Below are 144,179 nucleotides of genomic sequence, written 5' to 3'. Positions count from 1 at the left end.
GCCCCAGAGTAGGGAATAGAAGAATAGGGGAAGGGGAGGGGAAAAATTACCAGAAAGAGAAATAGATATTCATGCCATCAGGTTGGAGGCCGGCCAGATAGAAAAAAGGTGTTCCTCCTCCGAGGGTGGCTCCGACATGTCGGAACGGAAATGGGAATAGGATTTTGAATGTTTGGCCGCTGGGAAGTTCCACTTTTAGCGGATGGAGCGGAGGTGCTTGACAAGAATAATCTCCTGTGACACAATAAGTTAATTAAGTTAATTAAGTCAATTAAGTTATTATAGTTGCTGCCTGACCTGCTGAGTTCATCCAGCCTTTTGTGTTTGTTGCTCTGGATTTCCAGCATCTGCAGGATCTTTTGCGTTTAGCATCTCTGAAACCCACAACCACAAACATCTGGAAAGGTAAAGGGCAGCATTGGTAAGCGAACAAACACGTGTTTTCCTCCAAGCTTTTTCCAAATGCAACTTGGAAATATAATGCTTCCTTCATTGTCGAAATCAGTAACCGGAGGTGGTTGCCCATTGTATCCGAGGATGACAGTTCGACTTGTGCAGCTCTGTTGTGTGTTCGTAGCTGGCTGCTGGGTCCAAGTTGCGAGTGACATAGACGTCCACAATAAGAAGGTAAAAACTGTGCTGGATATGGACGTGGAGACGCGGCTATTCCTTTCCTTCTCTGTCGGGCAGCGATTAGTACTGCTCGGCGTCTCTTCCCCAGGTCAGTACTGCGGACGTACTAGTCACTGCCCGCCAAAGCAGGAGAGCAATGGCAGCGACTCTGCTTTACTGTTGTCACATACACCAAGACACAGTGGAAAGCTCCTGATTATCAAGCCATCCATACAGCTCATTCCATATCTACGTACCTCAAAACAATACGAAAAAGGAAATCAGAATGCAGAACAGAATGAAGACACAAGAGACTGCAGTTACTGGGATCAGGAGCAACAAACAATCGGCTGGCAGAACTGAACGGATGGAGCAGCATCTGTGGAAGGAAAAGGGATAAAGAGTTATGGGGGACAGGCATGTGGGTGGGTAGAATTGAATTGAATTGACTTTATTACTTACATCCTTCATATGCACGAGGAGTAAAAATCTTTACGTCACGTCTCCGTCTAAATGTGCAATGTGCAATTTATAGTAATTTATAATAAATAGTATGTACAACAGGACAGTCAATGTAACATAGAAATACAATTGTATCAGCATGAATTAAGCAGTCTGATAGCCTGGTGGAAGAAGCTGTCCTGGAGCCAGCTGGAACAGTTTGTGCTTGGGGTGACTCGGGTCCCCAGTGATCCTTCGAGCCTTTTTTACACCACCTGTCTCTGCAAATGTCCTGAATAGTGGGAAGTTCACATCTACAGGTGCGCTGGGCTGTCCACACCACTCTCTGCAGAGTCCTGTGATAGAGGGAAGTGCAGTTCCCTTACCAGGCAGTGATGCAGCCAGTCAAGATGCTCTCAGTTGTGCCCCTGTAGAAACTTCTTCAACCATCTGAGGTGAAAGAGGTGCTGTTGTGCTTTTTTCACCACACAGTCGGTACGTACAGACCACGTGAGATCCTCAGTGATATGTATGCCGAGGAAATTAAAGCTGTTCACCCTCGGAACCCCAGATCCATTGACGAACTGAGTCCACGGACAGAGCAGCCATGATCATACTAAATGACAGAGCAGGATCAATAGGCCAGACTCCTGCTCCCATTTCTTTTATTCTTACTTGAATGTCAACATTTCTGATCAAAATCCTGCGTTGACATCAGAATGTAGTGTTATAGTTGCAGGGAAAATGCACTGCAAGTTGACAAGTAAAGCACAGAGCCATGAAAACTTCATCTTCAGTGAATAGGGCCTGATAACTGTGGGATAGACAGTGTCCTTGAGCCTGATGGTACATGTTCTCAGGATTTTGTATCTTTTGCCTTATGAGAGAGGGAATGACCGGGGTGTGAGGGGTCCTTGATTATGTAGCCTGCTTTTCTGAGACAATGGGAAGTGTAGGTACTTAATAGAGATAGGGTTCCTCTTGTCCTTACCTACCACCCCATCAGACTCTGCAACTTATGCCATCTCCAAAGGGATCCTACCGCTAAACATACCTTTATATTCCCCACCCCTCGCCACTTACCACAAGGATCACTCCCTCTGTGACTGCCTTGTCCCTTCATCTTTCCCTGCTAATCTCCCTCCCTACAGGGTACTGAGTGCTACACCTGCCCATACACCTCCTCCCTCACCTTCATTCAGGGCCCAAAACAGTCCTTCCAGGTGAGGCAACACTTCACCTGAAAATCTGCTGGCGTTGTCTATCGTGTCTGGTGCTCCCAACGTGGCCTCCTCTGCACAGGCGAGACCCGTCGGAAATTGGGGGACTGCTTCGTTGAGCACCCCCACACCATCCACCACAAGTGCAACTTCCCGGTGGCCACACATTTTTATTCCGATTCTCATTCCCGTTCTGACATGAGTCAAGATGAGATCACCCTCAGGGCAGAGGACCAACACCTTGCCCTCCAACCTGATGGCATGAATATCGAATTCTCCTTCCGGTAAACAAATTCCACCCCCACCCCCCTTCCTTTATTCCCCACTCTGATTCACACCTGCCTATTAGTTATCCCAGGGTCCCCTCCTCCTTCCCTTTCTCCTATAGTCCACTCTCCTCTCCTATCAGATTCCTTCTTCTCCAGCCCTTGACCTTTCCCACCCACTTGGCTTAACCTATCACCTTCCAGCTGTCCTTCTTCCACTCTACCCACCTCTTTATTTTGGCACTCTCCCCCTTCCTTCTCAGTCCTGAAGAAGGGCCTCGGCCCGAAATGTCAACTATCTGTTCACTTCCATAGATGCTGCTTGACCTGCTGAGTACCTCCAGCATTTTGTGCGCGTTGCTTTGGATTTCTAGCATCTGCACATTTTCTCGTGTTTACAATGGAGGGGAGGCTAGCTTTCATGCTGAAATGGGTTTTTCATGTTGTGACTACAGCTCTCTGCAGTTTCTAGAGCTTGCTAACTCATGACATTGTTGAAGCAACTTCTGCAGTGGGTGGAGATGTCGAATCAGGAGAAAACACTGGTTTTCCCAGCAGCAGCCACATCCAAAAAGTGAATAAGAATGAACCACCATTTCCTGTCTGCTTAGAAATATTAAATACTTCGGAAATGTGTAAATACAGACATTTTATTCCCTTTTCCCTTGAGCTAAAATTAGCAATTATAATGTAAGGAAGCCAGGTAAGCTTTATGTGAAAGCGTACCAGCTGAACTAACAAACTAATTAAAATATAATTGTGACTGTTCTTGAGTTCAATATTGCAGGATAGGCTGGATCACCGCGAGGAAACTGTAGTCCGTGGAAGTAAAGAGCTGAAGAAATATTTTGTTCTCACAAAGTGATCAGAAAAATAAATAAAATTTAAGTTCAAAATAAATATTCGAGGTTCTCTGGTTTCATTCTGAGCTTGTGCAACTGTGAAGTCTTATCAAATTTGATCTCATCCTTTCATAAAGCTAATCTTGTCATTTTTCCATTATACTTCTTAATTGAGTCCAGACTTGGGGAAGTGTTCCAGTTGTTAACGGTCTTCAGTGTGAAGGAGCACTCCCCTTATGTTAATCTTGCCAATCACATCCTTGGGTCTGTTCCCACTTGTCCCGTCCTGATGTATCAGCTCCTCTTCCCTCTCTTCTCTTGAGCAACAGATGTATCTTTTACCAGGCTCACCCTGAAGAAACGTCCAACTTTCGGTCATAGAGTCGTAGGGCTCAAAAACAGGTCCTTCAGCCACCCTGTCCCTATAGACCTTCTTGCCTATTGATACCAATCCCACTTGCCCTAATTAGGGCATTTGCCTTTGACTTGTCTATTTAAGTGTTTCCCTAAGTGCCTCTTAAACATAGTGATTGCATTTTTTTTTTTGTTTCCGTTTGCTGAAAACGGGGTTTGATGTTTGATGTTTTTCTTTGGGCTGGTTGGTTCCACAGTTCTTGTTTTGAAATTGCCTGTGGGGAAGATGAACGTAAGGGTAGAGTGCTGCAAACATATATTGATACATAAATGTACTTTGAACTTTAAGTGTGCTTTCTGTTTAATCTCGTCAAGTTTATTTTGACTGTCACGGGTTTACCGTGTATTCTGGTTATTTAAAGAGACTCCCAATTAACACTTTTCGCGGGGCCTTGTGTTTCAGAATGATTCGTCTCATGCTGTCACTCGGTCAAGCCACTAATGTTCTGTTGGAGTTCCTATGAATAAACTTTTGTTTCTCTCTCTACATGGGAGTCTGTTGTTCCAACGCACTTGTGTTCAGTCCTCTGTCAGTGCACACTGGGACAATTTCTGCCTGTTCATCAGTTTGACTCAGCATTTCTTGTTCTATTTCTATGGATTGTCCGTATATATTGAAAAATAAAGAGAGAGCAGAATAGTGAGATAGTGGTCATGGGTTCATGGACCTTTCAGAAATTTGACGTTAGATGAGAAGAACCTGTTCTTAAAACATTGGGTTGTGTTTTGTTGTTTCTTTTCCTCTCTGCACATTGGGTGTTTGAAAGTTTTTTTTTAATGGATTCTTTCGGGTTTCTTTGTTTTGTGGCTGCCTGTAAGGAGATGAATCTCAAGGTTGTTTAATATATCTGTACTTTGATAATAAATGTACTTTGAACTTTGAGTCTTTAGGCTCCTGTACCTCCTTCCTGATGGTAGAAATGAGAAGAATGCATGCCCTGCATGGCGATTAATCCTGTTTGCCCGCATTAGGGCTATACCATTCCAAACAAGAAACAAAAATTATTCAAGCAAGATACAATGGAGATACAAGGATAAATGGGATAAATGATTACCCGCCTCCAGTTAAACAAAAAGAGGAATATTTCAAAACACTGCAGCATTGTTTGTCCCTCAAAGATATGTATTTTTTTTATTCAGATGTGGAATCACAATTCTCATTTTTGTAGCACCCAATTACCTTGTCCACTACTGCTGATCACTGTCTGCTATAACAGAGATAATATATAATTATATCTGTGTGTTGACTGGAAATGTCTGTGATTCTGCTGCGAGCAGGCTTTTTATTGCACTGTATCTCACTATATTTGTGCACGTGACAATAAACTCAGCTTGATTTGACTAAGTTGTAGACGTACTATTTGCCTGCCGTAGAGTCATACAGAACAGAAACAGGCCCTTTGGCCCATCAAGACTTCACCAATTATCAGTCGTGATTCTGTGATGGAGAGCGCACAGTAAATGCACACCTTGCACACGTGCATTTACACAAGCACACACACAAACATCACCTTATCATTCTGCAGTGGTTGTGCATAGTGCGCACACTTCAACGTCTCCCCCCCCCCGGTATATTCTAATAATGGATCCTAAAGGGTTCAGTTTTATGGTGCTTTTCCTGTCATACACAGTGGAATATTCAGTTTCTTTCGTGATGGGGATGTGTAAATGCATATATATATTGTTTGTATACTACATTTAAGGTAGAAGCTTCTGTTTATTTTGTAACATGACATAACTGCATTGTGTGGTGCATTCACGTGTGTTCTTACATTAACTGTGTGGGTAATTAAAGATGGTATGTCCTGGTACCTAAAGAAACAAGACCCATCTCTTTCAGTAGGAGAGAGAGAGATCAGGACTGTCAAGAGTTCACACTGGACAAAATAGTATGGAGCTATTATTGTACATTCTGATAGATAGCTTTTTGTAAATATTGGCAGTTTTCTTTCTTGCTATTTTCATAAGTTTGATTTTTGACACACCCAATAAACATCCTTGAACGAAAGTGCTAAGTGACTACAGCCATTTTTTTCTCTGGCCATAAACCATGAGCTAACACACTCATCCACTTTATGCCATTTACCATACATTTCAGCAGTACAATGAGGCCTCTGGAGGAAGTGAATTTGAGATAGCCATTTCTTTTCTTCTTACTCTTTTTCCTCCTCTCTTTCTTTCCTACACTCCTTCCTTCTATCCATTAAAGAGAACTCTGCCTGTGATGGCCATTGACCAGCTATGCGAATGCTCCAAGGGCAGGTGTTTCCAACAGTTTCTGGAGTCAGAAAGTCATTGAACACTACAGTGCACAAAAAGGCCCTTCAGCCCATCTAGACCATGCCGAATTTTATTCCCCTCAGTCCCATCGACCACACTGGACTGTAGCTCTCCAAGCCCTTCCCTTCCATGCATGTAATCCACGCCTCTCCAAAATATTGCAATTGAACTCACATCCACAACTTCTTCCAGGAGCATGTTCCAGTAAGATTTGCTCTCCTCTTTGTAGTGCAGTCAATATTGTGAGCGGAGAATACATTGAAAGAAGTTCAAGTAATTACTATTGATGCAGAACATGCCTGGGAAAAGAGAGATTGGGGCAAGTGCATTTGTATAGGAAGATGCTGCGGGCTGGGGCTGTTTATTTCAGCCGAATATAAAACCATAAGGCCATAAGTCATTGGCCCATTAAGTCAATCTACCCTCATAATATTATAAACCAGTCCTATCAGCTGTACAGTGCATAATACAAGCGAATGATTGGGAGACCAGTGGGGTGGATTTGATGGCGGCTGTGGGGCTGCTGGCATCTTAAAAACAAGACCATAAGACATACAGTATTGTGCAAAAGTCTTAGGCACATATATATAGCTAGGGGGCCTAAGACTTTTGCACAGTATTGTATTTATCAATACAGAGTGCACAGCGAGCGGGAGCAAAGGATGTTGGGAATGGCAAGGGTGGAGGCACAGGTGCAGACACATCCAGCCCTGAAACACCAGTCACGGTCATTTGAATCCAAACAATTGGTTTATTGATCATTACAGAATGTCTCTCTGGTGCTTCCTGCTCCCCCGACCTTTCCTTTCCCCTTGTCCCAACCACGATTCCCCTCACCCTGCCCGCTTCCCATTCTCAGTCCACAATAGAGACCCATATCAGAATCAGGTTTATCATCACTCACATAGGTCATGAAACTTGATTTTTTTTGTGGCGGCAGCAGCACAAGACAATAAATAAAATTACTACAGTGCTTTGCAAAAGTCTCAGGCACCCTAGTTATATATCAATCACCATATAACCATATAACAATTACAGCACGGAAACAGGTCATCTCGGCCCTTCTAGTCCGTGCCGAATGCTTACTCTCACCTAGTCCCACCGACCTGCACTCAGCCCATAACCCTCCATTCCTTTCCTGTCCATATACCTATCCAATTTTTCCTTAAATGACAATATCGAACCTGTCTCAACCACTTCTGCTGGAAGCTCATCCCACACAGCTACCACTCTCTGAGTAAAGAAGTTCCCCCTCATGTTACCCCTAAACTTTTGCCCTTTAACTCTCAACTCATGTCCTCTTGTTTGAATCTCCTCTACTCTCAATGGAAAAAGCCTATCCACGTCAACTCTATCTATCCCCCTCATAATTTTAAATACCTCTGTCAAGTCCCCCCTCAACCTTCTACGCTCCAAAGAATAAAGACCTAACTTGTTCAACCTTTCTCTGCAACTCAGGTGCTAAAACCCAGGTAACATTCTAGTAAATCTTCTCTGTACTCTCTCTATTTTGTTGACATCTTTCCTATAATTCAGTGAGCAGAACTGTACACAATACTCCAAATTTGGCCTTGTACAATTTTAACATTACATCCCAACTCCTATACTCAGTGCTTATGTGTGCATAATATATGTGCCTTAGATTTTTACACAGCACAGTAGGAGCAGAATTAAGCCATTCAGCCCATCGAACCTACTCCACCATATCTGATTTGAGAGGTCAAGAATCCTCTCAACCCCCTTCTCCCGCTTTCTCGCCTTAATCTTGGACTCCCTTACTAATCAAGAACCTATATCAACCTCCACTTTGAACATATCCAATGACTTGGCCTCCACAGCAACCTGTGGCAATGAATTCTACAGATTCACCACTGCAAGCTTCAGGCTCATCAAAGCTGAATATCAAACTCGAAGGACCTCACTGACAAGTTGGTTATAGTCTTGAGGAAAGAAAGAATTTCATCTTCCATGTGATGAGAAATGGTTTGTTAAGCTCAGCTATCTCAGCAGGAAAACACACATCTTTAGAGGGAAATCTGGAAAACTGCAGATGCTAGAAATCTGAAGTAAAAATCAGAAAACGCTGGAAATACTTGGTAGGTCATGTAGGATCTGTGGAGAGAGAAACAGCTAATGCTTCAGGTCAGGAGTCCTCTGTCAGATCTGGGAATAGAGAGTAAAACAAGTTAGTTTTCAGTAACAGAGAAGATAGGGGAGTGATAGGTAGGACAAGGGTGGTTTAGTGGCATCAGCACTGGACTTTGAAACAGGTGATCTTGAGTTCGAATTGAGCTGGGTCCCAGCTTGGGCAGCAGCAGTGTCTGCGTGGAAGGAAGAAAGGCCTGGCAACCTACTTCCGTATCTTGCCACGTAAACCCAAACACACTAACCATAGGATTGCCATGAGTCGATGGCACCCAACGACAACAGGTAGGACAAGGGGACTATTTCTGATAAGTTGAGACCAACTAGGTTAATGGAGATAGTTGGAAGTGCATTACACTCCTTGTGGTAGCAATAGCAGGGCAGTAGGGCATGCCCAGTGGGACAATCAGAGGGATCTTGGGATCCGAGTCCATAGGACGCTCAAAGCTGCTGTCCAGATTGACTCTGTGCTTAAGAAGGCATACAGTGCATTTGCCTTCATCAATCATGGGATTGAGTTTAAGAGCTGAGAAGTAATGTTAGAGCTATACCGGACCCTGATCAGACCCACTTGAAGTACTATGCTCAGTTCTGTTCATCTCACTACAGGAAGGATGTGGAAATTATAGAAAGGGTGCAGAGGAGATTTATAAGGATGTTCCCTGGATTGGGGAGCATGCCTTATGAGAATAGGTTGAGTGAACTTGGCCTTTTCTCCTTGAAGCGACAGAGGATGAGAGGTGACCTGATAGAGGTGTATAAGATGATGAGAGGCATTGATCGTGTGGATAGTCAGAGGCTTTTTCCCAGGGCTGAAATGGCCAGCACGAGTGGACACAGTTTTAAGGTGCTTGAAAGAAGGTACAGAGGAGATGTCAGGGGTATGTTTTTTTACCCTGACAGTGGTGAGTGCGTGGAATGGGCTGCCGGCGACGGTGGTGGAGGAGGATACAATAGGGTCTTTTAAGAGTCTCCTGGATAGGTACATCGAGCTTAGAAAAATAGAGGGCTATGGGTAACCCGAGGTAATTTCTAAAGTAAGTACATGTTCGGCACCGCATTGTGGGTCAAAGGGCCTGTATTGTGCTGTAGGTTTTCTATGTTCTATGTTCTAAACTAGAATTGGAATGAGCACACTTTGTAATTTTCCTTTGGCTCCTCATTCACTCCCACACAGGGAATGCATTGAGATGATTACAGTGTCCAACTGTTGGCTCATACATTCATAATGCTCGCACATCCCTTAATACAGAACCAGAGAGTCTTGGTTCTTCTCAGGTCTCTCCTGTGTTTGATGGCCACAGGCAGGAATGACTTCCTATGACGCTCTGTGTTGCATCTCGGTGAAATGAGTCTCTGGCTGAATGTACTCCTGTGCCCAACCAGTACATTATGTAATGGATGGGAGACATTGTCCAAGATGGCATGCAACTTAGACAGCATCCTCTTTTCAGACACCACCGTGAGAGAGTACAGTTCCATCCCCACAACATCACTAGCCTTACGAATGAATAGGAGAAAAGACAATAGACAATAGGTGCGGGAGTAGGCCATTCAGCCCTTCGAGCCAGCACCGCCATTCACTGTGATCATGGCTGATCATCCACAATCAGTACCCTTTTTCTGCCTTCTCCCCATATCCCTTGACTCTGCTATCTTTAAGAAAGGGGATGAGCGGGTGGTAGGTTGGAGGTTGTCAGATGGTGCTGGAATTGGAATCGGTTTATTATTGTCACATGTACCAAGATACAGTGAAAAGCTTATCTTGCAAACTATTCCTACAGATCAGATCATTGAGGTAGGACAAGGTAAAACAATGACGATACAGAATAAAGTGGAAAAGGTACCGAAAGAGTGAACGTATACAATAAGGTGCAAGATCATAATGAGATAGATGATGAGGCCAAAAGTGCTTACTGTACAAGAGGTCCATTCAAGAGACTGATAACAGTAGGATAGAGGCTGTCCTTGAGCCTGGTTGTACGTGGCTGTCAGACTTTTGTATCTTCAGCCTGGTGGGAGAAGAGAGAATGTCTGTTGAGGGTGGGTCTTTGATTATGCTGGCTGCTTTGCTGAGGCAGCAATAAGTACAGGCAGAGGATGGGAGCGTCTGTGAGGAGTTTGTTCATTTTCCCTGTGACGGTGTAGGTTTCCTTTGGGTGCTCTGGTTTCCTCCCACATTCCAAGGACCTACATGTTGGTAGGTTAATTGGTCATTATAAATTGTCCTGTGATTAGGTTAGGATTAAATCAGGAGTTGCTGGGCAGCGCAGCCCAAAGGGCCAGAAGGGTCTACTCTGTACTGTATCTCGATAAAAATTTAAAATAAAATCTTTGTTTGCTGTTTTCCAATTAGCTTGAATCAATAAAAAGCCATTCCCCCCCCATGCAGGGTGTAGGAATGTTGGAGACATGACAACCCTCATTAACAACATTCCAATCCTCCAACGCTCATTTCCTGATGTTCTCTCTTACTTGACCACAGCTACATAAAGGGATGAAGTATTCTGGGCCTTTGCTTTTAAGTTGATTTGCCACATTATTGGAAACCTGAAATACAACAGTTCAAAATTACTTAATTGACTTTTAAGTATTTTGGTATGTCTTGGGAACGTACAGGAGACAATAAAAATGCTTGGCTTTTTCTTTTTATTTAAGAGTATAGGAAATCAGAAGCAGGAATAAACTGACCTTTTACCTCATGTGTCACTTTGAGTCATACAGCCATAACTAAACCTTGGCCCAACTCATCCATGCCAAGTTGCCTACCTGAGTCTATCCCCTTTGCCTGCATTTGGCACAAGTCCCACAAAAGCTCTCCTATCCATGTACCTGTCCAAGTGTCTTTTAAATGTTGTAATTGTACTCATCCCTGGCACTTGTTCCATATGGCAGCTCTGTACCCACTGTACCCATCTCTGCCACCTTGTTCCCTATACCCACTACTCAACATTTCCTGAGGAGACTGAGGTCCTTTAACATCTGCCGGATGATGCTGAGGATGTTCTACGAGTCTGTGGTGGCCAGTGCTATCATGTTTGCTGTTGTGTGCTGGGGCAGCAGGCTGAGGGTAGCAGATACCAACAGAATCAACAAACTCATTCGTAAGGCCAGTGATGTTGTGGGGATGGAACTGGACCCTCTGACGGTGGTGTCTGAAAAGAGGATGCTGTCCAAGTTGCATGCCATCTTGGACAATGTCTCCCATCCACTACATAAAGTACTGGGTGGGCACAGGAGTACATTCAGCCAGAGACTCATTCCACCGAGATGCAGCACAGAGCATCATAGAAAGTCATTCCTGCCTGTGGCCATCAAACTTTACAACTCCTCCCTTGGAGGGTCAGACACCCTGAGCCAATAGGCTGGTCCTGGACTTATTCCCTGACACAATTTACATTTTACATATTTGTCATTACTATTTAACTATTTATGGTTTTATTACTATTTATTATTTATGGTGCAACTGTAATGAAAACCAATTTCCCCCGGAATCAATAAAGTATGACTATGACTATGACTATGACATTTGAAAGAGTTTCTCCCTCTGGTTCCCCCTTAAGCCTTGTCTCGCACACCTTAAATCTATGTCCTCTAGTTTTAGACCTCCCTACCCTATTCATTTTAGCCGTGTCCCTTGTGATTTTATATACCTCCATAAGGTCATCATTCAACCTTCTTCACTCCAGGGAGGAAAAAGCCAACAGTCTATCCGTTATCTCCTAATAATTCAAGACTGCCAGTCCTGGCAACATCTTTGTGAACCTGTTCTGCACCATTTCCAGCTTAATGGCATCCTTCCTGCAACCTGAATTCCACACAACACTTCAAGTGTGATTTCACCCACATCTTGTATGTCATAACGTGATATCATATCAACACACACACAATGCCAGAGGAACTCAGCAGGTCAGGCAGCGTCTATAGAAATGAATAAACACTCGACATTTTGGGCAGAGGCCCTTCTTCAGGGCTATGAAGGAAGGAGGAAGACACCAGGACAAAAAGCTGGGGGAGCGGGAGGAGAATAAGCTAGAAGGTGATAGGTGAAGCCACAAACATGAGAAAATCTGTAGATGCTGGAAACCCAAAGCAACCCACACAAAATTCTGGAGGACCTCTGTAGGCCAGGCAGCCTCTTTGGAAGAGAGTAAACAGTCGCCATTTCCAGCCAAGACCCTTCAGCAGATGAAGGGATTTGGCTGGAAACATCGACTGTTTACTTTTTTCCATAGAGGCTGCCTGGCCTGCTGAGCTCCTCCAGCGTTCGCATGTCTTGTTTAGGTGAAGCCAGGTGTGGGAAAGTTAAGGGCTGGAGAAGAGGCAATCTGATAGGAAAGGAGGGTGGACCATGGGAGAAAGGGAAGAAGGAGGGGAAAAAGTTACCAGAATGAGAAATTAATGTTCACACCATCAGGTTGCAGGCTACCTAGACAGAATATGAGGTGTTACTCCTCCACCTTCAGAGTGGCATCATCATGGCAAAATTGGAGGCCACGGATCGACATATCAGAATGGGAATGGGGAGAAGAATTAAAATAGTTGGCCACCTGGAAATTCCGTTTTTTTCTGGATGGAGTGGAGTTGCTCGACAAAGCAATGATGCCCTAACTCTTGTTCCCAGTGCCCTAACTGATGAAGGCAAGCATGGGAACTGCAGTCTTCATCATTTTCTGTTGCCAATTTCATGGAGCTCCCTCTCTCTACCATAGGTCTGTACAGCTCTGTATTCTGTACTAAGTCTCACAGTTCCACAACAATCTCCAGTTTCCTTAGATTGACTGTGTAAGTTCTACCCTGGTTTAACTTCTCAAAATGCATCCATTGGACTTTTCACCTGCCATTTGTCCATCCAATTTCCCCATTATCAAAACGTCATTGTAATTTTTGACAACAGTGTACCCAGCACCAACCCTTGTGGCACACCACTAATCACAGGCTTCCAATCCAAAAAAAACAACACTCAACAATCACCCACCAAGCCAATTTTGTATCCATTTACCTAGCTCACTCTGAAACCCATGTGATCTCACCTTCTGGATCAGTATACTGTGTGGGACCTTGTCAAAAACCTTGCTAAAGTCCATGTAGACAACATCTACCATCATGTCCTCATCACTCCTCATGGTTACCTCTTCAAAAAACTTAATCAAATTCATGAAACATAATGGTCCACACACAAAACTACACTGACTATCTTTCATCAGTCCTTGCCTTACCAAATGCAAGTAGATCCTGTCTCTTAGAATCCCTCAGTAACCTTCCCACCACTGATGGTAAGCTCATCAGCCTGTCGTTCTCTGACTTACCCTCGCAGCTCTTTTTAAGTTTCTTCCCTACCTTCCTATAATATCCTAGCATACTCTTGGTCAGGCTGTGGGGATTTAAATGCTTTCGGGGATTTATTGCTTTAAGGATGACTGCGTCTCCTCTTTTGTAAAATGGAATGTTTCCAGACATTACTATTCTCTTCCCCGAATTCCCTGGCTTCAATGACCTCCACATTAAACAAAGATAAGAAATATTTATTTAAGAGCTCACCCAGCTCTGTGGCTCTATACGTAGGCAGCCACAGTTATCCTTAAGGGACGCTCATCTCTCCTAGAATCACTTTTCTGGCTAACTCCATGTCCTTTGTTTCTAACATCTATCAAATTCTATCCTGACTACCATCACAAAGGAGGTACAACAGCCTTAGATCCCACACCACCAGGCTCAAGAACATTTATTAACATTCATCCGGCTCCTGAGCCAGCGTAGATAACTACACTCATCTCAACTCTGAACTGATTCCACAACCGATGGACTCATTCTCAGGGACTCTACAACTCCGGGTCTCAATATTATTTATTTTTTTATATAAATTATGGGTTTTGTTTGTACTTGTATAGTTTGCCTTATTTTGCATATGGGTTGCCTGTCAGACTTTGCGTGTAGTTTTTCATTGATTCTATTATATTTCTTTGTTCTATCGTGAAATCCTGGAAGAAAATGAATCTCAGGGTTGTATATGGTGACACTTACATAATTAGGTAATACACTTACTTTGAATACCTGCAGTGACCAAGTCTGCACACCCCTCTCTAGCAGTGAATTTCAAAGATTTACTACCTTTAGGTGAAGAAATTTCTTCTCACTCACTTTCAACGGTTGGACTCTACTTTGGAGACTGTGACCCAGCCAGTGTTGCTTTACTTATTGCTTATTGTTAAGCTCATTGTCAAATACACATACACACGTGGATGGCATGCAATACAAACCTTTTCACTGTATCTTGGTATAGGTGACGATAATAAACCAATTTATGTCTAAACTGCAATTCCCATAAGAATTTTGTATGTTGCAACAGGATCATTATTCTTAACTTGAGAGATATCAAGGGTAGTCTGTTTAATCTCTCCTCAGCTCATAAGCCAACTATTCCAGGAATCAATCTGATGAACCTTCACCATCTCCCACTTTTGTACGGACATCTTTACTCAGGTCTACACACAATATTCCCGATGTGATCTCACCAGGACCCCATAAAGAATCGTAAGTCATGGAGCAGTGCAGCACAGAAATGGGCCCTTTGGTGCGTCTAGTTGTGTAACAAACTGGACCTGTCTTTCAATCACAGGTACAGCTGGCAGAATGATCTTTTTTTTAAATTAATTTTTAATACATTTCTCAAGAAACTACAGAAGAGAACCCAACAACAAAATGATGATTTATACAGTGCAAAACAAACAAATCCAATATGTAATTCATAACAATTAAGGAAAAAAAGCACCCGAAAGAGAATTATGTAAAATTAGTATCCACCCCATCCTCCCACTGAAAAAAAAACCCAGGCCAACCATTGTGCATATAAAAGAAAAAAAATCAATCGGAACATTCAACCCCAGAGACCTCTAAATATATATAGAAAAAAAAGTATAGTGCCGACTACCAAAAGTATAATGTAATTCACAACAAAAAGCCGTATAACTTACAAAAAAAAGCTGGAAGTAAGGGATTGTAGCATACAAAAAAAAAGGATAAACTTACCCTAAAGAAGAATTGTGAAAATATTCAAGAAAAGGTCCCCACACCTTATGAAACTTTGTGTCCGAATTGAGAAGTGAATAATTAATCTTTTCGAGGTCTAAACAGGCCATAATATCACTAAGTCATTGAGCGTGTGGGTGGGGCAGCATCTTCCCACCTAAGAAGAACCAACCGTCTAGCCAAGAGAAAGGCAAAAGATAATGTTTGGTATTTAGTCAGACTCAAGGGGGGACTTGATAGAGGTATTTAAAATTATGCGGGGGATAGATGGAGTTGACGTGGATAGGCTTTTTCCATTGAGGGTGGGGGAGATTCAAACAAGAGGACATGAGTTGAGAGTTAAAGGGCAAAAGTTTAGGGGTAACATGAGGGGGAACTTCTTTACTCAGAGAGTGGTAGCTGTGTGGAACGAGCTTCCAGCAGAAGTGGTTGAGGCAGGTTCGATGTTGTCGTTTAAAGTTAAATTGGACAACTATATGGACAGGAAAGGAATGGAGGGTTATGGGCTGAGTGCAGGTCAGTGGGACTAGATGAGAGTAAGAGTTCGGCACGGACTAGAAGGGCCGAGATGGTCTGTTTCCGTGCTGTAATTGTTATATGGTTATATATAAGTGCAAATTTACATCACCCAAGGTGCCAAAAAGAGCAACCAGAGGGAGAGAATGATCTTCTGTGCGTTCCCTTGAGATACAGGCTCTTCGAACCACGTCGTCCAGCAATCCCCTAATTTAGTCCTAGCCTAATCACAGACAATTTACAATGACCAATTAACTTACCAACTGGTACGTCCTTGGATGAACAGAGGAAACCAGAGCACATGGAGGAAATCCACACGGTTACGGGGAGATCATACAAACTCATTACAGACAGTGGCGGAAATTGAACCCAGATCGCTTGTAGAGATTTTCAGCAGCTGCTGTTTTTTTCTCTCTCCCTTTCTGATGATATTCTTTTTAAAATGAACTTCAAACCAACCACAATCAGAAATCATAAACATGAGATTCTGCAGATGTAGGAAATGTAGGGCAACACACACAAAATGTTGGAGGAACTCAGCAGGTTAGGCAGCATCTATAGAAATAAACAAACAGCCGATATTTTGGGCCAAGACCTTTCTTCAGGACTGTTAAGTCTGCAGATACTGCAAATCCAAAGCAAAGCACACAAAATGCTGCAGGAACTCAGCAGATCAGGCAGCATCTATGGAAGTGAATACAGCCGATGTTTTGGGCTGAGACCTAAGACTCTGTGTCATGAGGAACTTTGTTTATTCATTTCTATAGACGCTGCCTGATCTGCTGAGTTCCTCTAGCATTTTGTATGTGTTGCTATGAAAAGGTATTCTGCTGCCTGACCTGCTGAGTTCCTCCAGCGTTTTGTATGTGTTGCTCTGCAATCAGGAATTATTCCAAAGTCATGTAATATTTTGACAGCAGAATAAGGGTATACCTCAAAACAACATTTTAAACATCTTGACATTCCCAGAATATGGATTTAATCTCTCCATCCCAAATGAGTACCAGATGTAATGGCTGCAAATCCACAGTCCTGAAGTCACATATGAACCAGGCTGCAGAAGAGCAGCAGATTCCTTTTCCAAAAGGAAGGAAGTCAGCAAACCAAAGATACCGACAGAAAAATGCTAGAAACATTCGTCTGGTCAGCAGTTTTTTTTCATATGACAATCTAGCAGATGCAAAACCACTGCTGACACTGCCTTTTGATTCCTGTTATTTTCCCCAATATTTTACTTAATCATTCAAATTAACCTTCCCAGCTGCCATGGTGGAATTCAACTCTCAGGTTAATAGCCAGAGCACTCCAGACACGGCCACTCTATTACTACAGTACCGTACCCCTATATCATTAGTACTCATGGCTTTCTGGAAATACAATCCACCGGCAAGACATTTGTTGACAAGTCGATAAAAATCATCATAATGAGCACAAGAGAACAACAAGCATTAATAAATAGTCTACCGCACTGATCCTTTGCCAACACTTGCAATAAGACATAATAAAATTTAAGGGGATTAACACCACTGATTGAGTTTTCCGTAAATAGTTAGCAGATCTTGACCCTGTGAGATTACAGGGTGTGTTCTGATTGGTGGAGAAGGTTTGGAGCCATTATCTTATTGTCAGACGTTTATTATTTCTCCTCACTGCTTGCGAATGATTTGTCAGCAGTCACAAATCACAAATAAAATGTTTTATAGCTTGGCAAAAGAAAAGGTATGAGGCAGGAAGCAGAGAATTAAACAATAAAAGACAGAAACACAATCTCGAGGTTCCTGTGCTCCTCTCAGGTGCTTTACTCTCCCTCTGGGATTCAGATCACTGGTCGTTGGGAAACATTGGTGCCTCGTGCTTGTGCCCTTTTGTACAGATGAAAGGCTTTCAACTATCTGATTTCAACCACCTTGTGCTGGCTGCGGAAGGGTAACAGATGAAGGTAACAGAGTGCAGGATAGTGAGGGGTGTTAATAAAGAGAGAGAGACACTTCATGGACGTGTAGGAGTGAGCACTGGGGGCGGTGAAGGGTGTGCTTACCTGAAGATGTTAAATTTAGCGTCCCTCACACTTGGTATAGCTTACACAGGTGTTATTTTTCTGGGAAGTGGGAGAGGGTAATTTCAAAGGAGATGAGCAGGGCAAAGTTTTACAATGAGAGTGGTGGGTGCCTGAAATGCACTACCAGGTGTGGTGGTGGGTGTCAAATACGATAGGGATATTCAAGAGACTCTTGGGTTCCTGAAACGGAAAGATGTGGATATTGTGTTTGCAGATGGGATTAGTTTAGTTTAGTTGCACATTTGATTACTAACTTAATTATTACGGCATAACACGGGGGGCTGTGCTGTTTTGTTATATGTTCTATGCGCTAGTTGGCATTTGGCCTGCCCTGGCAGTGGAGAAGGCCGAGGTCTGATAGTCGGTGTAGAAAGGGGAAAGGGTTTTGAAATGATGTTAGACTAGAAGCCCAGGATTGCAATTGCAGACAGAGCACAGATATTCTGCAAAACAGTCATCCAGTCTACACTTGGTCTTGCCAGTATCGAGGGACTTCCAGGACTCTTTGCTGGGCTGTAATCAAACCGATCTCTTAGACATCCAGATGGTATGTTGACTCCTAGGAGCCAGGGTCAAAGATGTTGCAGATCAGGTCCAACAGCATTCTAAAGGGGGAAGGTGAGCAGCCAGAAGTTGTGGTGTCCCTTGGTATCAATGACCTAGGTAGGAAAAGAGAGGGTAGTCCTGAAGAGAGAATATAGGGAGTTAGGTAGAAAGCTGAAAAGCAGAACCTCCAGGCTAATAATTTCTGGATTAATGTCTGTGTCAACTGTCAGTGTGGGTAAGAATAAGATGATTTGGCAGATGAATACGTGGCTGGGGAATTGGGGCAGGGGGTGGGGCATCAGATTTCTAGATCAATGGGATCTCTTCTGGGGAAAGTATGACCTGTACAAAAAGGATTGGTTACATGTGAACCTGTGGGCTTCAATATTCCTGTAGGCAGGTTTGAGAAACTGTTGGGGAGGGTTTAAACTAATTTGATAGGGGGATGGGAACTGGAGTAATAGAGCTGAGGATGGGGTAGTTGGTATACTGTACAAGTAGATGCGGTGCGTAGCAAGACTGTGAAGAAGGATAGACAGATGGTAGTCAGTGGGATTAATTAACATGGAGACAAGATCAAAAACAGTGATGAATATGGACTGAATGTGTAGAATGCACATGAGATGGCTTTTTCACGCAGCTTCTGGTTAAGCCTACTTGGGAAAAAGCAATTCTGCATTTGGTGTAATAAACCAGATTGGACACGGGAGCTTAGGGTAAAGGAACCCTTCAGAGTCAGTGATCATAATATGATACAATTCTTCTGTATTTTGAGAGGGAGAAACTAAAGTCAAATGTATCAGTATCACAGTGGAGTAAAGGGAACTGCAGAGGCATGAGAGATGAAGGAGCTGGCCAAAGCTGACTGGAAGGAGACACTAGCAGGGACGACGGCAGAACAGAAATAGCTGGAGGTTCTGGGTGCAATTTGGAAGGCACAGGAAAGATACATCTCAAAGATGTAGAAGTATTCTAAAGGGAGGATGTGGTAACTGTGGCTGACAAGTGAAGTCAAAGACAGCATAAAAGCAAAAGAGAGGGCGATAATCTGGCAAAAAGTGGTAGGAAGTTGAGAATTGGGAAGCTTTTAAAAATCAACAAAAGGCAACTGAAAAAGTCATAAGGAGAGAAAAGATTAAATATGAAGGGAGCTAGTCAATAATATAAAAGAGAATACCAAAAGTTTTTTTTAGATAAATAAAGAGTAAAAGAGAGGTGAGGTTTAATATCAAACTGCTGGAAAATGATGCTGGAGAGGTAGTAATGGGAGACAAAGAAATAGCAGAGAACTCACTAAGTATTTTGTGTCAGTCCTCACAATGGAAGACACGAGCAGTATGCCAGATATTCAGGTGAGTGTGATTGCTATTACTAAGGAAAAGGTGCTTGGAAAGCCGAAAAGTCAGAAGGTAGATGCTACCTGGACTAGATGGATGACACCCCAGTTTTCTGAAAGAGGTGGCTGAAGAGGTTGTAAGCCATTAGTAATGAACTTTCAATCATCACCAGATTATGAAATGGCTCCAGCAGACTGGCAAATTGCAAATGGCACTCCACTTTTTAAGAAAGGAAATTATAAGCTAGTCAGCCTGACTTCAGTGGTTGGGAAGATAATGCAGACTATTCCTAAAGATGAGGTTTCAGAGTCCTTGGAGGCACGTGTGTTGGATTTGTGTAAGTGGGTGGTTGCTGGTGTGTGTGGACTCAATGGGCTGAAGAGCTTGTACATAAGATACAGCTACCATCAATGACAGAGGTGCTGTCGCATTGGCTTTGGGTCACTATGGCTCCAGATCTGGTTACTTAACAGTACCTTTCAGGATGAACCTAATGAAGGGTCTTAGCCAAAAAGGTCAACTCTTTATTTCTCTTCATAGATGCTGTCTGCATTTTGTGTGTGTTGAGGATGTACACTTAGTGGCCACTTTAGTAGTTGGCTACCAAGTGTATGTTCCTGGTCTAATGCTGCTGTAGTCCATCCACTTCAAGATTCAACATATTGCGCATTCAGAGATGCTCTTCTGCACACCACTATTGTAATGTGCGTTTATCTGAGTTACTGTCAGCTTGAACAAGTCTGACAATTCTCCTCTGACCTCTCTCATTAACAGGGCATTTTTGCACACAGAACTGCCACTCACCGGATGTTTTCTTTTTTGTTCCTTGCACCATTCTCTGTAAATTCTCGATACCATTGTGCATGAAAATCCCCGGAGATCAGCAGTTTCTGAGATATTAAAACCACATCATCCGGAACCAACAATCATTCCACAGCTGAAGTCACTTAGATCAGATTTCTTCCCATTCTGATGTTTGGTCTGAACAACAACTGAACCTCTTGACTATGTCAGCATGCTTTTATACATTGAGTTGCTGCCACGTGATTGGCTGATTAGATATTTGTGTTAATGAGCAAATGTACAGGTGTACCTAATTAAGTGGCCACTGGGTGTATATCATTGACCGAGAACGGAATATGCCCTGCTTCACACGGTCCCCTGCTATCTCAACATGGAAACCATGATAACGTGTGCAGTTATTTTTCTTTAATTGTGATGGACCCTTGCTGAGATGCAGGCAGGGACAGGATTGCTGGGAATAAGCAACACAGACAAGGTCATTCAGTCTGACTGTGCGACACTCTTGTTTATGTTCAACATCAAGACACTTTCCCCATTTAACCCTATCATCAAATCCTTTGTACATTACTGCTTCACATTTAAGCTTCCTATTATGCTGGATTGAGATATTTCTATCACACCATCCACGATCATGATGCTTAAAGAGAGTCAATAAAAAATGCCCTACTTATTTACTTCCAGTTATGCCGCCGGTGTGTAGAGCAGCAATGAAGATCTTCCATCTCCGTCTACCTTGGCTATCTTCTCGATCGTGCCCTGGTGTGGTTAAGGGTCCTCATTTTTGCCTCTACAGTACAGATTCAAGTTATCTTTGATTACCTACATTTCGGGGTTCCAGTGGAATGCTGTCTTGATGATGGAGTTGGCCTCTCTTCTCATCACGTGTCCAATTGATCTCCAACGCTTCCTCGTGATGATTGTGGCCATGTCCTCTTAATGACACTGAATGAGTGGGGCGTGATTGGAGATCTTTCTTGGCCAGATACAGAGGATCTTCCAAAGGCACCAGGTGTGAAATGACGACAGCTTGGTAAGGTCGCTCTCTGTCATAGTCATAGAGAAGTACAGCACAGAAACAAGCCCTTCAGCCCATCTAGCCCATGCCAAAACCATTTAAACTGCCCGAGACCATGCTCCTCTATACTCCTACTATCCATATACCTATCAAAACTTCTCTTAAACATTGAGATCGAGCTTACATGCACCACTTGTGCTGGCAGGTCATTCCACACTCTCATGACCCTCTGAGTGAAGAAGTTTCCCCTTATGTTCCCCTTAAACTTCTCATCTTTCACCCTTAACCTATGACCTCTGGTTGTAGTCCCACCCAACATCAGTGGAAAAAGCCTGCATGCCTTTACCCTATCCACACCCCTTAAAATTTTGTGTACTTCTATACAATCCTATCTACCTGTGATGACACTTTCAATGAATTATGAACCTGTATTCCCTGATCCCTTTGTTTACCACACTCCTCAATGCCTTACCATTCACTGTGTAAGACCTACCCTGGTTGGTCCAGGGGGTCAGTGTGGACATGGTGGAGGATTACAAATACCTGGGGATACAAATTGACAATAAACTGGACTGGTCTAAGAACACTGAGGCTGTCTACAAGAAGGGTCAGAGCCGTCTCTATTTCCTGAGGAGACTGAGGATCTTTAACATCTGCTGGACGATGCTGAGGATGTTCTACGAGTCTGTGGTGGCCAGTGCTATCATGTTTGCTGTTGTGTGCTGGGGCAGCAGGCTGAGGGTAGCAGACACCAACAGAATCAACAAACTCATTCGAAAGGCCAGTGATGTTGTGGGGATGGAACTGGACTCTCTGACGGTGGTGTCTGAAAAGAGGATGCTGTCCAAGTTGCATGCCATCTTGGACAATGTCTCCCATCCACTACATAATGTACTGGGTGGGCACAGGAGTACATTCAGCCAAGACTCATTCCTCCAAGATGCAGCACAGAGTGTCATAAGAAGTCATTCCTGCCTGTGGCCATCAAACTTTACAACTCCTCCCTTGGAGGGTCAGACACCCTGAGCCGATAGGCTGGTCCTGGACTTATTTCATAATTTACTGGCATAATTTACATATTACTATTTAACTATTTATGGTTCTATTACTATTTATTATTCATGATGCAACTGTAACGAAAACCAAATTCCCCCGGGATCAATAAAGTATGACTATGACTATGACAAAATGCAAACCCTTGCACTCGTCTAATTAAATTCCATCTGCCATTTTTCAGTCCATTTTTCCATCTGATGCAGATCCCTCTGCAAGCCATGATAGCCTTCCTCACTGTCCACTACACCCCCAATCTTGGTGTCATTGGCCACAGGCTTCCAGTCAGAGAGGCAGCCCTCTACTACCACTCTCTGGCTTCTTCCACAAAGCCAATGTCTAATCCAATTTCGTACTTCATTCTGAACGCTGAATGCTGAGACAAACCTTCGTGACCAGCCTCCCGTGTGAGACCTTGTCAAATGCCTTACTAAAGTCTATGTAGACATCGTTCACTGCCTTGTCTTCATCCACTTTCCCATCATGTGACATCATTCCGATCTGTACAAGAACGCGGACAGGACACAGCTCTGGTGTAGCTTCACCTTGGTGTAGATGCTGTTCATGGTCGATCTTCATATGTTGCTCATTGATCTGAAGACATTTCTAGCTTTGCTAAGTCTGCATTGGATGTCGTCCTTGGGGACTCACCATCCTGCTGAATGATGCTGTCCAGGTAGGTGAATGTGCCGGTGTTGGGTAAATTGGCACATATACTTGACATTAGGAGAAGATTCTACAGTGAGGGACATGGTCTCAGTCTTTCTCTGGCTGACTCTAAGTCCACCTGTCCACCAAAAGTCACAGGCACCGAGTTTTCCCTTCCATGTGCTGGTGTGTATGTGATAGCAATGTGAGGTCATCGCAAAGTCAAGGTCTTCCAGAGTAGAGAACAGAGCCTACCGAATGCCTGTCTGTTTATCTTTCATTGTTTGCCTCATTACACAGTTAATCACCAGGTTAAACAATGTCGTCGACATCACACAGCCTTGCCTGACTCCTGTCATGACTTGAAAGCTCAGATTGCAGTCCCCAACTGTGCAGGTAAAATTAGCACAAAAACTCTGGATGAGCTGGACAATTGTGGAAGGGATCCCATATGATCTGAGAATTTGCCAGAGGCTCTCCCTGTGGATGCCCTTTCAAAGTCCACAAAATTTACATACAGTTGTCTCTGCCACTCTGTGTGCTGCTCTACGATGTCATGCAGCGTGAAGATCTGATCGACACAGCCTCTGTTCTTCCTGAAGCCAGTTTGCTCCCTCCTCAGGCACCTATTGATGGCATTTGTAATCCATTGGACAATGACTTTGGCGAGAACCTTGCTGGGCACTGACAAAAGTGTGATGCCACACCAGTTGATGCAATCACTTAGCGCTCCTTTCTTGGGATGATAACAATGATTCCCTTTGTCCCATTCCTAGATTATAGTGAACAGTGGTTGCAGGATGGCTGCTGCAGCTTCTGGTTCAGGTTTGAACAGTTTGGCATTCAAATTGTCATGTCCAGGAGCTTTGCTATTCTTTAAGAGATAGATAGATAATTTAATGATCCCAAAGGAAATTACAGTGTCACAGTAGCATTACAAGTACACAGATATACAAATATTAGAAGAGAAGTAAAAAAAAAGTATTTACCTTAAAAATTAGTTCAACAAGATTTGTAAATCAAAGATTACAAGGTTTACAAGATTTACAAGTTCACACTGATAAGATGGTAGTGCAAGAACTACTGTAATATTTTTCAGTAATGGGTGCACATTCACAGCATCCAGATAAGAAATGAGAGTAGTATTGTACAGGGTGGCTGTGAGAGCAGGGATAAATGGAGGTTAAACAGAGCTCTGGTAAACAGAGGTTAAAAACAGTCGAACAGAAACAGGTATCACTCTCCTGGCTATAGGTTGACTCATGGCCGAGGGTAAGAATGACCTCAGAAAGCCATCTTTGGAGCAGCACAGTTGTCTTAGTCTATTGCTGAAAGTACTCCTCTGTTCTGCCAAGGTGGCATGCAGAGGGTGAGAAACATTGTCCAGAATTACCAGGATTTTCCGTAGGGTCCTTTGTTCTACCACATCCTCCAGTGTGTCCAGTTTGACTCCTATAACAGAGCCAGCCTTTCTAATCGGTTTATTGAGCCTGTTGGCATCACCCGTGTTGATGCCATTGCCCCAGCACCATCGCATAGAAGATCGTACTGGCACTAAGAGACTAGCAGAATATGTGAAGGAGAGGCCTGCATATGCCAGAGGTCCTCAGCCACCTCAGGCCTTTCTTGTGTACAGCCTCTGAGTTGGTGCTCCACTCACGACTGTCATCCAGGTGCACACCCAGGTATTTGTAGGGCCTCACCATCAATAGAAACATCAATAGGCTTGGTCTTCCAAAAGTCCACCACCATCTCCTTTGTCTTACTGATGTTGAGCTGCAGATGATGCAGCTTGCACCACTCGACAATGTCCTCCACCAGGGGCCTGTATTCACCCTCCCGTCCTCCCTTTATACAGCCAACTATTGGTGAGTCATCAGAGAATTTCTGCAGATGACCTGACTCAGTGTTGTATCTAAAGTCTGAGTTCACCAGCAACGAGGGCTGTATGATATTGAAAGCAGTTGATAAATCAAGAACCGTGATCCTAACAATGCTATCCTGCTTATCCAAATGGGAGTATGCTCTATTCAGCAGGCAGATGACAGCATCGTCGACTCCAATGTGCTCCTGGTAGACAAATTGCAGGGGATTGAGGGCTGATCAGACCAGGGGTCAGAGGTGAGCCGGGACCAGCCTCTCTAGGATCTTCATGACGTGTGAGGTCAGGGCCACTGGATGGTGGTCATTCAGGGCTTTTGGTTGGCCCTTCTTGGGTACTGGGACCACACACGATATTCTCCACACCGTCAGGACTCTTTCTAGGCTGAGGCTCAGAGTGAAAATGTGCTGGAGAACTCCACACAGCTGCTCAGCACACTCCTTCAGAATCACAGTGTTCACACCGTCTGGTCCCAATGCTTTGCCGTGTCTGAATTTCCCCAGATCCCTTCTCACCTGGGGAGTTGATGGAAGATGAAGGCTGCGGGAAGTGAAGATCAGGACAATAGCAGTTGGTATGTGGAGGTGATGGTAGCAGGGGCAGCAGAAGGAGGAGTGTAGTCAGTGGTAGCTTGTATTGTTCATCCACGTGTTGAATTGGAGGGGGAGGGGGGAGGAGAGGAGGTATTGGTGCTGAGGGAGCATTGGGTGCCTCTGCACCTGGGCTGGTGTGCTGAGGGGGGTGTGAACAGGAGAGCTACTGTCAAACCTATTGGTTTAACTCATTCATGGCTGCATTCCAAGGCTCTCCATCTTGGCTGACTGAAGCCGGTGATGCTCTTCGTGCCTCTCCTCTTCTCCCACGTGCTACTCTGTCCAAGCTTGTTCTCCAGCTCTCTCCTATATTCCTCTTCAGCCACCTCGATCTTCTCCTTTTGCCCTCTCTGCACATGTTTCAATTCCTCCTTGTCTCCTGATCTAAAGGCTCTCTATTGTGATTCAGAAGAGCCTGCAGATCAAAGCAACAACCTCTTCTGTCTTGGGTGGATCTGTGTTGTTATTGATTTCCTCTGCTGCCTCTTGTGTGTCAGTTTCTTTATCTAATGGTGGTCTATTCGGTAATTCTCCGAAACCCTCTGTCCTTTGTCCTTTTCTTCAATGTCACTATCATTAGTTGGAGCACAGCACTGAATCACAGTCATGTTCACTTGCTTCCCTTTCAGCCTGACTCTCATCAGCAAGCTCTTCTCAACGCCGTTCTTCAAAATGACAGCTACACCATCATGATGCTGACCATCTTCCCCTTCTGAGTATAGAACTGTTTCACCAGTTGCTGCCTTTAGCCTGCCAGACCCTGTCCACCTGCTTTCACTGACAGTAAGTATATGTAGATTGTAACACATTTCTGCGGTTACTTGTCCTAGCTTGCCAGTGTAGGGTGTGGTTTGCACATTCCAGAAACTAATTTTGGTTTTGGTCTTGGTCTTGGTGGTGTTCAGGGCTTTCTTCATCATGCCAGTAGCTTCCTGTCAGTTTTCACTATTGTCAGCCATGCAAGCCCTGGGAGGAGGCTCAGATGTAGAAGGACTCTTCATTGCTGTTTCTGTAACAGTTTTGGTTGTTTGTTAGCCCTGAGCTAAACCTCTGAACCTGGCGGACCAGTGGACAACTCTAAGACTAGCGTCTACCCTTTGACCTGTTTTGCATGGGTGACCCTACCAAGAGTCAAAGCATAAAGACCTGACTTCAGCCAGCCTAGCTCTTCAGGTCATTGAGGCACACAAGCCTCCAAACCACAAGATCGTGGTCTTCTTGGAGGAAAAGAATGCCCTGCCATGCATTATCTTTTGTGCGTGTTTTAGTACAAACTCACATTCTTGAATGGCATGCAGACTGCATGACACTACAGCTGGCTGAATTCTTTTGTTTTCATTTTCCACTACAATGAAAGTAAGCTGTTAAACTCTACAGCGAGATGAGTTGGAGTGTTGTTGGAAACCTTTTAGAAGCTAATCCAAACCGATTCAAGAGCTCAAAGCCTTGCAAAAGCGCCTTTGTGCTCTTTAGTGATTATTCAGTTCGAAAAATTCAGCACGGTGCTCGGTGACATTAAAAAGAACCCCGATTACATTGAAAAATAGAATTGAAATAGATATAATGGAGTAATATGCTGTGACAGCACATAAATCACTTAGAAATGGTGTAAATCCTATCAAGTGTTCTGCTCTTCCTGTGTAGCATCAGCCAAACCGAACTTAGGGAATGATGCAGTGCCTTTGGATATCGTTATTTCACTTCTGGGACCTGGGATGAATCCAGAGAGCATGAATGGTACGAATATCTCTTCAGACAGTCAGTCCCGAAGCACCAATTTGAATCAGAATCAGGTTTAATATCACTGACATATATCATGAAATTTGGTTCTCTGCAGCAACAGTACAGTGCAATACATTCAAAACCTATAAATTACAATCAGAAATATATATACACACTTGAATAAAATTTAATAAGTAGTGCAAAAATGGTGAAGTACTGTTCAGTATCTGTTCAGGAACCTGATGACAGAGGGGAAGAAGCTGTTCCTAAAATGGTGATGTTTTCCTCCAGGTTCCTGTACCTCCTCTCTGATGGCAGTAATAGAAGAGAGCATGTCCTGGGTGATGGGAGTCTTTAATGATGGATGCCGCCTTTCTGAGACGATATGAGTAAACCATTGTCTCCAACATAAAAGATCTCTGCCTTCATTTGTAGTCAGACTGTGAATAGAGAGGCCAGAAGGCTGCTAGTCATGGAACAACGGGATGAGGAATTGGAGGGGTATTGACGAGGGAGAAAATTAGACATATTAGCAAGAAAGGGATTGCAGGTACAATGGAACATGTGGTCTCTGTGCATTCCTAACACTGAACAAGACTAACTGCAGAGTGTGCAGCTGTAGACAGAATTCACACGGAGCTCAGAACAGAGCTTGTCTGCTTTACTCAGGATTCCTGACAGACCACTCTCTGGAACTTTCTAGAAACATCGTAGCACCACCAACAGTAATCACAAGGTGCAGTTATTAACAGGTACGGCATTGAGGCAGGCCCTTCGGCCCACCAGACCCATGCTAACCACCTCCAGCCGCCCAGAGTGAGGGGACGAAGCAGTTGTGCTTCACCGGGGGCAGGGTGGTGTGGTGTCCAGAATGGAGTCGGAGCTGCCTCCCCACAGGGTTTCGCCAGAAGAAAATCTCTGTCGTGGCCGACTGCAGGTTTTTTAGTGGCACCGAATGGACTCGGGCCCCAAGCTGCGGGGTCACTGGCTTTTCAGCAGCCGAAGGTGAGATGTCAGAGCCATTGCACTCTACCAGGGGGCGGCATAGCACAGTTGTTACGAATGAAGATTTAAGATGCACTGAAGGGCTCTGGGCTATATACAAACATATTTGGCTGGTTGCTTTTTTTCCCTACTATTCTATATGTGCTTGTATATATCCCATGGACTCACCTAGCAGGCATTGGGGGCCAGTCTACAGATGATATTGGTGAGCTGGGCAAGTCTGGACTATATATATACATGCTTATTGTGCATCATATTTTTACTGATATTCAATATGGGTTTGTTGACTTGTACGTGCGTGGACTGGACATCATGCCATGGTGCAGCGATGGTGGTGGGGGAGAGAGGTGGGCCTCGGGATTCTTATTACGTGATTGTGATCTTGTGTGTGCTTACTGTGTTTCTGCTGGTAATATGTCTTTGCACCTTGACCCCGCAGTAACACCGTCTCGTTTGGCTGTATTCATGGGTTGTATTTGGCTATATATGGTTATATGACAACTAAAATTGAATTGAATTAAATTGAATATTACATATCTACACTGATCCAATATGAAACGTTTTTTAAATTCTCCCTGCTTTCCCATTAGCTCACCTACACATGGGGGGTGGGGGGGTGGATTGACAGCGGCTAATTAACCTACCAACCCGCATGCCTTTGGAATGTTAGAGGGAAATGGAACACCCGAAGCCTGTCGGTACGTGCTTTCAAGCTTTTGTATCTTCTGCCCAAAGGAAGAAGGGAAAAGAGAGAACCTCTGGAGTAACAGGAATCCATGATTATATTGGCTGCTTTCCCAAGGCAGAAGGAAATGTAGTTAGTGTCAGTGAAAAGGAGGCTTGTGTTCATCATGGACTGGTCTGTGTCCACAACTCCACAGATCCTTACAGTCTGTGTAAGCGTATACTTTCTGAGTTGAGTCAACCAAGACTGGTCACAGTATCCAAGTGCAACCTCTCCACACAACTGAAGTTGGACCTTCCTTTATGCTCTTTCAAATCCTCTCATATTAAAGGCTACATAGCATTTGCATTCCTAATCGCTTGTTGTACTGCAGGTTGGCTTTGACCACTCCAATTCTCCTACCAGCACAACACTATCTTATTGTCGCTTCACTCTTCACTCAACCCTGGACAGCAAAGATAGATATATAAGACATTGGAGCAGAATTAGGTCATTTTGCCCATTGAGTCTGCTCCGCCATTTCATTGCGGCTGATCCATTTTTCCTCTCAGCCCCAGTCTCCTGCCTTCTTCCTGTATCCCTTCACGCCCTGATTAATCAAAGATCTATCAATCTCAGCCTTAAATATACATAATAACTTGGCCTCCATAGCTGCCTGTGGCAACAAATTCCACAAATTCACCATTCTCTGGATTAAAAAATTGCTTCTCACCTCCATTCTAAAGGGATGTCCCTCTATTCTGAGGCTGTGTCCTCTGGTCTTAGACTCTCCTACTATAGGAAACATCCTCTTCACGTCCACTCTATCAAGGCCTTACACCATTCAATAGGTTTCAATGCGGTCACCCCTCATTCTTCTGAATTCCAGTGCTTACAGGCCCAGAGCCATCAAGCACTCTTCATATGACAGGCCTTTCATACCTGGAATTATTTCCGTAAATGCACTTGGAACCTTCTCCAGAAATGTCAGGATTTTCTGTGGGGTCCTTTGTTTTACCACAGTTTCTAGTGTGTCTAGTTTGACTCCTATAGCAGAACCAGCCCTTCTAATCAGTTTATTGAGCCTGTTGGCATTACCTGTGTTGATGCCATGGCCCCAGCACACCTCCACATAGAAGATTGTACTGGCGACAACAGACTGGTAGAACATGTAAAGGAGAGGCCTGCATACTCCATTGGCCTTCAATCTCCTCAGGAAGTAGAGGCGACTCAGGCCCTTCTTGTACAGAGCCCCTGTGTTGGTGCTTTACTCAAGCCTGTCAGCCAGGTGCACCCCAGGTACTTGTAGGTCCTCACCACATCCATGTCCTCACCATCAATAGTAACATCAATAGGCATGGTCTTCCTAAAGTCCTTCATCATCTCCTTTGTCTTACTGATGTTGAACTGCAGATGATTCAGCTTGCAGCATTTGACAAAGTCCTCCATCAGGGCCTTGTATTCATCCTCCCGTCCTCCCTTTATATGCTCAACTATTGCTGAGTCATCAGATAATTTCTGCAGATGACATGACTCAGTGTTGGATCTAAAGTCTGAGGTTTGCAGTTTAAACAGGAAGGGAGCCAATACAGTCCCCATGGGGCCCCGGTGCTGCTTAAATCCATGACCGACACACAGCTCTGAAGTCGCACAAACTGTGGTCTGCCAGTCAGGTAGTCCATTGTCCAAGATACAATGTAAGTGCCGAACTGCAGTGAGTGGAGCTTTTCCCCCAGCAATGAGGGCTGTATGGTATTGAAGGCACTTAAGAAATCAAAAAACATGCTTCTCACAGTGCTGCCCTGCTTATCCAAATAGGAGTAGGTTCTGTTCAGCAGGTAGATGACAGCACTGTCGACCCCAGTGTGCTGTTAGGCAAACTGATTTGACCAGGGGTTAGAGGTGAGCCAGGACCAGCCCCTTTAGGATCTTCATGATGTGTGAGGTCGGGGCCACTGGATGGCAGTCACTCAAGACTTTTGATCAGTCCTTCTTGGGTAGTGGGACTACACATGATGTTTTCCACATAGCTGGGACCCTTTCCAGGCGAGACTCAGACTGAAAAGGCACTGGAGAATTCCACACAGCTGCTCAGCATACTCCTTCAGGATCTTGGGGTTTACACCATTTGGTCCCAATGCTTTGTCGTGTCTATTTCCCCAGAGCCCTTCTCAGCTGCTCAGTAGTGAAGGTGAGTCCACGGTGACTGGGGAGTTGGTAGAGAGTGAGCGCTGGATGAGATGAAGATCACAGTTGGTATGTGGAGGTGTGGATGGTAGGTGCAGGGCAAGGAGTGGATTTAGGTAGTGGTAGCCTGTGTTGTTCATCCACGTGTTGAACTGGAAAGGGGATGAGGGAGGAGGGGAGGCATTGGCATTGAGGGAGCATTGGGTACCTCAACACCTGCATGGTGCACTGAGAAGAGTGTGAACAGAAGGCCAGTTGTCAAACCTCTTGAAGAATTGGTTTAACTCATTCATGACTGTGTTCCGAGGCTCTACAACTAGGCTGACTGAAGCCGGTGATGCTCTTCGTGCCTCTCCACACCTCCCATGTGCTACTCTGCCCAAACTTGTTCTCCAGCTCTCTCCTGTATTCCTCTTCAGCCACCTCGATCTTCTCCTTTAGCTCCCTCCCCGCATGTTTCAATTCCGGCCTGTCTCCTGATCTAAAGGCTGTCTTTTTGTGATTCAGAAGAGCCTTTTGATCATGGATGACCCATGGTTTGTTTTTAGGGAAGCAGCAAACAGTCCTTGATGGCATTACAGTGTCCACACAAAAGTTGATGTCACCAGTGATGCCATCAGTAAGTCTGTTAATGTCCTCCCCATATGGTTCACAAAGCACATTCCCATCAGTAATCTCAAAGCAGCTCTTTAAGGCCTCTGGAGACCATTTCTTTACTATCTTGGTGGCAGCTAACTGCTCCTGTACTTTGGGCTTATACAAGGGCATGAGGTGAACCAGGTTATGATCTGATCTTCCAAGTGGGGGGGGGGGGGGAGAGTTGTGGAGCCGTATGCATTTTTAACATTTGCATTCAGGAGATCTGATGTTTTATTTTCTCTTCTATGACACTTGTCAAACTGATTGAGGGTGGGTAGGGAGAGAAACATAGTTGAATTCTACAGATACTGCAATGAACACCTTAGGGTGTTGAATCTGGAGCCTCAGGATGGTAGTATGTATGATGCCACACACAGCAACGGGACTGCATCAGAAAGGCGGAATGTAGACAATGAGCAATATGGCATGGCTGAACTCACGCAGTACGTAAAACAGACACAAACTCACAACAAGCAGTTCGATATCTGGACTGCAGATTCGTTCTTTCACAGAAATGTGACCGGGTTTACTTCATCTATTGTTCACAAGCACAGCAAGCCCACCTCCCTTCCTCTTACCCCACTGTAGATCAACTCTGTCTGCTCATATCGTTGAAAATCCATCCACAGTAGCGTTGGAATCCAGGATTTGCTCACCTAACCGTATCTTAGTGAAACACATAACACTTCATTCTCAAGATTCATTCTGTGTCCTCGTGAGTACTGCTAGCTCCTCCTCCATTTTATTTGCCAATGACCTTGTGTTCCCCATAATGATAGACAGGCGATATGGTGCATATCTCCATCTCTTGTTGCATCTCTTTTTACCCAATCTGCAGCCTCCATATCTCCTTCTCACCTCGTCTGGGATATCGAGCTTCTGCTGGCAAACAAAGGCTGCTTCCCGACTGCTAGTATCTGCTCCCTCGTATATACAAGCAGTATGGTGGTAACTTCACAGACTTCCTAATCTGTGAAACCCAGAACTTCACCAAACTGCTAGTATCTTCCACAGTGAAGACTGATTCAAAATACTTATTCATTTCATCTGCCATTTCCTTGTCCCCCGTTACTACTTCTCCAGCTTCATTTTCCAGCAGTCTGATATCCACTCTCGCTTCTCTTTTACACTTTATGTACCTGAAGAAACTTTTGCTATCCTCTTTAATATCAGCTTACTAATTAGCTAGCTTACTTTTGTATTCCATCTTTACCTTCTTAATGACTTTTTGTTTTGTTGTGTTCTGTTGGTTTTTTAAAGCTTCCAAATCCTTTAACTTCCCACTAATTTTTGCTCTATTCTATGCCCTTACTTTGGCTTTTAAGTAGGCTTTGACTTCTCTTGTTAGCCACAGTTGTGTCATCTTACCTTCCTCTTTCAGATGTATGATGTTGAGGGCATCACCAGGTCATGGCTAAATGAATGAATGTTATAGCTGGGAACTTAATGTTCCAGGATACACATTGCATTGAAAGAACAGGCAGAAAAGCAGAGGGGGAGGTGCTGCTCTGTTGGTAAAAAAAATGAAATCAAGTCATTAGAAAGAGGTGACATGGGGTCAGAACGTGTTCAATTATTGTGGATGCAGCTAAGAAACTACAAGGGTAAAAAGGCCCTGATGGGAGTTGCATATAAACCCCCAAACAGTAGTAAGGATGTGCTCTACAAATTACAACGGGAAGATAGAAGATGCATGCCAAAAGGGCAATGTTAGAATAGTCATGGGGGATTTCAATATGCAGGTAGATTGGGAAGATCAGGTTGGTGCTGGATTACAGGAGGGAGAGTTTCTAGAATGCCCACGAGATGGCTTTTTAGAGCAGCTTATGGTTGAGCCCACTAGGGGATCAGCTATCCTGGATTGCTGTTGTGCAATCTTCCAGAATTGATTAGAGAGCTCAAGATAAAAGAACCCTTAAGGGAAAATGATCATAGTATGATCGAATTCACTCTGAAATTTGAGAAGGAGAAGCTCAAGTCAGATGTATCAGTATTACCGTGGAGTAAAAGGAATTACAGAGGCATAAGAGAATGCCAGAATTCAATGGAAAAGAGATGACAGCAGAGCAGCAATGGTTGGAATTTCTGGAGACAATTCAGAAGGCACAGGATAGATACATCCCAAGGAGGAAGAATTATTCTAAAGATAAGATGACACAACTGTGGCTAACAGGAGAAGTCAAAGCCTATATAAAAGCCAAAGGAAGGGCATAGAATAGAGCAAAAATTAGTGGAAAGTTGGAGGATTTCGAAGCTTTTAAAAACCAGCAGAACACAACAAAAAAAAAGTCATTAAGAGGGTAAAGATGGAATACAAAAATAAGCTAGCTAATTAGTAAGCTGATATTAAAAAGGATAGCAAAAGTTTCTTCAAGTACATAAACTGTAAAAGAGAGATGAGATTGGATATCAGACCCCTGATAAATGATGCTAGAGAGGTAGAAATGGGGGACAAAGTGGTAGATAATGGCAACAAACTAAGTATTTTGTATCAGTCTTCACTGTGGAAGACACTAGCAGTATGCTAGAAGTTCCAGGTTTCATGGATTATAAAGTGTGTAAAGTTACCATTATTAGAGAGAAGGTTCTTGGGAAAGTGAAAGCCTGAGGTAAGTCACCTGGACCAGATGGTGTACACCTGGGGTTCTAAAAAAGCTGGCTGAAGAGATTGTGGGGGCATTAGTAATGATCATTCAAGAATCACTCAGTTCTGGGATGGTTCCGGAAGACAGAAAAGTTGTAAATGTTACTCCACTCTTCAAGAAAGGAGAGAAGCAGGAGAAAGGAAACTATAGGCCAGTTAGTCTAATCTCAGTGGTTAGAAAGATGTTGGAGTTGATTATTAAGGATGAGTTCTCAAGGTCTTTGCAGGCACATGATAAAATAAGCTGTAAGTTTCCTCAAGGAAAAATCATCCCTCACAAACCTGTTGGAATTCTTTGCAAAAATAACGAGCAAGGTAGACAAAGGATGATCAGTTGACATTGTGTATTGGATTTTCAGACTGAACTTAGACATATAAGGAGAATGGTAAAGATGTGGCAGATGGAATACAATGTCAGGAAGTGTAGGGTAGAAGAAATGAAAAAAATGACTGTTTTCCGAATGGAGAGAAAATATAGATATGCAAGGAGATTTGGGAGTCCTTGTGCAGAATTCCCTAAAAGTTAATTTGCAGGTCAAATCTGCGGTGAGTTAGAAGGCAAATGTGATGTTAGCATTTATTTCAAGAGGACTAGAATATGAAAACGAGGATGTAATGTTGAAACTTTATAAAGCAGTGGTAAGGCCTCACTTGGAGAATTCTGAGCAGTTTCAGGCCCCTGATACGCTGAAACTGGTGAGAGTTCAAAAGAGGTTCACGAAAATAATTCCAGGATTGAATAGCATGTCATATGAAGAACATTTGATGGTTCTGGGCCATCATATGACAAGCCCTCAACCCCAGAATCATTTTTGTGAACCTCCTTTGAACCATCTCCAATGTGAGCACATCCTTTCTTGGATAAGGAGCCCAAAACTGTTCACAATACTCCAAGTGAAAACTCACCAGTGCTTTAGAAAGCCTCAACATTACACCCTTGCTTTGATATTCTCATCCTCTTAAAGTGAATCACCATATTCTGGAATGGTTCCGGCAGACTGGAAAATTGTAAATGTCACCACTCTTTAAGAAGGAAGGGAGGCAGAAGAGAGGAAATTATAGGCCAGTGAGTCTGACCTCAGTAGTTCAGAAGATATTGGAGTTGATTGTTAAGGATGTGGTTTCAGGATACTTGAAGGCACATGATAAAATAGGCCCTGGTCACCAAGGTTTCCTCAAGGGAAAATCTTGCCTGACAAATCTGTTGGAATTCTTTGAAGAAATAACAAGTAGGCTAGACTAAGGGGAATTGATTGATGTGGTGTACTTGGATTTTCAGAAGGTCTTTGACAAAGCAGTGGCTGATTGGCAGGCGGCGAAGTGTGGGAATAAAGAGAGCCTTTTCTGGTTGGCTGCCAATGACTGGTGGTGTTCTACAGGGGTCTACAGGGACCGATTCTTTTTACGTTATATGTCAATGACTTGGATGATAGAATTGAAGGCTTTGTTGCAAAGTTTGCAGACAAAATGAAGATAGTTGGAGGAGCAGATCATTTTGAGGATGCAGAGAAGTTACAGAAGGACCTAGACAGATTAGTGGAATGAGCAAAGAAATGGCAGATGGAATACGAGTCAGGAAAGTGTATGGTAGAAAAAATGAAAGGTTTGACAATTTTCTAAATGGGGAGAAAACCACCAAGATCACAAGACAAAGGAGTAGAAGTAGGCTATTCAGCCCATCGAGTCTGCTCCGCCACTCCATCATGAGCTAAACTATTCTCCCATCTAGTTCCAATTTCTGGCTTTTCCCCCATATCCCTTGATACCCTGACTAATTAGATACCTATCAATCTCCTCCTTAAATACCCTCAATGATCGGGCCTCCATAGCTGTATGTGGCAACAAATTCCATAAATCCACGACCCTCTGGCTAAAAAAAATTCTCCTCATCTCTGTTTTAAATGGGTACCCTCTAATTCTAAGACTGTGGCCTCTTGTCCTGAACTCACCCACCAAGGGAAACAGCCTTTCCACATCTACTCTGTCCAACCCTTTCAACATTTGAAATGTTTCTATGAGATCCCCTCTCATTCTTCTATACTCTAATGAATACAGTCCAACAGCCGACAAACATTCCTCATATGTTAGCCCCACATTCCAGGAATCATCCTCGTAAATCTTCTCTGAACTCTCTCCAACATCAGTACATCCCTTCTAAGATAGGGGGCCCAAAACTGCACACAGTGTTCCAAATGAGGTCTCACCAGTGCCCCATAGAGCCTCATCAACACCTCCTTACTCTTATACACTATTCCTCTTGAAATGAATGCCAACATAGCATTTGCTTTCCTAACTGCCAATCCAACCTGGTAGTTAACCTTTAGGATATCCTGCACGAGGACCCCCAAGTCCCTTTGCACTTCCGATTTTTGAATTTTCTCCCCATCTAAGTAATAATCTGCTCGATTATTTCTTCTTGCAAAATGTACAACCGTACATTTCTCAATATTGTATCTCATCTGCCATTTCTTTGCCCACTCTCCTAAACTGACCAAGTCTCTGCAACCTTTCTGTTTCTTCAACACTTCCTGCTCCTCCACCTATCTTGGTATCATCCGCAAATTTAGCCACAAAACCATTTAATCCATAATCTAAATCATCGATATACATTGTAAAAAGAAACAGCCCCAACACCGATCCCTGCGGAACACCACTAGTAACCAGCAACCAATCAGAATAGGATTCCTTTATTCTCACCCTTTGCTTTCTGCCTATCAGCCAACGCTCCACCCATTCCAATATCTTTCCTGTAATTCCATGGGCTCTCATCTTATTAAGCAGCCTCATATGTGGCACCTTATCGAAGGCCTTTTGAAAATCCAAATACACAACATCCATAGCCTCTCCCTTATCAATCTTATTCGAGGTTACCTCAAAAAATTCCAATAGGTTGGTGAGGCAGGATCTTCCCTTCATGAAGCCATGCTGGCTTGGGCCTATCTTGCCATGCACCTCGAGGTATTTCATAACCTTGTCCTTGAGGATCGACTCCAATAACTTTCCAACTACCGATGTCAGACTAATAGGTCTGAAATTTTCTTTTTGCTGCCTCCCTCCTTTCCTAAACAGCGGAACTACATTTGCGACCTTCCAGTCCTCCGGAACCATGCCAGAGTCTATTGATTCCTGAAAAATCATTTTCAATGCCTCCCCAATCTCCAAAGCCACCTCCTTCAGAACCCATGGGTGCACCTCATCCGGTCCAGGAGACTTATCTATTCTTAGTCCATTTAGCTTCCCAAGCACTTTCTCCCTAGTAATTTTGACTGTACCTAACTCTATTCCCTGAGACCTTTGGCTATCAGGTATGTTGCTAATGTCTTCCACTGTGAAGACTGATGCAAAATACTCATTTAGTTCCTCTGCCATCTCTTTGTTACCCATCATAATTTCTCCAGCATCATTTTCAATCGGTTCTATATCTACCCATGTCACTCTTTTACTCTTCATATATTTGAAAAAGCTCTTAGTATCCTTTTTAATGTTAATTGCCAACTTCCTTTCATAATTCATCTTTTCTTTCCTAATGGCTTTCTTAGTTTCCTTCTGTAAGTTTTTAGAAGTCGTCCAGTCCTCAGTTTTCCCACTAATTTTTGCTTCCTTGTACGCCATCTCTATTGCTTTTATTTTAGCCTTAACCTCTCTCGTTAGCCACATTTATGCCATTTTTCCATTCATGATTTTCTTTTTTCTTGGAATATATTTTTCCTGCACTTTCCTTATTTCTTGTAGGAATTTCATCCAATTCTGGTCTACCGCCCCTCCATCGAGCTCTATAACAACCTACCGATGCTCACCACTAAAATCGAGGTGAGAAGACTGCAACTAGTGGGGCACTGTCTATGCCACCCCGAGCTACCTGCCAGCCTAGTCATCATATGGGAGCCCAAGCATGGGAGGATGGACCCTGGGCGCCCTCCCAAGACTTTGGTCAACACGCTCCTAGAAGACAGCGGCACAGCTAATGTAGATGAACTGAACACACTGATGAGGGAGAGGGAGAAGTGGAGAGTCCGTCATCGTGCCCGACGCCGGCCCCCTAGTAGTAGTAGTAGTCCCTCCATCTAGCTTATTTTTCCGATCTACTTGGGCCAGTTCCTCTCTCATACCACTGTAATTTCCTTTGTTCCACTGAAATATCAAAACACCTGATACCAGCTTCTCCTTTTCAAATTTGAAACTGAACTCAATCATATTATGATCACTACTTCCAAGGGGTTCCATTACCTCCAGCTCCCTAATTGCCGCAGGTTCATTACACAGCATCCAATCCAAAACAGCCGGTCCCCTGGTGGGCTTATGGACAAGCTGCTCCAAAAAGCCATCCTGTAGGCATTCTACAAACTCCCTCTCCTGAGATCCAGTACCTTCCTGACTTCCCCAATCCACTTTCATATTAAAATCCCCCATAATTATCTTGGCATTTTCCTTCTGACACACTTTTTCTATTTTCAGCTGTAACTTGTAATCCACATCCCGGTTGCTGTTTGGAGGCCTGTATGTAACTGTATATAAAATACAAAAAACTGACATGCAAGGGGACTTGGAAGTGCTTGTGCAGGATTCCCTTAAGGCTAATTTGCAGGTCGACTCAGTGGTGAGGAAGGCAAATGCATTGTTAGCATTCATTTCAAGAGGACTGAAATATATGTAAACACAAGCATGTAATGTTGAGACTTTATGAAGCACTGCTGAGACCTCAGTTGAAGAATTGTGAGCAGTTTTGGGCCCCTTATCTTAGAAAGCATGTGTTGAAACTGGAGCGGGTTCAAAGGAGGCTCACAAAAATGATTCCAGGATTGAAAGGCTTGCCATTTGAGGAGCATTTGACGGCTCTGGGTCTGTATTCATTAGAATTCAGAAGAATGAGGGATGACCTAATTGAAATCTATCAAATTGTGAAAGGTTTTGATTGAGAGGATGTGGAGAGGATGTTTCCTATGGTGGGAGAGTCTAAGACTCGAGAATTAGAGGGGTGTTCTTTTAGAATGGAGGTCAAGAGGAATTTCTTTAGCCAGAGAGTGGTGAATTTGTGAGATTCTTTACTACAGGCAGCTGTGGAGGCCAAGTATGTATATTGGTTGATAGATTCTTGATTGGTCAGGGCATGAAGGGATATGGGGAGAAGGCAGGATATTGGGGCTGAGAGGAAAGTTGGAGCAGCCAACGGGCCAAATGGCCTAATTTTGCTCCTATATCATATGGTTTTATTACTTTCCCCTGGGTCCCCTCCTCCTTCTCTTACTCCTATTGTCCACTCTCTTCTCCTATCAGATTCTTTCCTCTCCAGCTCTTAACCTTTCCCACTCACCTGGCTTCACCTATCACCTTCCAGTTAGCCTCTTTCCCCTCCCTCCACCTATTTATTCTGTGGCCACGTCGATATTCAAAGACCAAAGTTCAAGGTGCAAAGTACATGCATTATCAAAGTATGTATACTGATGAAATTCAATAAAAAATAAATTTTTAAAAATGCGTGTATACTATATAGGAAAGGTACGTCGCATTGGGAGTTTCTCCGGTTAGCGGACGATCTCCTTCCACGCCTCTCTGACGTAGTGGGGAATCGCGTACGAGGCAAGTTACAGCAGTGGTTTGCCATTGCCTTCTGCCAGGTGAGTTTCCAAAGAGATCACCAGCTCGTAACCCAGCACGGATGGAAAGCGTGCAGGGGAGCCGGCTGGCTGGATTCAAACCCTTTGTCCCGAAGTCCGATGCTGATCCCACCACGCCACCAGCTGGGACTGTATACTATATACAACCTCGAAATTCATCACCTTACAGGTAGCCACAGAAACAAAGAAACTCAATAGAATGCATTAGACCGTCAAACATCCATTGTGCTTTAAAAAATGAACAAATCTTGCAAATAATAAAAAGCAAACAAATAACACTCAGAACTGAAGTTCACATATGTGAGTCCACAGCTACGAAGCTAGTCACAGCCGATCCAAGAGCCTGTTCATCACAGGCCACAGCCTTAGTTCAGTGCAGAGACGAGACTGAAGCCATGATTTTGACCCTTTCTTTTAGATTCAAGATTGTTTATTGTCATTTCCAGTACACGAGTATAACGGAGAACAAGATAATTGTTACTCTTGATATGATGTAGCCCAAAAATACACAATAAGATAAAGTACACAATAACTATTTTTAAAAATAGATACATTAAATAGATTCGCTAGCTAAATACATAGAATGATTATATGTCCATGAAGAGATGCTAGACACAGGAGTGCCTGTACATAAGGTGACTGACAGGAAATAATAAAGTAGTGGTGGTTAGGGGCGTGGAGGATGGGTTAGCGGGTAGAAGTGTTGATCACACTTAATACTTGGGAAAAGTAACTGTTTTTGAGTAGAGTTTTTAACTTTCGTTATCACTACAGAAGTATTTAGGGTTCCTGAAATGACTTCCTTGCAATGGTCATTGTTGTGTAAACTTGCTTGCTGTGGTTTAATACTATAATTGCTTCCTTTCCATTGGGGCTTTTCTTAACTGCCACTATTCTGTCTCTCTGTGCTCTGTCTAGTCCTTGGATATACAGGCTATGTAACTTTGCTGGCATCAATTAAAGGATTTTGCAGTCCTAAACTGATTGGGCTTGAGCTGAGCAGTTACTATGGCAATGAGGCAGTTTCCTATCATTGCTGGCTCTTGCCCAGCTTATGTTCAAGAGATACAGTCTCATTATTGGAACTCGTGCCATTTTCCTGCCATTTTTCTGGATTAAAATCTGCACTGCTAAACCTCCACTGCAACTTTGCATGGTAGAAACTGCCCATTGAGTGAGTTGGGACTGGGTGAGTTAATTTATAAGACTACTGTATATATTTCTGCCCATGATCCAAATTCATAATGTCACGGTGAGCTTTTCAGGGCAACTCCTGACCTCGTTATAACTTCATAAAATATTTATTTTATTTTATGGAGGGATACTGCACAGTAACAGTCCTTCTGTGCCACCCAGTTACACACATATGACCAATTAATCTACCAACCCATGCATCCTTGGAATGTGGGAGGAAACCGGAGCATGCAGGGGAATCCCACACGGTCATGGAGAGAAACTCCTTACTGACAATGGCGGAATTGAAGCGGGTAGCTGGCACTGTAATGACATCATGCTAACCACAACCCTACCCTGCCACCTTTATTACAACTGTTCATGATTTCTGTTTCTTCACCCAGAGAAGAGTGTATCTATGAAATCCTATACCAAGGAAGGCTGAATTTCTATGAGCAAATTCTTGAGTTTTATATACGTGGATACTGCACAGGTTTCTGCCAGAACTTCTCCATTATAACAGACAGCCTCATTACTAATTCTCAATGCAAATTACAAGCCAATAGCATTACAAGAAGGAGATGTTATAAAGATACCTATTGCTGAAGCTTGAAAATCCCTCCAGAGTAGTTGGGTGAAGCTCCCCAGTTGTCCCAAGCACCATGAAGTCAAAGTGCACCTTTTGGGATAAAAGTATTCAAAACAGGATATATGAGCCATATGTTCTCATGGAGTCTGAACACTCCCCACAGAAATGAGAACAAAACTAATTGGAAGAGCAATGATTTATCCCATAGGATATCATTGCAGTAAAGCCATTACTTCTCAATTAGTCAAGAAAACAAAATGTTAACAGCACTCAGACATCATTAGTCAACAGAGAGAAGGCTTGTAACTGGAGCCTTCATCACCTAATAGCCCACTTTTTCCAGCCCTGCCACTAAACAGAATTTATATTTTCATTTCATGAACAGCTGCATCCATTGACATATTAAGCTCGCAGCCCTTTTTGTCAACATAGTTTTGTCTCGACTAAACCCTGATCAAAAGCAATTCCCTTCAAACAATCTGCTCCCCATTTTGTAACAAAGTGCTTCAAAAATGAAAAACTGCAAATTTTCATCAGAAGCACAAGAGAATTTGCAAAGGCTGGAAGTTCAGCATACCACACACAAAATTCAAAGTTCAAAGTTAATTTATCAGCAAAGTACTTACAGGTAATCATATACAACCCGGAGATTCAGTTTCTTGTGGGCATACCCAATAAACCTATAGAATTATATCAAGAACAGAATCAATAAAAGATTGCCCAACTTGGGCTTTCAACCAGAATGCAGAAGACAACAAACTGTGCAAGTAGCAAACAAAGGAATAATCAATCAATCAATAAATAAATAAGCAATAAATATCAAGAACATGAGATGAAGAGTCCTTGAAAGTGAGTCCATTTGTTGGGGGATCATTTCAATGATGGGACAAGAGAAGTTGAGCGAAGTTATCCCCTTCGATTCGAGAGCCTGATGGCTGAGGGGTGATAACTGTTCCCGAATCTGGTGGTGTGAGTCCTAAAGTTCCTCTAGCTCCTTCCTTATGGCAGCAGGAGCACTTCTGGAGGAACAGCAGGTTCAAGTTCAAGTTCAAGTTTATTGTCATTCAACCGTACACAGGTCTACAGCTAAATGAAACAACATTTCTCCAGGACCAAGTTGGAAAATTTATACATATATGGGGCAGCAGCACAGTAGCTAAGTGGTTAGCACAATGCTTTACAGTACAGGCGACCTAGGTTCAATTCCCACTGCTGCCTATCAGGAGGTTGTGTGTTCTCCCTGTGCCACATGGATTTCTTCTAGGTGCTCCGGTTTCCTCCCACGTTAAGGATGTATTGGTTTGTGGGTTAATTGGTCATTGTAACTTGTCCTGTGATTAGGACAAGATTAAATTTGGGGATTGCTGGACGGCATGGCTCGAAGGCCCAGAAGGGCCTACTCCATGCTGTATGTCAATAAATATTACATACAGCGCATAGATACTGTAATTGATTTACTTATTTATTATTATATTTTTTTTCTATTCTTCTATTTTATGTATTGCTTTGAACTGCTGCTGCTAAGTTAACAAATTTCACGACACATGCCGGTGATAATAAACCTGATTCTGATTCTGATAAAATAATATTAACACAATAATATCAACAGATAATTAGAAAAGTATTCTGTAGATGTACAAGTTGACATAAAATGCATAAGTCAGACAGCATCTATGGAAAGGAATAAAGAGTCAACCGAGAGGTAATGTTGCAGCTATATAGGACCCTGGTCAGACCCCACTTGGAGTACTGTGCTCAGTTCTGGTCGCCTCATTACAGGAAGGACATGGAAACCATAGGAAGGGAGCAGAGGAGATTTACAAGGATGTTGCCTGGATTGGGGAGCATGCCTTATGAGAATAGGTTGAGTGAACTCGGCCTTTTCTCCTTGGAGCGACGGAGGATGAGAGGGTACCTGATAGAAGTGTACAAGATAATGAGAGAGATTGATCGTGTAGATAGTCAGAGGCTTTTTCCCAGGGCTGAAATGGATAGAATGAGAGGGCATAGTTTTGAGGTGCTTGGAAGTAGGTACAGAGGAGATGTCAGGGGTAAGTTTTTTACGCAGAGAGTGGTGAGGGCATGGAATGGGCTGCCGGCAACGGTGGTGGAGGCGGATACGATAGGGTCTTTTAAGAGACTTTTGGACAGGTACATGGAGCTTAGAAAAATAGAGGGCTATGGCTAAGCCTAGGTAGTTCTAAGGTAAAGACATGTTCGACACAGTTTTGTGGGCCGAAGGGCCTGTATTGTGCTGTAGGTTTTCTATGTTTCTCTGCTTTGGCAGGTCAAGCAGCACCAGCAGGGTGAGGGCTGTAGTTTGAGGACTTCATCACAGAAGTGCAGCAGTTAGCATAATACTACCGTAGTGCCAGTCTTATGATTGGAGTTTGATTCCTGCAGCTCCCTGTCAGGAGTTTGTACCTTCTCCCTGTGACGGCATGGGTTTCCTCCGGGTGCTCCAGTTTCCTCCCACATTTAAAAGACGTACCGGCTGTGGTTTGTGAGTTTTCACCGGAACCATGGTGACACTTGTGAGCTGCACCGCGCACCCCCCCCCCCCTCCACCGCACAATCCTCAGTCCAGATTGAATCTTCTGAACTCCAAGGGCAGTGGAAGCAGAGTTCTTGAATATTTTAAGGCAGAGATAAATAGACTCTTGATAAGCAAGAAAGACCTAATATGAGTGAACAGGATTGCAGAGTTGACGGCAATGACCAGATCAGTATGACATCATTAGATGTCAGAACAGGTCCATGGAGGTGGGTGACCTATTCCTGCACTTCTCCACATACTCTTGTGTACGTATGCATGTGTTTATATTCATTCCCAATTCAATCCACTCTTCCATTCCTTCCACAGTCTCATGCAATTTCTTTTCTATACAAGTAATATCCAATTATTTTTTGAAAGTTATGACTCAGTTCACTTTTACCTCCACCTTGGTACATATGTCAATAATAAACACATTCCAATTGATTTTCTGAGCAGGAAGAGAGGGCTGTATGGCCCACAGTTGCTTCAGTTTTGCACATTCTTTGTAACATTCCTTCAAACACTAGAAGCAATTCTATCGAATCCTACTCTACAAGAATAAAGGAGAGATAAAAGAATAAAATTCATCTGGGGATAGTTATAGCCAAACAGCTAAGATAAGGTAAGACACTGCCACAAGAAGGAAATATCTATCATGATAGATCATCACCATCTGAGCAATATTCAGGAAGGAGGTACAGAAGCCTGAAGTCCTACACCATCAGGTTCAAGAACACCTCTTTCCTTCACCTTACTTTTTTATTGTTAGTCTCTACAAGAAAGACATCAAAACCTTTCAAATAAGATCATAATACAGAGGAGCAGAATTATGCCATTCAACCCACCGAGTCTGCTCTGCCATTCCGTCATGGCTGATTTACTATCTGTCTCCATCCCATTCTCCTGCCTTCTCCCTGTAACTTTTTACACCCTGACTAATCAAAAAACTTATCAATCTCTGCTTTCTTTGTCTCACATTACTACCTCTCCAGGCCATTTTCTAGCAGTCTGATATCCACTCGCACCTCTCTTTTAGTCCTTATATATTTGAAAAAAAAAATTAGTATCCTCTTTTATATTATTGGCTAGCTTCTCCCATACAGTATTTCACCTTTTCTCTCCTTATGGCTTTATTTTAGTTTCCCTCTGATGGTTTTTAAAAGCTTCCCATTCCACTGATCCTCTAACTTCCTACTAATTTTTGCTATATTATGTGCCCTCTCTTTTGCTTCTATGCTGTCTTTGACTTCCCTTGTCAACCACAGTTGCCTCTTCCTCCCTTTGGAATACTTCTTCATCTTGGTGAGTTATCGATCATGTCCCTTCCAAATTGCCCCAGAAACTCCAGCCATTACTGTTCTACTGTCATCCTTGCTAATGTCCCCTTTCAATCAGCTTTGGCCAGCTCCTTTCTCAAAAGAAGGGAAGATCACGGCGCGACGCAGCTCGCAGCGACCACTCCATTGGTGATGTCTGTTATTTGTCAAGTAGGGTGCTGTGCACAATCCTGATTTGATGGAGACGGACGTGAGAGCACGGAGGAACATCTAGTGAAACTTCTGAAATGCCTACTTCGCTGCTGCTGCTACTGTGTGGTCCAGAATCTCCGGGGGAGAAGGCACCGAGTCCTTGGCTTCGCTTGCTGCTCGGCGGCTGGGGCTGGGTCGAAGCGCTCGGCAGAGGATGGTGCTCAGAGAGGCTGCGTCGGAGGGGCTGGTCGGAGGGTCGAAGTTTTCGGACGGACTCAGAGTCCGCTGCGGTCGGGTGCTTCCAATGGTGCTGCATTGGCAAGTTGGCGGCACTTGGAGGTTCATGGCAGGGAGAGTTCCTCCCTTTTGCTGCCTGCGTGAGATGATGAGGCTATCAGGACTTTGAGACTTTTTTTTACCGTGCGCATGGTCTGCTCTTTATCAAATTATGGTATTGCTTTGCACTGTTGTAACTATATGTTATAATTATGTGGTTTTGTCAGTTTTAGTCTTGGTTTGTCCTGTGTTTTCTTGTGATATCATTCTGGAGGAACATTGTATCATTTTTTAATGCATGCATTTCTAAATGACAATAAACGAGGACTGAGTGTCTTCATAATCTAATCTAATGCCTCTGTTAGAAAACATTGCCAAACAATGTAAGTCGTATAGGATATTACTTTTTAAATGAGAAGATCCCAATCATAACTTCTAGTTGCAGTTTTTTTAAATTCAGGAGCTAATTTAGTGTGCTGCTATGCTGGTTTATTGACTGTTGTGGAATAAACTTATTCCTCCATATTCAACCCCAACCAGCAATGGAAGACATTTACAGGTACTTCACATTCAATGTAATTGGATAATTGCACCACATGAGAAGTAAATGTGACAAGAATTAGTTAAGAATTCTTGAAGATTAAGACCCCAAACCTGGTACTAACCTCATGGTCTGCCAAGCAGTAGGGAATCCTTCCCTCCCAAAAACATCAGTCCTTCCACTCATTCCTACATTCCTTCCACTCAGGACATCTTCTAGAAGTGGTGCCTCAGGAAGGTGACATCTATGATTAAGGATCCTCACTATTCGAGGCATGCATTCTTTTTATTACTCAACAATCCTAATTACATTTAGCTGACTATGTTGGAAGGATATTGTCGTATGTCCACCATAAGATCTGCAAAACAGGAAGCAGGTACTGAAGTCTAAAGACCCACACTTAATGATTCATAAATAGCTTCTTCCCCTCCACCATCAGATTTCTGAATGGTTTGTGAAGCCATGAACACCACCTTATTATTCCTTTTTTCCCACCATTTAATTATTTTGTAATTCACAGTAATTTTTTTGTCTCTGCTCTGTACTGCTCCTGTAAAACAACAATGTCATATCGTATAGGACTCTGATAATAAACCTGATTCTGATTGTTATTACTGGGAGTCATGCTGTTGGAAAGAGACCCTTCAGTTCAATTCCTCCTTGTCAGCCAAGATGTCTACCTAGGCCAGTGTTTGGCCCACATTCCTCTAAACCTTTTCCATCCTGTACCTCTGCCCCATGGAATGTGTGTGTTATTCCTGAGTGCTCCGGTTTCCTCCCACATCCCAAAGCCGTACCAGGTAGGTTAATTAGTCATTGTAAATTGCCCCGTGATTAGGTTAGGGTTAATCTGGTTTGTTGGGGGTTGCTGGGCCAGCATGGCTTGAATGGCCAGAAGGGGCTGTGCTGTATCTCCAAAATACCGTAAAATTAAAAATAAATATGTATCTGTCCAAACGTCTTTTAAAGCATCAAAATCATAGTTATACTTAGCTGGCTATGTTGGAAGGACCTTTTGCATGCCCACCATAAGATGTGCAAAACAGACACTCCATTCTTTTTGTCACGGGCCCTTCGGGCCCAAAAAGCCTGTGCCACCTAATTACTCCCATGTGACCAATTAACCTACTGACTCACACATTTTTGGAATGTGGGAGGAAACTGTAAACTGAGGAAGTCCATGTCACAACTGATGAGTTGCCTGTGGGTGACACACGTCACAGCTCAGCCAGTCAAACAAACATTGGAACTGCGGAGTCTGGAGATGTGGGTACGTAACTAAGAGATATAGCCAGAGTGCCTCTCTTATACCTACCTTAGGTCTGTGTTCTATTCCAGCCCTGCTATGAATGCTGATGTGTCAGTAATGACAATGGCAACATCAATACAGAATTAACTTGACAAACCCATTGCACTCAGTTGTGAATCAAAGCCACAGTACCAAGAATAATATTGAAATGACAGCAGGGAAATGACCTCCCAAAATCCTGGGCTTGGACATTGATTAGCTGGCTGAGCTTGATCTCATGTGTTGGGTTTGGGTTGGTTGTTTGTATATTCTGCTGAAAATTTCCAGTTCGGTCAGATTGTGCTAGATCAGTTTGACTTGATATTTGAGGGCAGTAGCTATCAACCAGGGAGTGGTGGACAGCTTTGTTTTATATTGTTATACAAAACTTTGAGGAGTATAGGATGAATGCATGCAAGTTTTTGCCCCTCAGTTTGGGTGAGACTAGAACTAGAGATCATAGTTTTAGGGTGAAAGGTGAAATATTTAAGGGGAATCTGAGAAGAAATTTCTTCACTCAGATGGAGGTGCTGATGTGAAATGAGCTGCTGATGGAAGTGGGAAATGCAGGGTCAATTGTAACATTTAAGTGAAATTTGGAAGGGTACTTTGATGGGAGGTGGTTGGAGGGATATGGTCCAGGTGCAGGTCGAGGGGATGAGGTAAGGATCAGATTGGCATAGACTAGATGGGCCAAATAGCCTGTTTCTGTGCTGTCATATTCCATGACAATGCCTCTGTAACTGGGGTAGGAAGTGATGTTCAGGTTCATTACATCTACAAGTAGCAAGGCACAACATTGATGGAGACATAGTCAAGTATGCAGCAGTGAAGTGTGGTGATACTGGAATTATAAATGAATACAAGATATGTCAAATAAAAATGACATTCAAAGGTATATATTTTAGGTTTCATGATTGGCTTTATTTTGTGTAAAGCTGAAGATAAATCAATCAGATACATTTATATGAAATCTTGCACTTTCGGGAGTGGTGAAAACACTTTCCAGTCTAATTTGCCAATAGTTGAGAAGTGCAAACATGTTTCAGTATTCTTCCACTGTCATCATTGCTGCAAAATCTTTGTATAGGATAACATTTTTATCTGGATCCACAGCAGCTGACAGCATCTCTTCCATCTCCTCCTGTGTAAATGGCTCCCCTTTGAAATGAAAGAATAATCTAATAATTTCTTTCTTTTTCCAATCTAACCAAAATTTGTTCAAACTTTGTTCAAAATTGCGACATTCACAGGGATTGCATATGTAGGCCAATTTAAATCATTAGTGTGAAGATGAAGGTTTATCATATCAGTTAAAAATGTAGAAGCATGTGGTTGTCTGTGCAGGAAACTGTAGATTCATAGATTCATAGACTTCAGCTCGGAAACAGGCACTTCAGTCCATTGCAACTATACCAATCAAGATGTCTATCCAAGATGATCCCATTTGCCTGCTTTTGGATCATAGCCTCTAAATCAGCGGCTATAATCATCGTGAGAGGTCATTCGATGGTGAGGCTGCACAAGGTTTACAAAGAGCTCAGGGCCTTTTGAAACATTTCATCTCGCTTCTTTTTACTGGGCCCTGCCAAGTGCCTGAAATATCTCAATGAATTCACCCTGTTGAAAAGTTCTGAAAGTTCCTGAGCTCTTTTTAAACCTTGCGTAGCCTCACCAACGAACGACCTCTCAGAATGATTATAGAATGGTAATCCACGCGTGGAGCAAAAACAGATTGGGGAGATCTTAAATATTTTTTTGCATCTGTATTTACTCAGGAGACAGACACAGAGTCTATAGAAGTGATTCAAAGCGACATCAACTTCATGGACCCTATACAGATTACAGAAGAGGAGGTGTTTGCTGTCTTATGGCAAATTAGGATGGATAAATCTCTAGGTCCTGACAAGGTGTTCCCTCAGTCCCTGTTGGAATCAAGAGCAGAAATTGCTGGGGCTCTAGCAGAGATATTTAAATCATCCTTAGCAAGAGGTGAGGTACAAGAGGATTGGAGAATAGCCAATGGTGTTCCACTATTTAAGAAAGGCTCTGCAAATAAACCAGGAAATTGCAGGCCAGTGAGCCTGACATCAGTAGTGGGAAAATTATTAGAAAGTATTCTAAGGGACTGGATATATGAGCATTGGGATAGACGTGGACAGATTAGGGATAGTCAGCATGGCTTTGTGCATGGTAGGTCATGTCTAACCAAGCTTATAGAGTTTTTTGAGGAAGTTACTAGGAAAATTGATGAAGATAAGGTAGAGGGAGTTGACTCAATGAGCCGAGTGGCCTAATTCTGCTGCTACATCTTATGGTCTTATTTTTCCTGTTCATGTTCCTGTCCAAATGTTTTTTAAGCTGTCATTGTACCCACCTCTAACATTTCCTCTGGCAGCACCTTCCACTCACTTGCCACCCTGAGTGAAAAAGTTGACACTCAAGCCTCCTTTAAACCTTTCCTATCATCTTAAACCTATGCCCTTTAGTTTTACAGCAAAAAAAGAACTCCTGACGAAGGGTCTCGGCCTGAAACGTCAACTGCGCCTCTTCCTATAGATGCTGCTTGGCCTGCTGCGTTCACCAGCAACTTTGATGTGTGTTACTGGAGGAACTCAGTGGTTCAGGCAGCATCTATGCAGGCAAAAATAATCAACATTCTGCATCAAGGTCCTGGCTCAACCTGAGTTGATTATCCCTCTGCTTCCATGAACTCTGCTGTTGCGGCAGTTTATATTTTGCTCCAGATTATAATACCTAAAGTCTATTCTATTGCCTTCTATTTTGTTGTAGCAGTAATACTAAAGTGGTGGCAGACAGATACCCACTGAATCTGTGAAATCAGATATGAATCAGGGAGCCAAGCCAAGTCCAGCTGGAGTTACACATCATATTATCTCCATTATTGCAAAGCCCTTACACTCAGAAATATTGCATGATAGTTTAGCAATGAGACTCACAGTCCTGAGATCTGGACCAAAATACTAAAATAAATAAGTTAAAAACAACTGCAGATGCTGTACATCTGAAACAAAATACAAAATGCTTGAAACACAAACATATGAAGTGGGAGCAGATTTCTCAGCCCCGAGGTCTGGTCTGACATTCAAGGGTTTATGAATTTCATTATAATCACAACTCTGCTTTCCTATACTGTTCACGCACAGCAACTTTTCACTCCTTACTTATTGAGTTACTGTTTTCTCTGTTTCCACTGCCCTTTGAGGAAGAGACTTTCAAAGATTCACAGACCTCTGAGAAAAAATGTGGTATCTGCTCTCTGCTGGAAATTCTTTTTAAAAGGCAACCCCTCATTCTAGATTTAGCATGTATCACCAGGCTCAAGGACAGCTTCCATCCCACCGTTATCAGACTCCTGAACGAATCTGTTGTGCAACAAAATGGATGCTTGACCTCACAATCTACCTTGTTCTGATCTTGCACTTTATTGCTTACCTGCACAATATTTTTTCCTGTAACTTTTACACATTATTCTACATTGTTATTGTTTTACCTTGATCTGCCTCTATGCACTGTGTAATGATCTGGTCTGTATAAACAATATGCAAAACTGTATCTTTCAGTGTATCTTGATACAGTACATGTGACAATAATAAACAAATACCAAGCCAAAGATTTCCGCACAACAAGAAACATTCTCTCTACATTGGTACTGTCAAGACCCCTTAATCAAATCACCTCTCATTCAGATACTAATTGATACAACCTACGTTGACCAACCTTTCCTTATAAAAAAAAATCCCACTCATTCCATTGACTAGTCTGGTAACCTTCTCTGAATTACAGCTGATTCATTTAAATCCTTCTTTAAATGAAGGCACTAGATCTGCATACAGTAGATGGCATGGCATACAGTAAGGAGGCATGGGATCCAAGGACACCTTGCTCTGTGGATCCAGAAATAGCTTGCCTACAGAAGGCAAAGGGTGGTTGTAGATGGTTTGTGTTCTGCATGGAGGACCGTGAACAGTGGTGTTCCACAAGGATTTGATCTGGAACCCCTCCTCTTTGTGATTTTTATAAATGACCTGGATGAGGAAGTAGAAGGGTGGGTTAGTAAGTTTGCTGATAACACAAAATTTGGGGGTGTTGTGCATAGTCTGGAAGTTTGTCAGACTTTACAACGGGACATCGAAAGGATGCAGAATTGGGCTGAGAAATGGCAGATGGAGTTTTAATCAGAAGTGTGAAGTGGTTCATTACAGTAGGTAAAATTTGAAGACACAATATAGTATTAATGGTAAGACTCTTGGTAGTGTGGAGGATCAGTGAGATCTTGGGATCCATGCCCATAGGACACTCAAAGCTGCTGGACAGGTTGACAGTGTTATTCAGAAGGCATTTGGTGTGTGGGTCTTCTTCAACCGTGGGATTGAGTTCAAGAGCCATGAGGTAATGTTGCAGCTATATAAGACCCTGGTCAGACCCCACTTGGAGTACTGTGTTCACCTCACTAGAGGAAGGATATGGATACTATAGAGAGAATGCAGAGGAGATTTACAAAGATGTTGCCTGGATTGGAGTGCATGCCTTATGAGAATTGGTTGTGTCAACTTGACCTTTTCTCCTTGGAACGACAGAGGTTGAGAGATGACTTGATAGAGGTATATAAGATTATGAGAGGCATTGATCGTGTGGATAGCCAGATGGCTTTTCCCAAGGCTGAAGTGGTTAACATGAAGGGACATAGTTTTAAGGTGCTTGGAAGTAGGTACAAGGGGGACATCAGAGGTAAGTTTTTCACACAGAGAGTGGTGGGTGTGTGGAATGCACTGACAGCGATGGTGGTAGAGGCAGATACAACAGGGTCTTTTAAGAGACTCTTAGAAAGGTACATGGAGTTTAGAAAAATAGAGAGCTATGTGGTAGGGAATTTCTAGACAGTTTCTAGAGTAGGTTACATGGTTAGCACAACATTGTGGGCTGAAGGGCCTGTAATGTGATCAAGGACCAAGGAGATCATTGTGGACTTCAGGTATGCTAGGAGTCACACTCACATCCCCATCTACATCAACGGAACTGCAGTGGAGCGTGTATCAAGCATCAAATTCCTTGGTGTCCACACTTCCGAGGATCTCACCTGGTCCCTGAACTCCTCCATCCTGATCAAGAAGGTGCAACAGCACCTTTATTTCCTGTGGAGCATCAAGAAAGCTCACCTCTGTCCCAGGATACTGACAGACTTTTACCGCTGTACCATTGAGAGCATACTCACCAACTGCATCTCAGTGTGGTATGGCAATTGTTCCATATCGGACCGCAAGGCACTCCAGCATGTGGTGAAAACTGCCCAATGGATTATCGGCACCCAATTGCTCACCATTGAGAACATCTACCGTAAAAATACTGCCTGTGTAGGGTGAAAAGCATTATCAAAGATGCATCTCACCCTAACCATGGACTTTTTACTCTCCTCCCATCCGGTAGGTGCTACAGGAGCCTCCGCTCCCGCACCAGCAGGCACAGGAAGAGCTTCTTCCCTGAGGCTTGTGACCCTGCTGAACCTCACATCACAGCCCTAAGCAGTATTGCACCCATATTGTACTGTCTCAGTACTTTTATATTTGTGTGCTGTAGCACTTACTTTTTATTCACAGTTAATTTGTAAATAACACAATTCTTTGCATTTCTGGTTAGATGCTAACTGCACTTCATTGGCTTTGTATCTGTACTCGGCACAATGACAATAGAGTTGAATCTAATCTAATCTAATCTAATGTGCTGTAGATTTCTATGTTCTATTGGACAACGGGGTGACCCGTTGGGACTCCCTTTGAGAGAAGGGTAGTGCAGTCTGATGTGACCAGAATGAACATTAAATTTTCCTGAATGGTATTGGTATCGTTTTGCTTTGGAAACTGAAGTAGTAAACCTCAGTTTATTAAAGAAGAACGACGCTTAGCAAAGAAAATATAGCTCCTCCTCTTTTAACGAAGGACACTTTTGATGACATCATTTCTGGTTTGTCTGCCACCCTTCTGCCTCTCGTTCTCATTCTAGAGATGTGCAGTCCTTTCATCCCCCATCTCTTCATATCTTCTGCTGTTTGTTCTTTGTCCCTGATCCTGCAGACGTGCATTTCTCATCTCCTTTGTCTCTTCCTCTCTCCTCCTTCTGTGCCTGTTTTTGTCATTCTGGAGATGTGCAGCCCTTTCATCCCCCATCTTTTCATCTCTTCCGCTGTTTGTTGTTTGTCTCTGATCCTGGAGACATGCATGCCTCTCCTCCTCTGTCTCTTCTTCTCTCATCGTTTTTTGTCCCGATTCTTTGATCCTGGAGTCCTGCGGCCCTGGCCTCAACTGATTCTTGTTCCCTCCCTCTCCTTGCCACTTCCCGATGACGTTTGGCATTATGTCTTGACCATAATGTCCCTCTTCCCTTTCCACACAGCATAATTAGGCTGACCACTTTTTTACCCTAGTGCTGGATAGAAGATACGAAGCAGTAACACCAAAGGATGCTGATTATTCTTGATGATGTGGTTGATGCTCTCCTAAATGGATGTGATATAGTAACTGCAGTCCTTTGACTGCAGCAAAGTGTTTTATGGTGTCTCGAAGTATGTCATTACAATAAGATTTAATTCTCTCTTATTGATGGGTGGCAGTTAGATCTGTCCCAATCCTGCACATGCTGATGGTGATCAGCAGAATGTGACCCCTCAAAATAGAGCTGCCCTGCCCTTTTGCTCCGGTAGGTGTCGCTGCTGAGGCTGGCTGTGCACGTGTGGGGCTGTCGCGTCCCGATTTCCATGATGGCGGATCGGCTCTCAGGTGAAAGAAAGCCTGTTGATTTTTGCGAATGAAGAATTTTATACGAATATATAACCCTGAACTTGCCTGCATTCTGTAAGTTAGCGCATTTTAATTCGATTTAGCCAAAAAAAGTGCCACTGTAATGCACCGCTTGCGCTAATTGGAGGTCACAAATAGACAAACAGACAGAGAATGAGAGTTTTAGTAGTATATAGATGTACAGTATGTGGTCTTATTAATGGCCTATATAAATGACAGCAAGGTGGAGATACGTCTCTACCAAAGGAGAGGTAAGGGTCTCCTTTCTCCCACCAGCCCGCAGGTCACCTTTAGGCAAGGTGTAGAACTTGCTTAGCCCTCTGATCAGGGTCACGTGAAGCCACAGGAGCAGGAGATGGATGGCCCTATGAGCAGCTGGTGCACATCACAAATTCTAGTTATGTGACCACTGACACCAGGCAGACAGTCTCTGAAGAGGTTGATAATGGCTGGGGTCACCCATCTTGTAAAGACACTGGCCAGAAGAAGGCAATGGCAAACCGCTTCTGTAGAAAAATTTGCCAAGAGCAATCATGGTCATGGATGAGACCATGATCGCCCTTGTCAATATGACACAGCAGGTAATGATGGTGATGATATAACTGAAGCATAATGAAAGGTTAAGAGGGATAGATGGATAAAAATGAGATAACATTCATTTTTTATCCAGAAACAGGTAGGTATTTGAAAGTTACTGCCTGAAAAGATGCCATGGATGTCCTCATTGTGTTGAAAGAACAATGAGGTATATTGGAAGACAAATAACCTAATACTTTTAAATGAGTTTGCGTAGATAAGTAGACTGGTTGGCATAGACATAGGCTGAAGTTCCTATTTCTGTGCTGTACACTCTATGACTCCAAGACCGGCAGCACGTGGTGTTGGAAACCGGGATTAGATTGAATAGTGTGACATGGTAGTGTCGTGGTTAGCACAATACTTTACAGTACCAATGACCGGCGCTCGATTCCTGCTGCTACCTGTAACGAGTTTGTACATTCTCTTGATGACCACGTGGATTTATTCTGGTGGCTCCAGCTTCCTCCCACAGTCCTACTCAGGTATCTGAGTAGCCAGGGCATCAAAGGTTATGGTGAGAAGGTGGGGGGGAGTGGGACTAAATGGGAGAATGGATCAGCTCATGATAAAATGGCAGAGCAGACTCGATGGGCCAAATGGACGACTTCTGCTCCTTTGTCTTATGGTCTTATGGTCCAAAGATGAATCAGTTGGCAGGCGAATTAGTCATTGTAAACTGTCCCATGATTAGATTAGCATTAAACTGGGGGATTGTTGGCCTGCGCGGCTCAAAAGGCCAGAACGGCCAAATATGCGCTGTATCTCGATATGCAAAAGAAATAAATAACTATTTTTCCCTGACATGGGGACAAAGAGCCAAATCTGTTCTTACTGCAGTATTAGTGTTTTTTTTTAATGATTCCTATAAAATCAGGGTGGAAGGTCATGTTTCCATGCTGCATTACTCCATGACCCTAGAATGCAATTTGAAATTGCCCTGAAACTGGGTTACGTCACCTCCTATACCAGCCTTCAGAAGTATAGAGTGACAAAGCTATAGAGAAGTCCAGCGTGGGAACAGGCTCTCCAGTCCACTAAGTCCATATCACTCTTCAACCACCCATTTGCACTCATCCAACATCATCTTTAAGTTCAGGTTTAGTGTCATTTGACCATATACATGCATACCGCCAAACAATACAATGTTCCTCCTGACAAATGTGCACAACACAGCACATATAACTTACACACAACACGTGAACTAATATTACCACAAATAAATTAACAAATAAGGTGCATTTAAGATACAAGTTAAAAAGTAAACAGTATAACACCACTGTTGGGACCTGGGCAGTGGAAGGGACACAGCCTGGAGGAAAGAATCTGTTTCCCATTCTAATAATCTTTGCCCTAATGCTGCAGTACCTCCTGCCTGAAGATAGGGGACAAATAGATAGTTGGATGGATGGGAAGGATCAGTGACAGTACTAGGGGCCCTGTGTACACAGCCCTCTTGATAAATATCTCAGATGGGTGGAGGACAGACTTTGATTATCCTCTCAGGACTCCTGCAATCCTTTGTAGGGTCTTGTAGTCAGATGCCTTGCAATTCCTATACCAGGTGGTGATGCACCTGGTCAGGGCACTCTCAATGGTGTTCCTGTAAAAATTGGTTAGAATTGTGGGTAGTGGGGGAAGCCTCAATCACATCAATCTCCACAGAAAGTGGAGTTGCTGCTATGCTTTCTTGACTAAAGAGGCGGTGTTGAGGGACCAGGTGTGATCATCCATTATATGTATTCCCAGAGACATGGTGTTCCTAACTCTCTCTGTGGAAAAGCCATGGATGTGCAGTGAGGACTGGTCAGCCTGCACCTTCCTAAAGTCCACAATCATCTCTTTAGTCTTGTCCACATTGAGGAGTTGTTTCACCCGCACTGCTCTACCGGCCACTCTAACTCTTCTCTGTATGGGATCTGGTCATCGTTGCTGATGAGGTCAGCCACTGTTGTGTCATTAGAGAGCTTGAAGATTCAGCTTGAACTGAATCTAGCATAAATGTCATCCATCAGTAGAGGGCTCAGCACACAGCCCTGGAGTACATCGGGTGCTCAGCCTGATTTATCTGCCATTTTTCCACCCATATCTGCAATACACTAAGGTTAATTTATGGAGTCCAGTTAACCGCAAACCTGCACACTTTGGGGATGTTGGAAGAAACCCATGTAGTCTGAGGGAGAGCATGCAAACTCCACACAGTCAGTACCACAGAATCTGAGTCTGATCACTGGCACCATAAGGCAGCAGCATTAGAATCAACCATTTTCTGGCCAGAGTGTCCAGCACCAGACAGTCACAGTCACAGAATGAAGAGTCAACCAGAGATGAAGGGATAGTGAAACTCTGAAATTCCTGGAGGGTCAATAACTGTGCACGTTCAAGACCAAGAGCAATAACTATTTGGTTAATCAGGGAATTAAGGGATTTGGGTCAGTCAAAGAAAATGGCAATGAGGCAAAAAAATATAGTGGAAGAGACCTATTGCTTTTCTCTCTTATACTACATACAAATCCTAATTTGTGATAGTACTATCTGTAATAGCATTGAAATCCATTCAGTTCATAGGTGAACAAGAACAACTGTCTTACCAGCTGTGTCCTAGTTCCTGTGAATGAACAGTATGCCTGTTTTGACTGAAGCTATGATATCTGACCCCATAATAAGATCCATTTTATCTACCCACCACTCTTTGAACTAAAAGTGCCTAATTGCAATTAAATACTTTGCAAATATTATTCCACCATTCATACAAATGTCGCAGACAGAACAAATAAAATGTTGACGCAGCTCTACTCGACTGAAAATGGAACCGGCAATCATATGACAGCATTTAGACTATAAATCCATAAGGCATTGGAGCAGAATGTGGCCATTTGGTCCGTCAAATCTGCTGTGTCATTTGATCAAGGCTGATTTAATTTTCCTCAACTTCCCTGTAACTTGATGCCCTTATGAATCAAGAACCTATCAACCTCCACTTTGCATAACCAATGACTTGGCCTTCACAGCAATGAATTCCACTGATTCAGCACCCTCTTTCTAAAGAAATTCCTCCTCATTCCTGTTCTAAAGGTTCAAAAGTTCATTTATTATCAAAGTATACAATTTGAAATTTTTCTTCTCCAGGTAGCTATGAAACCAAGGAAGAAAAGAAAGGCAGCACGAACATCAACCCTCAAATCCCCCCTCCCCACACAAAAAAATACGAACAAAACAGAACAGGCACATCAACCCCCAAATCCCTCCTCCCACACAAAAAAAGATCAGGTGAAGAACAGAGAATATGAAAAAAACTATTAGACTAGAAAAAGTTTATAGTCCAAGTCCACATCCAAATCACAGAAAACCTGGGCAACATTCTCCGGGCCCAGCAGCAGACCTTTCCCTTTCCGTAGCAGAGCCATTAAAATGCAGGCAGCTGGCGCTTACCCTCGGAACTCGCCTCAATGCTTCAGTCTCCCTCATTGCTTTAACTGGCGAAAAGGAGTCAAAGAATGGCTTGCGCCCTGTCCCACAGCCTTCTCACCACAAAGTTCGCACACACTGTCTCTGTATCCTGGAATCCTCTCTGAGACCGCAAAGCACTGAAGCACCCAAACGATCTCCAAGTTTTCGTATACGCATTAATGTTTCAATCTCCCTCATCGTTTTAATCGACGAAATGGAATCAAACATCGGCTCATAGCCTGCCCACCATGAAGTCCCACATGCTGCCTCTGCCTCCCAGAATCCTCTTGGAGACAGTAGAGGGCTGAAACATCCAAACAATCTCCAAACAGCAAATCACAGGCTCCTACATTTCCAGAATCACATCCAAGACAAAAAGCAAACATAAAAGACATAAAAGAAGTGAAATATGTGGTTTCATGATCTATGATTCATGAAGGAATGTCCTTGCATTCTGGGACTGTGACCTCTGGTTAAAGGCTCTCTCACTAATAGAAACATCCACTCCACTCTATCCAGGTCTTTCAATGTTCAGTAGGCTTCAATGAGGTCTCTCCTCATTCTTCTAATCTCCAGCAAGTTACTTCCTTATTTTATCTAATTGTCACAAAATGTTTCAACACCAATTAATTTCTCTTGATTGTTCACAGTTATGTGAGCACACACATAGAAATCTTGCTCATAACAAGTTCCCAGAACAGGGTGATGTGTGATTGGTCAGTTTGTCATTGGTGCCATTGGCTGTTGACTTTTTCTTTGATATCATTAGATCTTTTATATCCACTTGGATGGACTACTCAAGTAATATTTCACATTAGGTATTCCAGACCAGTATTTCTCTGTATCTTATTCTATGTAGTTAAAAACATATAGCACTGTCAAGAGGTTTTCTGTACACTTCCAACTGCAGACATAGTACATTCAGCACGTGCAGACATCTTTTACTTGCTCTGGAAAATACTTTTCTGTCAGACAGTTTTAACATAAAGGAGCCCTTTGTCAGTAGCGCTCACTGTACTGTAATGATCTGTCAACTTTCAAGTCAATGGATCCTCCATATGTGACTGCAGTTATTCTCTCCTTGTATTGCCTTAAAAGTCTTTCCATTTCTTTGGATCCCTCCTGATAAATTTTCTGTAATTTTTGTTTAACTTTCCATTGTGTTTAAATCTTAATCTGCGTGCTTGTTTCAGGTTTTGATTTGCTCCTAATTGTCATTGACGCATGTCACATTAATGAACAATTCCCCCTAATGCAATTACCAAAGAACTTTTTTTCTTAAATGTTTGCTTCATAGAGTTGCACTACACAAAAATGGTCTCATCGGCCAATTACATTTATGCAAACCTATTTGCCCGTGTCAAGTTTGTATCCTTCTGTGTCTTGCCTATTTAAGTGTCTGTTTAAATATCTCTTGAACACAGAGATTATATTTGATTCTACCCAACTCCTGTGGCAACAAATGCCAGACATCAATCATCTTTTCTGTGTAAAAAAAAACATTTCCCTCAAATCCCCTTTGAAACTCCTTCCTCTCACTTTAAATCTCTTGTATCATGAGAAAACATTCTGGGCACCTACTCCATCTATGCCTCTTATAATTTTATATACTTCTATTAGATCATACCTCAGCCTCCTTCAATCCAGGGAAAATACACCCAGCCTATCTAATCCTGGTGAATCTCTCTCTCTGATACAATCACATCCTTCCTATGGCGTGGCAACCAAAACTACACAAAATACTCGAAGTGCAGTCTAACTAGTATTGTAGCATTCATATTCTATGCTCCAACCCATGAAGGCAAGCATGCCATATGCCTTCTACTTTGCCCTAACTACCCATATTACTACTTTCAGGCCACTATAGACTTCATCCCGAAGGTCCTTCTATTCATCAACATTCCTTAGGTGCCCATGCTCCACCCCTATTTGCCTTCCCAGAATGCATCTGTTGGGATGAAGTTCCACTTGGCAGCTCTGTCAACTTTCCATCTGTTCTATATCCTGCTGTACCTTTAAATGACCTTCCTTACAATTCACAACATTGCTAAGTCTACAAATTTACTTATCAGACCTCCTATATCCATATCCAGTCATTCATATATATCACAAACAACAAGGGTCCCAGCACTAATCCCTGCACTCTTCACAGATTTCTAATCAGAAAAACATCCATCCTCTTCTACCCTCTGCCTCCTATCAGCAAGCCAACTTTGGATCCAATTAGCCAGCTTGCCTCAGATCCCATGTGTCTTAATCTTCTGGATGTGCCTACCATGTGGTACATTATTCAATGCCTTACTAAAGTCTAGAGTGAACATCAATTGGCCTGCCAATCTCAAAAAGCTCAATCAAATTAGTGAGATAGGATTTTCCTGATCAGATCTGACCTTTCCAAGTGCACATAAATCCTATCTCTTGGGATCTTCTCCAATCACCATCTTACAGGCTTGTGGTTATCTTGCTTATCTCTGTTGGCTTCTTAAATAAAGGGACAACATTAACTATCTGGCAACTCACCTGTGGCCAACAAAGTCACATAAATCTCCGGCAAGGCGCCCCCAGCCATCTCCTCCCTTGCTTCTAAAATTTCAGAAATCAGAGGCACAGAGTAATTTGAGTGCCCTAGTTTTCTTTAAGGTTAACTTGTAGATTGAGTCAGTAGTAATGTTAGCATTCATTTTGAGAGAACTAAAACATAAAAGCAATCATGCATTGCTGAGACCTTTTAAGACATTGGTTAGATCACATCTGGAATGCTGTGAGTAATTTTGAGGCACATATCTAAGAAAGGAGGGTCTGGCCCTGAAGAGGGCCCAGAGGAGATTCACAAGAATAACCCCAGAACTGAAAGGTTTAATGTATGAGGATAATGTCTCCAGGCTTGTACTTGATGGAGTTCTGACGAACGATGGGGCATCTCATTGAAACCAACTGGGTACTGAAAGGACTTGACAGAGTGGATGTAGAGAGAATGTTTCATTAGTAGTAGAGTCACTGACAATGTACCCTCAGAATAAAGGAATGTCCCTTTAAAACTGAGATGAGGAGATATTTCTTCAGTCAGAGGGAAAAATTGGAAATCTGTGGAATTTGCTGCCACTAAGAGCTATGGGGGCCAAGTCATTGGGTGTATTTTCAACAGAGATTGATAGGTCTTTCTGAAAAGTTTGAAAGAAAAAAAAATCAGGCATGATTGATTGAATGGTGGAGCAGACTCAATGGGTTAAATGGCCTAATTCTGCTCCTATATGTTGCGGTCTTATTGTCTTCTCAGAGCAACCTGAGATATATCACATCAGATCCTGAGGATTTCTCAACCTTTATGTTTCCTATCCTGTTTTGAATACAGTGTTATGTGGACTGTCACAGCCTGGGTCTGCTATGTAGTTTTACACCAGTAGCCATTCTGTACAATGTGAGCTTCAACAGTAAAGATGAGGACATTGTTCACCCTGCAAACAATCTAATTAATCATCAGAAAAAACATTAAAATGTGCTTCTTACATTCTGCCTTATGGAAGAGGGGCTTTTATTTATAAAGGTTGGAGAGAAGATTGAGGGAAAGGGTGATGACAAAAAGCTTAAGTTCTTAAATGGCTGGAGGAAAGACAGAAGGACAATAGTACAGAACATTGGTGGAAGTATAAGTAAGAGTGACTGAACCTGCTCCTACTCCATCTCCACAGTATGCAACTGTGAAGTTATTAAATCAGAGAAGGTCACACACACAAAATGGTGGAGGAATTCAGCAGGTCAGACAGCACCTTTGCAAGGGAATAAACATTTGACATTTTGGGCTGAGACCCTTCATCAGGACTGGAAAGGAAACGAGAAGATGCCAGAATGAAAGTGGGGGGAGGAGAAAGAGTTCAAGCTGGCAGGTCAGAGGTAAAACCAGGTGAGGCACGCAGGGGGGATGAAGTAAGAAGTTGAGAGATGATAGGTGGAAGAGGTTAAGGGCTGAAGAAGAAAGAATCTAATAGGAGAGGGTAGTGGACAATGGGAGAAAGAGAAGGAGGAGCACTGGAGGGAGGTGATGGGCAGGTGAGCAGGAGAGAAATGGTGAGACAAGAGCTAGATTGGGGATGGAAAAGAAAAGAAGGGGAGGGGGAAGAGATTACTGGACGTTGGAAAATATCGATGTTCATGCTGTTAGGTTGAGGCTAACACCTGAGAGTGGCCTCATTGTGGCAGTAGAGGAAGTCAAGGACTGACATGTTGGAATGAGAATGAGGAGTGGAATTAAAATAGTTGCCCACTGGGAAATTCTCCCTTTTGTGGATGGAGCAAAATCAGAAAGGTGAAGATTTGAAGACGGAAACAAAAAAAAATGAGAGTGGTACAAACAAATGCCAACATAGTTACAAAATCCCTTCAAGAGATCTTAAACAAAGATTGTGCGACAGGTATCAGTCAAAATCAAGCCAAATATGTTTTTAGGTTCTGATGTGCTTTTACTAATTCTACAAAAAAAGTGTTCTTTGCCAAACAACTTCAAGTAATTATACCTCACAAAATAAATATTCTTGTAGAGGGAAGTCAGTGGGGACATTAGTCAAATTCTAATCATATCCCATTTAGTTGGAGTGGAACATGTCAAGATTCAAGATTATGAGAGTTGATTTTAATCAGTGAGCACGACCAAGTTACAGATAATCTCTCTAACAATTGGTGGAAAACTATTAATATACTTGATAAATGAAATTTGCTGTACTTCTAAATGACAAAGCACAGATTAATGAGGAGGACAGAGAAGAAATCTCCGTATAAAAACAAGAGATTAAACCATGAAACTTGAATTGCTTAGTTTTAAAAGGATAGCATACTTAAACTAGAACAGCATTTTAAACAGTACACCGGGTCTTCAAATTCTAAGTATATGTTGAGACTTGGATTGCATATTGACCTCCAAGAGTACCACAACCTTGTCACGGTTAGGAGTCTTGCGTGCCTCAATGACCCAGAGGGCTATGTTGGCTGGAGTCAGAGCTTTATGCTTTGGCTCTTGATAGGGTCACCCATGTCAAACAGGTCAAAGGGTAGAGGTTGGACTAAAACAACCATTTCTCCAGGTTCGGGGGTTCAGCTCAGGGCTAACAACCCTGATTGGTCAACTGTTACAGAAACAGCAATGAAGAATCCTTCCACATCTGTGTGCAAAGGTTTACCTGAGTCTCTACCTGGGACTTGCATGACCAACAATAGTGAATTACAGGAAGCTGCTGTCACAATGAACAAAGCCAAAGATGGCCAAAGACAGACGGAGAGGAAGGACCTTCATTGCTGCCCTAAACACCAGCAGTGTAATGGGCAGTAAGCAATTAACCAAATTTCAACTGCAGCATAGTTGTTTTCACACTTAATTAATAATCATTATACATGTCCTGATAGGTGCTCAAATAAGAGGAAGAGATTTCTGTCCCAATGCTGATCAACATTTTACAAGAGAACATCAGAATTCTGAGCAGGACTAGGCCATCTGATATTTTCCACCTCCTCTGCCATTAGTCTAGATCACTATTTATCTTCTACTCAGCTCCATTTCCTTCACTATCTCTAAAATTCTTTAATATACATAAATCTATTGAACTCAGATTAGAATGCAATCAACGACTGCACCTCTACAATCCTCTGGGAAAGAGAATTACAGTTTCACCATCTTCCTCATCTCAGTTCTAAGTAGCCTACATCTTATTCTAAGATCCTCTGCCATGGGAAACATCTTCCCTGTACCTATACTGCCAAGTGCTAAAAGAACTTTTCAAGTCTCAATGAGGTGATCTCTTACTCTTTTAGACTCCGGAGAACCTAAGCTTAGACAAAGCAAATCTGGCAACCCAAGAACCAGTCTGGTAAGTCTTTGCTGCACTCTCTCAGTTGCAAATATATCCTGTACAAAATATTCCAGGTATTTCACAAAGGATGTATAAAATATATTAACTGATATTCTCCCCTTATGAAGACTGACATAGCATTTGATTACCAAATTGCTTGCTGCACTTGTATGCTAATTTTAAATGACGTGTATAAAAAAATCCACATCCCTTTAAAGATCAATACTTCCCATTATTTCACCATTTAAAAATTACTCTTCTTTTCTGTTTGTGCTGGTAGATAATATTTTTCAAAATTATATTCTTTCTGCCGTGTCTCACCTACTCAGTCAGTTTGTCTGTACCTCCATGAACCATGCCCCCTCCCAATCACAATCCCACCCGGTTTTATACCATTAACAAACTTGACAGTAAGACACCTGGTTCTCTCGTTCAGATTTTAGACATAGATTATGATAATCCGGGGTCCAAGCAACAATTCCTGCAGCACCCTGCAACATAACTTCCTGTCTCTCGAACTCAGTTCCTAGACTAAAAAAGGTAAGCACCTTCTTTACTACCCTATGATACTCTGCAGCCACTTTCAGGAAGCGATGGACTTGGACCTAAAATCTCTTTGTACGTCAACACTGTTAAGGGTCTTGTTATTAAGAGTGAACTTCCCTTTATGTTTGATCTCCCATTTTCAGCACCTCACATTTGGCCAGATTAATTTCTATCTGCTATTTCTCCACCCATATCTGTAAATAATCTATATCTTTCACTTTATCCCCAAGCAACCTGCCGCACTATCCACGCCACCAATTATTGCATCGTCTGCAAAAGTGCTAACCTAACCACCCACGTTTTCATCCAAGTAATTTAAATACATATACATTGGATTCCAGTTAATTGGGCCACTGATTAATCAGGGCCAACTTATTTGGACCAACTCTTAAAGAATAAAAACTAATCGAGAAAATAGCTGGGATTCCTTTCACTTATTTGGGACAATGCTGCTTAATTGGGACAGGAGACTGTTGCTGGACAGTTTCTAACTAGTGTCAATCACGTAAACACTGTGTGGCCATTAGACACTATACCATGCATACAGCGAACAGTTTTTCAATAGCGTTAGTTGAATGTATTTGTGTTCAAAAATCAGTGATTTTTCTTACTCGTAGTTGGTGATGAATAAACCATAAGACTGCAGTTTTGAGCATTCAGGCTTGCAAATGCCATAAATGGCAGGGAGTGAAAATGAAACAGTTTCAATACTTCAACAATTTAGGTCCTACAAAGGATTTGAAGGCATGAACAATCATCTTCAATGTTACAATGAAGATGAAGATTTGTAAGATACAATCCACCTGTCTCCCATGCTCTTGTTTGTATTTATGTGCTGTAAGTATGTCAAGTTCATACGCGGAGAGGATTGGTTTGCAAAATCATAAGAGATATAGATAGAACTGTATTTATATTAATTTATATTTTTATTATACTTATATATGGATCATTGCAGAACACCGCTTGTTACTGACCTCCAGCGAGAATAAATCCCAATGACCAATACTCCTTTTCCTATAGACAAGCCATTTCATCTTAGTCTTCTGCATGAGCCTACCATAATGCAACTGTTCGATATGGATTTTAATAAGGTGTTTGACAACATCCATAGCTCTACTTTCTCCAATCATCTTCATCACCTCCTCAAAAAACTCAAACAACTTTCTGTACCAGGTCAATTTAAACCCTCCCTAGAAACTTTAACAAACTGACCCTCAACAGATGTAACCCATGTGATTTGTACAGGTCCCACCTGCCCAAGAAACAGCTTTATGTTGAGGCCCATAGGTTTACATAGAACATAGTTTAGTAGCCTGGGATACTGATAGAATGAGCAAAGGTAATTTTGACTGAGTTGTCTGATATCATTAGCTTCCTGACACCAAGATATAGATCAGTTGTTTGGAACATACTTTGTCAAGTATCAATCAGAGACCTACCTGAAAATGAGTGCTAAAGATAATTTTCATGAACTTAACAATAAATACCATGTCACTTGAATGGAAAAAGCTGCAGTGATGGATACCGCCCAGTACATAACAAGCAAAGCCCTCCCCATCAATGAACATATTCAAATGGAGCACAGCCACAAGAAAGCAGCAGCTATCATCAAAGACCCACACCATCCAGGCTATGCCGTCGTCTCTCTACTACAATCAGGCAGGAGGTACAGAAGCCTTAGATCACACGCCAACAGATTCAGGAACGGCTATTACTCCATATCCATCAGGCTGTCAGACCTGTGTGGATAACTTCAATCACCACAACTCTAAACCGATTCCGCAACCTATAGACTTATTTTTAAGGATTCTTTACAACTCATGCTTTCAGTATTTTTTAAATTTACACAGTTTGTCCTTTTTTATACATTTGTCGGTCTTTCAACAGAGGGTGGTGGTTATATGGAATCACCTGTCAGAAGTGGTAAAGGTAGAAACAATTACAACATTTCAAAGGCATTTTGACAGATACTTTAATAGGAAAGGAGTGGTGGGGCACTCCTAATGCAGGCAAATTGGATTGTCAAAGTCAGGTATCATTTGTCTTTTTATGTATAGTTTTTTGTAAGTTCTATTATATTTATTTTTCCCTGTGAATTTCTGCAAGTAAATGAACCTCGACATAGCACAGGTAAAATATATGTACTTTGATATTAAATTTACTTTGAAATTTGAAATTGAAAAGGGGGACTCCATGAAAATAACCTCTCCCGCTGCCACTTTGGAACAGCCCATTTTCCACTGAACACCACCACCACATCCATTGCTGGGCCTGAAGGTTAACCTGGCCACATTATATCGAGGCTGTCCTCATACAGCAGGCAAATAAGAATTCATCCACTAATAAGGATAGAATCAAGTTATTTTTAAATAGTAAAACAATCTTAAAACCAGCTGAAGTCCATGAACAACAAGTGTTAGTAAGGAATAATGGAAAGGGATTTTGGAATACTTGTTTTTTAGTATAATTATATTACCTTCTTGAGTCAAGTATTTTGTAAGTTCCTCTTGAGTAAGATAACCATTGTTATTCTTATCTAACACCTAGGGATTAAATAAGACTTACATTAGAAAGTTCATGGTTAAAATCAAAATATATAACAGGTATAGTACTGTGCAAAAATCTTGAGCACATATATATAGCTAGGTTGCCTAAAACTTTGCACGGCCTTTTATTTGTCAATGTGAAGGAGAGAGTGAGTTTGAAAATCTGTTGGGGGCAAAGAATAATGGGAATGGTAAGGGTGGAGTGCCGTGGGAGAGGAGGGGTATGAAGCTGGTGCAGACACACCAGCCATGAGACCAGAAGACCATAAAACATAGGAGCAGAATCAGGCCATTCAGCCCATCAAGTCTGTTCTGCATTCCATCATAGTCAACCCTATACACCTGCCATCTCGTCATACCTTTTGATGCCTTAACTGATCAGGAAACCATCAAATTCTACCTTAAATATACCCAAGGACCTGGCCTCCACCACAGTCTGTGGCAGAGTATTCCACAGATTCACGACTCTCTGGCTAAAAAAAAAATTACTCCTTACCTCTGTTCTAAAAGGCAGCCCCTCAATTTCGAGGCTGTGCCTTTAGTTCGAGATACCCCCACCAGAGGAAACATCCTCTCCACATCCATTGTATCTAGTCCTTTCAACATTCAGGCGGGTTTCAATGAGATCCCCACGCTGTCTTCTAATTTCCAGTGAGTACAGACCCAAAACTGCCAAATGCTGCTCACAAGTTAATCCCTTCATTCCCGGAATCACCCTCATGGACATGCTCTGGACTCTCTCTAATGACAACACATCCTTTCTGAGATATGGAGCCCAAAACCGTTGACAGTACTTCAAGTGCAGCCTGACTAGTGTCTTATAAAGGCTCAGCATTATCTCCTTGCTTTTATATTCTACTCCCCTTGAAATAAATCCCAACACCGCATTTGCCTTCTTTACCACAGACTCAACCTGTAAATTAACCTTCTGGGAGTCTTGCACGAGGACTCCTAAGTCCATCTGCACCTCTGATGTTCGAACCTTCTCCCCATTTAGGTAACAGTCCACACTATTATTCCTTTTATCAAAATGCAATCTCATACACTTCCCAACACTGTAGTCCATCTGCTACTATTTTGCCCAGTCTTCCAATGTCTAAGCCCTGCTACAATCACATTGCTTTCTCAGCACTACCTACCCCTCCACCTGTTTTTGTATCATCCGCAAACTTTGCCTCAAAGCCATCAATTCCATTATCCAAATCATTCACAAACAATATGAAAAGTAGTGGTCCCAATACTGTCGTCTGAGGAACACCACTAGTCAGTAGCAGCCAACAGAAAAGGGCTCTTTTATTCCCACTATCTGCCTGCTACCCTGTCAGCCATTATGCTATCCATACCTGTACCTTTCCTGTAACGCCATAGGATTTTATCTTGATGAGCGGCCTCACGTGTCACAAATTATCAAATGCCTTCTGAAAATCCAAGTAAATGAGGTCTACTGCCTCTCCTTTGACCTCCTTTCTCGAAGAACTCTAACAGATTTGTCAGACAAGATTTCCATGCTGACCTTGACTTAGTTTATCATTGGTCTCCAAGTACCCCGAAACATCATCCTTAATAATAGACTCCAACACTTTCCTAACCACTGAGGTTAGGCTAACTGGCCTATAATTCCCTTTCTCCCTTCTTAAACAGTGGCATGACATTTGCAATCTTCCAGTCCTCTGGGACCATGCCAGAATCAAGTGATTTTTGAAAGATCATGACCAATGCATCTGTTATCTCTTCAGCAACTTCTCTCAGGACCATCTGGTCCAGGTGACTTATCCACCTTAAGACCTTTGAGTTTGCCTAGCACTTTTTCCTTTGTAATAGCAATGGTACTCACTCCTGCTCCCTGACACTCATAGACATCTAGCACACTGCTAGTCTCTTCCACAGTGAAGACTGATACAAAGTACCCAATAAACTCATCTACCATTTCTTTGTCCCCCATTACTTCCTCGCCAGTATCATTTTCTAGTAGTCCAATGTCAACTCTCATCTCCCTTTTATTCTTTATATAACTGAAAAAACTTCTGGTACCCTCCTTATATTATTGGCTAGTTTGCCCTCATAATTCATCTTTTCCCTTCTTGTAGTTTTTTTAGTTGCCTTTTGTTGGATTTTAAAAGCTTCCCAATCATCCAACTTCCCACTCACTTTTGCTACCTTACATGTCTTTCCCTTGGCTTTTATGCAGTCCTTAACTTCCCTCATCAGCCATGTTTGTCTACCCCTGCTATTTGAGATCAACTTCTGTGGGACATATCTATCCTGTGCCTTGTGAACTGTTCCCAGAAACTTAAGCCATTTCTGCTCTGCTGTCATCCCTGCCAGTATCATCCTCCTATCCACCTGGGCAAGATCCTCTCTCATGCTTCTGCCATTCCCTTTATTCCATTGCAATACCAATACATGTGAGTTATACTTCTCTCTCTCAAATTGCAGTATGAATTCAATCATATTATGATCACTGCCTCCTAAGGGTTCTTTTATGTGTTAAGCTCCCTAATAAGATCTGGGTTATTACACAACACCCAATCTAAGATAGCCTTTCCCAGAGTAGGCTCAACCACAAGCTGCTCTAAATTAGACATTCACCAAATTCCCTCTCTTGCTATCTGACAGCAACCTTATTTCCCCAATCCCCTTGCATATTGAAGTCCCTCATTATAATTGTGTCATTGCCCTTAGTACATGCCTTTTCCAGTTCCTTTTGTAATCACAACCGCACATCTTGGTTACTATTTGGAGGCCTATATATGATTTGAGGCAAGGTAACTTGATTACTCTAGAGTTTCTTGCTCCCTCCCCTCTCCCTTCCCCCTTCCCCAACCGTGATTCCCTTCTCCCTGCCCCCCTCCCACTCTCAGTCCACATAGAGACCCATATCAGAATCAGGTTTATCATCACTCACATATGTCATGAAATTTGGTTTTTTTCTGCGGCGGCAGCAATACAGTGCTATACACAAAATTACTACAGTATTGTGCAAAAGTCTTAGGCACCATAGCTATATAAATGTGCTTAAGACTTTTGCACAGTACTGTAGGTCTCCTTTAGTCACAGCAAGCACCTTACAAGCTTCATCTTATATTAAATATTTTCTTAGGTATAGATTTTCCTGTAAGAAGACTGTGTATCTTATATTTAGAAGTGTGACTATACCACCTAATATCTAATTAACATGATGACATAGCCCAAGAATGTAACTGGGTCTAATCTAAACTGAACACAGCATCTCACAAGCAACCCTGCGTGTGTCCTTCATATTTCTGAAGAAAAGCTTGAAACCTGGTAACTGTTCAGCTGTTTTATCTGACAGTCAGTAAGAGAAATGTACAAGGAACGGCAGATTCCTCTTTAACTTAGAGAAGGTGAGAAAAAGCACATTTGAAATAATTGCAACTGCAAAACCTTCCTATTTTATCCTTGGCCCTGTCTCTGAGCTGAGAACAATGTTCAATAGCTCAACATGGTCTATACACACACAAGCCTCCACCTACCTTGTTTCATCCAATGATGTCAACTGCTGATGGATTGGACGGCTTTTATCTACCTGTCAATACATCATGTCACTACCCTGTCCATCCAGTTTGCACACACCCAGTCACAGGCATGGTTGAGATGCTGTCTTCCTCCCTGAAGTAGTTCAAAAGCATGCCGTTCACTTAAACCCCTTCCTACCACCGTCAAATAAATATGCTGTTATCCAGAAGGAATGTGAGGTCATTAATGCCAGAGGATCTAGAAATAACAGGCTTTTATTAGAACATAGAACAGTACAGGCCCTTCAGCCCCTATCTTGTCCCAACCCTTTAACCTGCTCCAAGATCAATCTAATCTTCTCCTCTGTATAGCCCCCCATTTTTCTTTCATCCTTGTGCCTATCTAAGAGTTGCTTAAATGCCCCTAATGTACCACCAGCTCTGGCAGTACATTCCACGTACCTACCGCAATCTGTGTAAAGAACTTACCTCTGACATCTCCCCTATATTTTTCTCCCAACACCTGAAAGTTATGTCCCTTTAAAGTAGGCTATAAGATGTAACATTGCACACATTGGACTGTGTGGTTTCATTGTTTGTAGTTAATAACTGAGAACATAGAAACAGTACATTACAGAAATAGGCACTTTGGTCCACCTGGTCTGGTCAGCCATGAAGCCAGCGTAAAGTAATCTTGTCTACCAGCATATAGTTAATATTCCCTGTCTGTCTAAATGCCTTGTCAATATCACTATCACATCTGCTTCTCCCACTTCCCTTGGCAGCATGTACCAGACACATTCTATGCACAATGTATTATGAAAAGCTTTCTCATGATTCACTCTCCTCTCCCATCAGATTCCTTCTTCTTCAGCCTTTTATCTTTTCCACCCATCACCTCCCAGCTTCTCACATCAGTTACCTTCCCCCAGCCACCTAAATCCCACCTCACCTGGCATCACTAATCACCTTCCCCTGCCACAACCTTCTTATTCTGGCTTCTCCCCCTTCTATTCCAGTCCTGATGAAGGGTTTCAGCCCAATGTTTCGCCTCTATGTTCTACTCCATGGATGCTACCTGGCCTGCTGAGTTCCTCCAGCACCTTGTGTGTGAGATACTCCTTTAATATCAAGTAATAGTGAACCAACCCAACTGGGCTTGCTATGTTGTCTGGAAGACATTTCATCACTCATCCAAGGTGCATCTTCAGTTCTGATCCACGGTGGGTAATTTTCCGAGGGTCATTAAGAGTCGTAGAGGTAATGAGAATGTAATTGGTTTTATCTTTGCAGGAATGGAGGTGTGAACTGTTGTGGAGACGCTGAGGTAGAGATGTTAGAAACGCATTGTAAGCAGCTGATAGATGGTGTCGTACCCCACCCCCTCTCTGTTCAGGGATGGGTTTTCCAGTTTGACAAAGATGGCTGTATATCAGCGAGACAAAACAACCACTTCACAAATGGATGGCCCAACATAGGATGGCTAACACCTCAGGTCAAGATTCAGCTGTATATCTACACCTAAAGGCAAGGGACACTCCTTTGATGATAACAATTTGCACATTTAGGACAGTGAGGACAGGTGGTTTGAAAGAGGGGTTAAGAAGTCATCTTTGTCAAACTGGAAAAGCCATCCCTGAACAGAGGGTGTGGGGTATGACACTGAGCCACAACTGGTCACAGATCTCGTTAGAGGAACACCCGTTTACCTTGCACAGCCAGTCCAATTTAGCAATTCATTGTGGATTGCATGTGACTTGGGCTTCTGAATTAGTCTACCATGAGGGACCTTATCAAATGTTTTACTAAGACCATGTAGACAACATGCAATCACTTCTTCCAAAAAGAGCAGTTTTCCCACTTCCCTCTTTTTAAATTGGTGTAAATTCATCTTGTTCCAAAGTACAATGGTTAAGAGCAACTTATTCCTCAAACCCTTTCCTATGATCCAATCAGCAGTATATCAAAATATTGTACTGCGGGACCTTAAAATACAACTATACCTGGAACGCTCGTAAAATAACATCCTCTGGCTGGGGTCTGTATCTATAAAACAAAATAGAACAAAAGTGCATTGAGGAAAATATTGTTTTATATAGCACCTTTCATAACCTCACAATCTACTGAAGCAGTTCTTTGCCAATCAGGTGCTTTTTGAAGTTTAGTCACATTGTACTGATAAACAATCATAATTCAGTCTATCAGCCACAAAAGCTATGGAAATGAAAAGCCATTGGGTGCTGGGGCAGCTATACAGCACATAAATTGCGATTATAATTGTTCTTTCAATTATCACTTTCAAGGACTCTATAATTCATGTTCTTACTATTATTTTTTACTTATTAATGTATTATTATTTGTTTTGTTCAGTATTTGCACAGCTTGTTTTCTTTTGCACATTGGTTGTCAATTTTTGTGTGTGGCTTTTCATTGATTCTATTGTATTTCTTTGTTCTACTGTGAATGCCTACAAGAAAATGAATCTCATTGTAGTATATGGTGATGTATACATAGTTTAATAATAAATTTATTTTGAGCTTTAATAAAAATGTGGAAGGAAAGAAACTAAACCCAAACTTCAAAATTTGCAAACAATGCCCAATCAGGAGCATGGCAAACAATGCATATTTCTTTATGAAGAAATTCAAAAATATTCTTATCAAATGTTATAAACATGGTAATAGAAATTATTGAAGCAATTCAATTCAAGGAAGTGTGATTTACGGCAGGGGAAGATAATGATTATTTGCTGAATGGGAATGTCCTTGAGATATTGGAACAAAAGCAAGTCATCCTGTTTGGCTGAACAGGTCACAAAATGTTGCAAGGCTGCTAAAAAAAAGTACACTGAACAGTGAGCCTCAAAAGGTAGAAAATATTAATGAAGAGAAATAATTTTACCCTCAGAGGCATCTTTATCAGGTACAGCTGTACACCTGCTCATTAATGCAAATATCTAAATAACCAGTCATGTGGCAGCAACGCAATGCACGGAAGCATGCAGGCATGGTCAAGAGGTTCAGTTGTTATTCAGACCAAACATCAGAATGGGGAAGAAATGTGATCGAAGTCATGTGGATTGTGGAATGATTGTTGGTGCATGACAGGGTGGTTTGAGTATCTCAGAAACTACTGACCTCCTTGGACTTTCACACACAACAGTGGTACATGAGGTACTTAATAAAGTGACTATTGAAGGTATGTTGGCATCTGATACTGATGAGAAATTACTATTGCAGCTCATCTATTTTCCAGGTCATTTATAGCCACCACAATGTATGATTTTACATTGTGAAGTCCAGTGCCAGAACAATAAGAAAATACATCAGCTATATATAGATTTGAATACCTGATTGATTTCCGTGTTAGCTACTTAAACCACGAACAGCTATCACTGTAATATAGCAAGTAACGGCTCTGTGCCATGACCAATTTGTCAAATTCGTGTCTGTATGTTCATTTCAAATTATGACAGCAACAGTCAGGAAGTACTGCTTGAATCTATTCCCATCGCCGTTAAAACATCTCAGCTATTTCATCCTTCCAATGTTTTTGTATCATTTTTTGCTATTTTAAAATCAAATTAATTCAAGAGTTGCAGTTTTTAGTTAGGATTTGCTTATTCTGAATTGCCAGAAACAGAAGCATCCTAAAAGCTCAAATAAGGCCTAGAAGGAAAATTTGCTGCAAAAATTGGTCGTAGGAACATGCACGGGGGGGCAAGGAGGCTTCATAAAATGCAGATTGTAGTGGGGGGGAATCACTATAGATACAGGGAATAACAGCGTGGAGGTTGGCTGTATTTTAACAGGGGAATAGTCACTTTCTACGGCATCTGTTAGAGTAAGAACTGGAGCATGTGACAATGAAGGTCACTGTGCATCCAACGTTTTGTGCTGCTTTCATCCTGCTGCTGACGACATCAGCAATAGCTCTCCACAGAATGAGGTGATGACAGTTTACTCATTTCCTCCAGAGACGTGAAGTAATAGGCAAGAGGTGTGATACTTGACAGCGGTGTTTCATTTCTGCCATTGCACGGTATTAGAAGGTCCCTGTGCACCTCAGTACAAGCCACCACTTTTCTCAAAAGTAAAGACATCTAATCATTCAATGTTTAAATTTAACTGTAACGTCTTACAGGTCTCTGCTTACTTAATTTGGACATTCTTATGTGATAGCCTTCTATACTTGCTCTGTTTACTGTCCCTCGCAGATCATGGGATAGCACCTCACCAATGTGCTTGCAGCGGCAAAAGCTAATCCAAATTCAAAACAATTGGCACTAGCTTATGGCTACCACAGGGTTGTTATACTTGCATGGCACACCCTCAGCTCCAGCGAAATGATTGTTCCAAAGAGTCAATTCCTTTATTCGATCCTTTATTAGCAATTAGCAAACATACAATCTTGAAGCGATATTAAGTGGTCAGCAAAGATATGACCTCCACCGGTCCCAAGTTGTAAGCTGCCACAAAATAAGCAAGAATATGTAACTCATATTCCCTTTGCTTTTACCGTGCCCGCAATAATGTGACTAGTTACGAAAATAAACATAATATACATACAGCACAGAATACAAAGCAGATAGAGTACAGATACATGGCTCCTACACTGCTGATGACAAGAACCATCCTCATCTCTTGCAACCAGTCAGGGCCCCAAACAGTCTTTCCAGGTGAGACAACACTTCACTTGTGAGTCTGTTGGGGTCATCTATTGCATCCGGTGCTCCCGGTGCAGCCTCCTCTACACCGGTGAAACCCGACGCAGATTGGGGGACCGCTTCGTCGAGCACCTCCACTCCATCCGCCACAACAGACAGGATCTCCCGGTAGCCACCCACTTCAACTCTGCTTCCTATTCCTATTCAGATATGTCCATACATGGCCTCCTCTACTGCCATGATGAGGCTAAACTCAGGTTGGAGGAGCAACACCTCATATACCGTCTAAGTAGTCTCCAGACCCTTGGTATGAACATAGAATTCTCCAACTTCTGGTAATTCCCTCCCCCTCCCTTCCTCTATCCCTATTTCACTCTACCCCCTCCCCCAGCTCCCTCATGGTTCCGCCTCCTTCTTCTACTACCCATTGTTTTCAGGGCTATGACATCAATGCTTCCCCTCCCCCACCCCTTTGTCTTTCAACTGACACTACAAGCATTCTTCAAGTCCTTACCCATCTTTCATTCTTCAGTCCTGACGAAGGGTTCCGGCCCGAAACATTGACTCATCATTTCTGACTGATGCTGCCCGGCCTGCTGAGTTCATCCGGCGTACTGAAAGTGTTGCTTTCACCATCCTGGTATAGGCGAGTGCCAATGTTGTATGCCCAATCAGAGCCAAGTTAATGAAACAGACCACTGGCATCTGCAAACAATGACTTTCTATTGTCTTGAATGTAAAAGAGACAGTTTTCATCAACATGGCACGCTGCGATTGCTCAGGATTCAGAATCAGAATCTTATTTATTATTGCTGATATGTTATAAAATTTATTGTTTTGTGGTAGCAGTGCATAAAAAACACCAAATAGTGCAAAAAGAGAACAAGAATAGTGAGGTAGTGTTCATGGGTTCAAGTTCAGAAATCTGATGGCAGAGGGGAAGAAGCTGCTCCTGAAATGTTGAGCATGTGTCTTCAGGCTCCTGTGTCTCCTCCCTGATGATAAAAGTGAGAAGGTATCAAAATCATTGCTATCTTCTCCACAGTTTTGTAATATTGAAAGAAATTTCCAAATACAGAGGTAAAATGGCTCAAGGCATTGGATCAAGCAGAGGAGAAACAGGAAAAATGCTACACAAAAATGAGCCTAAAAGTTACTGTTCTAACCACAGAATTATCAGTTTGTCTGTTGCATGAAAAGTCATTTGATTGTGTATTTCAGAAACATTTTCCTCTTGTGTTGTACAAATAATTAATTTAGTCTTTTCAAACATTTGTAGTTTGATTAAAGCTTATTCTGCATTCAAAATGCAATATATATTGCGACCATTGGGGAAATTATGCTGCATTAGAAGCAATGGTTTCAAAAATAGTTGTTTATTTGCATGTCTGCTAAGAGTAAAGAGGAAAAGATAATGTTTTTCATTCATCTTTGTTTTCTCAAATAGAAGATAGAATCTTTGGCCTACAATGTTGTGCTGAATAAAATAAACTAGTAATTAAATGCCTAAATAAATCCCTTTTGCCTACAATGTCTATATCCCTCAATTTCAACATATTCATATCCTTACCTAAGAGTCTCTTAAACACCTCTATCATATTTGTCTCCACTACCATCCCTCGTAGTGCATTGCAGGCACCTCCACATTGTGTAAAAAAAACTTGCCCCATGCATTTCTTTTGAACTTACCTCCCACCCACCCTAAATGCATGCCTTCTAGAATTAAATATTTTGATCTTGAAAAAAAGATACCAGCTGTCTGCCCTAACTAAGACTTTTATAGGGTACCACAGCATAGAAACAGGCTGTTTGGTCCCTTTAGTCCATACCAACCTAATCTTCAGCCTGGACCTATTTACCCACCACCGTACCATATCCCTTCAAACCCCTCTCATCCGTGTACCTATCCAAATTACTCTTAAATATTACAATTGAACCTGCATCTAACACTACCACTGGCAGCTTGTATCACACTTGCATGACCTGCTGAGTGAAGGAGAACCCCCTTAGATATTTCATCTTTCATCCTAAACATATGAACTCCAGTTCTTGGTCACTTCTTCCTCACCAATCTAAGGAGGAAAAGCCAGCATGCATTCACCTAAACTGCAGTATGCCTCTCATAATTTTTGTACCTCTATAAGTTCTCCCCTCATTCTCCTGCATTCCAGGGAATATAGTCCTAATCTATTCAAACTTTCCCTATAGTTCATGTCCTCATGTCCTAGTAACATACTTCTAAGCTTATTGATATCTTTTCTGGAGGTAGGTGACCAGAAATGCACACAATCCTTCAATTTCAGTCTCACCAACGTCTTGTATAACTTCAACATTACATCCCAACACCTGTACTCAATGCTCTGATTTGGTGTCAAAAGCTCTCTCTACTACCTTATCTTCCTGTGATGCTACTTTCAAGGAATTGTGAATCTGTATTCCTTTGTTCTTCCGCACACCTCAGAGCTCTACCATTCACTGAGTATACCTTACTGTGGTGTATCTTACTGTGGTTTGTTCTCCCAAAATGTAACACCTCACACTTGCCTACATTAAATTCTATCTGCCATTTTCAGTCCAATTTCCTAGCTGGTCAAACTTTGATAGCCTTCTTTGCTGTCCGTTATGCTCCAATCTTGGTGTCATCTGCAAATTTGCTGATCCAGTTTACCACATTATCATCAAGATCATTAATATATATGATCAACAACAACAAACCCTGTACCAATCCCTGCGGCACATCACTAGTCACAGGCAACCACGTATTACCACTCAGTCACTTCTCCTGCTTAGCCAATGTTGAATCCAATTGAATACTTCATCCTGAATGCTATGCAACTGTACTTCCTGGACTAGCCTCCCATGTGGGAATTTGTCAAAGGCCTTCCTAAAGTCCATGTATTCAACATCCACCACCTTTCCTTCATCAAATTTCTTGGTAACCTCCTTGAAAAACTATAAGATTAGTTAGACATGACCAAACTCACACAAAGACATGTTGGCTATCCATAATCAGGCCCTGTCTATACAAATACCTGTCCCTTAGAATGCCTTTCAATAATTTACCCTTGACTGACATCAGGCTCACTACCCTGATTTCCCAGCCCAGCTCAGTGGCCCATAATTCAAATTTTATTACCTTATAAACTTCTATTAGGTCTCTTCTTAGCCCCCGCTGACAGAGGTTGGGATGAAGGAATATGGAATATGCTATGTTATGTCTTGAAATAATTTGTTATCTTTTGTTATATAAACCTCTAAGTCCACACAGTTGTCTGTTCCAAATGCATTTGAACTGTTCGACAGTTCTTCATATAGTGGTTAAATATAACTCATGGTAATAAAACAAATCAGTCCAACTGTAGTTTCTATTACTATCAATGGACATTTTTCAATACAAGAACTATCCATTCTGTTCATTAAACCTCTCAATCTTTTCTGAATTCCAATTTCCTATCAGTCACCCTATCTTTCAAATCTCAGCACCATCAATTTTCAAATGGGTTTTCTTGTCCCTTATTCCCCTAATGCTTTTATTTAGTTACCTCACTGGGAAGAAATAGTAGGCATGAAATTCTCAGCAATATCCAAATCTCAAACCAATGCTGAAAGGGACATTAGAATTAGACTATGAAAAATACTGCAGCTGATATACTGATATGAAAAAGCAATCTGTTCACCAAATCCTGAAATTAAACACTATGAAATTTTAAATTGTATTTCAAGCTTTATTGTTGCTATTTTAAGATGTCATCTAAATCTCCATAGTAAATTACAACCTCATTAATCTTTGCCAATACACCCATAAATGGGTAGCTGATATGGAAAGGCTAATGATTATTAAAGAATGCATTTATCTGAACACAAATGATGACTGTTCATAGTGAATAAACATATTCAATAGCTTAGTTAAAGCAGTAAACGTCAATTCAAATGGATGCACTTATGAGATTTAAAGAACTTAACTACAATGCAGAGAACATTTTAATTTAAACTGTAGTTTTGAACAAAAGAAATTGTAGATATGTTAATTCAGCCACAGAGGAACATAACACACAAGTGACTGGGAAATATACCATAAAATGTTTTGTCACTACTGTCTCTTCCAATCACTTCAGCCTAAACTAATGCATGTGGAAAATAACTTCAGTACACATTCAGTGGCTACTTTATTAGGTATGCCTGTACACCTGCTCATTAATGCAAATATCTAATCTGCCAATCATATGACAGCAACTCAATGCATAAAAGCATGCAAACTTAGTCAAAAGGTTCATTTATTGTTCAGATCAAACATCAGAATGGGGAAAAAATGAGATCTAACTGACTTTGTGCATTAATTGTTGGTGCCAGTCAGGGTGGTTTGAGTATCTCAGAAGCTGCTGATGTCCTGGCACTTATTTCATGTGCAACAGTCTTAGAGTTTACGGAGAATGGCACGCAAAACCAAAAAAAATCCAGTGAGAATGGCACGCAAAACCAAAAAAAAACCCAGTGAGAATGGCACGCAAAACCAAAAAAAAAAATCCAGTGAGTGGCAGTTCTGCAAGTGAAAATGCCTTGTTAATGAGAGGAGTCACAGGAGAACAGCCAGACTGGTTCAAGCTGACAGGAAGGCAACAGTAACTCAATTTATTTTGGTTGTGGCCCTAAGATCTTTAGTTGGCACCAGAATGTAAGTAACCACACATTACAACAGTGATGTGCAGAACATAGAAATCTACAACGCATTACAGGCCCTTCGGCCCACAATATTGTGCCGACCATGTAACCTACTCTAGAAACTGCCTAGAATTTCCCTACCACATAGCCCTCTATTTTTCTAAACTCGATGTACCTAAGAGTCTCTTAAAAGACCCTATTAAATCGGCCTCCACCACCTGCAGTGCACTCGATGCACCCACCAAACTCTGTGTGAAAAACTTACCCCTGACATCCCCTCTGTACCTACTTCCAAGCACCTTAAAACTTTGCCTTTTCGTATTAGCCATTTCAGCCCCGGGAAAATAATAATAAAGGCATCCGTTAGTCTTGCGAGACCATGGATCTGCGCCTGGAAAGTCTTCACTCTCCAGGGCGCAGGCCTGGGCAAGGTTGTATGGACGACTGGCAGTTGCCCATGCTGCAAGTCTCCCCTCTCCACGACACCGATGTTGTCCAAGGGAAGGCCGTTAGGACCCATACAGCTTGGCACCAGTGTCGTCGCAGAGCAATGTGTAATTAAGTACCTTGCTCAAGGATACAACACGTTCCCTCGGCTGGGGCCCGAACTCATGACCTTCAGGTAGCTAGTCCAATGCCTTAGCCACTTGGCCATGTGCCCCAGGAAAAATGCTCTAGCTATCCACATGATCAATGTCTCTCATTATCTTATACACCTCTATCAGGTCACCTCTCATCCTCCGTCGCTCCAAGGAGAAAAGGCCAAGTTCACTCAACCTATTCTCATAAGGCACACTCTTCAATCCAGGTAACATCCTTGTAAATCTCCTCTGCACTCTCTCTACAGCATCCACATACTTCCTGTAATGAGGTGACCAGAACTGAACACAGTACTCCAAGTGAAGTCTGACCAAGGTCTTATATAGTTGTAGCATTACCTCCTGGGTCTTGAACTCAGTTCCATGGTTGACGAATACCAACACACCATATGCCTTCTTAACAACATTGTCAACCTGCGCAGCAGCTTTGAGTGTCCTATGTACACAGACCCAAAGATCTCCCTGATCCTCCACACTGCCAAGAGTGGCACCATTAATACTATATTCTGTCTTCAAATGTGACCTACCAATGTTAACCACTTCACACTCATCTAGGTTGAACTCCATCTGCCACTTCTCAGCCCAGTTCTGCATCCTATCGATATCCCGCTGTAACCTCTGACAACTCTCCAGACTATCCACAACACCCCAAACCTTTGTGTCATCATCAAACTTACTAACCCACTCTTCTACTTCTTCATGCAGGTCATTTCTGAAAATCACAAAGAGGAGGAGCCCCAGAACAGATTCCTCTGGAACACCAACCTCCATACAGAATACGAACCATAAGAAAAGCATCTCTGAACACACAACATGTCAAACATTGCTGTAGATGGATTACAGCAGTAGAAGACCATAAACATACATTCAGTGTATGTTCTTAGGCACTTCCTGTATCTAATAAAGAAGCCACTAAAGGGTCAGTTAAACTCTAATCTCTCATGTGCTAATGGACCCCTGTGCTCCCCATCCACCAACAGTTTCATTATAAATTCTTGTCCGTGTTATTAGCAAGTTCCTCTGCCAGATCTTTATATTGCTGTTTAGAAAAGTAGGTATTAGAAACCATACAACACGTTTTCTTGTTGTGGTCCTAAGTTATTTAGTTATCCCAAGGTTGGCACCAGAATGTATGGCAACACTTCCGGGATGCCCTCAGCACACCCTTGGGTGCACTGGTTGTTAATGCAAATAATACATTTTACAGTATGTTTCAATGTACATGTGATGAATAAACTTGAATCTTGATCAATACCGAATTGCAGCAAACTTGGGATGTTAAACAGCTCCATCATGACTTCCATGCTCTCATGCTCACTGTTTTTATTATTGATGTCAGAATCTCGTGCTTTTTAAACTTTCCTAACATGCCCTACTGATTGCAACAGCTATGGCATATGTACCTAGGTTTCTTGCTCATTTTTATATCTTTTAGTGCTGTGCCCTCTGGTTTATATTACAAATATAAATGGTACAGAGAGAAATTTTTTTAACATAAGAATAATGTGGAACAGTGTTGTTTTTCACACTGTTGGAAATTATACAGTAGAGTTCTTTTGGGGTCAATACTGGGAACACTGTTTTTCTTACTTTGCTTGGGAGTCCAGGACACAATTTCAAAGTTTGTGGATGACACAAAACTTGAATGTGTAGTGACTCATGAGAACAATAAACATCAAAGAGATATAGACAGGCTGGTGAAATCTTAAGCTTTCTTACCTAGCTGCTTAGCATCAGTTTACTCTGCCCTTCTGGAAAGTAGAATACTGTGCAAAGATCCTGTTATACCTGTCTGTTACTTACTCCATGATCAATCTAACCTTTCCCACCTACATAGCCCATAACCCTCCATTTTTCTTGAATCCATGTGCCTATCTACGAGTCTCTTAAATGTCCATAATATACTGGCCTCTACTGCCACCCCTGGCAGTGCATTTCAGATACTTACCACTCTCTGTGTACAAAACCTAACTCTGATGTTTTCCTTAAAGTGTCCTCAATTTAAATGCCACTCTGGGGGAAAAAAGCACTGGCTGTCCACTCCATCTATGCCTCTCATAATCTTATATACCTCTATTCTCTTATTATACATCTCATCCTCCTTCATTACAGATTAAAAACATTAGCTCACTCAACCTTTCCTCATAAGACATATTCTTTAACGTTCTCTAGACATGAAAGAGTTGGTAGATAGTGTTTACAAGGATTTTCAGAAGGTCTTTGACAAGCCCATGGTACGACAGGAAAGATACTATCATGGATAGAAGATTAGCTGACTGGCAGAAGGCAAAGAGTGGGTATAAAGGGGGCTTATTCAGGTGCCGGTGACTACTGACATCCTGCAGGGGGCGATATTGAGACCACTTCTTTCCAATGAAATGGATGATGGTATTGATGGATTTGTGACCAAGCTTGCAGACAATACAAATATAGGTGGAGGGGCAGGTAGTGTTGAGGAAGCAGGGAGTCTGCAGAAGGACTTAGAGAGATTAAGAGAATGAGCAAAGAAGTGGCAGATGGAATATAGTGTAGGGAAGTGTATGATCATGCACTTAGGTAGAAGGAATAAAGGCATGGACTATTTTATAAATGGAGGGAAAAATCTTGCAGATTGAGTAGGTGGCAAGGAAGGCAAATGCAATTTTAGCATTCATTTCAAGAGCCATAGAATATAAGAGCAAGGATATTATACTGAGGATTTATAAGGCATTGGTTAGACCGCACTTGGGAGTATTGTGAGCTGTTTTGGGCCCTTTATCTAAGAAAAGATGTGCTGGCATTGACAGGGTCCAGAGAAAGCTCACAAGAATGAGTTTGAGGAACGCTTGATGGTTTTTGCTGGTGTTTAGACGAATGAGGGGGGGATCATGCTGAAACCTATCAGATATTTAAGGGCAACACACATCAAAGTTGATATTAAAGGGGCTAGATTGAGTGGATGTGGAGTGGATCTTTCCAATTGTAGGGAAATTTAGGAGCAGAGGGCACAGCCTCAGAATAGAGGGACATCCATTTAGAACAGAGAAGAGGAGGAATGTCTTTAGGCAAAGTTTGGTGAATCTGCGGAATTCATTACTACAGATGGCTGTGGAGGCCAGGCCACTGGACATATTCAAAGGGGAGTTTGATAGGTTCTTGATTAGGTTACAGGGAGAAGGCAGAAGAATGGGGTTGAGAGGGAAATGGATCAGCCATTATGAAATGGTGGAGCAGACTTGATGGGCTGAATGGCATAATTCTGCTCCTATGACTTATGTTCTCATGCAGACAGCATCCAGATAAACCTCCTCTGCACCCTCTCTAAAATTTCCACATCCTGCCTATCCAGGGTTTTATACATCTGCAACATTCCATCGTGACTTTCAAATTCAATCCCCTGAATAATGATAGCAAACATAGTATAAGCCTTATTAACTTCCCTATCAACATGCACATCAACCTGAGGTATCTATGGACCTGGAACTCAAGATCATTCTGTTCCTCCATACTGCTAAAAATAAAAGAACAGACTTGCAGCCCTCTCATCTCTAGCACAAACAGACACAAACTTTTTGCAATAGCCATGCTCATATAATCAAGTTGAGTCACACGGAGGAGGACTATACTATCATTACCATATCTATGGTTTTACTTCTTACTTGTACCTCAGGGTCCTAGCATGAACGACACCTTTTCACACTATGTGATAACTTTTCCACGCACTTGGCTATTCTGAATACTCTTCAAGCGTCAGATGCAGTGTGATAAATAGCTTTCTTTGAATCTGTTTACTTGATAGCCTGCCTACAGAGCTTGATCTAAGATGCGATTTGCATCTTATAGTCAGTGACTAACCTGATTCGCCCATTATCTCTAGTCCTAGTTGCACATTCTTCATGGGTAACTCCCATAAATCTCCAAATCTGGTAGATTAAACTATATCATCCAAATTCTCATAATATATTCAGTAGCGATCCCATCTCTAATTCGTGGCACCAACTATCTCGCTAGCATTTTGCATGGCTCCAGGCTAGTATTGCCTTCCACTCTTCATGTACAGCCATATTATTCTGATTATCTATCCTACCAATGCCTCTCATAATTTTATAAACCTTTATTAGTTCTCCCCTCAGTCTATGATGCTCTCGAGTCTCGGTCCCAACCTAGACTCCTCGGATAATGGTAGGGGTCCATGGCATAAAAAAGGTTGGGAACCCATGCTCTAGAAGAAACAACCCAAGTGTGTCCAATCTCCTTAAGGTTAATACACTCCAATACAGGTAGCATCTTGGTGAACACATTCCTAAAGCCTCCACATCCACCCTAGCAACCAGAACTGTACATATACTCCATGTTCAACCTATCCAAAGTTTTACATAGCTGCAACATCACTTCTTTACACTTACACCCAATGCCCTGACCACTGAAGGCAAAAATACTATACATGTTTTTTCCCCATCCTTCCTTCCTGCCTGGCCACCTACAAGGAGCTATAGACGAACCCCAAGATCCCTCTATACATCAATACTGTTAAGAGTCCTGCCTTTAACTGCACACTGTATAACCTCCCAAAAAGCAACTGCTTACGTTTGTTCAGATTAAACTCGATTTGCCATTTCTCTGCCCATGGCTATACCCTTTGATAGCTCTCTACACTGTCCACAACTCCACCAAACCTTGTGTTATCTGCATACGTACTAACCTACCTATCTATATTTCATCCAAGTAATTTATATACATCACAAACCAAAGAATTCTCAGCATCAATCCCTGTGCAACACCACTTCCACCACTACCCTCTATATTCTACAGGCAAACCAATTCTGAATCTAAACTACCAAAACACCATAATCCCATCCATCTTAATCTTCAGGATCAAATTCTGGATTTACTCCTGGGAATATCTCCACCTGTTCCCTGTACAGAGCAAGTGGCCTGTCTTATGTGACCTCTCTTCCTTTCCCAGCTCATTGGTGTATCTACCATGACTGTCACCTGCCACCACTATTGCTGCTTTTGAGAAGATCTGGTTACTGAAGAAGGAGACCATTTGAAAAGCTGGGAGGTTGTTTCTCTTATGTACAAGTATGCAGCCCCCTGAAAGCAGTGACAGAAGCGCACTAGCTGATGAAGAAGGCATTTGACGTGCTTCCCTTCTTGGACGGAGCATTGAAGACAAGAACTGGGATACCATATTGCAACTATACAAGATGGTGGTGAGACTATACTTAGGGTATTGTGTGCAGCTCTGGTCACTTGGCAATAGGAAAGATGTCATTAAGCTGGAAAGGGAACAGAAAAAAATTCACAAGGATTTTACCAGAACGGGAGGGCTCGAGTTATAAGCATTGGCTAGGGTTTTTTTCTATGTTTCTATAGGGGGCTGCGGAATGACCCTATTGAGGAAAATAAAGTCATTAGACCTAGATAATGTGAAACATCACAGTTTTTCCCCAGGATTTGTTCATTCATTATGTGTTGTGTTGTATGATGTAAGTATATGGAATGTACTACCTGAGGAGGTGGTAGATTTCAGTAAAATTACAATGTTGAAAAGACAAAAATTCACCAAATATCAAACATCCAAGATCCCTCCTCCTCAGCAACCTTAGTGCTGCCAAAACACACTAAATCCTGATCACCAGTTAGCAGGGGCAGTCCACACCAATATTGCCAGCATCAATCTTCCCCACAATCTCTCCCTATCTGCAGACGTTTCTCTTGCATGAACCCACCATGCTCCCACCACTCACTGGCTTGATATCCCGACACAGGCACAGCACTTAAAAGGTCTTGCCTCATGTGAGACTGATTCAATATTACCCAACACGTTGGTCCTGAAACACTACTAAACATCTCAGACAACAGACACACAACCAATTTCTGTATCAATTTCTGCTCCACTAGGGATACCAAGGAAATTTTAGCTGCTGCTTAGCCCATCCACTTCAAAGTTTGGTGTGTTGTGCATTCAGAGACGCTTGAGTTATTGTTGCCTTCCAGTCAGCTTGAACCAGTCTAGTCATTCTCCTCCAACCTCTCTCATTAACAGAGTGTTTTCATTCACAGAACTGCTACTCACTGGATTTTTTTTCCTTGGTTATCACACCATTCTCTATAAACTCTAGAGACCATTGTGCGTTAAAACCCCAAGAGATCAACAGTTTCTGAGATACTCAAACCACCCCGTCTGGCACCAACAATCATTCCATGATCAAAGTCACTTAGATCACTTCCCCCCCCCCATTCCAATGTTAGGTCGGAACAACAAATGAACCTCCTGACCATGTCTGCATGCTTTGATGCCTTCATGCTTTGAGTTGCTGCCACGTGACTGGCTGATTAGATGTTCATATTAACAAGTGTAACAGGCATGCATTAACAGGTGTACCTAATAAAGTGGCCACTGAGTGTATTTTCTGCTTTCTGTTTTTGTTTTATGACCTCAATGTAATTATGTATGGCATAATCTGTCTGGATACTGAGAGGTCAGGTAAGTGGCCTGAAATGTTGACTGTGTTTCTCTCTCCGCAAACACTACCTGTACTGCTGTATATTCTACACTTTCTGTCTGCACTTACCTTCTGCAAACTGGACCTGGATTCCTCTGAGTGTTAAAGAAGAGAAATAATCTAATTACAGTGTTTGAAATTATTACAGGGTTTTCTAGCCTACACAGAGAGAAAAATTGGGGGGAGTCAAGAATAAAGGATGTCAATAGAGTATACCGTTTAAAAAGGAAACAGTAAATTGTAGAAATGTAGCTATGATTCAGCCATACTGGCGTCTGAATCAAACCACCTAGCTAAACCCTTCGCCACAATACCTCTCCAGTGCCAACATGAAATTACAGCCTTATTAATCTCTCACAATCCACTCATATACAATTTAAGAGAGGTAATGACTGCTAAGGGGAACAATACAATCAATTGACATTGTGCAGTTAATTTTACAAGGAATTCTCTCTTCACTGCTACCAGCAATGTATTGCAGACCAGAAGATTAAATATAATTCTTCATGCCGTGTAAAGAGGATGAACAAAGGAATAAAAATGGTGAAGCAAAGAAGATTTTTAACAGTTCAAACCACATACAGAACCATAATTCAATGAGCTTGTATTTTTGGAATCATAGAGTGAAAGCTATGAATTTTAGATCTTATTTTGATCGCAGTGGCTTTTTTCTTGATTTAAGCAATTTCTTTTATTTAATATAAATATATGAATTGGCACCATGGTAGCATAGTTTTAGGCCGACATGATTACAGCTCAGGCAATCAGAATTCGGAGTTCAGTTATAAGAATATAAAAATTTCTCTAATTTTTATATTTCTTATACCAAAAATAAAGGAAATTTTGTATAGTCTTCCCATGAGTGCACGAGTTTCCTGTGGGTGCTCTGGTTTTCTCCCACAGTCCAAAGACATAACAGTTAGAGGGTTAATTGGTCATTATAAATTGTCCGTGATTAGTGTAGGGTTAAATCAATGAGCTGCTGGATGGTGTGGCTCGGTGGGCTGGAATGGCTTGTTCCAAGACATATCTCTAAATAAATAAAATATGAAATGCTGACTTACTTTAATGTGCAGAAACATATGATCAGCATCAATTGTGAGGAGCATAGCATAAATAAGCCTATTTCATGGATTTAAATGGTCATTTTTATATATTTTACTGGCAACAAGATATCATCACCTAATTCTCACTGCCAGAGGAGATAGTGGAATCAAAAATATTTACTAAGTTTAAGAAGCATTTAGACAGGCAGAATCAGAATCAAAATCAGGTTTAATATCATTAGCATATGTCGTGAAATTTGTTGTTTTGCGGCTGCAGTACAGTGCAATTCATAATAAAAAAATAAATTACAATAAGTGTATGTATATACCTATATATAAATTAAGTAAATAGTGCAAAGAGAGAGGACAAAAAAAAGTGAGCTAGTGTTAATGGATTTATTCTCCATTGAGAAATCTGATGGCAGAGGAGAAAAGTTGTTCCTGAAATTCACCTCCTTGAGAAGGGGGCACATACTGGGTGATAGGGCTTCCTTAACGATGGATGCCAACTTTTAGAGGTGTCACATTTTGAAGATCTCCTTGATGCTGGAGCTGGCTGAGTTTGCAACTATCTGTAGCTTTTTTCAGATTGTATGCATTGCCTCCCCCCGTACCAGACAGTGATGCAACCAGTTAGAATGCTCTCCACAGAATATCTGTAGAAACTTGTAAGTGCCTTTGGTGACATACCAAGTCTCCTCAAACTGCTAATGAAATACAGCCATGCCTTCTTTGTAATTACATCAATATGTTGGGCCCAGGACAGATCTTCAGAGTGTTGACTCACAGGAACTTGAAACTGCTCGCCCTTTCCATTGCTGACCCCTCAATGAGGACTGGTGTACACTCCCTCGACTTCCCCTTCCTTAGTCTTACTGATGTTGAGTGCAAGGTGACACCACTCAACCAGCTGATCTATCTCACTTCTGCACGCCTGCACGTCACCGTCTGAACTTCTGCCAACGATAGTTGTGTCGTCAGCAAATTTATAGATGCCATTTGAGATGCACCAGTGTTGATTGTCAGCGAGGAGGAGATGTTATTTCCAATCTGCACGGACTGTGGTCTCCCAATGAAGGATCAAAGATCCAGTTGCAGAGGGAGGGACAGAGCCCCAGGTTTTAGAGCTGAGGTTATGATTGTGTTGAATGCTGAGCTGTAGTAAATAAACAACAGTCTGACGTAGGTATTACCACTGTCCAAGTGCAGAGCCAGTGCAATTGCATCGGCTGTAGACCAATTGTGGTGACGGGCAAATTGCAGCAGGTCCAGGTCCTTGCTTAGACGGTGGTTGATTCTAGCCATGGAAAACGTCTCAAAGCGCTTTATCACAGTAGATGTGACTACAGTCGTTAGTCTCTGCCTATATGCTGGGAATAGAAATACATCCAGGTGATCACAAAGCGCGGGCATGGGATGGCACATTCTTGATGGTGGTATAGCAGTGTGTTGGTTCCTCTGGTTCCATAGGTGGTATGTTGGTGGTAGTTGTTCAGAGACTTCTTCAAGTTGGCCTGGTTGAAATCCTCTGCAATGATAGGGAAGGCATCAGGGTGCACTGTAACACGCTTGCTGATTATGCTGCTCTTAAATAGGCAAGGCACGGAGGGATATGGAACTAATGCATGAAAATAGGATTAGTGTAGATGGATAAAAATGTGGGCATGAACACGGTAGACTAATAGGGCTGTTGCTGTGCTGTACAACTCTATGACTCTAGTATTTAACTGATAGTTAACTGAATCTAATTCTCCTGTTTAGGTGCTAATACTCATCATTGTGAAGAGATTTCAGTTATGTTTCAATTAAATCCAATAAGCAGATGGTGACAAACTAGGTGATTGTCAATATCTTTGACACACAGGATTACACAGTGCTTACAGGTTTATCTACTATATCATAAGGGATAAGGTCATTGACAAGGATTTTTTTCTCAACCATTGAAGAGCAGCCAGCTCTTTGTTGTTTAAATAATTAATTATGGTTATATGTACAAAATATGTGAATTTCATATGTCATGACACTACCACGTCATATGTGTGTGCTTTGCTTAAAGAAGAAACAAAATTGGATTCACATTCCCAGCTCTCTTGTTTTCTTTTCAATTTTTTTTTATGCTTTGGAGTTACAAAACATAACAGTGATAATGAGGTATATTTAAAATGAATCCAAGACAACTACTTACTTGTTGAAGCACAGCGAGATGATCAAGTTTAAAAAAAAAGCACAGCACATTTTATTTTCTTCAGAGCAACATATTTTCTTCACAGCAGGAAAGACAATAAAGTTTTAAAAATGACAGAAAACAAAATAATTCATGGGTTCATGAACATTGAGTGCCAGATGACAATAATCACAAAAAAATGAGAAGAAATGGCTGGCTACATTAGAGAGACTGACATATTTGATTATGTATACTAAATTTATTGAGCAGTACGTTAAAGCTAATAGAGTAGTCATTGAGAAACAACTGCATTTTGCTGAGTGAATTGGATTTAAAGGCATAGCTTGTTTAGAAGTTTCACTGCTCCAACCAAACCAGCAGAAATAAGCTTTGCTAATATCGTGAATGTAATGTAGGAACATTTAAAACTGAAACCATTGTTGATTGCAGAATGTTTTAGGTTTCATAAGCGGAATCAAAAGGAAAGGAAGTCCATTTCCGTGTACATGACTGATTTGAAGAGATTCTCCGAGCATTGTCAGTTTGGTAATGGATTTAATGATGCACTGAGAAGTCACTTAGTTTGTGGAATCTTACAGAAAAGCATTCAAAAACAACTCCTTACTAAAGTACAACTTGTATTTAAAAGAGCAGTTGAAGTCGCTGTATCAATGGAAACAGCACACAGAGATGCAAATAAGTTGCAGTCAGGGATGAAAGTGAGCATGTACACTTTCATGCCTGGATGAACTCATTGTTACCATTATGGCAGGTGCTCACATACACCTTTCCAAGATCAAAATGTGCATCCTAGAAAGAAGAAAAAGAAAAAGAAAGGGGGGGGTGACATAAGTGCTATGGAAGTGAAAGAGGATAATTTCTTGAGAAATTAGAAAATTCAGAGATACAAGAAACTAGAAGAAAAAGGAAGGTGAGAAAAGACATGAAGCTGAAGAGGATTGAAGTAGATCCAGACAGAAAATCCAAGAAAAGAGAAGAAAGGTGCTCAGAACAATCAGAACCTCTTCCTGCAGTTCCAGAATCAACTCCTACAACCACCATGGAGGAGACCTGAGATTGTTTAATAGCACAAGTCTCATCTGCCAAGCACAGTGATCCCCCTTGTCAGGAAAGACATTGTCCACAACAGTAAGAAATCCTCCACAGCGATTAAGTCTGAATGGGAGAATTTAAAAATTGTGGATGCCTTTCGTAGTTGTACTATATATTAAAATGTATATACAGTATATATAGATAGATATATGTGCTCACCTTGCTTAAAGTAAAACTGAAGTTAGACTCACATTCTCAGCTCCTCTGTTTTCCATTCAATTAGTTTTTATGTTTTGGAGTTACAAAACATAACAGGTTTCCTTCATTGTTGTCATTTTCCAAGCTCTACGGTATGCTGACACTAATTAATTAGCAATCAGCAAAGTTACGGCTTTTATATGGTTCTCGTTAGTGCATTTACTCCAAGAAAGTACAGCCTACAGCAAACATTTGCTGTTCCCACCACCAGCTGCTCCTCCATTGTAAAAATAAACTGAACTGCTTCAACAGGCTTTTTAAATCTGCGAAGGATTAAGATGTTTAGTTGAAGTGGGCTTAACATGCAGAGCTGCTCTCACCTATCAGCACTAACCATACCCACATAGTCACCTGGCTTTCCATACTCCCCTCTGGAGCCCAACCAAACCAAATGATTGAAAACATGGGCTCTCCAAAGAGGGCATTTGAAGAAAAGGATTAAACCTTTATGGTAGCATTTAAATCCAAGCCTCTAATAAAAATAACTAACAGGAAAAAGCAAAATCCATTGTGGCTAGAACAAATAGTGATTTCATTGCCTCATTTGCAAACTACCCAATAGAACAAATCAAAGTTTTGAATAATTCACAATAATATTAAATTATTGTATGAACTCTTTTCTCTTTAGAAATTACTTTAACAAGCATAACATTTCAAACCCTATGATGGAAAGTTTTTGGGGTTTATAATTATTTTGGCTTCATGAAGGTATTATTCAGCATGTCTGCTAATTGAAAATTTGGCCTTGCCATCATTTAGCATCACCGAACGTAACATAAATTACAGAGAAAACACAAATAAAAGCTGTACTTAGAAATCCATTTCCTGCATTTTTGGCTCACTAAAACAGTATTGCATGGTTCACTTAACCAATTCATCCCTGTGCACTAAATCTTGGTTTTCATTTGTGATCCTATTGTAACAGCACAGGCACATTTTGTCTGACAGTGCATCCATAAGGGAAAAAGCAGGCATACTGATTTGCCCCTCCTGCTGAATATTGTGCTTCTGTGGGTACCCTCCCTTGGAACAAACTTTTTTATGCCATGGATGCCTACCATTAACAGAGGGGTCTGTGGACCCCAAGTTGGGAACTCCTGCCTTAAAGGGACTCACTGCATTGTGACACACAACTGTGAAAAGCTATTTATGGTTACATCACTGATGTAAGCATGATCCATGACTGAAAGCACCTGGTAAAATTTCTGGGGCACCGTTCAATGCAGAAGTCATCATAATTGCATTCCACTCCAGGAGAAATCAATTTTCATACATATAGCACCCAAAAGGAAAGCTTTGTTTGATTGAAATTCTGGGCCGTCATGTATTCAATAGGCTACAAAATGGGAAAATCCTGAAGAGTTACTGGGTTTAGGTTAAAGTTACAAAGCCTATCAACCTTAGACAGTAAGACATAGGAGCAGAACTAAGCCATTCAGCCCATCAAGTCTGCTCCATCATTCCATCATGGCTGATCCTGGATCCCATTCAACCCAATACACCTGCCTTTTCACCATATCCTTTGATGTCCTGACCAATCAGGAAACTGTCAACTTCTGCCTTAAATTTACCCACGGACTTGGCCTCCACCGCAGTCTGTGGCACAGCATTCCACAGATTCACTACTTTCTGGCTAAAAAAAAATTCCTCTTTACCTCTGTTCTAAAGGGTCACCCCTCAATTCAGAGGCTGTGCCCTCTAGTTCTGGATACCCCCACCACAAGAAACATCCTCTCCACTTCCACCCCATCTAGCCCTTTCAACATTTGGTAGGGTTCAATGAGATCCCCCTGCATTCTTCTAAGTCCCAGTGACCTGCCAAACACTCCTCATATGTTATCCCCTTCATTCCTGGAATCATCATTGCCAACCTCCTCTGGACTCTCTCCAATGACAACACATCTATTCTGAGATTGGGCCTAAACCTGTTGACAATACTCCACGTGTGGCCTGACTAGTGTCTTATAAAGGCTCAGTATTATCTCCTTGCTTTTATATTCTATTCCCCTTGAAATGAATGCCAACACTGCATTTGCCTTCTTTACCTTCTGGAAGACTCAACCTTCTGGAAGTCTTGCACAAGGACTCCCAAGTCCCTCTGCACCTCTGATATTTGAACCTTCTCCCCATCTAGATAACAGTCCGCACTACTGTTCCTTTTACCAAAATGCATTATCATACAGTTCCCAATGCTGTATTCCATCTGCCACTTTTTTGCCCATTCTTCCAATTTGTCCAAGTCCTGCTGCAATCACCTTGCTTCCTCAGCACTACCTACTCCTTGATCTATCTTTGTATCATCTGCAAACTTTGGCACAAACCCATCAATTCCATTATCTAAATCATTAACAAACACTGTGAAAAGTAGTGGTCCCAATACTGACACCCCGAGGAACACCACTAGTCATCAGCAGCCAACCAGAAATGCTGCTTTTATTCCCACTCACTGCCTCCTCCCTGTCAGCCATCCACTACCCATGCCAATATCTTTTCTATAATGCTATAAGATTATTTTATCCTGTTAAGCAGCCTCATGTGTAGCACCTTAAGAAATGCCTTCTGAAAATCCAAGTAAATGACATCTACAGCCTCTCCATGTTCACCCTGCTTGTTACTTCCTCAAAGAACTCTAATGGATCTGTCAGGCAAGATTTCCCACTTTAGCAATCTCTCTCAGGACACTGGAATGTAGTCCATCTGGTCCAGGTGATCTAGCCACTTAAAACCTTTGAGTTTGCCTAGCACTTTTTCCTTTGTAATAGCAATGGCACTTATTCCTGCTCCCTGACACTCACAGACCTCTGGCACTCTACTAGTATCTTCAACAGTGAAGACAGATGCAAAAACCCATCAAGTTCATCTGCCATTCTTTGTCCCCTGTTACTACCTCACCAGCATCATTTTTCAGTGGTTCAATATCAACTCTCACCTCCTTTTTACTCTTTATATAACTGAAAAAACTTATGATATCCTGCTTTATATTATTGGCTCATCTGCCCACGTATTTAATCTTTTCCCTTCTTATAGCCTTTTTAGTTGCCTTTTGTTGGATTTTAAAGCTTCCCAATCATCCAACTTGCCACTCACTGTATTTCCTCACATGCCCCTTCCTTGGCTTTTATGCAGTCCTTAACTTCCTTTGTCAGCCACGGTGGCCAACCCCTATCATTTGAGAACTTCTTCTCCTCATAGTTCCGCCTCCTTCTACTATTGTTCTCCTGCCAATCACCTCCCTGCTTCCCCTCCCCCACCCCTTTGTCTTAAAAATTACTGTTTTTTTCAACTACCAGCATTCTTCAAACCCTCCCCAGAGTTCTTCCTTCAGTCCTGACGAAGGGTTTCGGCCCAAAATGTCCGACTAATCTTTTCAACTGATGCTGACTGACCTGCTGAGTTCCTCCAGCGCATTGTGAACTATTCCCCGAAACTTCAGCCATCTCTGCGCTGCCATCATCCCCGCCACTACCCTCCTCCAATCCACCTGAAAAAGCTCTTCTTTCATGCCTCTGTAATTCCCTTTTTTCCATTGCGACACTGAAACATTTGACTTATGCTTCTCCCTCTCAAATTGCAGTATAAATTCAATCATATTATGATCACTGCCTCCTAAGGAATCCTTTAGGTTAAGCTCCCTAACAAGATCTGGGTTATTACACAACACCCAGTTTAAGACAGCCTTTCCCTGAGTAGGCTCAAGCACCTGCTGCTCTAAAAAGCCATTCGTAGGCATTCAACAAATTTCCTCTCTTACAATTTGACACCAATCTGATTTTCCCAATCCCCTTGCATATTAAAGTCCCCCATTACAATTGTGTTATTACCCTTATTACATGCCCTTTCTAACTCCCTTTGCAAACTTAACCTCACATCTTAGCTACTACTTGGAGGCCTATATATGATTCCCATTATGGTATTTTTCACTCATGCAATTTCTTAACTCCACCCACAGAGATTCAACATTCTCTGACCTATGTCAACTCTTTCTAAAGATGTAATCCCATCCCTTACTAACAGAGCCATGCTGCCTGTGCCTTCGTGCCTGTCTTTTTGATACAAGTATATCCTTTGATGTTAAGCTCCCAACTACGGCCTTTTTTCAGCCACAACTCAGTGATGCCACAATGTCATACTGACCACCTTATTCCGAATGCTACGCACTTCAGTCTTTTGAATTTTGCCTCTTTTCTCTGCCTACATTTGCACCCAATCATTGGCTTGTCCTTCCTTTCATTCATGTTATACACATCTTGTAAACCTGCTGGCTCATCCTCAGCTCTATCATCCTGGTTCCCATCTCCCTGCCGAACTACTTTAAACCACTCCCAACAGCTCTAGTAAATCTGACCACAACTGGTCCCCCTTGGATTCAAGTGCAACCTTTCCCTTTTGTACAGGTCCCACCTGCCCCAGAAGAGGCAGTTCCAATTGCCCAGGAATCTGAATCCCTGCCCCATGCTCCAATTCTGCACCCACACATTTATCTGCTACCTCATTCTATTCCTATCCTTGCTGTCACATGGCACAGGCAGCAATCCTGACATTACTACCCTTGAGGTCCTGTTTCTCAGCTTCCTTCCTAACTCCCTATAGTCTTTTTTCAGGATCTCATCCCTTTATCTTCCTATGTCATTGGTACTATGCTGTTGATACCATGACTTCTGGCTGCTCACTCTCCCTTTTCAGGATATTGTAAATGTATCCAGAAACATCTCGGACCCTGGCACCTGGGAGGCAAACTACCATCCACGTTTCCTTTTTGTGTCCGCAGAATCACCTATATGTCCCCCTGACTATAGAGTCCCCTGTTACTACTGCCATCCTCTTCTGTTCCCTACTGTTCTAAGCCACGGGGCCAGACTCAGTGCCAGATGCACAGCCACTGTTGCTTGCCCCAGATAAGTTATTCCTCCCCCCCCCAACAGGACACAAAATGGAGTACTCATTGTTGAGGGGGACGGCCACAGGGGTGCTCTCCAGTATCTGATGTTCCCTCCTTCCTCTTCTGACAGTCACCCATTTATCTGTCTCTTTTAACCTTGGGGTGACTACCTCCCTGTAGCTCCTGTCTATCAGTTTCCCTAATACGGTCTCAAAGGAGCTGCATCCTGATGCACCTGGCACAGATGTTGCCATCAGGGAGGCCAGGAGTCTCCCAGAAATCCCACCTAACACCCAGACAGAACACTGGCTGTGTAGACATACCCCGTCTTCTCTCAAGATTTTCTTTTTTTTGGCGTGTGCGTCCGTGCGTGTGTGTGCGATGTGGTGCGTCTGTGCATGCGTGTGCGATGTTGGTGGGACAATGTCTTTATCATGCCTTTACAAGGCGTGGAGCGAAGGAGAGAGAGACTGTGTGGCGAGCCACTCCTCACACAGACATTTCACAGTACTTTTCCCTTTTATTTTACGAGGTCGAGTTGCTCAACCCTGCATGGATGGAAAGCGTACTTGGGAGCGACCCCGACTGGGTTTGGACCCAGGAACCTCCGTTCCAGAGTCCGGCGCTGATGTCATTGCGCCACCCGCCGGCCCTTCTCTCAAGACTTAAATAAGAAAATAACTTGCCTTGCATCTGCCTGTTCTTGCCAAAGCCCTGTTGAGCAAAAGCCTTACTACTCTGCCTCTGACTACTCCGACGATGACCGCTTCGCTAGGCAGTACCCCTCTTTTATAGAGACTAGGTTTCCCATTGAAAATCTTTGTCAGACCTGCGCGGGAACGCTCCTGTTGCATCTGAGCAGTACTCCAATCAACCTTGCATGGTAGTGTGGGATAAACGCTATTTATCTTACACTGGTTAAACCTGAAATTTTGCAGATCATCCCACAAGATGCATATTATTTTTTTACAAAGCCAACATGGCCTTAGCATCACACACAAAATGCTGGAGAAACTCAGCCCGAAACATTGACTGCACTTTTTTCCTCCTTAGATGCTGCCTGGCCTGCTGAGTTCCTCCAGCACTTTGTGTTTGTTTCTCAGATCTCCAGCACCTGCAGATTTTCTCTTGTTTGCGATGGCTTTAGCATCTTACTTTTCTATAAGACCTTCCATTGTCTCCAAATATACCAAAACTAATTTAATAGTTTTAAAGAGTATTCATGCAGATCAAGTGGAAATCCAAAAACCAATTCGTGCAACCTCCCTCAAAGAACAAAGGAAAAATTACCCAATAATCTACTTGTGTGGCATTAATTAAAAGTGCCATTACAAAGGGTATAACTTCTTTGATCATCTTTGAAGGAGTGCTTCTACCTGAGAGAGCAAATGAGGACTTGATTCAATTTCTCTTTCAAAAGCCAGTTCTTTTCATAATGGTAAACAACAGAGATTCTGCAGATCCTGCAAACTCAGCTGGAAATCCAAAGAGTTCTGAAAACAAAATGCTGGAGGAACTTAGCAGGTCAGGCTGCAGTTATGGAGAGAAATAAACAGTCGATGTTTTGAGTCGAGACCCTTCATTGAGATCTGATGAACATCCTGATAAAAGGTCTCGGCCCAAAACGTTGACTGTTTATTCCTCTCCATAGATGCTGCCTTTCCCACTGAGTTCTTCTACCATTTTGTTTGTGTTTCTCTTTTCATAATGGGGATGTCAGCCTAAATTTTGGTACTCAAATGTTGAAGTGCCAGCCACTAATTCAGAGCTAATGCAACTGGAGGGTTGGTCTTGTTCCTGTGATAGGTGCAGGGTCACACAGATGCCACAATGAAAAATCTAAAGGAAATCCTATAAAAAGTCAGTACAGGTACCTTCAAATAAATTGCCACAGTAATCTGTGTGAGATTTTCCAAACTCCATTTTGATACCATAGGAGAACAATGATGATCAAATGAGAAAGGCCAATCTCAGCCCTGACAAAATTTTAGAAATATCAATGACCTATGTTAAAAGTTCAAAGTTCAAAGTACATTTATCATCAAAATGTGAGTGTGTGAGTGTGTGTATATTATATATGTATAATATACACAACAGAGGATTATCGGCACCCAATTGCCCACGACTGAGAACATCTACCATAAATGCTGCCTGGGCAGGGCGAAAAGCATTATCAAGGATGCATCTCACCCTAGCCATGGACTTTTTACTCTCCTCCCATCCGGTAGGCGCTACAGGAGCCTCCGCTCCCGCACCAGCAGGCACAGAAAGAGCTTCTTCCCTGAGGCTGTGACCCTGCTGAACCTCACATCACAGCGCTAAGCAGTATTGCACCCATATTGTACTGTCTCAGTACTTTTATATTTGTGTGCTGTAGCACTTACTTTTATTCGCAGTTATTTTGTAAATAACACTATTCTTTGCATTTCTGGTCAGATGCTAAATGCACTTCATTGGCTTAGTACACACACACACACACAATATATATATATATATATATATAAAACCCTGAGATTCATTTTCTTGCAGGCGTACTTAATAAATCCAACAAACATAAAAGAATCAATGAAAGAACACACAATATGGCAGACAACCAGTGTGCAAAAGACAAACTGTACAAATACAAAAAGAAAGCAAAAATGAATCATAATTAATAACAAATATTGTATGTAGTTTAACGTCTTTGAATTTTATCCAATAGAAAATAGAACATAGAACAGTACAGCATAGCACAGGAACAGGCCCTTCAGCCCACACATGTGGTGCTGTACCAGCTAAATTAGTAATCAAATGGGTAACTAAACTAATCTCTTTTACCTACACAATGTCCATATCTTTCCATTTTCCTCACATTCACGTGCCTATGCTGTATCTGGCTCTACTGCCACCCTATTCAGCGTATTCCAGGCACCCACCACTCTCTGTGTAAACAAAAACATGCTAATCACATCTCCTTTGCAATTCCTCTGGTATTAGACATTTCAACTCTTGGATAAAACCTTCTGTAGCATGGAGAATGATGGAATAATAAATACTTATATTGGAAAGCAGCTTTATAATAACCATTTGTATAAAATGAACTCAGGAAGTACTCTTTTATTAACAAATAATTTTGGAATGGAATGTGAAATTTTGGTGACAAACATTATTACACTCTTTAAATTGGCCATTTAGTATTTTAGTAAATGTCTTTAAGTAAGTCAAAGAATCGATATAGAACTTACTTTCTTTCCATTAATACTTTAGTCATCATTGGAAGGAACTTATCAAGCTGTATGTAGCCAGTGGGTTCTTCTTCCTCTACCTTTAAACACAAATTGCAAGGGAGCTTTACTATGGAAACCAACTCAAGTTGCACCAGTATTTAGTTTCCTTTAATCTAGCTTTGCAAAGAAATATAAAAATTAAAATATAAAAAATTACTATTATATTCTATTAAAACATTGATCAAGGCAAAAATGTTACATCATTGTTTTCAAAATAACTGACAATATATTTGCTGTATGTTAAAGTATTCCAATTGTCAAAACATCATTCTAAATGCCATTCTATTACTAAGTGATCAATAAATTAAACAACTGGTTACCAAAAGCCTAGACTAATAGCTTGTATTTATATTAAGTAAGTTTCCATAGCTTCTGGCATCTCCTACTATTGTGCTGTGTTAGAATGCCAGTCTTGAGAATGTATTTTTTCATATCTATAAACACAAGCATCTTGGATTATCTAGAAGTAGCCCTATTATCACAAAGCATCAATCTCCAGCATAACTCAAATGAGCAACATGAAGAATGTTTCCTGCTATACACCTGTCTGCATATATCAACGGTAACATAGCTCCAATGGACAATTTAAATGTCTATTTTGCATCCTCCCCTTTTTCAGCAAGTAGGAAATTACACTCCATAATAGAATGGTATGTATGTTTTATTTCATGATGCACGCATTTCTTAACTTGAAATATATTGAATATGGAGGAAAATGAGCATTTATTATTTTGTCAGTGCACACAACTTGTAACCACTGGCTTTGAACTACAATATCTAAGATACCTACTTGACTATTTATTTCCCTTCCATATATAAAAACAGTAATTGTTTTGGCCAGAATTAAGGTGTTTGCATAAAAGCTAAAACTGTGGAGGGAGAACCTTTCAAAACAGTGTAGAAGGGTAAATATCTTATGGTAGAGTGCTCTCTGATTTAAAAAAACCATAGCTCCATCCACTCCCACCTCCTCATTAAATTAAACAGTAAAAAGACACCACAGGACTAAAGTGAAAGTCAAAAATATTTCTGCCACAGTGTATCCATTCATTCTTGGCTATTTCTGTAAAAGCTATCAGAGTGTTTCCATAGAACCTACTATTAAAACTGAATTAGGGGATTAAAAGTGGCAGACCACAATATACTTGGCTCCAAAGTGTGTAGGGTGCTGGTATCTCACTTAGAAATGTTTGAGGAATTAACCCAAGCAAGATGAGGGCCTGCAAACGACTTGGACTTTCAGGTTCCAATACTAAAAAACACAAATTCCATCTTGAGCTAATAAAGAACCCTCAAAATACTTTCCCACTGACTCAACAAGTTAATTCAACAAGTTTCAAAATTATATGGACAATGGACTATATTATTACCCCATTAAATTTGTACTGGGAGAAGGGACAGTACAACTGAATAATGCCAATTGGATTTGTAAAAGCTTAAAGTACATTATCAAAGTATGTATACTTTATACAACCTTGAGATTCGTCTCCTTACAGGCAGCCACAAAACAAAGAAATCTAATAGAACCGATCTTAAAAAAGATTGTCCAACACACAATGTGCAGAGAGAAAAAAAAATCATAAAAACAATAAGAGTAAGCAAATAGCACTCAGAACTGAAGTTCATAAAAGTTCTATTTTATTATCATTCCAGTCTGGACTTTATAGCTGCAATGATGGTAAGGAGTTATTCATCATTGTTCAACTGTGTAACTACTGTAGAAGAAACTTCTGGAGAATTCTGCTGCATCAATAAATACTACTGTGGGTAATACCTACTCTTCCACAGGTTAGCAATTTTAGGTGTTGTTTCATCATAGAAGTCCCAAAAAAAGACAATCCTTGTTCAATAAAACATAACTGAAAAAAAAAAACAAAAATAAAGTATGGCATACTGTTTCTGGATTCTGAATTCTGCAAATTTAGGTCAATCCAAATAAGCGGGTTTTCAGCCCTGCTTGTAACTAAATTGGACTTAAAGATATCCCACATTTTGAAATCGATACAAGGCAACTTCACACTGCACATTTTGAAAATAGTACAATTTAAATTTATTGTACCTCTGCTATTACTTCATGAAGTTCTTCTTCACTTGGACAACAACCTAGAGATCTAATGATTGTACCAATTTCCCTGTGCACAAAAGAATCAAATTAGCAGTGAGTAGATACAATGTAAAGTCAACATATTCATCAGCCTTTATCATAGAAATAACTTTGTGTGCTAAGTTAAAAAGTAAAATTGATATCAAAGCCACAACAATTATCAGGTATTTTGTCAATTATCTGGACATTGTAATAGTTAACAGCTTCAAAATAACAAGAGGTTTTTTCAGTATTAATGATATCCAGTGATGTTGCTCACAAAGATGAAAAGTTTCTTGAAGTTCATTAAGCCATAGAGTTAGAGATCTGAAATAAAAAACAGAAACATCAAGAAACACTCAGTAGATCAGGCAAAATCTGTGGAAAATGAGATGGTTAACGTTTCAAGTTAAAGACCCAGAATGTTTTCATTAGTCAAGAACAAAAGTCAGAGGTTCAAAGGCAACCAGATACCCCTGTAGTTCTGACCATAACTGATGATGATTACCTGTTCACTGATCTAATTCCCAACCCATCAACAAATAGAGAAACCAAATTTCCAACAAAGGATCTTCAACTTGAAATGTTAACTCTGTATCTGTTCCCACAGATACTGCTTGACTTGATGAGTATTTCCAGCATTTTCTGCATTTGCTAAAAAAAAATCTTGCTTGGTTTAGCCCTCATTATTGGGAAGAAACAGAGGGACTAAGGAACAGAACTAGAGATGCTGCCTGGCCTGCTGCGTTCACCAGCAACTTTGATGTGTGTTGCTTGAATTTCCAGCATCTGCAGAATTCCTTGTGTTTGCGGACTAAGGAACAGAACTGTGTCATGGCCTGGAAAGAAGTACAGGAATGAGATCTCCTACAAAGGGAACAGAAAGCTCCAACTAAAATGGCAAACAATAAAAATCTGCAATGGCCTGTATGATTTCCACAGACGCAGCCTTAACATGACCAGGAACCAACCAAAATAAACGCTGAGAGAGAAGATGGAAGATCATATCTGGATGGGAAGGAGTGTAGCCTAGGGATGGCATCTTATGGTAAGGTATTGAGAGCCAGGAAAAGGTTTAATATCTAGTTCAAACTGCAGCCTGAGAACAGAACTTTAGTTGTACTTGTCTCAACCCAAACCTGTCTGTCACTAACATTTTTGACCAAAAAATACCATTCCAGGATGATAGTACACACCCAATTAACTCAGTACCACAAGCATGGAAAAACACTTAGTGAGATGAGCCACTCTGTCCCACCTTGAATACGGTAATGCCTCACCAGATCCAATTCTGACGATGTATGGTCAGTACCTGTCAGGTTTGAGTCCAATAGCTAGGTGCTCTATTTTATTCATAATATCGACAGTAAATACACTTAGCACACTATTAATTAATTACATTTCCTCTCAATGTTTCAACACCATCCCTGTTTCTTTCTTAAGCAATGTGCCAATGAAGTGTTTGAAAGGCTATTACACAGAACCCAGATCCTCAGTGCCCAGTCGTGGCAGGACCATAGACTGTGTTCCTTCCCCAGGCAGCCTTTGTGGTGGCTACACAGAGCTTCAGTGCACCTTGGAACGTGCCAGATGACAACATTCACTTGTAGACATTGCCTCACACTGTGATGTCCAACAAGTTTCATGCAGACCAAAACGAGTCTTTCATCAAGCTGATGGCAGAGGTTAAATTCAGGTTCAGATTCATTTATTTCTCATATTTACAGTACATTGAAACATACAGTGAAATCCATCATCTGATTTAACAACAAACACAACTTAAGGATGTGCTATAGGCAGCCCACAAATGTTGCCACACATTCTGGCTCCGACATAGCACGCCCACAATACTTCTTAGAATGAGAAAGAACACAAACAGCAACAAAACAAAAACAGAACAAGTCCTTTCCTCCTTCACAGATTGTGTTTGTTGCTATAAAATGGGTGTTGAAAAGGGGATATGAAACTGGAGTTGTAAAATAATTTGGAGGCTGAGGGGCCAGCAACACCTAAAGGTGAAATTGGCTGCAAATGAACTTGACAGCAGCAGTTTCCCAGAAATAAATGTTGGCAGCTACAATACTGACACCTGGTGGCCATATTGACAACTGCAACCTGCACAGACAAAATGTAAAACATATTTTGCATCTTCAATATTGGTGCCTAGTTGCTGTAATTATTTCATGAATCCCCATTGTCAATAACTGATTACATTCAAATATGTTACAGCATATCTATATATTTGTAAGGTAATAAAACCTTAATCTATTTTCTGATCCAGTTTCAGGTCAAGTCTGTCATTGTAAGTCTGAACAACATAAAAGTGTCTGTTTCCTCACAACAAGCTCCCCAAACAACAATGATAATTAATGGATAAATGTTGGTCAACAGTGAGGAATGCCTCCTCATCCTTCTTTGAAGAGGCAAATTTTACATGCCTGTAATGAAAGGCTGTGCACTTGATTTAACAGTTTTCTTGAAGACATCTCCAGCCTTGCACAACTTCCTCACGTTCCACTTGGAGTCTCAGACTGTATTATTTATTCACCTATCTGGAATAGGACTTGAACCAACGGCTTCCTAACTGAAAAGCCACTAATGCCACCTACGGAACAGTGCCAAGGAGACCCAGGATGACTGGAGATGAGGCTGTGATTCAGAGACTTGCCACGCACAATTACAGATACACACTATTGTGTGCACAGGCAAACACACACACACACACACAATATAGTTCACACTTGCTTCCTCAGTTCCTCCTCCCTTTCCTCCTCAGTCCCCTCAAAGTCTCTTTGCCTCAGTCACTCAGCACTACATTCTGTTGTTTTGTGCTGGTCAGTGTATTTATTGTCCTCTTTATTACTACCATGTATACTGATCACTCTGTGAGCTTCACGCCAGCAAAGAATTACGTAGCATCTTGGTGCTTATGACAATAAACATGTGGATTTGAATCTGAATCCCCTCCTCTAGTTATCTCCCAGAACCTCCTCCTTTCTCAGCATCCACTCAACCCCTCCCTCTTAGATTTTTCATCTTACTTTTCCTCTCCAAACCACACAGACCCCTCTATCACCTCTGACCAGCTGCTAGCCACTTGCTTTCTCTTAGGGAGGCTACTGTCTAACTGCCCTCATTCTTCTTCCTTTGCATTTGGAACAGTGGTTCCCAACCTTTTAATGCCATAGACCCCTATCATTAACTGAGGGGTCTGTGGTTCCCAGGTTGGGAACCCCTGATTTAGAAGAATGAGAGATGATCACATTGAAACAGTGAATAATTGCGATAGATACAGAAATAAGGGTTCTAACTTGACTGTCCAGAACTAGTTTCAAAATAGCATGTCAACCATAGGGTTGAGAAGAAATGTCTTCACCCTGAGGATACTGAATCTTCAGAATGTTCTACCTGAAGAGACTGTGGAGACTCACATGCCGAGCATGTTCAGGACTGAGATTGAAACATTATGGGAATTAAGGAAATGGGGTTAATGCAGAGAAATGTCACTGAGATAAAATATCAGTCATAATCTTATTGAAAGCTGGAGCAAATAGAAGGGGTTGAATAGCCTGTGTTTTTATGTTATGTTCCACTGCTGCTCCAATTACCTGCAGTCTAATCCATGGCCCCTGAACCTTACTGGTGAATTCTATTAAAAAAGTGGATAACAAGACTGCCACACTAGATCTATTTGTCATCTTTATCATGGTCAATTATTTCCAGACCCTCCATAACAGCTTCATTAAACAAAGTCTGATATTGAGGATCATATTGAGTCACATGACCAAAACTCATGTTTTGTGCACCTTAAAGGAGAAGAGTAAAATCAAAGTTCTGGAGAGGAAGCTCCTCATCTCAGGACCCAGATAGCTGAAGGTGTGCCAATGGTAGAATGATTTAAAATGCTGAAGCCACTCGAGGTTAGGTGTGGGGATCCAAAACACTGAAACAGGAAAAGCTGAAAAATATTTGGAGGAGTGAGAATGTAGATTTGGGAGCAAGTGGGAGGTGCTCCAATTAATGTTTTTTTTAAAACCAGAATCCATGGCGTGCTCACAGGCAGATAAGGTGATGAAGAAACAAGATTCGATGCAAGCTGGGCTCGGGATTTCAATTGCCAGATTTTTATCTGTGTGGATGGAGTCTGCTTGGAGATAAATCAGGTTCAGTTTCCATCGCAGTGTGACAGGCAACTAGTGCATGAGAATTTTCCAGCCTAAGGGCACGTTACTTTTGAGTTTTGCTGAGCAACACGAGGAATATTGGGGTTTCCACTCAATTTGTCTAGATTAACCATCTTGACTATTCTCACCTTGTAAACTTTATTTATTGAGATACAAGATGGAATAAGCCCTTCCTGCTCTTTGACCCTTACCACTCAGCACCCCCCAATTTAACCGCCTGCCTAATCACGGGACAACAGTCAGTTAGCCTACTAACTGGTATGTCTTTGGACTGTGGGAGGAAACCAGAATCATAATCAGAAATGGATTTATTTATTTATTGAAATACAGTGCAGAATAGGCCCTTCCAGCCCTTTGAGCTGCGCCACCCATCAATCCCTCAATTTAACCCACCCCTAATCACAGGATAATTTACAATGACCAATTAACCTATCGACCAGTACGTCTTTGGATCATGGGGGAAACCCAAAGGAAACCCACGTGGTCACAGGGAGAACATACAAACTCCTTACAGGCAGCGGTGGGAATTGAACTGGCTGTGGACTCACTTTTGGGGACTCTGCAGTTCATATTCTGTGTGCTATTCGTCTACTTTTGTATTGTTTAAACGATTCATCCATTGGGTTTTTGATGGTCTTTGTTGTGTGGCTTTTGTTGTGTTTCTTTGTTTTCTGGCTGTCTGCAAGAAGCCGAATCTCAAGGTTGTATACTTTGATAATAAATTTACTTTGAACTTTGAGAAAAGTAGTGGAGGTGGTGTTCACAGGCTCAGGGGCCATTCAGAAACCTGACAGCAGAGGGGAAGTAGGTTTTCTTAAGACGTTGAGTATGCATCTTCAGGCACCTGTGCCTCGTTCCTGATGATGGTAATGAGAAGAGGATAGAGAGTGCCCTTAACGCTGGAGGCTGCCTTCTTGTTGCCTTTGGAAGTTGTTTTCGATGGTGGAAGGCTGCTGGCCGTGATGGAGCTGGCTGAGCTCTGCTGTTTTTTCTGACCCTATTCTCCTCCAACCATGCAAATTACAATTGTGCATTTTACTTCCATAATCAATTCTATGGCAGAATAAACATCATAAACAAAATGTAGACTAAATTCCAAGTTCGCCGAGGCTCCCAAGCAGTACAAGAACACTCCATTCAATGCTCATGTTCCTTTATTCAGTGAGATTCAATATTGTCTCCAAGTCAGAGGATCATGTCCCAATCCAGATCTCGGCAGAGAAAGCAGGCTAAAGGCTGATTTATCCTTGTGCGTACCAGCTTACGCCATAGCCTACGCAATTGGGCTACGTGCGTTGTGAACATTTATACTTGAGCGTTGGTGTGTCTGCGTTGCTCTGCAATTCACGCACGTCACACATGCGCACACACCCGCCTGTGCAAGGCTTCATGGTCATGGTAGTCTTTCTCGGTGTAAACAAGTTTAAAGCGAGCATCTTTTTTCGTAAAAGTGAAATGTGTCCTCCATAATTTCAGAGGTCTGTAAAGCTTTATGGAAAGCATTGCAGCCAGGGTTCCTTCCCTGCCCTTCAGTCACCCATTGGGAAGCTATCGCAGCGTAGGAGGAAATGCGATGCAACCAATCGGACCAATCACAGTTGTTGCGGTCTGTGTTGCCGCGACGCATAGTTACATTTTGGGAGAGGTGCACGTCAGGCTACGGCATAGGGAGTTGACGCACAAGTCTAAATCAGCCTTAACCTGCTAGTGCATTGCTGAAGGAGGGCTGCACTATCATGAGTGCCAACTGTCAGAATGAATCCCCAACTGCTCTCAAGTGGATGCAAATAATGTCAATTAGACCCACCCAAGTGCCTGATCAATGGTTTATCTCTCAACCAACAGGTACAAACCCTTCAGTTTAACTGACAATTAACATAGATCTGTAGCCTCCAACCCAGCTTCAATTCATCCTAAAGTGTTTTATAACCAATAAGATAATTTGACAATTGCAGTCACTGCTGTGGAAAATGTACCAATCTGTGCGCATGAACTCCAACAAACAGAAATGTTGAAAGACAATCTGTGTTAGTGTAGTTGATTGAGGGAAAGACATCACTCAAATTCCTGGGGAGGATGAAGAAGACTGCAGACACGGGAATCTGGAAGTGAAAGGGAAAACACTAGAAGAACTCAGCGGGTCAAGCAGCATCTCTGGAAGCAAAAGGTGAGGAGGAGCATTTTGGGTAGAGATCCTGCACCAGCATTGAGAGGGATGAGGAGAGATCGCCAGTATATAGCAGAATAAGAAAAGAGTGGGTGATAGGTGGAACTGGATGGGGAGGGGGTGATAGGCTGATGGAACCAGATGGGAGAGAGAATGGAAAACGTCAACAGAGAGAAGAAAGCCACTGCTGCCTGCAAGGAGTTTGTATGTTCTCCCCATGACCTCACGAGTTTCCTCCAGGAGCTCCAGTTTCCTTCCACGGTCCAAAGACGTACCGGTCGGTAGGTTAGTTGGTCATTGTTATTTAACCCATGATTAGGCTAGGATTAAACTGGGGGATTGCTGGACTGCACTGTTCAAAGGGCTGGAAGGGCCTATTCCATGCAGTACCTCAATAAATAAATAACCAGGTGGACAGGTGTGTGTGAGTGGGAGAACATTGGTGATGCAGAAGAACTCTGGTGAGAACTGTCAGGCTGATCTCTGAAATAGCTGATACATTTGCAAAACTACTCTTTAAAAATGATATCACTTTCAGAAATATGTCGGAGCTCAGCTCACAGGAGACATGACAAAGGCAAAACTGATAAATAGCACTTAATGTTTGTTTAGGACAGGAGTTGCCTACTTTTCTTTTATACCATGTTCCCCTACCATTAACCAGAGGTTAGTGGACCCCAGATTGGGAACCCCTGGTTTAGGATAATGGCGGAAGTCTCTATTCACAAGTAATTACCAAAATGCAATGCAGAGGTTGACAATAACAAAATAGTACATTCACAATGATAACACTATATTACAGAGAGGACAAACCTTTAAAAAATCCAGGAAAATGAGCAATAAGCATTCTAAATAATGTGTAGAAGGTGAGAGATGGTCATAAGGTCCAAAGAATTAGAGTCGAATCATCCCAGTTGTTTCATTTAACCCAACGAAATGCATTTTGAATTCCAACGTTTCTTTTTCTTTTTCCACTTTGCCAATTCCAAACAATTAATACAAGAGAAAGTAAATGAGGAAATGCCAAGTTACATGACTGTTGATAGGTCATCCTTTATCTGTGATCTCTGTCTCGGAGGCTGATGTCAGGCTGTCTTTTGGGACGGTGAACTCTTGCAAGGCGGAAGGCCCCAATGGAGTACCTGGTAAGGCTCTGAAAAGTTGTACCAACCAACTGGCAGGAGTATTCAAGAACATTTTCAACCCCTCACTACTACAGTTGGAAGTTCCCACCTGCTTCAAAAAGGCAGCAATTGTACCAGTGCCCAAGAAGAGTAGTGTGAGCTGCCTTAATGACTATTGCCCAGTAGCACCCACATCTACAGTGACAAAATGCTTTGAGAGATTTGTGATGACTAGACTGAACTCCTGCCTCAGCAAGGACTTGGACCCACTGCAATTTGCCTATCGCCTTGATAGGTCAACGGCAGATGCGATCTCAATGGCTCTCCACACGGTTTTAGACCACCTGGACAACACAGACACCTATATCAGGATGCTGTTCATCGACTATAGCTCAGTATTTAATACTATCATTCTCACAATCCTGTTTGAGAAGTTGCAGAATGTGGGCCTCTGTACCTCCCTCTGCAATTGGATTGACTTCCTAGCCGGAAGACCACAATCCATGCAGATTGGTGATAACATCTCCTCCTCGCTGACGATCAACACTGGCACACCTCAGGGGTGTGTGCTTAGCCTACTGCTCTACTTCCTCTATACTTATGACTGTGTGGCTAGGTATAGCTCAAATGCCACCTATAAATCTGCTGATGATACAACCAGATGGAGATGAGGGGGCATACAGGAGTGAGATATACCAGCAGGTTCAGTGGTATCACAGCAACAACCTTGCATTCAACATCAGTAAGACGAAAGAGCTGATTATGGACTTCAGGAAGCAGAAGACGTGGAAACACGAACCAATTCCCTTGGAGGAATCAAAAGTGGAGAGAGTGCGCAATTTCAAGCTGCTGGGTCTCAAGATCTGAGGATCTAACCTGGTCCCAACATATTGATGTGTTCCAGTCTTTGCATCTCAACACAAAAGACTGGAACACAGATATCTGGGCTGCAACTTCAGTGCCGCACTAAGGGAATATCACACTGCCAGAGGTGCCATCTTTCACACAGTGAACCTCACCTGTCTTTTCAAAGATATACATTAAAAAAATCCTTGTGTATAAAAGTACCCCTTGGAGCTAATTTGAAGCAGGTCAGATATTTGAGGTTCCCTGGCAATATTTAAACCTCAAACAATATCATAATTCAGCCTGAATATAATTATAAACACAAGAGACTCTGCAGATGGTAAAAATCCAGAGTATCAAACACAAAATGCAGGAGGAACTCAGCAGGTCAGGCAGCATCTATGGAGAGGAACAAAGAGCCAACGTTTTGAACCGAGAGGTTCATCAGGACTCTTACCTCCAGCATTTTGTGGTTGCCCTATATACATTATTCATTCCAGGACCTTGATGTGAATAAATTGTTGTATTTTCTACATTACATCACTGACTATATCTCAGAGATACTACTTTGGCCTACATCTGTAGGATGTTGCTGTCTTGGGTCAGGTTTAACCAACATGGTTTATGGATTGAACTCTGCAGTTCAATCTATCTGTTTCTGAATACTCCTTTTCTTTATTGCTATTTTGTGTGGTTTTAATCAGGCAGCCTGCAGTGAACAAACAAAACAGTGCTAAGTTGAACAGAACCGAACTAAACTGAATATTCCCCGACACTTTCAAGGACTCTCTGGTTCGATATTTCATATTCTGTATGTTTTTTTGCTCAGTTTTTGCAGTTTGTGTGACTTGTTCTTTTTTGAGCATTGGGTCTTTTTTGAACAGGTTCCATTCTGTTTCTTTGTTTTGTGGCTGTCTATGGGAAGATGAATCTCAGGGTTGTATACAGCATACCTACTTTGATAATAAATGTACTTTGACTTTGAAGATACACCAAAGTGTCAAAGAGACAATATAAATGTTTCTTTTTAATTTTATCCCCCAAATGTAACTGCATTCTCTAAACCAAAAACTGTCATTTATATGGAAAGCAGAAGGGCATTGACTAACCTGACATCCACAGTGTTGTTATCCTCATGATCAAAAACAGCAAAAGCATCTTTGATTTTCTTTTGGAGATCTGCTATTAAAGCTTCTGTAGTAAAATAAAATGGGACTATCAGACTATCTGGACAAGCTAATGATAATGAGATTTATAACAATAACTTGTCCTGGATGATAACGTGGTTAAGTGGATCAGCAAATTTGAGGATGACACCAAGATTGAGGGTGTAATGGACAGTATAGAAGGCCATCAAACTATGCAAAGTCATCTGAATGAGATGGAAGAATGCGCAGGTGGAATTTAATGAAGACGAGAGTGATGTTTTGCATTGACCAGGATGGCATGGACTAGATGGGCCAAAGGGTCTTTTCCGTGCTGAAGTGTTCTTTGATTCTATGACTCTGTAACAACAGATTAACAACCATATCCAAAGCAAATGCATAACAAATATAGGGAAAGTATTTGCACTCTAAATTAGAACACTCTTGAAGAACTGACGGATTTCTCCCCCCACAATGGAGAAATATAGATTTAGAAGAACTAGAACTAATATTTTAAAAACATGATTCTATCCAACTGGATAACTTATTTAAGACTGATGCCAAAGGAAAAATTAGGAGGCTCAAGCATAGAGCATATATGTTGTTAAAGTTATTCCTTTTCACAGCTAATTCTGCTCACCTCCACATGGGTGGATGGGCACACGCAAAGCTTATCATTCTGCCCCCACTCTTCCTCACAACACCTGCATGTGTAGATTGCATACCTTCAGTCTACTCAGCCCAGTCAGCTGTAGAACAGTGACAGGGTGAGATTCTGATTACTCTGTAAAGTTAAACATGTGTTCAGGAGAAAATACATACACTGGCCACTTTATTAGATACACCTGTTCATTATTGCAAGTATCTAATTGGCAGTAACTCATTGCATAAAAGCATGCAGACATGGTCAGTTGTTGTTTGGGCCAAACATCAGAATGAGGAAGAAATGTGATCTCGTGACTTTGACAGTAGAGTGAGTGTTGATGCCAGATGGGGTGGTTTGAGTATCTCAAACTGTTGATCTCCTGGGTCTGCTTGTTTTTTTCCTACATACAACAGTCTCTAGAGCAGGGGTTCCCAACCTGGGATCCACGGGCCCCTTGCTTAATGATATTGATCCATGGAATAAAAAAAAGTGTGGGAACCCCTGCTCTACAGTTACACAGAATAAAAACATCCAGTGGGTGGCAGTTCTGTGGACAAAAATGAGAGGGTCAGTGGAGGATGCCAGACTGGTTCAAGCTCACAGGAAGGTGACAGTGGTGTGCAGAAGAACATCTATGAATGCGTAACAAGTTGAACACTAAAATGGATAGACTAGAGCGGCAAAAGACCACAGACATCCATGGACTTTATTAGGCACCAGCTGCACCTAATAAAATGGCACTGAGTGTAAGCACTAAAATTTATGTTCCAACATATTTCACAGCCTAATGCCATAAGTATGACCAAGTGAAAAGGGGAATGAAATGGCTTGTATTTTTAGGACTCCAGGCTGAAATTATCTTTCAAGAAAGATGTTGAAAATGGCCTTCCTATTGTAAGTGAAAGAAGAGAGGGAACAAAATTGGTGAAACTAAATATAAAAAAGCAAAATTGATTGTGCTTTTTAAATGATTTTTAAATAAAAGATTAGCTTTATTTGTCACATATACATCGAAATATACAGTGAAATGTGTCATTTGCATCAACGACCAACTCAGTCTGTGGATGTGCCAACACAGCTGCCCACCACTTACTTACCCTAACCAATACATCTTTGGAACAGGGGAGAAAACTGGAGCACCTGGGGAAGCCCCCATTGGTCACAGAGAGAACATAGAAACTCCTTACAGACCATGGCGGGAACTGAACCATGATCTTCCAATCAATTAGCTAACACTAATTTAGAAATTATGTATATTTACAGTAATTACAGAGATAAAATAACATTCAGAAAAAAAATCAAAAAAGCTGTTATCGTTGAAAACATATGCTAGAAATTTCAGGTCAGATTGTTTCTGTGGACAAGAAATAGAGTTACATTTCATTTTGGTTGTTGACCTTTCATCAGATGTGGGAAAACCATTCCTCTAGAAAACCGCCCTCCCAAGTCAAGCCTTCTGTCAGCTTCACCCACGTTTCTGTGTGGATATCCCTAAAACTAACACCGGTGGGGTCTAAAGCCAGCAGTAGCATCTTTTATGAAGGTGCCTGCACTGTCAGCCATCCTGTTCTACACAAGTGACTTCTTTATGAAGTCCATAAGGGCAGCACAGACATTCATAGACTTCTCTTGGGGTTCATGCTGTGAAATCTGCCTGCTGACTCTATGCCAAGTGTAATGGCTCCATTGAAATCAATGGGAAGAAATGGCTGTCAAGGGAATGATAAGCAGAGCATTTTGTTTGATGTAGTTAGCCTCAATGAGTTTAAGTGTTTAAGCATGTGTAAGTATTTTTAGTGTTCCAGCTCTCTTAAATGTGCTTAATAATTTTAACTTTCTACTGTTTTTAATAGATCCCATGTGGCATTGAACATCACACACACAATGCTGGTGGAACACAGCAGGCCAAGCAGCATTGATAGGAAGAGGTACAGGCGACGTTTCGGGTCTCGGCCTGAAACATCACCTGTACCTCTTCCTTTAGATGTTGCCTGGCCTGCTGTGTTCCACCAGTATTTTGTGTGTGTTGCTTGAATTTCCAGTACCTGCAGATTTCCTCGTGTTGGCATTGAACATCATGGTTTAGAAAGGCAAAAATTTCACTGATATCTTTAATACCTGGGGTGCCTGGGTGTAGGATCTCTCCAGCAAGGCCATTTTGTAGATAAAACTGCCCACCATTTTTTTGTTTGGAAGAGCTCCTTAACCATGCAAATTTGTTGGGAACCAGCCCCTCGATAGCATTCTTCAGCTCGGATCACGCCAAAAGAAACAACCAGTCCAGGAGCAGGCAACCAGTGATGTGGTGTTAAGTGGAAAAACTGCATCATTAAGTTTGTATCCTTCTCAACAGACGTTACTGAATTCAGCATTTTTCTGTTTTTATTTTAGATTTCAAGTCATGTACTTGTACCGCATGACTGTGTTCCATACAAGCAAACTTGATTTGAATTAAATAATAATTCAAAATAACTAATAGTGTGGTTTTAGCATTACTAATTCTTTGACCAGTTTAGCCTTTCCAGTTACAGTGCAAGAAGAAACAAGCCCATATTTTTCCATGTACCTCTTGCATTTTGTTGTGTGGAATGATGTATGTCCTGATACAGGTCTCGGCCCAAATCGTCACCTATCCCTGTGCCTCCATACATGCTAAATGACATGCAGCAGTCCCAAAGGAACAGGTTGATCAGTGCAACAGAAAGTTTAAAACGTCTGATACTAATGAATAGATTAACTCCTCAGACTCTCCAGAAACAGCCCATCTAGAGTGCAGACATTTAACCAATACTGAACAAACTATTGGAGGTCCTGGTGCAAGGTCTCAACCTGAAATATTGGCAGTTTCTCTCCCCCTACAGATGCTGCTCAACTCGCTAAGTTCCCCTTGTATGGAGACATAAGAAACTACAGTTCTGAGCTATGGAGCAACACACAAAAAGCTGGAGGAACTCAGAAAGTCAGACATCTTTGGAGATAAATAGAGAGTCGACGCAGTGCAGATGAAAGCTGCTGACTTGAAATGTCGACCGTTCTTTTCTCTCCATAGATGCTGCCTAACCTTGTGTTCCTCTTGCTTTTTGTGGAGTTAGTTCCTCCAGATTGTTTGTTGCTTGGGTTGCAGCATGAGCCACCCTGCGAATCTCCTTGATACTAGCTTCAAAATCTTAGTCACTCCGCGCTCCATTGAAATAAATGCAGCCGCGTGAACGTTTAAATGTTCGTCAACGAGCCCGGTCTTTCCGTTCAGCTCTCTTTGAAACTGTGTGCGTGTAGTGCAGAGGTTGCTGTACAAGTTCCGTTGTCACTATTCATGGAGTTTGACAAAACCCTTCGCCATCTAATTTTGAGAAGACAGAATTACTAAAAAGGACAATAAACTGCAGCCCAGGTTTGCGCACAAACGCTGCTATCTCCTGTGCATAAGCGCTGCCTACCTGCTGACTCCCTGTTGTCGACCATGTTGTTTGCGCGGTTACTGGGCAACACAGCCCCGTCCCAGAGGCCTCGGCTCCCGGCTTCGTTGTCATGGAGACGGTGCGGCAAGGATAGGTGTTTTTATTTCAACAAATAGTCCTGTTCGATCCTTTCTGTATCTGACAGAACGATTTGAGTTCAAATTATACTAGTGGGCGTGGACGCCTGTTCGATTAGGAGCGCAGGGAGAGAGGGCTCTGCGGAGTTCAGAGCAGAGAGGTTCAATGGTCACATATATCAAGGTACAGTTAAAAAAATTCCGTATGGATCATTTCATCACAGCAGTGCGATGAGATATACTAGGGAAAAGTAATAACAGAATGCAGAATAACACACACACTAATGCTGGAGGAACTCAATAAGTCAGGCAGCATCTATGGAGAGAATTTTTTTTAAAAAGTTCAATGTAAATTTATTATCAAAGTACATATATGTAGAAGAATATTCCTAACGAGAGGATGAGGAAGACAGCATAAAAGCAAAAGAGAGGGCATATAATATAACTAACAGGCAACTAAAAAAAAAAGCTAAAGGAGAGAAAACACAAAATATGAAGGGACGCTAGCCAATAATATAAAAGACACAAAATCTTTTTTCAGATATATGAGGGCTAAAAGAGAGACAAAAGTAGATCTCGATCAACTTAATAAGTACTTAGGATCAGTCTTCACTGTGGAAGACACTAGCAGTATCCCAGAAATTTGAGAGTGTCGGGGACAGAGCGTAGTTGCTATTACAATGGAAATGGTGCTTTGGAAGCTGAAAAGTCTGAAAGTAGATAAGTCATCTGGGCCAGATGAACTACACCCCAACCTTCTAAAAGTGGTAGATGAAGAAATTGTGGAGACATTAGTAATGATCTTTCAAGAAACACTAGATTCTGGAATGATTCTGGAAGACTGGAAAATTGCAAATGTCACTCCACTCTGTAAGAAGAGAGGAAGGCAGAAAAAAATGGAAATTTTAGGCTAGTTAGTCTGACCTCAGTGGTTACGAAGATGGAGTTCACTATTAAGGAGGAGGTTTCAAGGTACTTGGAAGCAAATGATAAAATAGGCCAAAGTCAGCATGGTTTCCTTAAGGGGAAACAGATTTGCCTGGACAGAACTTTTGGAAATCTTTGAGAAAATGACAGGGAGAATAGACAGTCAGTGGATATTGCTTACATGCATTTTCAGAAGGCCTTTGACAACGTACCTCACACGAGGCTGCTTAAAAACATAAGAGACTATCGTATTACTGGAAGAGACACTAGCATGAATAGAAGTCAGGCTGACTGGCAGGAGGTAAAGAGTGGGAACAAAGGGGGCCTATTCTGGTTAGCTGCCGGTAATGAGTGGTGTTCCACAGGGGTCAGTATTGGGACTGCTTTTTTTTCACATTACATGTCATCGATTTGGATGATGGAATTGATGGTTTTGTGACCAAGATTGCTGATGATATGGAGATAAGTAGAAGAGCAGGTAGTGTTGAGGAAACAGAGTGCCTGCAGAAGGACTCAGACTGATCAGGAGAATGGGCAAAGACGTGGCAGATGGAATATAGTGGTCCTGCGGTTTGGTAGAAGGAATACAGGCGTAGACTATTTTCTAAATGGGGAGAAAATCCAAAAATTAGTGGTGCAAAGGGACTTGGGAGTTCTCGTGCAGGATTCCCTGAACTTGCAGGTTGAGTCAGTGGCAAATGCAATATCAGCATTGATTTTGAGAGGACTAGAATATGAGCCAGGATGTAATGCTAAGGCTTTATAAGGTATTGACCAGACTGCACATGGGAGTATTGTGAGCAGTTTTGGGCTCCTTATCGAAGAAAAGATGTGCTGGCATTGGGGGTTCCAGAGGAGATTCACAAGAATTATTCTGGGAATGAAAGGGTTAACATATTAGGAGCGTTTAATGGTTCTGGGCATGTACTCACTGGAGTTTAGAAGAATGAGGGGGGGATCTCATTAAAATCCATCTCATTCTCCATCTCAGGAGAGAAACGATTTACTCACTCTTACAATATACCCACTGACTCTTATAGCAACCTTGACTACGCCACCTCCCATCCTTGTTAGGATGTTTTCTCCCGGTTTCACCATCTACACCACACCTGTTCTAAAGACGAGTCCTGCCGAAGGGTTTCGGCCTGAAACGTTGACTAGGTGCTGCCCGGCCTTCTGAGTTCCTCCAGCATTTTGTGTGTGTTGCTCGGATTTCTAGTGTCTGCAGATTTTCTCTTGTTTCTGTTCTAAAGGTGAATCTTTCCATTCCAGGACATCTGAAGTGTCCTCCTTTCTCCAGAAACACCTTCCCCTCTACTTTGGTTAATAGCATTTCCTGGACATATACTCTCATTCCCCGAACCCCACACGCTCCCTTCATCCCCAGAGAGAGCAAAGAGAAAATTCCCTTGGTATTTACGTTTCACCTCACTGGCTTCCACATCCAGCACATCATCCTTTGACAATTCCAACAGTTGCAATGAGATACCACCACCATTTTTTCTTCCCCCCGCTATCCCTTTCCACTTTCTGCAAAGATCACTCTCTGACTTCCAGGTTTACTCATCCCTTTCCACTCATCCTTCCCCATTCCCTGGCACTTTCCCCTGCATCCCTAGGAGGTGTAAGACCTGTCCCTACTCCCAAATTTTATGCAGTTATGTGGAGTTTCTTTAAATATAAAGCATTTACTTACAGATAAAGTATACAGAAACATCCAATGATCAGGCATATAGTTTGTTCATAATTGAATACTGCGGGGTTCTGAGAGATCTGGACTGAAGTTTCTCAGCATACATTTTGTGGTATTATCACACTTATAGATATGAAGTGCTGATCCTTGGAGTGATATTAGCTGCTGAAACATGCTCATGTTGGCATCACTTCCATTCAATTGCACAGCACTAAGAAAGCCTGTGAACCAAAGGGTTGCACTCTGGTATAGGATTATTTAAAGGGTCTTGCCTGGATCACTAGTGAGAACCTGAGGGTAAACATGTTGATAAGGGTGAAATGCCTTTAAGCTTTCACCTCCCCAGAGAACAAGATTCAGGGAAGTGCTCAAACCTCCTTTGAAGAAACGCACCATCACTGCTGATCCATGTACATCAGTGAACAAGATGGTGTTCTTACTACAATCCAAGATCTACATGGTAAGCGTTAATAAAACAAACTTCTTATTTCATTTATGTGGTACCATTTGTTGCTTCAGGATGTCTCAGTGAATTAGGTTCTGCTGTAAAGATGAAAACTCAGCAGCCTATTTGCACACATCAGGTTACTACAAACAGTATGATAGTGATACTGATCAGTATGATACTGATCATCACCCAGACCTGGTCCTCACCCTCAACAATTTCTCCTTAAGCCCTCCCACTTTCTCCAAACTCGGGGGTAGCTTTGTGTACCTGCATGGGCCCTAGCTATGCCTGCCTTTTCATTGAAGACATACAGATAATAAAACTGATTCTGTTTTGTTTTAAAAACAGAAATGGACATTCTAGCCCGAAACGTCGACTTTACCTCTTCCAAGAGATGCTGCCTGGCCTGCTGCATTCACCAGCAACTTCTATGTGTGTTGCTTGAAATTCCAGCATCTGCAGATTTCCTCGTGTTTGCATTCTAGCAACTTCTCCAGTTCTTACCCATTACTTATGGCTCTACAGAGAGCAGTCAGGAGCCACTTTCTTGGCTGCTGACCATCATCCCGATGAACATATTCCCACAGTGTTATTGGGTAGGGTTTTCTAAGTTTAATCAAAGTGAGCAAAGAGCAGGAATATATCTCCAAGTCCACACCCAAGAGTTTTGAAGGCTTATAGAGATACTAAATAGTCTGGTTATCACTTTGCAAAACTCTATACACTTTGGAATTGTTTGTGTGAATTAGAGAGTTAAAAATATGACCTTACGAATTACTAAAAGATGGAGAGAACAAAGGAGCTACTACCAATCCAATAGCCTAATGTTAGTAGGTAGGGAAAATGCAACCGTAATGAAGAATGTAATAATAGAACACCCTTGAAAGGAATAATACAAAGTAGGTTTGAACAGAATTATTATAGATTCATGAAAAAATCATGTTTGACTTATCTGCTGGAGTACTTTCAGGATTTATCTTGTTGTACAGATAATGAGGCAGCAGTGGATGCAATGTATTTAGCTTTTGAAAGATCTTCAATAAGGTCCCACACAAGACATTAGGGTGGTGGAATGGATCTATGTCTCTGCCAAAGGAGTTGTAAGATGCCTCTTCCCTCTGCTAGACTGCAAGTCACCCTTGGGCAAGATGTAGCACCTGCTTAGCAGCAACCCCCCCCCAACCACTGATCAGGGTCATGTGATATGTGGTATGGTGGTATGAGCTGCTGGTGCATATATATCTCAAATCCTGGTTATGGTACCACTGATGCCAGATGGGCAATATCTGAAGAGTATTGATAATGGCTGGGGTCACCAATCTCGTAAAGACACTGCCCAGAAGAAAGCAATGGCAAATCCCTTCAGTAGAAACTGATGAGACAAAATTGGGTGGAAATTTGGAAAACAAATAAGACTGGAAATAGCAAAACAAAATTGCGGAAGAACTCAGCAGGTCAGGCAGCGTCTGTGGAATGAAATGGGCATGTCATATGGTGGGCGTTGGAAGTCGGACCCCAATGCAAGACAAAGACACTGAAGTACAAGGAACAGGACTAAGTTTGTCAAGAAAGCAAGGGAAGTGGGGAAGAAATGATGCTAGACATTGACACAGGCCCTGGACAAGACTAGGATACAGGGCCTGGGCTAGGACTTGACTAGGAAAGTGGAACCAGGACAAGGAACTAAGAGCCTGGGCTAGGACTCCGAGCCAGAGACTGGACAGGGACCTGGACCCTGGGTCTTGACTCTGGCTTGGACCCCAGATCTAGGTGAGGACATGACATGACTACAGGACTGGACATGGCTTGGGTTCTTTGAGGCTTGGGTATGGACTCCGAGCCAGAGACTGGGCAAGGACCCAGAAACTGGGTCTTGACTCGGGCTCGGACTCCAGAACTAGGCGAAGACATGACGTGGTACTGGACTGGACAAGGCTTGGATTCTTTGAGGCTTTCCTGGGCAGGACGAGGTACTCCTGGGCTGGGCGAGGCACAAGGACAGGACAAGACCCCAAAGCCTTGCCTCGGTCCCGGTGGGGCAGGAACACAGAGCCTCAGTCCCGGCGGGGCAGGAGCACAGAGAGACAGCTCCCAACACAAGGTTGCGGCAAATGGCAGGACCTACCTAGCGAAGGCGTGGACACAGAGACAGCTCCCAACACAAGGTAGCGGCAAACAGCCGGACCTACCTAGTGAAGGCGTGGACACAGAAGCAGTTCCAAACAACGATAGACAGTTCCTTATCTAAGCACAGCTAGGCTCCAGTCTTGCTTCAGCGGTAGAACTTGACAGTGATACAGGCAAGGCTTCCAAAGGAAGGGGAAGGGAACAGTCCAGCAAATGAAGCTGAACCAAGGAACAATTTATGTAGCCAGCCCAAAATCTGAATCAGGTGCCTCAATTAGAGCACCCAGCGGAACAAGGGAAAACCAGAAAACCTGGAATAAGGAACGATGGACATTCCGTGAACCGGAATGCGGACTTTACGGACCGGACCATGACAGGGCAGGTGATATTTCAGCTTGTGACCCTTCATCTGAACTCCAAATGCTAATGCTGGATTCTGAAACAAAAACAGAAATGCTGGACAAACTAGCCAGTAAAGCAGCATCTGTGGAGAGGGAAACTAGTTAAAATTTCAGGTTGAAAACACTTCATCAACGAGCAAGTTAGTTCAAGTAGCGAAGAAGGTGGGTTAGAAGAAAGGGAATGCCAGTAATAGGGTGAAATGATGAACAGTCATTCATTGGACAGTTAAGCTCCCTTGTGTAACATTGCTAATGCTGTGAAGACTGGGTGATTTTGTATAGTTTGACCTAGAGAATACTGAATGCATACTGAACCAGCCAGAATATACAAATTCTACCCCATTCTATACCTTTTGCAGTAGTTGAGGGGCATTGGCAGAATGCGGAGGTGGGCTGAAAACTAGCAGACGGAGTTCAGTCCAGAGATGTGTGAAGTGATACACTTTGGAAGATTGAACTTGAGTGTGGAATCTATGGTTAATAGCAGGATTCTTGGCAATGTGAATGAAGATAGGGATCTCAGGGTCCAAGTCCGTAAATCCCACAAATAAGTAGGGAGGCTAAGAAGACCTATGGTGTGTTGGCCCTTGTGAAGTCTGGGGATTGAGTTCAAGACTGCCACGAAGTAATGTTGCAGCTCCATAAAACTATGGTTAGACCACACTTGTGGTATTGTGTTTGGTTATAGGAAGGAAGTGGAAGCTTTAGAGAGGGTGCAGAGACTTACCAGGTTGTTGCTCGGATTAGAGAATGTGTCTTATGACGAAAAGCTGAGCGAGCGGGGGCTTTTCTCTTTGGAGCAAAAGAGGGTGTGCAGCAACTTCATAGAGGTGTGTAAGATTATGAGAGGCATTGCTCCTTTTTCCCACAGCAGCAATGGCCAATACTAGAGGACTTCCATTGAGGGATAGTGGAGGAAAGTATGAGGGAGAGGAAGTACAGGAGCCTGAAGATTCACACTCAATGTTTTAGGAACAGTTCTTCTCCTACTCCAGCAGATTTCTGAATGGTCCATGAACCCATGAACACCATCTCACTTTTTCTTCTATATACTATTGATTTATTTATTCCTTATAACTTATAGTAATTTTTAGTCCTTGCACCGTAATGCTGTCACAAAACAACAAATTTCACAACATATGTCTGTGATAATAAACCTGTTCTGATTCTGAGATTGGCAGGTTCTGTGATTGGTGGTAGGATTATGGAGGAGCAGGTAGAAATTACAAAGAAATATTGATGGTGTGGGCTGGTGGATGGAAAGTGAGTTCCAAAGCGGTTCTCTATGAAGATGGCAGCGCGACACAGCGCACGCGGCGGCTCCGAATTGATATCGTATATGTGAAGTAGGATGCCGTGCACAATCCTGATTTGATGGAGACAGCCGTGAGAAGCTCGCAGGAACATCTGGAGAAACTTCTGAAATGCCTGCTTCGCTGCCGCTGCTACTGTGCGATCGAAAATCTCCGGAGGGGAAGGCCCCAAATCCTCGACTTTGCCTATTGCCTGTTGCTGGGGCCGGGGTTGAAGCGCTCAGCAGAAATGGTGCTCAGTGCTCGGTGTCGGAGAGCTGGTCGGAGGCTCGGAGTTTTCGGGCGGATTCGGAGTCGGACTGTGGTCGGGTGCTTCCAGGATGCTGCATCAGCAAGTTTGCGGCACTGGAAGCTCATGGCAGGAAGATTTTTCTTCCTTCAACCGTCTGCGTGAGATGATGGGACTTTTGAGAGGCTTTGAGACCTTTTACCGTGCCCGTGGTCTGTTCTATCAAATTACAGTGTTGCTTGCACTGTTGTAACTATATGTTATAATTATGTGGTTTTTGTCAGTTTTTTTAGTCTTGGTTTGTCTTGTGTTTCTGTGATATCATTCTGGAGGAACAAATTGTATCATTTCTTAATGCATGCATTACTAAATGACAATAAAAGAGGACTGCATGTCCTCATAATCTAATCTAATCTAATCTTCTATCTCAGGGCAGATTTGCAGAAAATAGAAGGAATACAATTGAGATCTCCATCCCCTATAACAGAGGGAAACCCATGTCTTAGGAATAAGGAACACAGGTGCCAAATCGCAGGCTTCATCATTGAAACAATGATGAGGTTATGCACTCTGCAAGCTCCATCATGGGCACTACCTTCATCAGCATTCTGGACATCTTCGAAAGGCGATGCTTCAAGAAGGCAGCATCCATCATTAAGGACCCCCATCACCCAGGAATTGCCCTCTTCTTATTGCTTCCATCAAGGAGGAGGTACAGGAGCCTGAAGTCACACAATCAAAGTTTCAGGAACAGTTTCTTCCCCATTGCTATCAGATTTCTGAATGGACAATGAACCCATGAACATTACCTCAATATTATTCTTCCCCCTCTCTTTTTGCACTACTGTACTTTTAAAATCTATTTCTTATATACATAATTTATAATTTTTATCATTATGTATTGCAATGTACTGCTGATTCAAATGTGACAAAGGAACAAACCTGGTTAAAGAGATTGCCATCCATACAGGAGGAAGGGAATGAAGATGTTCAGCCAAGGGTGTGAGCTTGTAAAAAACATTAGTGGGCAGTCTGTCTCCTCAGATGGAGAGAGAAAGATCCTGAAAGGGAAATGAAGTGTCAGAGATGGACTACATAAATGTCGGAGCAAGTGGAATTACAGTTAAGGAGGTTAGAGTCATAGAGCACTACAGTACAGAAACAGGCCCTTTGGCCCATCTTGTCTGTACCAAACTAGTCATCTACCTAGTCCCATGGACCTGCACCCAGACAGTAGCCATCCATATCTCTACTGTCCATGTACCTATCCAAATTTCTCTTAAATATTGAAATCAAACCCACATTCACCATTTTTGCTGGCAGCTCGTTCTACACTCTCACCGCCCTCTGAGTGACAAACTGTCTCCTCACGTTCCCCTTAAACATTTCACCTTTCATCCTTAAATTATAGCTCTAATTTCACCCAACCTCAGTGGAAAAAGCCTGCTTGCACTTACCCTATCAATACCCCTCAGAATTTTGTACATCTCTATCAAATCTATGTGTGCAGGAAATGTGTCCAGCTGCAGCTTCTGGCAGACCGCATTGAGCAGCTGGAGCTGCGACTGGATTCATACTGGAGCATCCGCGATGCTGAGAAAGTCATGAATAGCACATTCAGTGAGTTGGCCACACTGCAGTTAAAGACTACACAGGCAGAAAGGGAATGGGTAGCCACTAAACAGCGTAGCAGTAGGCAGGTAGTGCAGGAGTCCCCTGAGGTCATCTCCCTCCTAAACAGATATACTGTTTTGGATACTGTTGGGGGAGATGTCTCATCAGGGGAAGGCAGCAGCAGTTGAATTCACAGCACCATGGGTGGCTCTGCGGCACAGGAGGGAAGGAAAAGGAGTGGGAGAGCTATAGTGATAGGGGATTCGATTGTAAGGGGAATAGATAGGCGTTTCTGCGGCCGCAAACGAGACTCCAGGAGGGTATGTTGCCTCCTTGGTGCAAGGATCAAGGATGACTCTGACTGGCTGCAGGACATTCTGGAGTGGGAGGGTGAACAGCCAGTGGTCGTGGTGCACATAGGTACCAACGATATAGGTAAAAAACAGGATGAGGTCCTACAAGGTGAATTTAGGGAGTTAGGAGATAAACTAAAAAGTAGGACCACAGAGGTAATAATCTCTGGATTACTACCAGTGCCACGTGCTAGTCAGAGTAGAAATAGGAGGATATTTCAGATGAATATGTGGCTTGAAAAATGGTGCAAGGGGGAGGAATTCAAATTTCTGGGGCATTGGAACCAGTTCTGGAGGAGGTGGGACCGGTACAAACAGGACGGTCTGCATCTGGGCTGGACTGGAACCAATGTCCTAGGGAGAGCATTTGCTACTGTTGTTCAGGAGGATTTAAACTAATGTGGCAGGGGGATGGGAATAAGTGCAGAGAGACAAAGGGGTGTAAAATGAGGGTAGAAGCAAAAAGTAGTAAGGTGAAAAGTAAGAGTGGCAGGCCGCCAAATCCAGGGCAAAAATGAAAAAGGGCCACTTTTCGACATAATTGTATAAGGGCTAAGAGTGTTGTAAACTCAAGCCTGAAGGCTTTGTGTGTCAATGCAAGGAGCATTCGTAACAGGGTGGATGAATTGAATGTGCAGGTAGTTATTAATGAATATGATATAGTTGGAATCACAGAGACATGGCTCCAGGGTGACCAAGGATGGGAGCTCAACATTCAGGGATATTCAATATTCAGGAGGGATAGACATGAAAGAAAAGGAGGTGGGGTGGCGTTGCTGGTTAGAGAGGAGATTAACACAATAGAAAGGAAGGATATTAGCCGGGAGGATGTGGAATCGATATGGGTAGAGCTGCACATCACTAAGGGGCAGAAAACGCTGGTGGGAGTTGTGTACAGGCCACCTAACAGTAGTAGTGAGGTTGGGAATGGTATTAAACAGGAAATTAGAAATGCGTGCAATAAAGGAACAGCAGTTATAATGGGTGACTTCAATCCACATATAGATTGGGTGAACTAAATTTGTAAGGGTGCTGAGGAAGAGGATTTCTTGGAATGTATGCGGGATGGTTTTCTGAACCAACATGTTGAGAAACCAACTAGAGAGCAGGCTATTCTAGACTGGGTATTGAGCAATGAGGAAGGGTCAGTTAGCAATCTTGTCGTGCGAGGCCCCTTGGGTAAGAGTGACCATAATATGGTGGAGAGTGATATAGTTAATTCAGTAACAAAGGTTCTGAACTTAAGGGTAACTTTGAAGGTATGAGATGTGAATTAGCTAAGATAGACTGGCAAATGATACTTGAAGGGTTGATGATGGATATGCAATAGCAAGCATTTAAAGATCGCATGGATGAACTACAACAATTATTCATCCCAGTTTGGCAAAAGAATAAACCAGGGAAGGTAGTGCACCCATGGCTGATAAGGGAAATTAGGGATAGTATCAATTCCAAAGAAGAAACATACAAATTAGCCAGAAAAAGCGGCACACCTGAGGACTGGGAGAAATTCGGAGTCCAGCAGAGGAGGACAAAAGGCTTAATTAAGAAAGGGAAAAAAGATTGAGAGGAAGCTGGCAGGGAACATAGAAACTGACTGTAAAAGCTTTTATAGATATGTGAAAAGAAAAAGATTGGTTAAGACAAATGTAGGTCCCTCACAGTCAGAAACAGGTGAATTGATCATGGGGAACAAGGACGTGGCAGACCAACTCAATAACTACTTTGGTTCTGTCTTCACTAAGGAGGACGTACAAACGTTGTAAATAATCTTCTGGAAGTAGTAGGGGACCGAGGGACTAGTGAGATGGAGGAACTGAGGGAAATACATGTTAGTAGGGAAGTGGTGTTAGGTAAATTGAAGGGATTAAAGGCAGATAAATCCCCAGGGCCAGATGGTCTGCATCCCAGAGTGCTTAAAGAAGTAGCCCAAGAAATAGTGGATGCATTAGTGATAATTTTTCAAAACTCTTTAGATTCTGGATTAGTTCCTGAGGATTGGAGGGTGGCTAATGTAACCCCACTTTTTAAAAAAGGAAGGAGAGAGAAATCGGGGAATTATAGGCCAGTAAACCTGACATCGGTGGTGGGGAAAATGCTAGAGTCAGTTATCAAAGATGTGATAACAGCACATTTGGAAAGCGGTGAAATCATCGGACAAAGTCAGCATGGATTTGTGAAAGGAAAATCATGTCTGATGAATCTCATAGAATTTTTGAGGATGTAACTAGTAGAGTGGATAGGGGAGAACCAATGGATGTGGTATATTTGGATTTTCAAAAGGCTTTTGACAAGGTCCCACACAGGAGATTAGTGTGCAAACTTAAAGCACACGGTGTTGGGGGTATGGTATTGACGTGGATAGAGAATTGGTTGGCAGACAGGAAGCAAAGAGTGGGAATAAACGGAACCTTTTCAGAATGGCAGGCAGTGACTAGTGGGGTACCGCAAGGCTCAGTGCTGGGACCCCAGTTGTTTACAATATATATTAATGACTTAGATGAGGGAATTAAATGCAGCATCTCCAAGTTTGCGGATGACACGAAGCTGGGCGGCAGTGTTCGCTGTGAGGAAGATGCTAAGAGGATGCAGGGTGACTTGGATAGGTTAAGTGAGTGGGCAAATTCATGGCAGATGCAATTTAATGTGGATAAATGTGAGGTTATCCACTTTGGTGGCAAAAACAGGAAAACAGATTATTATCTGAATGGTGGCCGATTAGGAAAAGAGGAGGTGCAATGAGACCTGGGTGTCTTTGTACACCAGTCGTTGAAAGTGGGCATGCAGGTACAGCAGGCGGTGAAAAAGGGGAATGGTATGCTGGCATTCATAGCAAGAGGATTCAAGTACAGGAGCAGGGAGGTACTACTGCAGTTGTACAAGGCCTTTGTGAGACCACACCTGGAGTATTGTGTGCAGTTTTGGTCCCCTAATCTGAGGAAAGACATTCTTGCCATACAGTGAGTACAAAGAAGGTTCACCAGATTGATTCCTGGGATGGCAGGACTTTCATATGATGAAAGACTGGATCGACTAGGCTTATACTCTCTGGAATTTAGAAGATTGAGGGGGGATCTGATTGAAACATATAAAATTCTAAAGGGATTGGACAGGCTCGATGCAGGAAGATTGTTTCCAATGTTGGGGAAGTCCAGAACAAGGGGTCACAGTTTGAGAATAAAGGGGAAGCCTTTTAGGACCGAGATGAGGAAAAACTTATTCACACAGAGGGTGGTGAATCTGTGGAATTCTCTGCCACAGGAAACAGTTGAGGCCAGTTCATTGGCTATATTTAAGAGGGAGTTAGATATGGCCCTTGTGGCTAAAGGGATCAGGGGGTATGGAGAGAAGGCAGGTACAAGGTTCTGAGTTGGATGATCAACCATGATAATACTGAATGGTGGTGCAGGCTCGAAGGGCTGAATGGCCTACTCCTGCACCTATTTTCTATGTTTCTATGTTTCTATCTCCCCTCATTTTCCTACACTCTAAGATATAAAGAGTCACTAAATTCTGGATTGGTTCCGGAGAACTAGAAAATTGCAAATGTCATTTCACACTTTAAGAATGGAGGGAAATAGAAAACAAGGAAATTATAGGTCAAACAACAGGAATTCTGCAGATGCTGGAAATTCAAGCAACATACATCAAAGCTGCTGGTGAACGCAGCAGGCCAGGCAGCATCTATAGGAAGAGGCGCAGTCGACGTTTCAGGCCGAGACCCTTCGTCAGGACTAACTGAAGGAAGAGTGAGTAAGAGCCGAAGAAATCACAGATGGGGAGCAGTGAGAGATGGTTTCACTGAACTCCCGTCGAAGAGAGGATCTAAACTTCTTCGGTGTAGGCATCACCGGAAGAGGCTTCGCAGTAGTGAATTTAAACGCAAACAACAGGAATTCTGCAGATGCTGGAAATTAGGTCAGTTAGCCTGATTTCAGTCGTTGGGAAAATGTTGGATTCCATTATTAAGGAGGAGATTTTGGGGTACTTGGAGTTACATGATAAAATAGGCCAAAGTCAGCATGGTTTCCAAGTTGTTTACTTGGATTTTCAGAAGGTCTTCGACAAGATGCTGCCCGTGAGGCTCCTTAACAAGAGCCCATTGTACTACAGGAAAGATAATAGCTTGGATAGAAGATTGTTAGACTGGCGGGAGGCAGCGAATGGGGCCTTTTCTGATCAGCTGCCAGTATTCCATTGGAGTCAGTGTTGGGACTGCTTCTTTTCACTTCGTATGTGAATGATTTGGGTGACTGAATTGATGGCTTTGTGGTCAAGTTTGCGGATGATATGAAGACAGGTGGAGTGGCAACTAGTGTTCAGGAAGCAGGGATTCTGCAGGAGGACTTACAACAGATTGGGAGAATGAGCAAAGAAGTGGCAGACAGAATATAGGTCATGCACTTTGCTAGAAGGAATAAAGATCTAGATTATTCTCTAAATAGAGATAAAATTTTAAAAATCAGTGGTGCAAAGGGACTTGGGAGTCCTCGTGCAGGAGTCTCTAAAGGTTAACTTGCAGGTTGAATCGGTGGTAAGGAAGGCAAATGTAATGTTGGCATTAATTTCGAAAGGAGTAGAATATTAGAGCAGGGGTGTAATGCAGAGGCTATATAAGGCATTGGTTAGACATCATGTGCAAAAGGATGTTCCAACAATGGAGAGGGTCCAGAGGAGGTTCGTGAGAAAGATTCCTGGAATGAGAGGGTTAATGTATAAGGAGTGTTTGATGACTCTGTTCCTGTATTCGCTGGAGTGTAGAAGAATGAGGGGGGATTTCAATGCAATCTAACGAATATTGAAAAGTGTGGATATGGGTTTCCTGTAGTAAGAGGGTCTAGAACCAGAGGACACAGCCTCAGACTGAAGGGACACCATTTGGAACAGAGAGGAGGAAGACTTTTTTTTCGCCAAAGTGTAGTGAATCTGTGGCATTCATTACCACAGATGGCTGTGGAGGCCAAGTCATTAGGGTATATTTAAAGCATAGGTCAATAGGTTCTTGATTAGTCAGGGTGTCAAAGGTTATGGGGAGAAGGGAGGATAATGGGGTTGAGAGGGAAAATAAATCAGCACTGATGGATTGGTGGAGGAGGCTCGATGGGCCAAATAGCCTAATTCTCTTCCTATGCCTTGTGGTATTACGGCCTTTTCTACAAATATTAATGGAATATTTCTTTATCCATGGGCATAAAATAGCTCAGCACAAAGCAGTGCCGTACGACCAGAAGACCATAAGACAGGAATCTTCTCCACCATTCCATCATGGCTAATCCCATTCATCCCCATACACCTGCCTTCTTATCATATCCTTTGATCAGGAAACTATCAATCTGCCTTAAATATACCCACAGACTTGGCCTCTACCTTAGTCTGTGGCAGAGCATTCCACAGATTCACTACACTCTGGCTAAAGAAATTCCTCCTTACCTTTATTCTAAAGGGTCCCCTCTCAATTTTCAGGCTATGCTCTCTAGTTCTGGATACCCTCCACTATAGGAAACATCCTCTCCACATCCACCCGATCTAGTCATTTCAACATTCAGTAAGTTTCAGTGAGTTCCCCCACTTTCTTCTAATTCCAGTGAGTACAGGCCCAAAGCTGCCAAACGCTCCTCATAAGTTAACCCCTTCATTCCCGGAATCATCTTTGTCAAACTCCACTGGACTCCCTCCAATGAAAACACATTCTTTCTGAGATATGGGGCCCAAAACTGTTGACAATACTCCAAGTGCCGCCTGACTAGTGTCTTATAAAGACTCAGCATTATCTCCTTGCTTTTATATTCTATTCCCCTTATAATAAATGCCAACATTGCATTTGCCTTCTTTATCACAGACTCAACATGTAAATTAACCTTCTGGGAGTCTTTCATGAGGATTCCTAAGTCTCTCTGCATCTCTGATATTTGAACCTTCTCCCCATTCAGATAATAGTCCACACTACTATTCCTTTTACCAAAATGCTTTATCATACATTTCCCAACACTGTATTCCATCTGCTACTTTTTCGCATTGGTTCCTCAGCACTATCTACCCCTCCACCTATCTTCATATCATCTGCAAACTTTGCCACAAAGCCATCAATTCCAATATCCAAATCAGTGACAAAACAATGTGAAAAGTAGCAGTCCCAATACTGACCTCTGAGGTCATGACTAGTCACTGGCAGCCAAACAAAAAAGGCTCTTGCTGCCTCCTGCCTGTCAGCCAATCCTCTATCCATGCCAGTATCTTTCCTGTAATGCCATGGGATTTTATCTTGTTAAGCAACCTCAGTGTGGCACCTTTTCAAATGCCTTCTGAAAATCCAAGTAAATGACATCCACTGCCTCTCCTTTGTCCACCTTGCTTGTTACTTCCTTGAAGAACTCGAACAGATTTGTCAGGCAAGATTTCCCTTGACAGAAACCATGATGACTTTGACTTATTTTAACATTAGTCTCCAAGTACCCCGAAACCTCGTCCTTAATAATAGACTCCAACATCTTCCCAACCACTGAGGGTAAGCTAACTGGCCTATAATTTCCTTTCTTTTGCCTTCCTCCCTTCTTAAAGACTGGTGACATTTGCAATCTTCCAGTTCTCCAGGACCATGCCAGAATCAAATGGTTCTTGAAAGATCATGGCCAATGCATCTGGGGCGCCTAGGCGCAACTCAAGTGGCAGCAGTACTCTCAATGGATACGATTAAGTATTCCTGTTTCAGCCTAATACAGCTGAAAAGCACAACTGCTTCCAAGGTCAGTACAGTCAACAAAGATGTCTTAATGCATTTGAATGAACTATCGTTGCTTAAAACTGATGGAAACAACACCGATTGTGGTCAGAAGCGCCCGCGTAAGATACCATGGAGGAAGCATGGCTGCAGAGCAGGGTTACAAGTGTGTTTAAGGAAATGGGGCTTTAAACTCCCAAAACCAACTATCTTGCTGGGAAACATGCAGTCTCTGGTGAATAAAATCGATGATCTCAGAGCTAGGTTGCTGAATCAGAGGGACACTAGGACCGCGTATGTCCTTTGTTTCACAGAATCCTGGTTAACCCCTTCCATACCAGATGCAACGATTCAGATCGACGTGTTTACTATGCACCATCAGAATAGATCTATTGAGTCTCTCAAAAGCAGAGGTGGTGGAGTATGCCTCCTGATCAACTCTTCTAGGTGCACAAATACATGTATCAGTGCTGTCCCAATTCTGCTCACCAGACCTGGAATTTCTAACAGTTTAGTGCCGTCCTTTAAACCTACCACAGGGGTTCTCCAGGGTCATTTTGTGGTATACTGTACATTCCACCTCAGGCCAATATCAATCAGGCTTTAGATGATGTGAGCAATGGGATCAACATGCCTGAAACAGCGCATCCTAACACCTTCACCATTGTCTTGGGAGATTTTAAACAGGCCGGTCTGAAAAAAAATCACTATGAAATTACCTTTAACAGATCACTTGTAACAGATCACACACTGGACCATTGCTACACCACCATCAAGAATGACTACCATGCTATTCCATGCCTTCACTTTGGGAAGTCTGATCACCTGGCTGTACTTCTACTCCCTGAGTATAGGCAGAGACTGAAGACTGCAGCACCAGTAGTGAGGACCAAGAACGTATGGACAAGGGAAGCACAGGAGCGCCTACAGGACTGCTTTGAATCGGTGGACTAGACTGTATTCAGGGATTCATCTTCGAAGCTGGATGAGTATGCTGCAGTAGTTACCGACTTAATTAAAACCTGTGAGGATGAGTGTGTGCCTGCAAAGACTTACTGTACATTCCCAAACCAAAAGCCGTGGATGAACCGTCATCTGCTGAAGGCTGGATCTGTGGCATTCAAATCTGGCAACTCAGGCCTGTACCAGAAAACCAGGTATAAGTTGTGGAGGGCTATTTCAAGGGCAGAGACAATTTCGAATGAGGTTGGAGGTCACCCACATGTCACATTAGATGCACGGCAGTTCTGGCAGTGTTTGCAAGACATTACTTCCTACACAGCAAAAACCAATACCATGAATGGCAGCGATGCTTCACTGCCAGATGAACTCAACGCCTTCTATGCCCGCTTTGAAAGGAAGAACACAACTACAGCTGTGAAGATCCCTGCTGCACCTGATGATACTGTAATCTCTGTCTCCGAGGCCAATGTTAGGCTGTCTTTAAAGAGAGTGAACCCTCGCAAGGTGGAAGATCCAGGTGGAGAACCTGGTAAGGCTCTGAAAACCTGCGCCAACCAACTAGCGGGAATATTCAAGGACATTTTCAACCTCTCACTGCTATGGGCGGAAGTTCCCACTTGCTTCAAAGAGGTAACAATTATGCCAGTGCCTAAGAAGAATAATGTGAGCTACCCTAATGACTATCACCCAGTAGCAGTCACATCTACAGTGATGAAATGCTTTGAGAGATTGGTCATGACTCGACTGAACTCTTGCCTCAGCAAGGACCTGGACCCATTGCAATTTGCTTATCGCCACAATAGGTCAACGGCAGACGCAATTTTAATGGCACTCCACATACTTTAGACCACCTAGACAACACAAACACTGATGTCAGGATGCTGTTCATTGATTACAGCTCAGCATTTAATACCATCATTCTCACAATCCTGATTGAGAAGTTGCAGAACCTGGGCCTCTGTACTTCTCTCTGCAATTGGATCCTCAACTTCCTAACCGGAAGACCACAATCTGTGCAGTTTGGTGATAACATAACCTTTTCGCTGGCGATCAACACTAGTGCACCTCAGGAGTGTATGCTTAGCCCACTGCTCTACTCTCTATATGCACATGACTGTGTGGCTAGGCATAGCTCAAATACCATCTATAAATTTGCTGATGATACAACCATTGTTGGTAGAATCTCAGGAGGTGATGAGAGGGCATACAGGAGTGAGATATGCCAACTAGTAGAGTGGTGTCACAGCAACACTCAAAGTCAGTAAGACGAAAGAGCTGATTGTGGACTTCCAGAAGGGTAAGACAATGGAACATATACCAATTCTCATAGAGGGAGCTGGAGAGAGGACCCTGTGGGTGAACTGAGTGCATGTTGTGTGGATGGAACCAAGTGGGAAAAGGGAATATAGCTAGGTGATGGGTTATTTGGAGGTGGCTGGGAGAGGAGACAAGAATGGGATAACCCAAGGTGTATCAGGGGATGAAGAATAAACAATCAGAAGGGATGATTAACCTTAAATAGAAAACTTGATGTTCATACCTTTGGGTTGTGGACTGCCTATGAGGCACATGAGGTGTTGTTTCTCTAGTTTGCATTGGCTGTGATGTAGGATTTCAATCTGGTAAATGACAATTGTTTCCCCTCCAATAGGTGCTGCTTATCTACATCACTGGAAATGGTCTAGTCTATATTTCCTGCAGAGGGGAAGAAGCTGTTCCTGAATTACTGAATGTGTGCCTTCAGGCTTCTGTACCTCCTACCTGATGGTAACAGTGAGAAAAGGGCATGCACTGTGTGCTGGAGGTCCTTAATAATGGACGCTGCCTTTCTGAGACACCGCTCCTTGAAGATGTTCTGGGTACTTTGTAGGCTTGTACCCAAGATGCAGCCAACTAACTTCACTACCTTCTGCAGCTTCTTTCGGTCCCGTGCAGTAGCCACCCACCTTCCCCCATACCAGATAGTGATGTAGCCCGAAACAATTCTCTCCACAGTACATCTATAGAAGTTTTTGAGTGTATTTGTTGATATACCAAATCTCTTCAAACTTCCAATGAAGTATAGCTGCTGTCTTGCCTTCTTTATAACTGCATCGATATGTTGGGACCAGGTTAGATCCTCAGAGATCTTGACACCCAGGAACTTGAAACTGCTCACTCTCTCCACTTCTGATCCCTCTATGAGGATTGGTATGTGTTTCTTGGTCTTACCCTTCTGGAAGTCCACAATCAGCCCTCTCGTCTTACTGACTTTGAATGCTAGGTTGTTGCTGTGACACCTCTCCAGTAGTTGGCATATCTCACTCCCGTACACCCTCTCGTCACCACCTCAGATTCTACCAACAATGGTTGTATCGTCAGCAAATTTATAGATGGTATTTGAGCTCTGCCTAGCCACACATACAGAGAAGAGCAGTGGGCTAAGCACACACCCCTGAGGTACACCAATGTTGATCGTCAGCGAGGAGGAGATGTTATCATTAATCCGAACAGATTGTGGTCTTCCGGTTGGGAAGTCGAGGATCCAATTGCAGAGGGAGGTACAGAGGCCCAGGCTCTGCAAGTTCTCAATCAGAATTGTGAGAATGATGGTATTAAATGCTGAGCTATAGTCAATGAACAGCATCCTAACATAGGTGTTTGTGTTGTCCAGGTGGTCAAAGCCATGTGAAGAGCCATTGAGATTGCATCTGCCATTGACCTATTGTGGCAATGGGTTCAGAACCTTGCTGAGACAGGAGTTCAGTCTAGTCATGACCAACCTCTCAAAGCATTTCATCACTGTAGATGTGAGTGCTACCGGGCGATTTGAATAAGACCATAAGACATAGGAGATTTAGGCCATTTGGCCCATCGAGCCTTCTCCACAATACCATCGTGGTTGGTTTATTTCCTCTCTCAACCCCATTCTCCTGCCTTCTTCCCGTAACCTTTGACTCCTTTAGTTATCAAGAACCTATCAATCTCCACTTTAAGTATAACCAATGACTTGGACTCCACAGTCATCTGTGGCAATGTATTCCACAGATTCACCACCCTCTGGCTAAAAAATCATTCCTTCACATCTCTGTTCTCGAGGGACTTCCTACTATTCTGAGGCTGTACCCTCTGGTCTTAAACTTTCCCAATATTGGAAACATCCTTCCAAAGTCCAGTCTATCTAGGCCTTTCAATATTTGGTAGATTTCAGTGAAATATTCTCTCATTCTTCTAAACTCCAGTGAGTACAGGTCTAGAGCCATCAAATGCTTCTCATAGGTTAATCTTTTCATTCCTGGGACCATTCTCATAAACTTTTTCTGGACCAATGCCTGTACGTTCTTTCTTTATATGGGACCCAATAATGTTCACAATAACTCCAAGTGTGATCTGATCAGTGCCTTATAAAGCCTCAGCAGTGCATTATTTGCTCTTATATTCTAGCACACCGAAATAAATGCTAACATTTTCTTTGCCTTCTTTACTACCGACTCAACCTGCAAGTTAACCTTTAGGGAATCCGGCAAGAGGCCTCCCAAGTCCCCTTGCACCTATGATTTTTGAATTTCCTCACTGTTTAGAAAGTAGTCTTTATTCCTTCTACAGAAGTGCATGCCTATAATGTATTCCATCTGCCACTTCTTTGTCCTTTCCCTCAATCTAAGTCCTTCTACAGACTCCCTGCTTCCTCAACACTACCTGCCCCTCCACCTATCTTTGTATTGTCTGCCATAAAAAGTAAGGCGTGTCCGCTGGAATAATATAAGGCTTTGTGAGACAGTACCCAGATTTGGTCTCCTTACTTTAAAAAAGGGTGTGCTTGCAGGAAATATAGACTAGACCAGTTCCAGTGATGTAGATAAGCAGCACCTATTGGAGGGGGAAACAACTGTCATTAACCAGATTGAAATCCTACATCACAGCCAATGCAAACTAGAGAAACAACACCTCATGTGCCTCATGGGCAGACAACAACCCAAAGGTATGAACATCAAGTTTTATATTTAGGGGTAATCATCCCCTCTGATTGTTTACTCTCCGTCCCCTGATACACCTTGGGTTATCCCATTCTTGTCTCCCTTCTCAGCCGCCTCCAAATACCCCATCACCTAGCTATATTCCCTTTTCCCACTTGGTTCCATCCACACAACATGCACTCAGTTCACCCATAGGCTCTTCTCTCCAGCTGCAACTTCCATTCTCCTTTCACCTAATTATTCCCATTTTCACCTCTTTTACTTATCAGCACTGGTAGCCCTTTGCATTCCTGCTTATCACCTTCCAACAGCTGTCTCCAACCCTCACCTTTCATTAAAGCCTCTCCTTTATTTTGTCTACTGTCTCCCTAAATCCAACCTATCCCCCAAACCTGGTTCAACCTGCCCCATCACCCTTCACCCCCTTCTCCGTTCATCAGCAGCCACGGGCTCTGATCCCGCCACTCCCCCTCTCCACTCTTAGTGTTGATACAGATAGGGTCTTGACTCGAAACACAGACAATCCCTTTTCCTCCCACAGATTCACTAAGTTCCTGCAGTAGGTTGTTTGTTGTTCCAACATCTGTGTCTCCTGTGGTTGCAGAGATGACCAATTTGTTAATTTTTTTAAATTTTTATTTTAGAGATGCAGTGCAGAACAGGTCCTTCTGCCCCAGAGAACTGTGCAACCCAACAATTTAACCCTAGCCTAATCACAGGAAAATTTACAATGGCCAATAAACCTACTAACCAGTATGTCTTTGGACTGTGGGAGGAAACTGAAGCACCCAGAGGAAACCCACTTGCACACTGGAAGAGCATACAAACTTTCTTACAGAGGGCGCTGGAACTGTACTCCGACACCCTTAACTGCTCTGCTACTGTGCCAATGAGGGGAGATCAAGTAGACCAGGTCTCTATTCTTAATTTAGAAGAGAGGGGATTTCCTTGAAAGTTCCAAAATTCTTACAGGGCTCAAGTGGATTTAGAACCTACAGCCTCTGTCTCAGAATAAGAAGCAAGTTACTGATGACGGAGATAAGGAGAAGTTTTGTCACACAGAAGGTGGTGAATCTTTAGAATTTTCTGCAACACACCCACAAAATACTGGAGGATCTCTGTGTTACTCATGATTCCCAGTATCTGCCGAATCTCTTGTCTTTAGAACTTTACCCTGCAGTGACGTGGGTGCTAATTCATCCAATTCATTCAAAACAAAGATTGACTGATTTTTATATTTTAAGGAAATCAGAGGAGATGTGGATCATGCATGAAAATGATGTGGAGGTGGATGATCCGTCATGATCTTAATGATCGCCAAAGCACGATTGATGGGCCTTATGTTCTATTAAGTCAAGGAGTTCTGTGACCTGGAGTGGAACCTGTTTTCAGTGCTGCTCCCATCTGCCTCTGACTCCTATCATATTTATATAGATCCAGGATTCCCAACCTGGGGTTCATGGACTCTTGCATTGGTCCATGGCATAAAAAAGGTTGGGAACCCTTGATCTAAAGATACAGGCTGGAATAGGCCCTTCCAGCCCTCCAAGCTGCACCGCCCGCCAACCCCCAACAACCCCCGATTTAATCCTACCCTAATCTCAGGACCCTCCAAGAGAATGACAATATTGTTGCGGTTTGGAGGCTTGCGTGCCCCAATGACCCAGTGAGCTATGTTGGCTGGAGTCAGGGCTTTATGCTTTGGCACTTGGTGGGGTCACCCATACCAAACAGGTCAAAGGGTAAAGGACAGAATAAGAGTGGTCCACCAGTCCTCCAGGTTTGGGGTTTCAGCTTAGGGCCAGCAACCCTGACTTGTAAAACAAAATGGTTATTGAAACAGCATTGAAGAATCCTTCGACATCTGAGTGCGACAGTATTCCTGAGTCTCCTCCCAGGACTTGCATGACTGACAGTAGTGAAAACTAAGTAGAAGCTACTGACACAATGAAGGAAGCCCTGAACACTGCTAGAGACGGAGGACGTTCATTGCTGCTCTAAGCTCCAGTGGTGTAACACACAGTAAGTAATCCGTTAGTCTTTCAAAACCATGGATCTGCGCCTGGAAAGTCTTCACTCTCCAGGGCACAGGCCTGGGCAAGGTTTTTATGGAAGACCGGCAGTTGCCTGTGCTGCAAGTCTCCCCTCTCCACGAGACCGATGTTGTCCAAGGGAAGGGCACTAGGGCCGATACAGCTTGGCACCAGTCTCGTCGCAGAGCACTGTGTGGTTAAGTGCCTTGCTCAAGGACACAACACGCTGCCTCGGCTGGGGCTCGAACTCACGACCTTCAGATCACTAGTCCAATGCCTTAACCACTTGGCCACATGCCCACACTGAGTAAGTAATCATGGGGTAATTTATAATGACAAATTAACCTACCAACTGGTACATCTTTGGACTGAAGGAGGAAATTGGAGCACTGGGGAAACCTGTACATTCCATGAGGAGGATGTACAGACTCCTTACAGATGACATGGGAATTGAATGCTGGAGGCCATTGTTATTGAGCTGTAATGGCATTGCACTAATTGATGCCCCTTCTCAATGGTAGATGTTAGGGTTAGAGAGGCACCACTGGAGCAGCCAACGGGAGCATTTGCAGCATTCAGTAAGTGATGCTTGTGCTGTAAGGTGGTGGTGGATGAGGTGCCAATTAAATGAGCTGTTTTGTCCCAGGCAATATTGAACTGTTAAACACTAGAGGTTCTGCAGATGCTCGAAATCCAGAGCAATGCACACAAAATGCTGGAGGAACTCAGTAGGTCAGGCAGCATCTAAGAAGGGGAAAAAAAGTCAGTAAACAGGTCCTGATGAAGGATCTCTACTGGAAACATTGACAGTTTATTCCTTTCTGTAGATGCTGCCTGACCTGCTGAGTTGCTCCAGTACTTTGTGAATGTTGAACTATTCGGGTGTTTATGAAACACCAAGCTCGTCCAGGGAAAAGGAAGGTGTTCCATTGTGGTGCTCTGCGGATGGTGAAAACATTTTGGACTGGCAGGAGATGAACACTAGTCACTGGATACTCATTTCTCTCAAACAAGAAACAATCTGCAGATGACTTTTCGCCTGCTTCTACAGCTATGGTTCCAGTTAAGTTATTGGCTATTGCTGACACCTAGAGGCAGTTGACGGTATGGCATGAATGATAAGGATTGCTTGTAATGTGCCTTCGAATAAGGATAGTTATAATTTTTTTAATATTTGGAGATACAGGCCCTTCTGGCCCATGAGCCCACACTGCCCAATTAAATCCATGTGACCAATTAACTCACTCACCCAAACATCCTTGGAATGTGGGAGGAAACCAGAGCACCTGGGATTTTTCAGTTGCTATTATGACTACTTCTAATATGACTAATTTAACAGACATGGAAGTTCAATTACTTAGGGAGCACAATAACATCTGACGGTAGGGCCAATGATGAAATTAGAAAGACTGGGATTGCTAAATGTGCATTTCAGTGTCTGAGCAAGATACATAACATAATTTCTATGGGTATGAAACTCAGTGTTGTGGTTCAATGTTCATTCCACACTGACATACGGAAGCGAATGTTGGACAATATCAAAGCAAAATGAGGGAAGACTCGAGGCTGCAGAAATGTGGTTTTTGAGAAGAATGATGAGAAAAATATCATGGAAGGACAGGGTAACAAATGAGGAAGTGTTGTGAAAAGCCGGAATAAGAAGAGAGCTGATATCATCAATCAGGAAACGAACCATGAAAAAGACATCATCACGGATACACGCACTGACACACAGACGCACAAGCACAGATGTGCTCGAGCACGCAGACGCTCACATACAGACTCGCATGCACACAGGCACACGCCAAAAAAAAAGGAAAAAAAAGTCTCATACGAAATCTTGGCTAGAGTTTGCCAGAAAGCTGTGGGAGACTGAAGACAGTTGGAAGAAGGTTCTATGGTCTGATGAAACCAAAATTGAGCTTTTTGGCCATCAGAATAAATGCTACGTTTGGCGTAAATCAAACAACATACATCATCAAAAACAAACCATCCCTACTGTAAGGCATGGTGGTGGCTGCATCATGATGTGGGGAGGCTTGTGAAGGTAGAATGTAAAATGAATGCAGCAAAATACAGGGAAATCCTGGAGGAAAACCTAATGCAGTCTGCAAGAGAACTGCGACTTGGGAGAAGATTTATTTTCCAGCAAGACAATGACCCCAGGCATAATGCCAAAGCTACACAGGACTGGCTTAAAAACAACAGAGTTAATGTCCTGCTGTGCCCAAGTCAGAGTCCAAACTCAATCCAATTGAGAATTTGTGGCTGGACTTGAAAAGGCTGTTCACTCACGATGCCCATGCAATCTGTCAGAGGTTGAGCAATTTTGTGAAGAAGAATGGGGAAAAATTGCAGTGTCTAGATGTGCAAAGCTGATAGAGACCTATCCACACAGACTCAAGGCTGTAATTGCTGCCAAAGGTGCATCTACTAAACATTGACTTGAAGGGGGTAAGCAATCAATTATTTTGTGTTTAATAATTGTAATAAATTGAAAGCAATTTGTCAAAACTAGTTTTCACTTTGACACAAAAGAGTCTTTTCTGTTGATCAGTGTCAAAAAGGCACATTATATCCTTTATGATTCAATGTTGTAAAACAATTAAAAATGAGAACGTCCAGGGGGCTGGGTGAATACTTTTTATAAGCACTGTAGCTATGGTGTCTAAGACTTTTGCACAGTACTGTAGCAATTCTATGTATTGCTCTCGCAAAAAAAGATAAAGTTTCATGACATGTAGAGTGATGATAAATCTGACTCTCATATGGGTCTCTGTTGTGGACTAAGAATGGGAAGGGGACAGGGACAAAGGAATCATAGTTGGGAAAAGGGGAAGGGAGAATGGAGGAAGCTGGAAGCACCAGAGAGGCATTCTATAAAGATCAATAAACCATTTGTTTGGAGTGACTTTGCCTGGTGTCTCAGGGCTGGGTGTGTCTGTATCCGCACCACCACCACTGCCCCTGCCCCAGAACTCTTTCTCTGCTACCCATCCCACACCCTTCCTGTGGCACTTCACCCTCACCATATCCAACATCTTTTGCTCCCACCAGATATACAAACTTGCTCTCCCTCCACGTTGACAAATACCCAAGACTTTTGCATGGTACTGTTTCTATATCTAAAAATTACAATACATATAGTAAGTATATACTACAGTAAATAATAATATAGATTCTATTACAGGTATTATATAATGTGATGTACTGCTGCCACAAAACAACAAATTTTACAACATATACCAGTGGTATTAAGCCTGATTCTGATTTGTTTGGTGGGGGGCTATCACTGGAAAATTCAATAATATCAAAACGTATCCAGCTTCTAGTCACTGCTCTTTGCCCAAAATCTGAGGACACGCGACAAATTTAAATGAACTGATTTGAGTAATCGATACTGTACCCATGACTCTTGTTTATTAAATCATCTGATCAAATGCACTCAGTGTCCAGAATCTTACGAGTTGTTCATACCACTTATCCATTGTGATACATACTCCTGAGTCACTAGATATCCTATTATCTTTCCACAGATTAGCAATCATCTAATACCTCATATGCTCTACTCCCCTCAAGCTCCCCAACAATCTAGGTGTGATAATTAGGTCACAATTAGATTTTCAGTTTCCCATTTTTATTTAGAACCTTCACATTTGTAAGGGTTTGTACCTGAATTTAATCCCTACTCTGATCAGCAGTTCATCAATTTGCAATGTACCTGTGAGTTTTTTGATTCGGAACAAGAAGGCTGCGGGTGAATGGCTAAGGTTTTCCGGAGCAAAGGCAGTTTTACTACTCGGGGTAAAACAGGGGCAATACTGCGCAGGCACGTGACGTCAGCGAGTAGAGTGGGAAAAGTTCAAAAAGAAGACCACCATATCCAGCGGGCATCGTTCGGAGCGGGCAGCACAGTGAGAGGTGGCAGAGTGCTGGGGCTTTGGCGGTAACGAGGCGAGGTAGGTTTACCTGTGTTAATTGCGAAAAGGAAGTACAGTAGTATGTAGTTGAGGCCAGTTTTCTGTGCTAGGTGTCAGATGAGGGAAGTCCTGGAGTCTCCCAGCCTCCCGGACGGCCATATCTGCACCAGGTGTGTCGAGCTGCAGCTCCTAAGGGACCGAGTTAGGGAACTGGAGATGCAGCTCGATGACCTTCGTCTGGTCGGGGGAGCGAGGAGGTGATAGAAAGGAGTTACAGACAGGTGGTCAAACCAGGGCCATGGGAGACAGACAAGTGGGTCACAGTCAGGAGAGGGAAGGGGAAGAGTCAGCTACTAAAGAGTACCCCTGTGGCTGTACCCCTTGACAATAAGTACTCCTGTTTGAGTACTGTTGGGTGGGGACTGCCTACCTGGGGGAAGCAACAGTGGCCATGCCTCTGGCACAGAGTCCGGCCCTGTGGCTCAGAAGGGTAGGGAAAGGAAGAGGATGGTAGCAGTGATAGGGGATTCTATAGTTAGGGGTCAGACAGGCGATTCTGTGGACGCAGGAAAGAAACTCGGATGGTAGTTTGCCTCTCAGGTGCCATGGTCCAGGATGTTTCAGATTGCGTCCAAGATATCCTGCAGTGGGAGGTGAAACAGCCAGAGGTCGTGGTACATATTGGTACCAATGACATAAGTAGGGAAAGGGAAGAGGTCCTGAAAAAAGAGTACAAGAAGATAGGAAGGAATTTGAGAAGCAGGACTGCAAAGGTAGTAATCTCAGGATTACTGCCTGTGAGAAGCAACAGTGAGTATAGGAATAAGATGCGGTGGAGGATAAATGCGTGGCTGAGGGATTGAAGCAGGGGGCAGGGATTCAGATTTCTGGATTATTGGGACCTCTTTTGGGGCAGGTGTGACCTGTACAAAAAGGACGGGTTGCACTTGAATCCCAGGAGGACCAATATCCTGGCGGGGAGGTTTGCTAAGGCTACAGAGGAGAGTTTAAACTAGAATTGTTGGGGGGTGGGAACCAGACTGAAGAGACTGGGGAAGAGGAGGTTGGCTGACAAATCGAGAAAGCTTGTAGACAGTGTGAGAGGGAGGTTAGGCAGGTGATAGAGCAGGGACGCGCTCAGACCGAAGGTTTGAGATGTGTCTATTTTAAGACAAGGAGCGTTGTGAACAAAGCTTAGAGCGTGGATCAGTACTTGGAGCTATGTTGTGGTGGCCATTACAGACACCTACATGGCTCAGGGACAGGAATGGTTAATTCAAGTGCCGAGTTTTAGGTGTTTCAGAAAGGACAGGGAGGGAGGCAAAAGAGATGGGGGCATGGCACTGTTGATCAGAGATAGTGTCATGGCTGCATAAA

At 42.4% G+C, this 144,179-nt stretch overlaps 1 protein-coding gene across 2 annotated transcripts; it reads right to left on the bottom strand.

The window, feature by feature from the left end:
* Positions 1 to 49,034: 49,034 nt before the first annotated feature.
* On the bottom strand, positions 49,035 to 116,093 carry efcab2 (EF-hand calcium binding domain 2). 2 transcript variants are annotated; one of them, XM_063054978.1, is made up of 7 exons: positions 116,010 to 116,093; positions 111,891 to 111,975; positions 102,437 to 102,509; positions 100,336 to 100,415; positions 73,300 to 73,342; positions 67,751 to 67,817; positions 49,035 to 49,211 (listed from the first exon to the last, which is right to left on the bottom strand). In XM_063054978.1, exons 1-7 carry the CDS (start codon positions 116,032 to 116,034, stop codon positions 49,096 to 49,098), a joined length of 489 nt encoding a protein of 162 aa, XP_062911048.1. In that variant the 5' UTR covers positions 116,035 to 116,093; the 3' UTR covers positions 49,035 to 49,095. The 2 variants fall into 2 exon arrangements, with proteins under 2 accessions (XP_062911048.1, XP_062911049.1); XM_063054979.1 differs by lacking the exon at positions 116,010 to 116,093 and adding an exon at positions 111,239 to 111,284 and having other exon boundaries at positions 111,891 to 111,945.
* Between the last annotated feature and the right edge of the window lie 28,086 nt (positions 116,094 to 144,179).

The sequence above is a fragment of the Mobula hypostoma genome, chromosome 8 (assembly GCF_963921235.1).
Source record: "Mobula hypostoma chromosome 8, sMobHyp1.1, whole genome shotgun sequence".
Classification (NCBI taxonomy): domain Eukaryota; kingdom Metazoa; phylum Chordata; class Chondrichthyes; order Myliobatiformes; family Myliobatidae; genus Mobula; species Mobula hypostoma.
The sequence above is the reverse complement of the archived record's forward strand: the minus strand, read 5'-3'. Positions and strand labels throughout refer to the sequence as shown.

Excerpts from the sequence above, each read along its gene's own strand:
- efcab2 (XM_063054978.1), bottom strand. The coding sequence starts at position 116,034 with ATGGTCGACAACAGGGAGTCAGCAG. Across the intron at positions 100,416-102,436 it reads TTCATGAAGTAATAGCAGAG|GTAGAGGAAGAAGAACCCAC; the intron begins GTACAATAAATT and ends TTGTGTTTAAAG. Across the intron at positions 67,818-73,299 it reads TTATTTTACGAGCGTTCCAG|GTGTTAGATAAGAATAACAA; the intron begins GTATAGTTGTAT and ends TTTAATCCCTAG.